The following is a 144,179-nucleotide window of genomic DNA, read 5'->3' on the forward strand; positions in this document are numbered from 1 at the left end:
ATTAAAAAACTAAATGACTTCACCAATTAGTTTCTATGGTAGGTTTCCACTCTATACCTTACGCTAAGTCCCTGAAAGTTTCTAATTAGCTTTTAGTCTCTAAATGATATACTGGGACCTACCAACACAAGGACACTATACTTGTCTTCATTAATCATAAATTTTAGTGAATGGAATTAGACTTAAAATAATCAAGTATTCAAACCTCAAGAGCTACATGGTGGGAAACAATTATGGGAAAACTGTGTTTGTAGCTACTGAAGCATGAAAGGTGATGGGTTATCCACGAAATTAGGTGGCCATGTTTGCATTGAGTGCCACCTGATCAAGGGCAGAAAATGATGAATGGATTAGCCTTGCAGAAATACTGAGAATGTGTATGTACTCAGAGTATCTTAGGGTTTTAATTGATGCAATGAAACACCATGACCCAACAGCAAGTTTGGGAGAAAAGGGTTTATTTGGCTTACACTTCCATATCACTGTTCGTTACCAAAGGAAGTCAGGGCAGGAATTCAAACAGGTCAGGACCCTGGAGGTGGGATCTGATGAAGATGCCATTAGGGGTGCTGCGTTCTGGATTGTTCCCATCAGTAGCCCATTCTTCTATCTTATAGAACATAGGACCATGAGACAGGGATGGCACTACCCACAACGGACTGGGTCTTACTCCATCTATCAATAATTAAGAGAATGGCAAACAAGCTTGCCTTCAGCCTGATCTTATGAAGTCATTTTTTTAAAATTGAGGTTCCCTCCTCTCAGATGACTTTACATTGAGATGATGTAAAACTATCAAGTTCACAAAGGAAACCCCTGGAATAGATGTTGCCTCGCATGTTTGAGAACTGGAGGTCAGCATTACAGCATGCTGCTAAATTAAATTAAGCTAACCTATTATTGTCCACAGTTTTAGAAACTTCACTGTAAAATTCTACTCTTCAAACTGGAGTGGGGGCTATCCCAGAGGCCTCTATGTGAGATGTAGCTGGGATGCCTTGTCTGGCAACAGTAGGAGGGGAAGGACCTAGCCTCACAGAGACTTGGGGTACCAGGGGTACCCAGGGGGCCCCTGCCTGCTTAGAGAAGAGGGGATGTAGGGAGGAGGATGAATTATGGGAGGGGTTGGGAGGGGAAGTGAGTGGGATATAAACTAAATAAGTAAAATAAATAAATAAATAGCTAAATAAATATTTTTAAAGGTCTATTGTTCAGTAAATCAAAACAGAAAGCCAAAATATTCTCAGGAAAAATACAAAGTCTATGAAAACCATTTTTCACCCAAACATATCTATCAATACCTTTTAGATGCTAAGGTATGAAGGTGTTGTTCATTCAATAAATGCTTGGCAAATTAACTGAACTATCTGGCAACTAAGTAAACAAAGTTTAGACTTTCTCATTTTAAATCATCCTCATTCTAGAGAATTATCTAAGTCTGTCAGTGGTTTGCTTTGGAGGCATTAAGATATTTTACAAAGCCACAGAAATTGCCTTTTATAATACAAAGCAACTTTGAATAAAAATATTCAATATGAAATTATATCTGACTATATGTTATCAAAAATTTTGGAGATAGTATGTAAAATTAAAAATCAATATCATTTGCATTTTATTTCGTGGGCATTACTATAAGATGATCATATATCTGTGGTACCTATTCAATATTATCACAGTACTTAAAAGATAATAATTGAAAGCCCCATAGTACTATTCTTTCCAGGTAAATTGAGTCTAGGTGGGATGTTTCGCCAACATAATCAGTGGTTGTTATATAAAAGACAGGGAAGTCACCAAGTAAACACTGCTGGTATAACAGGGTGCTTCACGCCACGTATAGTCCATAGAATCATCATTGCTATTTTCAATTTTCCCACAGATAGAAATGCCTTTTCTCTATCTTTCATTCATTAGCATTTCCTCCTAACAGTCTAAGCACTTGTAATGAAACCTTTCTTTGTGTCTCTCTCTGTCTTTCTCTCTGTCTCTGTTTCTGTCTCTCCGTCTCTTTCCTCTGTCTCTGTTTCTGTCTGTCTCTGTCTCAGTCTCTCTCTCTCTCTCTCTCTCTCTCTCTCTCTCTCTCTCTCTCTCTCTCTCTCTCTCTCTCTCTCTCTCTCTCTCTCTCTCTTTCCCTCCATTCAGTGTCCAAATTCTCCATTGAAAAACAGGGACACCAATGACAAGATGGATCTTGCAAAGAGGTATTTAAAAGGTACTTAAATTTTCTTTTTGAAAGTGTACTTTAAGATGGTTCTAAATTTTCAGGAGGAGCTAGACGCTTCCAGCACAATAATAGTAAGTAGCAAAAGAAACTTTTAAAAATCCTATTGGTCCTGCAGCCTCCTGCCTGAATCCCACACAATGGCAGATACTTAGGACTAGAATGGCTCCAGTGGAGCAACACTAATGCATTTGACACAGCTCCCACCCTGGCTTTGTGCAGAGGAGCCTGCACTTATCCCTTTGTAAAGTGGAGACTCTTTTAACCAGGAATCCCAGGATGAAACAGAACCATTTTCCTTGCGGCAAAACAAATCCTTCTCCAGTGAATTTTGTTATTGTTTATTGTTACACTGTTTTATCAGCACTAAACTGTATGAAAGCTTCAATTAGTTCTTGATGAATGATCCCATAAAAGCATGTAGTTTCATTTCCCCTGCCACCAGATATTTCACTGAGTGTTATTAAATGAAATATAATTGGGGTAGGATTCAGGAACTTAAAGAGGCTGTAGTGCTCTCAGATCAGCCTGAAATGGCTACTCATCAGTGAGGTTCAATCACATCCAATGCACTACACATACAAATTCCCACTGCCTGGTCCTGAGAAGACAGAAGCACTACACATAGTCTGATGCCCTTCATAGGGATGAAGGCTGTTGGTGTGATGCTACATTCAGTACCAGGTTATCATTGTTATCTCCCCACAGGAGCAGACTGTGTCTCTAGCTATCACATTACATAACAGCTTGCATCTACATTGGATGCTACATGGCACCAGTTTACTGTTACAGAAAGAGCAGGGAATCGTCTATTGTTTCTTCTTAGAATAAGAACTATTTTTCAACTAACAAAGACAAAAGGCCAATCTTTCCCTGTCCCAGTCCTTGGTAATGAAATGTAAAACATGCTGCTTTTGAGACAGCTGATTAGAGGAAGATGACCAGCTTGGGCACTTTAAATAAAATCAACATTTTTTTTTCTTTCATATGGCTTCTAATATACATATGATTTTTCAGAGTAGACTGAAAGATAAAATGACAGAAATTATTCTCTCTTAAAGTGCTTTAGGAAGTTGATGGAGGAGTGGGGACCAGACCTCAGACATCAGCCTTTGCTTCTTACTTCCTTAGCGAGTACTTTATGATGACACCATGGGTTCTTTTCAGCACATTGAATACATAAGTAAGCAAAACAAAAGATACTTGCCATGAAATTAATTCTAGAGAGTCTCGTTAATTCCTACCCTGTATTTTGAGCAAAAAAATGTATAAGGTGTCATTTGTAGATTATGTAGACGCCAAAGAGAACATTGCTGACACAACACTGAGACATTTCTTCTTCTTTTCAGGATGCTCAAAGCTGTATTGATGAAAAACTATCTAAACGTTTACTATTTTGCTCCAAACTGCATTAGCAGTCATTGTAATGTTCCTTTCGATCACACCCTCCCTACCACTCTTCTTTCCTTCCTTCCTTTTGTTTTTTAACCTCCATAGAAGCTAGTTAAAACATGAAAAAATGAATAGTTCAATGACTGCAGAGATTTATCTCTCACCTGTATTTAGTGTGACAGTGAAAATGACAGGGTCCTTTTACTAACCCACACAGAGTCAAAGAGCATCCAGAAAGCAGTCATTTCTCCTGCAGTGAGATGGCTCAGAGCTGGCATATATGCACAACCTGAATGCCTGGATGAACTAAAGAGTTTTACAGGCTGTGTTGTTACTTTAAAGAATGACTGGAAATCCAGGCATTTGGCTGTAGACATTTAGTATATATTTTATTAACACATTGGACTACACTGAAAGTGAAAAACCACTGACGACTTTTTCTGCCAATCAAATATTTATCACATTGTTTAAGGTATTTTAGACAAAATTATTATTGACATCAACAAATGTAAAAGACACAATTATTATTTTTCTGTGTACCATAAAAAAACCTAATAGCTACACAGCATGCATGGCACATGTACAGGTTCACATAGATGGTCGCAATTCTAAAAAAGAAAACTGGACAGGGCTTCTACCCCTAACCAAGTCTCTATCTGCAATTGATATGCACTTGCAAAACAAAAATTAGGTTTTCACTTTGTTTTGTTTTTTTTCCATTAAAATCTCACTGAATATACCGGCCACACTATACAGTAAGCACTGCCCAGTAGTAGTTACAAAAGAAACTCAATGGTGTTTTTGTAGCTTTTTTGATTAGAGAAAAGAAAAAAAAGCTAGAAAGCCTTAAGTCTAAGATCCCTATCTTATATTGTTAGAAATATTCCTATTTCGATGGAGAATTAAAGTTATATCTTCTTAAACTGAATCAAAGTATTGGATATTGATACAGGGTTAAGGTTTTCATTGATGTAAATCTTTATATATTGATACAAAATTTAAAATTAATTTTGTCACTCTCAGATAGGCAGTGTGCCCATGCAACTTTTTTAAATATTCAAGATTCAATCCCAGTCCTTTTAATATCTACCACCACAAACTGTTTAAATTAAGTAACCAAAGTTAATAGTCATAGAAAAACTTATAGTCAGATTAGACTCTAATTTACGATAAACTACAATAAAATGTTTTCATGGTAATTCAAATTGTAAACAGTTAAAAAAAAATCAATGCTTCACAATTTGACGTTCCAACATATAACAAGGACACATGCTCCCAAGTGTTCATAGCAGCCTTATTTATAATAGCCAAAAACTTGAAAGAACCAAGATGTCCTGCAACAAAGAATGGATATAGAAAATGTGGTAAATTTACACAATGGAGTACTACTCAGCTAGTAAAAACAATAATTTTATGAAATTCTTAGGCAAATGGGTGGAACAGAAAATGTCATCCTGAGTGAGGTAACCCAATCACAAAAGAACACACTGGTGTGTACTCATTGATAAGTGGATACGAGCCACAAAAGCTTGGAATACCCAAGACACAATTTGCAGACGATTTAAAGCTCAGAAAGAAGGTATGTCAGAATGTGGATGCCTCAGTCCTTCTTAGAAGGGAGAACAAATCACTCACAGGAGTAACTACAAGGTCAAATAGAGGAGCAGAGACTGAAGAAAAGATCATCCAGAGACTGCCTCACCTGAGAATCCATCCCATATGCAGCCACCAAACCCAGTCATTATTGCTGATGCCAAGAAGTGCTTGCTGATAGGAGTTGGATATGGATGCCTCCTGAGAGGCTCTGCCAGAGCCATACTGATACAGATGCTTACAGCTAACCATCAGACTAAGCATGGGGAACCCAATGAAGGAGCTAGAGAAAGAACTGAAGGAGATGAAAGGATTTGCAACCTCATGGGAAGAACAACAATATCAACCAACCAAACCCTCCAGAGCTCCCAGGTTTTAAAACATCAACCAATGAGCACACATGTGGAGACCTGGTCCTGGTTTAACTTTAGGATCTTGTATCTGTCTAGGAATTCATCCATTTCTTCCAGATTTTCCAACTTTGTGGAGTATAGGCTTTTGTAGTAGGATCTGATGATTTCCTGAATTTCCTCAGATTTAGTCGTTATTTCTCCACTTTACTTTCTGATTTTAATTTGGATACTCTCTCTTTGCCCTCTAGTTAGTCTGGCTAGGGGTTTATCAATCTTGTTAATTTTCTCAAAGAACCAGCTCTTGGTTTTGTTGATTCTTTCAATGGTTCTTTTTGTTTCTATTTGGTCTATTTCTGCCCTAAGTTTGATTATTTCTTGCCATCTACTCCTCTTGGGTGTATCTGCTTCCTTTTGTTCTAGAGCTTTCAACTGTGCTGTCAGGTTCCTAGTGTATGCTCTCTCCAGTTTCTTTTGGGAAGTACTCAGAGCTATGAGTTTAACTCTCAGTACTGCTTTCATTGCATCCCATAGGTTGGTGTATGTCGTGTTTTCATTTTCATTGAATTCTAGAAAATTATTAATTTCTTTCTTTATTTCTTCTTTGACCCTGCTATCATTTAACAGGGTATTGTTTAGTTTCCATGTGTATATGGGATTTTTGTTGTCTTTGTTGTTATTAAAGACCAGCCTTAGACCATGGTGATCTGAGAGAATGCATGGGAGTATTTCAATCTTCTTATATCCATTGAGGCTCGTTCTGTGTCCAATTACGTGGTCAGTTTTCAAGAAGGTGCCATGAGGTGCTGAGAATAAGGTGTATTCTTTTGTTTTAGGATGATATGTTCTGTATATATATATATATATTAATTCTAGTTGGTTCATAGTCTCTGCTAGTTTTGCAGTGTCCTTTTTCAGTTTCTGTTGCCATGATCTGTCCATTGGTGGGAGTGGGGTATTAAAGTCTCCCACTATTATTGTGTGGGGCGCAATGTATTTTTTGAGATTTAGTAGGGTTTCTTTTATGAATATGGGTGCTTTTCTATTTGGAGCATATATGTTAAGAATTGAGAGTTCCTCCTGACAGATTTCCCCTATAATGAGTAAAAAGTGTCCTTCCTTATCTTTTTTGCTAACTTTTGGATGGAAATTTACTTTATTTGATATTAGAAGAGCCACTCCAGCTTGCTTCTTGGAAGTTTTTTCTTCAACCTTTTACTCTGAGATAGTGTTTGTCTTTGTCTCTGAGATAAGTTTCCTGTATGCAGCAAAATGCTGTGTTTTGTTTATATATCCTATATATAATGATAACCTATATCTTTTTATTGGGGAGATGAGTCAATTTTTGTTAACAGGTATCAAGGAATAGTGGTTGCTGTTTCCTGTTCATTTACATGTGTGGCCTATAGTTGAAAGAAGAAGACAAAGTCCTTTTAGGAAACTGAGAAAATTAAAGTTCCAAAGCATTTAAAGTGCAATTAAGCACAGGGGCTACTATAAAAGAGAAATTAGTGTCCCCAGCTGATTATTCTAATGCTATAAACTATTATTGTCTCTAAAGTATTAAGGATCAGGATGGTTCCTGTCACCTTTGAAACAAATATTTTCTTATCATAAAAACTTATGATTCTTAAATTATATATAATTTTATGTTGGACAAAGTATTTTCTAGAAGTCTACCTGGGCATTAATTTTTGTGACAATTCAATTAAACCATGTTCATTAATTCATAAAATATAATTCAAATTAAATTGTATACATCATCAAAACTCTAATTCTTGTGCATTAATAAACAAGTCATCAGATATATGTCTCAGGGATGACCTAGGACTTCAAGGAGATGAACATGAAAACATACAATATGCCTAGCATATAATACCTGATAAAACATTTTGGTTTAATTTTATGTGTTTTTTTTCTCAGACCAGGACTGTCTATAATGAAGCAGCAGCACTAATCTATATTAGGTGCCATAAACTCTCTTCTAAACTCTCTACACCTGCAGGAAAGGAAAAGCATGGTTTGACTTGTTTCTGTTTCATCCCCACAGACAGCATCCATTGCTTATAAATAAAAGTTCAAAGAGTATATCAGGAAACCACTGAGAACTCAGAAAATCATTGTGCTCAAAGTGGTAGAACCTAATATGGCTCTAGGAATAGGAAGAAGGCAGCCTTTACAGAATGGTTTCGGCCAATTATAAAGAGGGTGTAGAACAGGAAGTAATATAAATGCTTCCCCAAACTTTGTTACCACCGTGAACATTGTGACTGTATTTTTCACACTCCAGGTAAACTATATATATGGAGATAAGAAGACGAATTTAGGTCAGTTCTCAAGTTGTGCATTGATTGAGACAGAATCTCCTTGTTGTCTGTGGCTGATTACACATCATAGCTAGCCCGCAAGTGTCTGAGGAATCCTCTGCCTATACTTCTCACTAAGCCATAGGAGCATTAAGATTACAGAGGTATGGTACAGTTCCCTGGTCTATGTAGATTTTTAGAGAAGTACTTTATCTATTGACCCGTTTATATATCTAATATAAACTCTGTTAGGCACAATACTGAGTTATATTGCTTCGTATATTCAAGTCTTATGTTTGTACGTGTCCTCACAAACACTATGATTTGTGTCCTTTTTGGAATAAACGGTAGTATCTTTAGTTCAGGGAAATGAATTCCTGATAAGAGTAAATAGGATTGCTACAAACAACTTTCTAATATTAATACTTGAACATTAAAATAAATTCCTTCTGAATAACCATCTGAGTAATTCTAGAAATAGAATGCCATAGGAAAAATGTTCAACAATATTTTGTATGATCAATATTTTCTGTGATCAATGTCAAGGGTAACTATATAGATGATTTAAAAGGAAAAATGAAAATTTCTACACTTTATTTTAATATCTATATATTTCAGTAACTTTCCTCAGAAATTATATTTATTTGGATTTACTACTTTATCTAATCTAATCTTACGAATTATTTAAATTTGAAAATTTGCCATGAAGTAAGTATTGTCTGACAACATACAGATCTGGAATAGAGAAAAGTGTCAACCACATAATTGATAAATATGCTGAGTGTAGTAATGATGGATGAGCACTCATCACTTTGCACAGAACATCAGACATATTGTTGCCATCAAGTAAATGAAACCAATGAACATTTTAGCTAAATAAAAGAGCATAGTAATCAGGATGACTTTTTGTAAAAAAAAAAAAAAAGAAAGAAAGAAACAAAAGTGCTCTTCAGCTGCTGTGCATCTATACTGAATCATGCATAACGGGAACTGACTCAAATGGATAATATAATTCCTTAGATTTCTGTTCATCATTTTTAATTATTTCTTCAAGATCCTTGCTTTAAATTAAGGAATACAAGATCTAGACTTTTGATGTCATAGTTTCTTATATTAAGGCTTTTGAAACTGATAGTATTTATTTTTTAACATTTTGCTGTCAGTTAAAATAGTCCAAGCTAAAGACACACATTTTCAAAGCACATTGACAGTGAACATAGAAGGTATTCCTAATTTGATCTTTAGAACTCATAAAATCCTAATACAAAGAGCTGCATATTAAACAAATTTATTTACAATAGCCAACAAGATTCTGAAGTAGAAGCCCCCCCCCCAACAAAACAACCTTGAAAATCCCCAATTTCAAAGCGTGTAGTAAAGTTTCCATGACCCAAAGGCATATGGCAAGTGAATGTATAGTCATGTAGATCATTAGAGCACACTTATGGAATATATTTCCCACAAGCGTACGAAGTACCCCAGAGGATACACAAGATGCCTTTTAAGCTCAAAAGTAAGAAAATAAACAACTGGATTAAAAAATCAAAGGAATAGTGTTTAATATATAAATGAAATTATAAAGATGCCAAATAAGGAGCTGAAAAGGTGATTTGTGGTTGAGGGTATGGCTCAGAAGCAAAGCTCTCATCCCCGATCTAATATATGCTGGATTTTATCCACAATCACTCAAAGCAAACAAAACTGGTTGTCACAGAAATACAAATGAAGGAAAAATGAAACTTTGCACAATCTATCTATCACATGGGCAACACTTCTAAAATCAAAATCACCAAATATTGGGAGGATAGAGAGACTAAATTTTCATCTATTGTTGATTGGAAAGCAATAGGCTCTGTCACTGTGCAGCATAGCTAAAAATTTCTTAAGAAACTTTGGCATAACATCATCATGTGATTCACTAATCATTCTTTTTAAAAGAAGCTTAATGCATGAAAATGAACAGAGAAACCTGAACATGAAGTTTACAGAATCTTTATAAATAAATCAAAAGAAAACAAAACATCCTTAAGTAGACAATTAAATGTGAACTACTATTCATCCAGACAATGGTATTTTTCTTTATGCTAAAAGAGCCACAAAGCTATGGAAATGCATGGAAAAATGTTCCATGGCTAAGTGAATAATATGAAAACTCTACATACTGTTTGAATTCAAGTATGTGACAAATTGGAAAAAAATAACAAAATAAAATAGAACTGCTTAGAAGGTCAAAGATTCATGTTTGACAAGGTCTGAATGGTAAGAGCTACAGTAGGCTTCTTTTTAATCCAAAACCATACAATATATAACATGTGCTGAGTGGGAAAAACACCTGTCAATGAAGGGGGGTCTCAGTTTTAAGAAATGAACCACTCTGGTAGGGGCTGCAGATAATGGGGGAAGATTATGCATTTGCAGAGGCAGAGATATATAAAGAAATGTCTCTGTTTCCACTGACTTTTGCTAGGATCTAAAACTGCTCTAAAAATACATTCAATCAAAAAAGTAGATTATATACCATCTGCAAAATACTTTAAAATTAAAATCTGAAGGCTGGGTCCTAGAAGCAGTATTTGTGAAGCTTCGGAAGTTTTTCCTTCAGAATTCTCAGAGTGCTGTTGGGCTCCTACTTTAAAGGACTTCATTTTTGCTAAGGGGTGGCATGCTTCCCACTTTGAAGATCTGACATGTTTTAATGGTCCTGTCTTTGAAGCAATGTGTGTCTTTGAGATTCCCTCATGAGCAGGTTTCCTGTTCAGGGAGAAAGTGATCCTCTGCTGAAGTTATTTACCAGATTATAGTTTCAACCCTGGAGACAGTCTAATCCCTGACATGGTTATCATCTTTTTGAAAATATTAATATGTTTGGAAAAGGTTCTACTTCTGAAGAAATTCCTCTTGCCAGAAGGAGACTGTCTTTAAAGTTTTAGTGGGTTGTTGTTTTCAAGAATATTATATAGTATAGAATGACTTCACAGGGAAAACATTAAAGTAAGAGGTAATGTATTATAATTGTCATCTTCTTAAATAATTCTATGAAAATTAGAATAAAGTATGTAGTAACTTTTTATTTATTAAATAAAACTAAACTATTCAACATTTATGTGACTTATAATTCTACATATATATGTATGTATGTATATATAGAATAATATATATGTGTGTGCATATGTGTGCATATGTATGTGTATATATGTGTATATATATGTGTGTGTAGGTGTATATGTACACATACTATATACATATACACAATTGTAAGTCACAACATCTATATATTGGTCAATTCTCATGCATTGACATTTGAAACCATGAAAAATATTACATGAACAATAATGAACATTTGGTCTTTTATTGAGTAAAGACAATGAGCTTTTTATACACTACCCATGATTCCGTGCATATACAAATCAGCTTAATACAAATGATCTTAGTTGGGAAATGTATTTAAAATGTGAATAAAGAAGGTGGAAAGGGGATAGAAGGGTTGTAATTGCAAGTATTTCAATAGTTTTTTTTTTTTTTTTCACAGAAGAAAGAACAACGGATGGAGAAAGAACTGTCAAGTCAACCTCACATGCCTTGTTTCCACCATGGAAAACATGAAGCACAAGGAGTACATGTCTCACGAAGGAGCTCTTTTCCTACCAGTGGGCCCTCAGAAACCAAGACTTATCTCAGTAGTGTGTTCTTCAGTATTTTTTCTCATTTTCCACGTTTCATGAAGATATGGACTAATTAGAAGGTACTTTTAATGGCAAATAGCTTAAGACTCACACTACCTACATTTACATTTCAAGTTTGTGAAATTCCAAGAATGGCGGTCAAGTTCTATCCTTCTAGGGCTTTACTGACAACAGATGTTGGCCTCTGACCACTTTGCAGTCCTGTCTCATTTCTACTGAGCACTTTCCGCACTCCTACTGCCTTTTCCCTGAGTACTCCTCCCTCCAGCTATCACATGTTTGACTTTCTCTCTTACAACAACTAAATCCAACCCTAGCCTCAAGAATAAAAACCACATTCTGTTTCATGGGGCCATCCATGAAATCAGAGCCTACTTGGCCTCTTAATTTCCACAACCCCAAAGATATATAATCTCCTATATCACTCTGACAAGACAAATTGTGTCTTATCGTGACTTAGATTTTTAAGTATTTTGAAGGAATAATTAAAACATTTATCTTTGCATTTTTCTAGATGTCTTAAATTGGTAATTTTTCTGTGTTAGTAAGAAATTTGAATCACTGTTGGAGGAAAACTGAGTAATTTTAGAAATCTTTTTTTTAAACAATTATTTAATTGTAATGAACTAGTAAATAAGGATACTATATATCTAGATTGATTTAAACACCAAAACATTTCACTGGTTTTATGTAAATTTATTTTACATAAAACAGTGTTATATATTTTAATGTGTAATAATGATATAACCATACATTTGATATTACTTTAAATTTTATATTTATATTAGTTTTGAAATTTCTGCATGACACCAAAAATCCTCAATTGTAGAAAGTAGTAAACACTAATTGTATTTGTATACATTTATGCAAAAATGTTCAAAATTTTTTTTCTTTTATCTTTGTTTTTTAAAATAAAGTTTTTTAAAAAGTATCTTTTAATCTCCTGGTGTAACTTTTCTTGGAGGCTTATACCAGATGTAAATGTAACTATTAATTTTCTGATGATGTAATAAGATGAGAGATATAACCAAGCTGTCTGAATATATAACTTGGGTTGAGCCAAGAGGGTTTCTTTCTCTGTTCTACCAATCCCTAGACACAGGCCTGGAAGCTTGTACAATCTTCGAACCTCCATCTGCTAATCCAGGCCCAGAATGATACGTCCCATTGAATAAGCACAGCCTTCCTAGCTCTGTCTGTCTTCTGGTTGGCTGGCTCAACTCAGCTGTTCGGACTCAAACTCCTCTCCAAGCTGATCAGTTCATTTGGCTTCTCTTAAGTTAATGAGACTCCACTTTACCTCAAACTAACTATTGCCATTTGTTCTAAACTTGTGGCTCCCTTTGCTCTGGCCCCAACTGTTTCTGCTGAACTGCAGTGAACTACATGAACTCACCAAAAAACTCAGCTCTGCTGCACTGCGCTCCCAACTGACTGAACTCCTAATCACTATGCACCTCTTAAATAGCTTTTCTCCTGAGAGTTGGGCATATCATATATCAGATTCATTCTGTCAAATCTTTCTCTGATTTGTCACTTTGTCTGCCATTCAATTAGACATCACTTTCAAACATGGTTTCTTTCTTTTACAAACTAATTTGACCTTAGAAGTATGTACTAAGGGTCTGCCTGCATTCTAGCTGGATCAGAAAGACCTAGAAAGTCTTTGGATGTTATTGGTGGAATTTTGTTGCTGGATTCCTCTACAAAGCATTAACTCAATTATTTATATGATTTTTTTTGCATTTTTGAGTTTAATACTAATCATACAAAACTCTGTTTATATAAAAGTTTGCATAAAGTGAAACTTAATAGTGATATTTGAATGGTATGTTCTGCTTCTCAAAACAATCAAATTATTTCAGTTAATAATTGTCTCACTAATATTAACAAGGTTTTGTTTGATAAGTCCAGTTTACTTTTCCTTTTAATAGAATGCTCATATTATAGTTCTTACAGTCAGTCAGATGGTCATCTAGAATTATTGCTGGAAATAAGAATGATAATATCTATTTCACTATGTATTTATTAATATATTAAGTATTCTAATTATGATCTTTAGTTAATTATATATGATTATTTTCCTAACTTTGAATTATACAACTGTGTATGAATTCAGATATCACAATATCACTCCACTTGTCTTAGTGAGATTTTGTTAGAAATTCATAGAAAATCATGACTTAGCAAAGAGTAAAATAGATGAAAATAACAAATGCAAATTTGTGCACTGAAATATCACAAGAAAACTTAGTGTTTCCTGTACACACAGAAACTTCTCAAGATAAGAGTCACAGATGTCAATACAATTTATAAAAATGGAAAATTCTTATTAGAAACAATTTGTAAGTGAATAAAAAGAAATATTGTTTTAGCATAGAGTTTCAGCAGGTTTCAAATACAAAGCAATACATAATCTGTATGGATGGCTTATATGTACATCAGAAAATCTTAACATGCAAGAAACTTAGAACTTCATTTCTATGAAATGAGAAAATTTTAAGTTATAGACAAACTGTGACCTAACAAATATTTTTAGATTGATTATTTCTAATATTTTACCTTCTGATTTTTACATTTTTAGTTTTCAAAATTGAATGCAATTTAGTTTTGAAAAATAGAATGATTAAAAACATGAAAAAGACATAGTATTTAAGCTTTTTTCTAAAATATAATTATTTACTATTTTCAAGTTATTCATTTATTGAAAATATAAACTGAAATTCTAATAATATTTTTGCCTCTGTGGGAAATAATGTGCCATTAACAATAAATACAATAAATGATTTATGGTCACTTAATATGCTGAGAGATAAATAGAGGAGTAAAAGAGGAAAGGGAGGAGACAGAGGAAGAGGAACAGAAGGAGGAGGAGTAAGGAAGGAGTGTAATGAAGACAGGGAAGTGAGTGAGTGATTTCTCACAGACTTAAAGACTCCCTACTATATCTGGCCTGAGACTATATAGATGCATTATGGGATCCCACAGAGGTCTTTCCTGCCCTTGAGACATCCTTGCTGTTTCAGTTCTCCAATTAATTTCTGCACTATCTGTCAGTCAGTGCCTAGATTTGTATTTCAAGTTTTCTTAGATTTGAATTTTGTCAACTCATTTTGAGAAAAAGAAAAAAAAAACACATGCTTTCTAAAAGTAAAAATGCTTAGATTAAAATATCAACTAAATTTGATATAGGCTGTCTCACTGTTTTATTATATAACTTTTGCCAATCTTAATTTTCTGCACTGTGAAATATTTAATCCTTAAATGTGTTTAGAGAATTTCCATTGCAGGGTTTTAACTTTTACTTTTTGGACATGTTTATTACTTAAAAAATTTTTAAATTTTGATCATGTTCTTTTCCCTTTGAAAATTCTTCCAGGTTCTCTACTCTTCCATACGAAACCCACCCTAATCTCCTTTTTAATAAACAAACAAAAACCCAATGTAATAAGAACTTCCACCAAAGAAAAAAACAAAAAGAAAAAAATAAAACCATGTTCCCACTCACCCCCAGAAATAACAAAGTATGAGCAAATAAAATTCCCCCCCCTCTCTCACACACACCCACACACCCACACACACACACACACTCACACAAACACACAAAACAAAAAAACCTGTAGAGTCCCTTGTCTACTGGACAACTGCTCCTGAACCCAAGGCCTGCCTGAAATGGTGGATATACCCAGTCTCTCATTTGGAGAAAATTGATTTACTCTCTACCAGCTGATATAAAGAACAGTTATGTTGTTAACCTTTACCCTAGTGGCTAGGTTTTCATTCGTTCACTTATTTTCAAATACAACAAAATACATATAATAAGATAAAACAAATCTATCACTTCAGAGTCGGGTAAGAGAAATGTTAACTTTTTCTGTTGAGAAGGAAAAGAGCCAAAGAAAAGGCATATCTATCCAAGACCAATTCATTTGTACTCAGAAATCTGAGTATTTAGACCTCCTAAGTGTCTTTAGTCTTCAAGTGTAATTATTTCTGGATTACGCCCTTCTAACTCTGAGGCACCTACTCATAGCCTATGTGAAGTAAGTGTCTAATGAATGAAAGCAAAGACAATGAAAAGAGAAGGACATGAATAGAGTAAAGCCAGGAGTGTGTGGAGGCAGAGGGCTTGTGAAGAGAAGCAATGGGCAGAAAAAGAAGGCAATAGAAAAGCAAGGAAATAGAGGATAAGAGGAGAAAACTATACTTATTTCCAATTTCCTTCAATTCATAATTTCTCTGAGAATAAGGGTTTGACTTGCATGAGATTCTCACTAAGCCTATTAAGAAAATTTAAATATTAATATAAAATGAAAGAATGTTATTTTAACAAAAAGAGGAAAAAAGAAACATCTCAGATGTATAAAAAATTATTTCCAATTATGAGTCGAAACCAGTTCATAACATAAAAGGGAAGCCGGGGCAGACTAGGTTTAGCATACAGGAATAGCAATGGCTTCAACTCAGTTCTGGATCTAGAAAAGGAAATAAATGTGGAGATATTATGGCAAAGCTGCTCTGAAAGGTTGTTCCTCCACTGTGAGGAATCATTTCAACAGAAGTGATAATAACAGAATATCACTCTCCAAGTACATGTGCTCTTCCTGCATGCCAATGTATCCAGCCATGAAAGTGTTGTAGTGATGTTAACAGGAACTGTGGGACAGTGGGTGAATAGCTTTACTAGGTGGGTAGACTATATATTATGTAATATGTTCCACTGATTTATAATCCCCGTAACTGGAGTTTTGCATGGCTGAGGGCTGCTATATAGATGTTGGAAACTAATTCAATGTTCAACTACCTTTAATCTCTGAGCCATTTCTTCAGAGATTATTTAAAAATAAGTGTTTTCACTGTTCCTTTGAGAATTTCATGCAAGGTTGTTTTTTTTAGTTTCTATACATCTCCAACTCCTCCCATACCTGCCACTCTCTAACCCCTTCTATCAAATTCAAGTCCATTGTTTCAAGTATTTTAAATGCAAAAGTATCTTAGGGAAAAAAGAAAATAAACCTAGATCTTAAGATTGCTTAATATCTTCTAGATTGTAGAAGTTTATAATTGACTGTTTTAAGGTATATGACACAATTCATTAGAATGCTTATTCTCAGGTAAACTGGAAGTCCTCTATGAAAGTGAATATACTTCCATAAATTTACTCTTTCATTATCTGTTTGTTCACAGTAGTTTAAATATAAAGTTATTTAATGCTGGTATTACTTATGAACAATATTTTAGCTATTTGGCTTTTTAGCAGTAGACTTACCCATATACATATAATGGGAAAACATTAATATACTGCAGAATGTTTAATGATGGCTAGTGAAGAAACTTACTTAAAAGGCTATATATAAAGTACAAGCATCTAACAAATTTCAACTACAATAGATTTCCTTTACTTTTGCCAGGAGATAATTCTCCAAGTATGGCCACATAAGTATCACTGTGAATGGTACTAAGGCTAATTTTGTTCTGTTTCAGGTTTAAAAACTATGCCAAAGAAAGAGAGTATCTGTGTATATACACCCTAACTTGATTAATGGATGCTATAGATATCTTTTGGCTCTGTCTGCTTGGTTAGCTTTGTTTCAATACGATACAGATCTCATGCTGCACGGCAGATCCAGAAATAGTCCATGTACCTTTAAATTTAGGCAATGCATCATTTTCTATTACTCTGTGTCAACCCAGTCTGTGACTATAAACCATGAGTTATGCGGATATGGACCAGTAGATGAACCAGTCTCAACAAACACATGATTTGAAGATCTAAGTACAATATTCTCTGAAAAAGTCTCTGAAAGAAAAATCATCGATAACATTTAGTACATAGAAAGGACACTGTCTCTCATTTTTAAGTATAAATTGACAATGCATTTATAAGAAAAATCACATAATATTTCAAGATTCAATGAGAAATGTATCTTGACCTTAAACACTTGCAGGTTCTGGCTCTTAGATATAAGTTACCTCTGCCAAAATTATTTTTTTGCTTTATCCCTATTCCCCCTATCCCATCCGCCTCCCCCTTTCCATAGACTCCATGAAGATGCTCCCTCTCCCAACCATCCTCTCCCACCTCAGCTTCTTGGCATTCCCCTACACTGGGAAATCTTTTCAAGTCTCAGATATTACATTTCTTAAAAAAAAAAAAAAAAAAAAAAAAAAAAAAAAAAAAAAAAAAAAAAAACTCATACAGTTCAAGTAGGGCTTTGTGGAAGGTTAATATAAACAAAATAATTACAAAGTTAAGCTACTGTATCAATATGACCTTAGTTATTATTAATTATTATTTATTCCATAATGACTTTGTATTCATTGCTGAGATACGCAAGTTGTATATAGTTTTAGGTTATACTTTGTTAAAGTAAAACTGTATACAAAGTCATCTACAAAATACTGCAAAAAGAATTTTCAGAAGAAGATAGCAATTTAGAAAACATCACAGCACTAAAATTTTCTGAAGCACCTAAAACTATTTAGAAAATTTTGTTCCAATCTTGTCTGTAAGTAGGTTCTAAGTCAGACTGAAGAAAAACAAGAAAATTCTAATTTCAGTTTATCAGGGAAATGAGGAAAACTAGAAATTTCAGTAAAGCATTATAAAATCTCTTGCTCAATTGACTATTTATGAAATTTTACAGCAGCCATTTTTGAGGACCCATTTGTCCTTAATCACACCCTGAAACTGCCTTTGCAACTTTGAGAGATAAAAATATCAGACATAGGAAGGCAAGAACAGAAAGAAGAAAATAAAAGGGCCACCAGATCTTAGTAGTGAAGGTTGTGACATGACATGCAGATATAAGCTTTAATTAAATACCACTCATTAGCTATGAGCTGGGGGTCGCAGTCAGCAGCTGGACTCGGAGACATACATGAAACTTGAGAAAAACATGAAAATATGTGGTCCTTCGTATATCTTCACCTACCTTCACATAGTTTAGACCGAGTAGAAACGTTAATAAAAGTTTTATTGACTCAGTGATATATAAATCATCACATGTTCCCTTTGATTGCAAAACATGTTCACCTGTGTGTTCACTGCAACAGTCAAAAGGCAAAACAATTAGACACCTGCCTGTATGTAACAGCTCGGTGTGCACCCTATTAATGTTCAGACTCTGAGTACCACACAAGATCTTGTTTACACTAACTTTTTAGTATTTTCTTTCTTTTCAAATTCCAGGTCCCTTGACTTCAGGGTAATCCAGGTATGGAAATAGGAAAGTATTAAAAATTAGATCAGGACAGTATTCCTTAATGAGATAGAATGTTCGTATAAAACCTGCATCCAAACCTAATATTCTTTAACTGAAAGCCCTGCCCGTCTTCCTTTACAGAAGTGCATTTTCCACAGGAGTGTACAAGGCGCACAGGCTCACAAACGCACACACAACACATATCACATTTCATTTTCGTTTTTGGTACCTTCCTTTCAGATGCTCTCAGAAAAATTGTTTCCAGTTGTTCTAATCATCTTTTTAATTTTTTTCCTTTAAAATATCAGCAAAGATTGGTTTTGGCTCTCTGCACTGTTCTCTGTCTGATACAAGCAGAAATTTCCTTGATGAAAGATAGAAACTAGACTTACCTTTGGATATATTTTCATATAAGTATGCATCTTATATAAATATATATTTAGAACATGGTTAAGGATTATGCTGGCTGAGTAAAGTAGTAATTACAGGTTTTTGTTTTGTTTTGTTTGTTTTAAGATTCGTGACTTTACGAGCCTGAGTAGTTGGTTAGACTTTTAGTACTAGGTATGATTTCCTCCTTGTGGAGCAAGTCTTAAATCCCATTTAAAAGCTTTTGACTACTACCAATATTGTGCTCCACTTTTTCACCCCAAGAGTTAGCATGTCATGATGCCCACAGTACTAGTTCATGGGAAGCATAGCTGGGTAATACTGCTAGTTGCTCCCCTTCTTTGAAAGCTTGAATGTTACCTTATATTGTCACGAAAGCTAGTATTTAGGGAAGAGGTCTTCAAATAAACTCCAGCTCAGGGGTTTCTGTGTCATGGATCAGAAGAACATGGTATCTTCAGCAATATTCCAGAAGAGGGAATGGGAGGATTTTTTTGCACCAGAGGATAAAAGCGTTTGCTATGCAATTGTGTCTCCTCATACTTTCAGATTTGACCTCTAAAAACTATCATCAACATGACTGCTTAACCATAAGCAGACAGGATGAGTAGTTAGGAACAAAGAAACTAGGAGGCCTCAATCCTACACAAAGTGCCACAGGCAATCACAACATGCTGAGAATGGAAGAAAGATGTTTCCCAAGGTCACATCAAGGGCATATCACTTGGTTATCAAAGACCAAATGGTCATCTATAAAAATGAACATTTAAAAAAGTCATAGAGTGAGCTTGCTGCATTTAGGAAGGTGTGTATTTATAAAAAAGAATATATTCGTATAACAACAATTAACATGAGTGTGAGAGAGAACAAGGAGCAGTATTTGGAAGTATTCGGAGGGAGAAAAGAAAATGAAGAAATATGATTTTGTTATAATCTTTAAAAATTAAAAAAAACAATGATAACAGAACATAAATAAAATAAAATAAATTGAGATCTTTGCTGAAAGTATCTTCAAATCATTTCATATACTACTCTAATGTATTATATTAAATGTTTAAATGTGAGACTTTAACTAATTACATAAGCTGATTATTATATGCATAAAATATTGGAAAGCAATGCCTTAAGGATTTTTTTTTTAATATTTCACTGGCTCTTTCACATATAAATAATAGACTCTGGTCCTGGGCCATTCCTTGATTTCCTTTTGCCGTTTATTTATTTTTTGTTATTGCTGCTCTATTCATCTCATTTTCAGAACACTGTAGAGCACTTGAGCTACACAGTACTAATGATGTATAGGGCTCTATAATGCCATCTGTGATCCTTCAAGGGTCTTTACTGGATTTCTCCATCGATATTTTAAACATGCTAACTTTGCCTGTAAAGTAAGTAAGCATAAGAATAAGTCCTGCCTAAGCATCTAGAAGCCACCTGTCAGCAGCATGGTTGTACCCTAAGAAATTGCATTGTGGCCATAGCAACCAATTTGTAGTTTGGGGCACACTAACATGGAGATTATTACCTTTCTTAAAGTAGAAAAAAAAAAAAAAACAACAAAAAAATCAGACAATGGAATGAAGGACACTTTATAAATATGAAACCTATGTGTTATTATAATTAGAATAGGTCACACATCATTTGCAGTGTCTATAGGAAGCTAATTTTTTTCAGAAATGGTCTCATGAAATTAAGTTTTAAAGCCTTTTCCATGAGGCATTCATTATTAGTTGTAGCTAGATGCTGTACTTTTTTATTACAATAGCTCATTGATTTTGTTATTTATATTATAATCTGACAATGAATTTTGTTAATTTTACAATTTAAATCAATACAATAAAAGATTTTCTATTGGTTAGAAGTAAAATTATTCTTTTCCTGTTTTTGAGATGCATATTTGTAAACAACCTGAGATACAGGAACATACAATACGTAATAGTAATAGATAATATGATATTGAGAATATAATAAATGCTAGTCTATAGTTCACACACATATTTTGGTGGAAAATAGAATTTTAAATGAAGTGTCATTATATTGAGATATTTTGACCTAATAGTAACTACAGCATATCTTCATATTTAACAATCTAGGCTCTTCAATAATCTAAGAACTTTAATATTGAAATCATAGAAGATTGTCACAGTTTAGAGCACATGTGGGAATTATATAATGGGAAGCAATGGAAACCCTTTATTTATTTAATAAACACCGTGAGCCTTCCACAAGGACCTGACAGCAGCCATTGATAACAAGCTCTGCTAATCATTACCAAAAATAACCAATATCCTTAAATCTCTGGTCCCTCAATGATTAGGAATATGTTGTATTATTATAAATTTTATTATGTATTATAATATGCTCTAAGATTCTGAGACAAACAAATGAATATGTATAGATGCTGGTTACACTGGCAAGTGCTCAGAAAACTATTATTTCATATGTATATTCATTAAATATGATACAATATGCTATTTTATTCTCCTTTTAATATTTTGATATTGTTTATAAAACCATTCTCTTGGGACTTATATCTGAGTCATAAATATACATAATATTTAATTTACCTTGGTACCTCCTAGAGGAGAAACCAACTTTTGATAGTGAAGAAATATCAAAGCATTATAGCCAACCCTTGTATACTTACACACTGTCATTCATATTTTTATGTTATTTAAGTGTCCACATTGATGTGTAAAACTAAATAAAATATCAATTACACACTAATTTGACTGTGAACTAACACAACCAACCAACCTGGGGAGAAAGAAAAGAGAGAAGCAGTAATTTTTTTTTTATGAGAAAATAAAAAGATTGATTAAACAGGCTGTTCTCACTCACAGCAAGCCAGTCAGAATTAAAATTTAAGAAAGAATGGGATTTACTCTCTCTGGCATTCCTGGGTCACATTCCAAAGCTACATCTATCTTTCGCAAGGGTATAATGTACTAGTCACTTTTATTTTTCAAACATTATCATTTTCTCACTTCAGAAGCTTTCTTAGTTTGCATCATAATCTTAATAACATTGTACAATGCCCTCCATGTTCTGCAGAATGGGTAGAAATAACCCCTTCAAAACGCTCTCTTTGCTATGGTAATCATCAGGCTCATCTCCAGCAACTGCAGATCCATCCATCTTGAGTTGAACAGTCATCATCTTGTGGTGTTTTTTTTTTCCTTTTTGTCAAATTTACAGTTTATTCTGCATAACTTTTCACCTTGAATCTGCACTCTACATGACACAGGTAAAAAAGCCCATAGCCAAGTGCAATATTCATCCCTAAGAGACAACATGCAGCGCAAATTCATGCTGTGAGGATCTGCAACGCTCTTTGAGTAGATGAACAGGTGTGAAAAATGTGTCAGCAATCTGCAAAGCATATTTTAGACAACCCACTATTCTATTATTTAGCTAACAATGAAAATGTTTAACCAAAAAGAAGGTGATACTGAATTTTTTAAGGAGAAGGATGTAACTTTGAGAATTTCTATCTAAAAGACTCCATTAAAGAACATGAGGTAAATAATTAAAAAGTCAAAATCAAAATTCCGATAATAGCCACATAGTTCATACATTTAAAAAAAAAAATTGCTTTCTCTAGCTTGCCTCAAAAAGAAATATTTCTTACAATGGCTGAAAAGAGGAAAATTCAGATCCTGAATATTTAATAGAAAATAAAGTGATATTTATTTTTAAGTGCATTCTACATTCAACACTACTGCAAACTCACAGCAAATCTATTGCGTTGCCCTGACATAGTTACTGCAAAGGTTTTTCCTTGCTGTCCCTAGGGCCCAATTGATTTATCTGCCAGAAGCCTAAAGCCCCCAAAATAAGATAGCTTTGAGTTTACAGAGGTCATTTTTCATTGTCTAAATAAAAATTTCTAAACAAAAATCTCTCATCCTGTTAACCGCAGGGTCCTTATCTCCCCAGAGGCTCCAGCAACCTGAAAGAAGCCATTTCATTTCTTTCATGAAGAAAGATAAAAGCAAGTTTTCGATTAGAAAGCCCAGCAAAACCTTCTTATTAAATGGTGGTAACAGTAATGAGTTGAGAAGGCAAAGCTGTTCTAGAATGGGGTGGAGGTTAGAAAATGAGGAAATTATTATGCATGAGACAAATAGTGTGCAGAAACTGGAAGACAGTAAGAGACAATGGCATTGAGGAAGCAAAAAGGAGTTAATGCAGCTTGTAACTGTGCACACTTATTCTTCCCCAAGTCCTCAGTATACTGCTTACCCTGATCAAGCATATTTTCTTAATTGTCTGTGCCTACCGTCATCCACCAACATTAGCTACATGTCACAATCATTGTGAATTTAGGCTCCTCTTTGATCTGTAATCTTTCAAAATGCTTATGCTGCAGGAGCAGAGGTAGAATATGGGACCTTACCCCAGCTTTAGATTAATACATTTCGTGAGGCTATGCTAAAAGTAGAATTATTATCAATGACTTTGTGGACTTGGTTTATGAAAAGAAGATGAGCATAGGCACAAATCGAGATGTGTTATGTAATAAATGTATGGAAGGGAAGGTAAAGAGACCGAGTTCTATTCTTACCCGCACTAAGAAATGGAAACAACAGAGAGAATGAATGGGGAATATCTTTAATTAAATGATATTAATTTTTATAACGCTTCAACCATTTAGTCCTATAGAAGGATAGCTATCATTTCCTTTAAGGTTTAATAATTTCTCACTCTGAATGATAACAATGTTGAGAAGAATAAATACTCTGGCACAACCTGCAACAGGAGAGATTCTTTTTTCTTTCTTTCTTTCTTTTTTTTAGCTCCAAAAGTCTTGTCCACAATTTTATTTTGCTTTTAACCTTTTTTTTCTTACAATGTTATTTTTTAAAAAAGAGATACATGTACAGGTTTTTAAAAGCATTTTTGGCATAAAAATATATGAATATATTTTTGTTAGTACTTGATTTTTTTAAGGGTTTGATAGTGTGCATTTAAATTTTACTAGTAACTATAAGCATAAAGTACATGTAAAACAAAACATAACTTGGAAATAGTCAAAGTCTTCTTGTGTATATAGACTAAACATAATTATTTTTAAATACCAAAAATTGCCACAAGGCTATCTACTTAGCTCTTGAGTTATTAATGATTTAAGGTCTAGGTGTGCCCCACTCTGAGCAGGTGCTATACACTTGTTGGGGTTTTTTTTGTTGTTGTTGTTTGTTTGTTTGTTTGTTTGTTTTTTGTTTTTCTAAGAAGGACTGAGGCTTCTACTTTTTAGTCTTTTTTTTTGAACTTCATATGATCTGTGAGTTGTTTCTTGGCTATTCATAGCTTTCTGTGGCTAATATCGAGTTATCAGTGACTGCATATTATGTCTGTTCTTTTGTGACTGGGTTACCTCACTCAGGTATGATATTCTCTAGATACATCCATTTTTCTGGGAATTTCATGAGGTCATTGCTTCTAGTAGCTGAGTACTACTCCATTGTGTAAATATACCACATTTTTGTATCCATTCATCTACTGAAGGACATCTGGGTTATTTCCAGCTTCTGGCTATTATAAATAAGGCTGATATGAACAGGGTGGAGAATGTGTCCTTATTGTATGTTGGAGCATCTTTGGGGTATATGCACAGAAGTGGAATAACTGGGTCTTCAGGTAAGTCTATGTGCAACTTTCTGGGGAACCTCTAGACTGATTTCCAGAGTGTTTGAACCAGTTTACAACCCCACAAACGGTGAAGGAGTGTTCCTCTTTCTCTGCATCTTCGCCAGCATCTGTTGTCATCTGAGTTTTTGATCTTAGCCATTCTGGCTGGTGTGAGGTGGAATCTCAGGGTTGCTTTGATTTGCATTTCCCTGATGACTAGAGATGTTGAGCATTTCCTTAGATGCTTCTCAGCCATTTGATATTCCTCAATTGAAAATTTTTTGTTTAGCTCTGTACCCCATTTTTTAATAGGATTGTTTGATTCTAAGGAGTTTAACTTCTTGGGTTCTTTGTATATATTGGATATTAGACCTCTATCAGATGTAGGATTTGTAAAGGTCGTTTCCCAATATTTTGGCTGCTGTTTTGTCAGTGTTCTTAGCTTTACAGAATCTTGTAATCTCATTCAGACCCATTTATTGATCTTTGATCTTGGAGCACAAGCCATTGGTGTTCTGTTCAGGAAATTTTCCTCTGTCCCTACATGATCTAAGCTCTTCCCCACTTTCTCTTCTAATAGTTTCAGTGTACCAGGTTTTATGTGGAGATCTTTGATCCACTTGCACTTGAGCTTTGTACAAGGAGATAAGTAAGGGTCTATTTTCATTCTTCTGACTGACAGTTGAGCCAACACTATTTCTTGAAGAAGCTGTCCCTTTCATAACTGCCCTCTTTTTTGAATAAGGAAGTTCTCTTTCAACTTATACTCAATCCTCTCAGTCTGAGCATATACCCAGGAAAGGAATTCAATGTTTGGATTCTCTTTGTTCAAGAACATACATTTTGTTCTTTACTCTGAAAACTTCAAAAAGATAATTCTACGTATTAATTATATAATTTAGTAACCAGAGGGTGCTCAATAAATGTTTTTACAAGATATGGCATAATATTAAATATTTTGACATAAGAAATTGTGTATCTGAAGAGAATATCTATATTTTTAACACTTCATTTTACATATACTTAATCCAGTAGGTTTGGATTGAAGTTATGTTTTAAACTACAGAAATATCAGAATACAAAATAAGATGTGTTTGTGTGTGAGAGAGAAAGGTGGAGAAGAGAGGAAAAGAGAAGGAGCAGGGAGAGGGGTATGAGAAATGAGGAAGGAGGTAGGATAGAGAGGAAGCAAATGGAAGAGAGGGAACAGAGGAGAGAAGGCACAAAAAGAAGAAAGACTGAAGCAGACAGAGACAGAAATATGATTTTGTTTGTTCTACAACTATTTTATATAGACAATATATTATGAACATATTAGGTCAAAATAAGATTGCCTATTTTGTACAAAGTAAAGTTGCATTCTGTTTTACCATCAGTTTCTGTGTTACAAAGGACTCAACACTGACTTATGAGAAAACAAGTGCCTGTGAGGACACTTTTGGGCAAGGTGCAGTGTTTTTCTATTTAGAGATGAGTCATCATTATGTGTCTCAAATATTGCCTACAACATTAGACATATGACTATTTTCTAGACACACAAATCTTATCTCAACTAGCAATATAAAATATTTTCTCCATGCTACTCTAGACAGCATAAAATGTCAATATTCCTGTCTTAAACACTCATTGCTTTTAAAAATTTCAATTAGCTCCTTGAGAAATATCATATCCATATATTTTGAACAAATTCAACACCATATGAACTCTTTTCAGGTATAACTCCCACACCATATTCATCTAGATTTTTTGCCCCCCATTTTTAACATCCCAACAAGTTTAGTTTGTACGGCTTATATTCTTGTGTGTGTGGCAATCCACTGAAATGTGGTGAACCTACTAGGCATACCATCACTGAAAAGAACTCTTTCTTCCAGAATCTGTACTTATCAAATGCCTCTCAGCTAGAGGTATGACTTGGTGCCTACCCTACAGCTCTTTTATGAGTTTTTATCTAACTTTTCTGTTTATTTATTATAATCCAAAGCAGGGCATATGATATTTGAAGGTAATTTGAGAGTTCTCCTTCAACTATACATTATAAATTCTGCTTGAGATCAAATTTTCCCGCTGGAAAACATTATACATGACTTCTACATGCCTCAAATAAATGATTTCACTGAGTTGGATGTTGGTGCATCTATAACATTCTATATAATGATTCACACAGTACTTCATAAAATCCCCATATAAAACAAAAGTCAGTTTGCATAGCAAGATTACAAAGATATTATACCTTGCCTCGGTGTTTCTTTTGTTTTTTGTTTTTATAATAGTTACATAATAGTTTATACTCTGAACATGACCTAATTCAGCTCATTTAAATTTTCATTTTCATTTTATTTCCATGTTTTCACTATTACAGATAACATTGTAATGGGCATCCTTGTACCTATATTTTTATAAATTGTTCAAATAATCTTGTAGGCTTCATATAAAGATGGGCATAGAAGGTGTTATTTACAAGTTACATGTCGCAATATCACCAAAATTCTTATGGCTATGTTGAAAAAGCATTTAAGCTTACCAGTATTGATAATAAAAATTATTTTTATCTATGCAATTTTCTATTTCTCTATCAAATATATATATATATATATATGTGTGTGTGTGTGTGTGTGTGTGTGTGTGTGCATGTGTGTGTGTGTGTGTGTGTGTGTGTGTGTCATTCCAAATATTTCAGGAAATGGTGTGTGGCATAATTAATAAAAGGAATCTTTAAAATGAGGAGATTGGCATCACATGAAGGCCTTAGGATAAGTGTAAAAATGGTGTGTTCACATCATGAGTGCATAGTCTTCTAAGCCATGAAGGAGCCCTCTGGAAGGAGTTTACTCATCAGGAGGTGCAACTTTTTGACAAAGTGACACATAGTTTTTTAAATCATTCTCTACTGCTATTGTTATATTGATGATTTTTTTGTATTCCTGTATATTGACCTTGGTTGTAAAATTGGTTGTTCCTCTTTTAAATAATAGTATATTTAAAGATAAAAGGTAGAAAAGAAAGGAATATAATTAGTCATGTCTAGGTCACAAAAAAAAAAAACCAAAAAAAAAAAAAAAAAAAAAACAGATAAAATCATCTGTCCCAGAATATTTGTTCTAATGCTTTATTATCTAAAGAGAACATGCATGTATTGCTTACTATAAATAAAGCTGGGAAATGGTAGGTTAGATTTCATAATTTCAGAATATTATAGAAGAAAAAAATATCTATTATCACATCCAGAATTGAATCCTGCATTCTATAATGCCGACCGGGCTGACAAGACAATGCCCACTGCCAAAACTGTGGCACAGGTGTGATAGAGGTAACCATTGTTCTTTGCTTCAGTTCAAAATGAATTACGAGATATATTTTAAAAGGACAGGAAAGACATCCTTAAGATGAAATCTCTTCTGGTCTTGCTTCCCACAGCTCATCCATTGCAGACCGCGCAAAAGGTGGTGAGCCATCTCAGGAAAATCATCTGCTAGCCTTAACTTCTCCTAGATGGTGCCTGACACTTATGAACTTATAGCACTCCTTCTAAGGTTCACAGGACAAAAGAGGAGTTGGAAAGAATAAAATGGCCAGAAGAAAGGAAGGAGTGTTGTGGAATGTTTGCTTCTGGGCAGTTGCAATCCTGAGTTCATGTAGTAGCCACAGTTCCCTGCAATAGACCTATCAACAATAAGTAATGGGTGCAAAGGGTCTTATAGATCCCTATGCCACCATGCTGAACTATTGGCTACCAATAGATCCTGAGCAAGGAAAAACAATCATCTTGGGATGTGTACCAATTAATAAAGCCCTGTAGGCTTTAGTACTTAGTGGACCACAAGCAACACAAAAAAGATATGAATGTTGAGAAGGGGTTTGGAAAGGGGAGGGACATGACAAAAGGAGTGGGAAATGATAAGAAAAGTGGAAACAAGAGTAATTAGAATGCATGGCATATGTGAGCAACACTGTCAAAATAATTTTTAAAACAGAAAAAGGGAAAAAGAATGATTTATTGCTGTTTAAACAAAAGGGAAAATGGTACAGTTACTATCTTCATTTTATGTTCAAAACTAAGAAAAAGTAAAAAGGGAGGGAAGTATATATTTATAGTGCTAGAGATTGAACACAGAGCCTTAAGCATGCTAAACAACTACTCTAACAATGAGTTACATTTTCAGCTTCTGAAAAACATGAATTTTTTCATATATTGGCATTCTTAAGGGGTAAGCCCTCAAATATCTCTTATGCTCAAAACCATGTTCAGTCATAAGTTTCTGCCTTTATCACCACAATGTAAGTTTATTTTTATAAAAGTTAAAACTAAAAGAATATTTTAGGTAATATCTCAATAAGGAAACTTGGTTATTTAAAAAAAACCATAATAACAGAGATAAGAAATAAGTGATTTCTATCCCTATACCAAATCTATGAACTATAAACCTTTTATGAAGAAACAAAACAGTAAGTTCAAACTGTACTTGATTTTCTGGTTGATATAGTCACTATCTTTCCTGAGCACCATACACACCTTGCTCATTACCAAGTAGTGTACAGTTGGTGCTGAGCTCATTCTTCTCCATAACTGAGCCAGTGCGGTACACCAACATCACTCTACCACACTTTCAGAATTATTTGACAGGTGTAAGTTAGAATTCTTTAAATGCATCTAGTTGACCTGAAATTACAGCCCCCACATGCAGGTTTGAACTTACAAATGAGGTAATTCGAAACATATATAAGTAAATATTTATCAAGATATAAGATTTTTCAATTGTGTCAATCTATGGATGTTTCCTCTGAGTTATAGTCTAAATGTTTTGTTTTCTGTTTGTTTGACGTGGTTTTTTGTTTTGTTTTGTTTTGTTTTGTTTTGGGGGATTTTTATGCAGCTACAACTCTCATTTTTAGTTTATTTTATTGGGAAAATGATTGTTTGGTTCTTGCAAAGAACTAGGTATTCCCCTCACTTCACAATCAATATATAAAGCAAAATAGTTGATTTATAATTATTTATGTTTTGATATAGAATACAATATAAATCAAATGTAAGCATATTTGACAAAAAAAAAAGCAACCTTGGAAAATCCCCAGAGATAAGGACTGATGATTTACTACAACTATTTTGGACTGGTAACCCTAGATGTCATTTTACACTCTGTGTCTAATGCAGTCTCTATTTCTGAACTTACAGCCACTTAGGAAAACCTACTAAGTTTCTTGGCTCTTTTATTATATATACCTAATAGCTATTTGTGAGCTTGCTGTCATTAATTTGAACATGCAAATATGTATACATAGATATTGACAGATTGGTTATGTTCAGCCTTACACACCTGGTTCTAGTTTAGGTAAACAATGTTTCTTCAAAGGGTTGTATACATATAATCAATATTTATTGATGATACTGAATATGTAATATCCTCTTCTATATGGTTCCACTTACAATCTCTCTTTACATATCTAAGAAGACCTTTTTTGTACAGAAAGTACCCAGGCAAATGATTACAATTATCTTTTGAAACATATATGAGTACATTATAGAATACTGTAACATTATTAGGAGCTTATAATATTCCTTAAACTTTTAATTACCATTTCCAGGAACTTTATCATTTTCTTTATTCTTTTCTCATTTAAATATATTAAAACATTAACAATAGAATGAGTGGGAATATTATAGAAAAGATTAACGTGGACTCTATCTTCAAGGAGCTAGCAGGATTGTAGGCAGATTGTGGGTATCAAAAATTAACTATGTATGGAGGCTGGAGGCTGACAGGGGGAGGGGATATGATCAGGATATAAATTGAACATGTAAATTAATTTATTAATGGGAGCATATATGATTGAATCCAGTATTAGATTTTTTAAGCATTGTAATAGTGTTCTGGTTTTGTTTTACATGTTAGAACTCTTTGGGAAAGTCATCCTAATCTCCTAATGCCCTAGCTGTCTCTTGTAGGGTGAGTGTTGCATTTGATCAGGAAGCACTGGATAGCTCACATATCAGATAGAAAGCTCTCCAAAGAGAAGGAGGTATACTTAAGAACCTGAAACTGCTAAGTGTGAAAATGTCAGTGGAGGGTTTTACCACATTCAACAATTTCCATATATCAAAAACCTGTGTATCTGCACATTCATTGTTCACATCTTATCATGAATTTACTTTCCACCTCTCCTTCCCTTATGCCAATAATAAGTTTCATGTACAACTGTCTTTCCTTTTATTCCTACTTAGTGTCCTCTTGAGTTATCAAGGTATTTTTTTTTTGTCAACTCCTATCAACTTCTATTCCAAGAGAACCAAGAATAAAGAGACTTGGACAAGTCATTTCCTTCCATTTTGTCAGACTCAAAACTTATGTCATTATCCACATATGTTTATGTTTCACAGAGAAGTTATTCTACAAGGAAGGCAGATAGCAACCATCTGCATCTATAAAATTAGATTATTAACATTTTTATCTCATAGTAACATTAACATCTTACACAAAAAATAATTTTAGTGGCAACATACAAAATGCCATCACTGACATACAGAACACATATATGTAGTCATTACATGAGACATTGGATGATTATTTTCTCAGTATTCAAGTAAAGCATTAAGAGAAGTTATGATACACACACACACACACACACAAAAAAAACCTATGCAAACAGTCACTTTTATCTTTTAGGATATGTTGGTGAACTCATTTGATTGCTCTTTTAAAGTGCAATTGCTAAAAAAAAAAAAAAAAACAAAAAAAAAAAAAAACAAAACAAATAACCAAACTTTATTAGAACAATCTTGCAATTATGCCACAGAGATAAGGAGAAAATCTTGTCAAGCATTCTGTACAGAAAATATAACGTTCCTGATAGAGATCCTCCTACACTTGGACACATATATTTCCACCTGCTATTTCTTTGACTAGCCCTCATTCTTGCTCTTCAGAGTTTCTATTATAATACAAGAAAACAAAATTTTAAGCACAGAAAGATTTTTACAGTAAAACAAGCTATTGATCAGTGCAGTATTTTTCCCTCAAGAGCTTACTATTGCATCAATGTTCCTACATCTCCAATATGCCCAGCTCATTAACATTAGGTCAGATACAAACTACCAGTACATTTTTCTGCACTTCAAGCTTCTATTGGGCTACAGTTAACTCTTTTCTTGCTTTTTTTCCTAAATCTCAGATCCCTAGATATTGTATTCAGTGACAAAGAACAGACATGAAATATTAGTGCAAACTTTGGTTTTCCTGGATTAGTGAGAAAATAAATAAATAAACTAATAAATAAATAAAGCGAGCAAGCAAAATAATTTATTTTAAGAACAATATCTGCATCTGTTGTCACAGGAAGTGATGTCTTGAACAGTGATACCATGTGTCTTAGAAATAGTGGATGAACTACATACAGATATACCTATTTTCTTCAACTGTGCTCATTAGCTTTCTAAAAATCTGCCTCCAAGTTTGTTTTGAACTTTCTTTGTCTAGTTATAGTTTTCCATGGGACCTTCAAGTACTTAGCTAGACATAGCCTATGCCTATTCTCTAGAGACTGTGTATACACCCAGAAAGTTTCACGAGACATTGAGGCTTCAAGAATCATCATTGGCATGGGCCTCTTACACGAGTCTGAAAGAATGTAGCAATATACTCATATAGTTTTCCTCCTTAGTTATACTAAAAAGTGAGATTTTTTTTCTTAGTTTCTTTTTTTTTAGAAGACTTCCAGACTCAATGTTCTTAAAGCATCCTTTCTCAAATGCATTTTCATTCTACAATTCAATAAAAGCGTCCTTTTAGTTGAAGCCCTCTATGTGGAACTCTATTTCCTTTGATTCTACCCACTTACACCATTGACCCTGAATAATCCCTAATTTTTGAAGTAGATGTGTTGCCCAGGTCATCCCAAGGATATGGTCAAAAATTGGCAAATGGGACATCAAAAAAACTCAACTGTTTCTGCACAGTGAAAGCTTCATCCACAGAGTCAGGAGGAATCTTTGACAGCTGAATGTAGTACAGAAATTTAACCCAGAATATATAAAAGAAGGAAAATGGAATCTAAGCAAACACATTCAATTAAAAACTGAGCAATGGGTCCAAATCTAGAGTTCTCCAGAGAGAAAGAAAGAAAGAAAGAAAGAAAGAAAGAAAGAAAGAAAGAAAGAAAGAAAGAAAGAAAGATAAAAGCTGCCAATAAACATCTTTAAAAGTGTTCAATTCTTAAATATCAGGAATATGCAAATTAAAACTAATTTGACAAAGATTCATTGTTTGATTGGGGAAAAAAAACAAGCAAACAAAACTAACTTACTTGCTGTCAGGAAAATGGGGAAAGTAAAACTCCATTCACTGCTGGTGGTATTAAAAACTGATACTGGCTCTTTGGAAATCAATATAGATAATTTCTCCCCCAACGCTAAAAGATCTACCATGTGGCCTCCTTCTCCACTTGTACCCAGACTTGACATCTTACTCAATAAATATTTGCATGCTCATTGCCACTGTATTCATAGTATCTAGGAAAGGGAACCGATATACCCTGCAGCAGATGGAGAAGAAAATTCAGTACACACATGAAACAGAATTATATTAAGCTCTCAGACAATGAAATTTCCAGGTAAATTGGTGGAATTATAAAATATTATACTGAGTGGAGTAGCATAGACACAGATAGGCAAATGTAGAAAGTTGTCTACTAGTTCTGAATCTTGGGAATTTAACTGGGAGTTAAACTACAAAACCCAGGAAAGTAAAAAGAGGATATGTGGAGGTGGGTGGAGTAGTAGGGCACAGGTGCTATTTGGAAGTAAATGGAAAAAAAAAACTGTACTGCTTTAGTGGGGAAGGAAGAAGGTCAATACAAATGAAGACAGAGTGAGAAGGAATTATTAACACCAAGTAAGTTCGAAACTGTATTAGGAAAACAATCTCTTTTATGCTAACCTGAAAATATATATGTAGCAGGGCATTTGGTGGCACATGCCTTTAATCCCAGTACTAGGGAGGCAGATGCAGGCAGATTACTGAGGCCAGCCTGGTTTATAAAGGTTCTCAGAGAGCCAGAGCTACAAAGAGAAATTTGCAATACATACAAATGTAAGTTTGTGCATACGAAGCTAGATCACTTAGGTGATAATTCATTCCCCCAAAATAATGGACCAACAAAAATGCAAATGTTAGGCCTTGGGACACCTCCTCTCTATTTGCTAATCAGAAAAGACTAAAAGGAACCTAGAATAGTATAGAATATGTTGTTGCCATACTTCACACATAATATTTGGAATGAATGAACTGGAACTGACAAGGAAGCCTACTCTCTGAGGACTAGCTCTAATAATATAAAAGATACCGTGCAATCTGATAATGGAAAGAAACAACCAATATCTCTTCCCAAATGTAAAGCCTTCAGACTTCAACAATGGCATCACAATAATAAATATATCCCCAACACTGCATTAGTGACACTTACATCTCAGTGGTAAGCAATGGCATATAATTGGAGTTAAGGCATGTTCACTGGGAAGGGATTCATGCCTGCTATTGCAAAGTCAGCCAAATAACCTTGGCTGGTGAGAATTTAGTGCCATGTTCCTAAACAAATGTACCTTTCTAACTCTATTCTTAAAACAATATCTTTGTACCCACATATAAGCATCTTTCCCAGCATGTCAGCAGAGATGATTCATTCTGCAGAAGATAAGATGGAAATCCACAAGTCAATTCCAATGAACAATCAACTGGGAAGTATCCACGTACAAGCCCAATTGCTGTATTTACAATGTAGTCTTTAAGCATATGGCTCAGGGAGTATTCTGAAATTAGGAGTAGAAGATTATAAAGGTAGGAAGAAAAACATGCCTACTGTGACATGTTTTCTACATTATTACTTTGAAGCAGTGCCAATGAAATCTCAAACGTATGGTCATGTCACTGTCTCCATAAAATGACAACACTGGTTACAGTATGAATCTAGATATGTAAAATCTCACAGGGCCCCACCCCTTGATGAAGAACTACAGGCAACTAATAGCTGAGAGAGGGAAAAATCAGTATCTGCTAGGATGAGTCTCTGATAGGTGATCCAATCTCAGTGGTAAACCTTAAATACATACAAGCAAACCTGGATTCAATGGGCTGTACTTATTATTCATATTATTTATGTGTAGCAATAATTATCAAAGAAGAAGAGGTCATGAATGTGAAAGGAAGGACCCAGGAGGAGCTGGGGGAGTTGGAGAGGCAAAAGGATGTAAGTACAGAAGGCACAGTAGACATTATCAAGACACCAAAAGAGCAGGCTATTTTCATTATATTTCCTTGAAATTTTTGAAAGAGAAAATAACTGAGTTCTAATAACAAAGGTCCAAAAAATCTGAGTACCAAGGATTAGCTGCAGACATTGGGATTTAGGAGTATGTTTGTTTCCAGTTAAAAGCTTGGCAACCCAGGCCACTTCCCAAGCCAAGGAAACTGCATGTGTGAAACCATCCACCAGCAGAATGGCAGGTGGGAAATTATTCAGGTGGAGAAATCCAATTGGTGACCTTTAAAATAATGATTCATTACCTTAAAACACTTCTATTATGTCAGCATGAGGACATCCAATGAAATTAATATATTTAAATCAAAAACAGTAGGTCTTATTTAACCTATCATTAACCAAAAATTATGTTTAAAAATAATATATTAGAGGGTTTTATTTTACCTTTTTCTCCCCCACACGCTTTTTTTCTGCTTTTCTTTTATTCTTCATCTAACTTCCCTCTGTCCTAAGCCTTTTTCATTCTTACTTGGACATTCTCCATCACTTATAACAATGAGGTAATATTTGAAAATTAAAGCACCCAATCTGGAAAAAGGCCAAGCTGATGAGCATTCACTTGTAACTTGACGTAAATATAAGCTGTTTTATGAAACCATATTGAAATGTGTGTGTCTGTCTGTATGTATATATGTGTGTGTAGGTATGTTAGTTCGCACACATACATACATAGCATCCTCCCAAGTTCTAGACCCTTAGTAAAATTTAATTTCTTTCAATATTTCTCACAACTCAGTTCTGTTCCACCCAATAACCTAAGGTCAGCATTATTAATTGTATTATATGCTTAGCCTGAGGTGTTCAGTTTTAGTCTTAATATTTGTCTAGAGCTGGTCCAGAAAAAAAAATGATGGGGAAATTAAGTGACATAAATACTAATTAATAGGTTGTGTTGTATAAAATACCAATAGTTAGAGCCTCAAATGTTAGCATAGTTCTGAATGCAGAATAAACCTGTGAGGTAGGGAAAGTATTAAGAAAGTGTACGGCTAGATTGAACCTTTATTTTTATGAGAACATGTTTGTGATTTTTTTTAAAGCAAAATTTTGTGAGCAGTTCTCATTATATTCTGAGCTGTATAACTTTTTACAGCATACACATTTATAAATAAAAGCAAGAGAGCCTCTAAATCACTGACTTAGGCTGAAATGATGCCCCTAGGGTTTGGGATTATAAAAAAATAAAAGGATACCTAGCAGGGATCATGAGGCAATATCATACAGGAAGCAAATTGATACCTGGGATTACAGTAGCAATTCCTTTCTGGCATTCACAAAGAAACATATTTTAGATAAACAAATAGACAGAGCATTTCGGATCTCTGTAAACAGATCTGAAAAGTCAAGCAAGAATCTTTCCCTGTGTGGATGCAAATGACATCATTCATAACCTTTTGAGCAACTGGTACATTTTGAGGAGGTATAATTTGCAGGTGCAACAGTAAAACTGAACTCCATTCTATTTCACATTATAGTTCTATTGACAGAACATAAGAAATGCAATTTATACACACATTTTCTTGACTTTTTAATATTAGAATTTGATCTGTAATACTTTGATATTAGGGGGAGCATATATAAATATACACATATTGATTTGAAGACTATAATAAATACTGATTCATTCCTATATCTGCCTTTTATTGTTGATGCAATGATTGTTGTATTTCTAATGCATAGGCAAACATAAGATGTGTCAGGCAGAAGAAATTCTAAACCACAGTCATTTTCTATTTTTCCGTCAAGCATGTAACAAGTCTCAGCATACAAAGTAGTAATGGAGGTCTTTAGAGGAGCAAAAAACACAACACGGAGATCCTTAAGGCATTTAAAAACATCAGGAGAGAGTTATGCTACATAAATGCTGATGTTGCAGAAGAATTCTTAATGTGTACCACAGAAAGAAAGTGCATGGCCACAGGACTGCAAAAGAGGCTGATAGAAACCCAGGACAACAGATAGCGGGGAAGGAGGTTCATAGAGAAGTATCTCTTAAACTACACCCTGAAGTACAGACCAAATCTTGTCAGGAAGAATGCTGCTGAGCTAAACTGCTCGTGTTTTAGGCACACTTGCATTTGTTCCTGTGAAGTAACATGAAGAAACAAAATTAAATTCTAAAGAAATAAATGGATTCAACTAACTACAAAGTGTATGAATAGTATTAACAAAATATTAATTAAAAACACTCTCTCTAGTGGTTACTCTCTAAGCCCCATGGCTAGAGGGAGAAGGGAAGAATAGCTTTGCTGACATCTTCTGGGAAGATGCTATGGTGGAACCAGAGAACACTGTAGAACCAAACATATGCTGTGAGATTCCTCTGATTCACTATTTTAAAAGATATGAAAATAAAAAGCACAGATAACAAATTATACACATTTGTTTTGTTTTCGCTTTCTTAGTGTTTTCTGTACTTACTTGGGAACAAAAGAATTATTTTTATTTTATTTGAATACACATATATCAAGTAGCTTTCTAGGGTATAAATTGGTCGTGCAGGTTTGATAAAGTACATAAATTACCTTCTTTTATTCAGTCCATTCCCTTTCATTATTCATGGTGATTCTCACTGAAGAGAACAAATAAATTACAAGACAACACTGCAAACCTCTGTTGGAAATATTATGTGTTCATATACGCTAATCCCTTTCATGGGATGCAGGCATTTCCCTCAGCATCTTATACCCTGAGCCTCTTCTGTATACTTCAGGTCACTTGTATAAACAAATGTTACTAGTAGGAAAAGCAGGCACTTAGGAACCTTCAGGAAAAGCATGGGATTAATGTTAGATCCAGGAATATCTAGGAAAAAAGAATTCTCACCTACTTAGAAATTGTTGTAAAGTTAATTTTCAAAACCACTTTCCATGAAGTGGTAAACATGCTAATAATTTCTGGGTTTGAAGGCATTACTTGGGTCAGTGCTGTTAAATTTTACAGTCTCAGAGATAAAAATCAAATACTGATGAGTAAAAGATAAGAGTTTTTTTTTTTTTTTTTTTTTTTTTTTTTTTTTTTTGCAGAAGCAGTGCACAAAATACTCAGAACCGACAGGAAATAAATGCATTTGTATACACAGTTTGACTAGAATTAGTGAATCAAGACCATGCAAACTTAGGTGTGGAGGAAGCACGTTTAGAAGCAAAAGAAGCAGGATGAGCAGAGTAGGCAGAAAAGGGGGGGGGTAGGGAAGCTGGGGGAGAACCAGGCAAATAGCCTCTTTTTACATTGAGATGGTTTTGAGAATAATAATGTGCTAGTTTCTGTCCTTTTTTTTTTTTTTAATCCAAGTAGCTATTGAAGATTGTAATGATTTCAGTCTTAAAAAGCAGTGCTGGAAAAGCGTCTTCTGAGATTGCCAACTCCCACTGTGCAGGAACACTGTGTCCCTCCAAGCTGCTGTAATGGAGACAAACAAAAGAAACCCTTCAAGAAAAAGGGGAGGGAAGGGAGGAGGGTGAAACAGCAGTCGGGTTGCACTTCCCAGAGAAAAAGCAGTTTTTTTTTTTTTTTTTCAGGAACCAAAAGCAATAGCAAGCATCACTATTTCTAAGTCTGAGACCAAGATAAGTCAAGGTTTAACTATATGAGCAATATATAGCAGTGGTTGTGTCAATAAAAAATAAAATCATTCATCATCATCAATTATTATCTAGCTCCCACTCCTTGCAATGAAACCAATTCTCTGCTATAAAGTAGCCCAATTGATTTCTTACTTTGTCATGTATGTGGGCTCCTATAAATTAGGGAAACATGCTACACTACTGCCTTTCCTGCTAACTTCCTTTTATTTTGTAAAATAAATATGTTAACAATTAACATAAATATCTAAGCACTCTAATTAAGATGATACTCTCTAGCCCCTCTACTTCCCACAAAAGTTTAAATAATACTTAGTATTTTCATAGTTGATTATAAGGTCAATAATGATTACTGTTTACTAGTGATCAGCTGTGGATAATGTAAGGGCATTAAGAGATGTAAAGTATTCCTTGTACTCCCCAGGAAAATCCAAGAGCAAGGGGAAAACAAGTACATTGAAGTTTGTGATTTCTAATAATTTAGTATCTTTGTGTCCAGTTTTACCCCTATAAAGGGGGAAGGACTATATTTGACTGATTTATTTATTTCTAAGACTGAAATGGATAAGTTCTTGATATTCTCTATATACTTCTCTATTATGAACAAGCTTATAAATTTACTGTTACTTATCCTGACATAGCTTTTTTTGGCAGTTTTCTTCATGTATGTATGCCATGTCTCAAATCCTAAAATACAAAAGAGATCGTTGTTTCTTAAAAGCAGCAACTCACATGCTGGCAAAAGATAGAACACTGGACCCTGAGGATTGGAGAAACTCACAGCTCCCCAGAAAGGAAGAAAGAAAATCACATGTAAAGACTAGGAAGAAAGACATTTCAGGACTAAGATGGGGAAACAGTAGCCTAAAACACCACATTGCCTGTGCTAGCAAACCCAGAACAATGACCTCCTCTTTCTAAAGATCATTGTTTTGCTTTTTTTTTAAATGAGAGATTATGACTATCCCAATTCAGAGAGCCTAATGTTACAATTCATCCATTTATAGAAGTTTCAATGATTACCATACATAAATATTTTGCAGATGAACCCAAAATTTAATTCATCGAAACTCTAACTTCTCACTTGTAACACTTGTTTGAAATTTGATGCCTGAATATCTATTAAATATAGTCGGTGAGCTGAAAGGTGGATAACAAAGAATTGAGGAATGCTGTTCTCCCAAGCAACCAATATATATGATTCTTAGATAAAAGGAACCCCTTTTGTTTATATGACTTAAGGACCTATTAACAACAAGTAGATCCCTAATCATGTATAATAACACCTCAAACATTTTAGCCCTGCCTTCTGTTTAAATTGTGCATGATTAGCATGAGAGCTTTATACCAGGCAATGTGGTGATTTAGGCTACGCAAAGTTACCATAGTACAGTGACTAATGCTAACAGTGTATTAACTCTGTAGCATATATACTGTTAGAAGAACTTTATGGGCACTGGCACATTTGGTTTTCATAGCAAGTTAAAATGTATTTTATTACTTCAATTTTATAGGTAAAAGTTTAAATAACTTACCTAAAAGATGATGCATTTTTAAGTAGAATAAAGCACTTGAATCTATATGCCTGACATGAACATAACTATTCTAATACTGCTAACTCAATACCTTCATTGCCTAAAGGTTTATTTGGATATACTCAAATTTCTACTAAACTTTATGTAGTATTTTTCAGGCAATAATCTATGCACACAAACACACACACACACACACACACATGTATGTGTGTGTGTGTATATATATATATATATATGTATATATATATATATATATATATATATATATATATATATAAAATGTGTGTGTATGTATGTGTTTGCATATGGTATATGATATATCTGCATATAAGTATATTTTAAATTATGATACACTTTTCAGACCAGAGATCATAATTATGATATATATCATTTCATCATCTACACCACAAAATTTCAAGAGTTTGGAATAGAAACAAAGGGTAATTTCAAGAAAGGAGTAATAGACCATCTTACCCTCCTCAGAACAATGGATATCAGCCACTTAATTTTCTAAATATCTTGAAAATATTAATTGTGTTATAAACAATTATAATTTGATTTATTTTCTATGACTTCTGGTTCTTAAAAAATAAAGACAAATGAGTGTTTGCCAATGAATAGATTGTGAAATTGAGTATTATTCTATTTTTTTCTTACGTAATAGCTAGAATTTTTTGTGATACAGAAGGTGTTGAGGGGAATGTCTAATGGGAAATGTCTTTTCTCTTCTCTCCTCATGAAGAGTAAAAAGCCACTCTGGGTAGGTCCATTCACGCCCAGCTCTATCATGGGTTACTGGGTAAGAAACAGTCTCAACAAGTCACCCACATAACTTCAAGAAAATCTAGATCAGAAGGTTCTATGATAAATATTTCATCCCAACTGTAATCTGCCCATAGCCTTTCAAATCTGGAACTTATCTGTTTGTAGTCAGATTAGAAATAGTGGAAATATAAGTAAATCATTCTGGGCTTATAAGATTGAACAAATAAGATCTCGCAACATAATTTATAAATGAGTGGCAGAAACTAAGAACCTGTAATAAAAATTTAAAAACTAACCACTGAGGTAATGTTCATGCACCAAGGAACAAAGCTCATAATCCAAGAGAGATCAGAAACCAAGACAGTGCATTCAGAGCCTTCACAGAGGAAGCGTTTGCTGTCTGGGTCTTGCAGAATTTGTCATCAAGCCAACCAAGAGAACAGAGAGAAAAATATGCAGACATGAGAAACATTTCTTGCCAGAAGAAAACTACAACAATCCAAACAATTTCAGTTGTGTAGAAAGCAGCTTCTAGAAACTACTTACAAACTCCAGCAGAGCAGAAGGCTCCCCATCCATTTCCAGCACGTTTATAAATCCCACATGGGACCTTCTTCATTCATCCACTGAGATGATGAATTTGGGGCAGCCATGGTAAAAATTCATCCAGCAAAGTTTTTAACCCCTCAGCCCTCCTTCATTTACTTACAGTATCTTTCTCTCATTTTGCTGCCCCGCTGCTTGGAATTCTGTTACACAGGGTGTTTGTGGCTTTAAAAATGCAAAATGGTTGCCAGGAAAAAAAAGAAAAAAAAAAAAAAACAGTTTGCCATGAAGCAAATGTTCATACTCTGCAATGCTAATTTATGTCCTCTCTTATAGATATACAGGTTGCTACGTGCAATGAATTAAATATTAGTAGAAATTATGTGATGGGTTATTGGGGGGTTTTGACTGCACCAAAGTATTTGAAAACAGGTGTGACCTCTATATGGGGACATTTGGCAACCTTGAAATTTGGAAAAACGAGTAAAATGTGGAGAGGGAGGGGGATGTGAGTGGAGAGGTGGGTAAAGGAATCACATCTCAAATGTAAATACAGAGTATATAATAAAGAAAAGATTAAAAAAGACAGTATTCCGACAGTTCAAATTATTGTAAACATTGCTCTGCATAATGTCCTGCTTCTTACCCTGTTTATTGGGTACATGTATGTGTGCCTTAGTGAAAAAAAAAACCTACCAGTCTCAATTTGTGGTAATCAAGAGTTTGGACATGCTATATATCATTAAATAGGTTGGGTTATTTCACAACCAGCAAGAAAAATATTTCCTGTATCTACAGTGCAAATATAATTGTATTTTGCAATCCTAAGTCTGAAACAAACCAGGAGATAGTGGAAACACTTTTTCACTTAGAAACTGATAGCTTCAGCTCTTGAGGAAATTCAAACAAACATAGTAAGTATTCTGTCTGTGTGATATTCAGGGGAAATCTACACCAACAATGACAACATCCATTCTTGTGAATGAATCAAGAAACACTATTTTTAAATGTTGCTACATGGTTTTGTCTTACCTCTGTGCTTTTCTCTAAGAGAACTGCTGCCCTAGAAGTTGAAAGAAAATTTATAAGACATTTGACAATAGAGAATGAGGCTCTCTATCAGCCAAGAGGAGCAATAGCTCACTGAATTGCTGGGATTCTATAGGTAAGAAATTACCTTGATATTGTTGACTGTTGCTGATTTTTCTTGTACTCATACCACTGAGTCTCTGAAAGTTCCCTTGTTCACATCCTCTGCTCCTGGTGTCAAAGCACACACTCAATATTCACTTGCCAAGAAAGAAGCCAAACTTTATTTTAATGCCCAAAAGTCTTAGCTCCTGTCAAAGATATTCATTTAACACTCACAGTTGTCTATGGCAACTTGGAGATGTTGTCTTAAAGGGAGGGGGTGCTTTGCCAGAGATAGGATGAATAGGATAAAACTTTTCTGAGGAAATTTTGCAGTAATCTATACTCTGAAAGGAAGTTATGAAAGAAAAGTGCCAGTTAAGTATTATTTACAAAATCTAAGCATGCTCAAGAGGAGACAGGGATATTTTGAATCATAAGATCATTGCAGTTCACTAACAAAGGAGATCTTTTAAAAGAATAAAGTGGGTTTTTAAACATTTTCTTGCATAACAATAATTGCTACCCAGTATAATTTCTTATTTAGTATGTGCCAGCTACAGTTAATAAATTTCATAGTAAGAAAATTTTAAGTATTTATTAAAAAGTTTGGACTTCCATAATATACCAAGCGCACCAATACCACATTCTAAACACTGTTATTCCTAAGTATATGTATCATGTCATACATACATACATAAATATATGTAGATAAATAGATAGAAGATAGATAGATAGATAGATAGATAGATAGATAGATAGATAGATAAACATATAATACCGCAAGACATTTTAACAAACTTTTAACAAATAATTGTTATATGGCTAAGTAGTATGCAGAATCCAAACCATTCCACCAGTGATATATTTAAAAGAAAGAAACAAACAAGCAAACAAAAGCCACATTCCTATAGCCTGTTCACTACATGTCCCATGCTGCCCCAATCTCCCTGGTGACTCTGATGGTCTGATTTGTGCCTTTCTGAAGCTCATCCAAGAACTCAGGGAAGAACACAAACTTGGTTCATTGAGTCCTTTTTCCCCCCTTCCTTAGACTATTTTTAAAAACTGCATATTTTACACAATAAATCCTAATTCAGTCGATACTAGTTCATTCAAATAGCATCTGAATTTTAAAATTGGCTTCTTTTCAGACAATTAGTCAGAGTGCCAATTTCCCAGTCAAATAAAATCATTTTCCCATTAACATTTTTGGTTACATAATCTGCTATACAAATATAATACTATTAAAACTCAATGTGCAAATGAAGTCCCTAGAATATCTCAGTTGCTAATTTGGTCAGATAACTCCAAGCATACATTTTGCTGTCATTTAAATTGGAGATTTGTCTGATGGCGGATTGCTTTCCAAGGGTGAGAATGTGGCTGAAGAGCCCAGTACATGTCTCAGCTTTTCCACACTTCACACACATGGAAGCCGTCTTTGGGCTGGGACTCTCTCCTCTGTCTGCAGAGCATATTGTACTTGCAGCCTTTCCTTTCCTCCCTGTAGGCTGCCAGACACACTTGCCCAAAAAGAGTCACTCAGCCTTTGATTTTTTTTGCATGTAAGTTTGGCCTGTCTGACGGTGTTTGCATAGCTGCCCTGCCACATTGTTAGAAGTTGTGATTCAATGTGTCCTCCACCCCTTTTTCTTGCCAGCTCTGCCCCTACTTCCTCACAATGCCCCATTTCAGCTCCCTGTTGAGCAGCTGACTGGGCCATTGGGGGAGGCTTACAATGAATCATCCCTAAACGTTTTCTGGTTTCCATGCTTGCTCCTGTGCTGAGCTTTGCCTCACCATTGCAAACTCAGGTGGGGTACATTTCAGCTTTCACGTTTATGCCACATATGTCTTGCAGGTGATGTAGGAAGCTGCCTGTGACATCTGTGACAGGCCCAGATCTCTCAACCATATGGAAGGTTGGACAGTACTAAACATTTGATTGGATCCAGAGTTTGCTGCCACATTTGACTGCCAACCCCGCAAAAGGCACACAGGCCGTCTTGAGTGAGTTTGCATCTCTTTGTTTCTCAAACTTGTAATGCAGGCCAGTTTTATTTCCAGCAACATCAGTAATGTACAGACCATGAAGTGTGAGAAGAAGGATCGTGTGTCACATAAACTGGAAGAGAAATTTTGGTTATTCCAATCCGGAACACTGCTACCAAACAAATCATTTTAAACTCTTAAAGTCAGTTTCCCTCATTGAATTATGGCCGCCACTGATACTTTGTGGGGTTAGTGTACATGAACAGTAAACACTGCGTTTAAATAACAGAGTAAAAATAAACTGAAGTGTTCATTTAGTATTAGCTGTTGGAGTACACATGATAAAACTGGGTTCTTACAATGTAAGAGTAGCTTGTGTGCTTGTTAAAAGTATACATTCATTTGACTGGCTCTCACTTGATTCTTTCCTTTACTGTTATTATTATGAAGCCTATTTTAGCGAATATAAGGAAGCAAGTCTCCAAAACTTTCGCTCCCAAGAGGGCATGACATAGTTAAAGCTTCTAACTTAGTCTCCAAATAAGTACTGCTTATCTGTACTACTGTACAGGGAAATCTGTAGTCTACTCTTGAATCACCCCATTGAGGAAAAGTTCTTGAAGACATTTAAACTTCTGCCCAATACTACCTGTTTCCATGTGTGTCCATCATTTCGTTAGTTCTGAACACTGTAGTCTGAAGTGATATTCTTAACATTCAGTTCCATGTGTTTGAACTAAGTTGGATAATTAAGACATTATCTCTAGTTCTGTTTATGAAACTGACTTGCCACTGACATATATACCCTTACAATATCTTCAAATAAAATTATACGGAACCTCATAGACACTCGGTCTCCATGTGAGGAATCTTTTTATGCTTCTGTGTTCCTCTGAAGGACTTTTGTTGTCAAAGCCTTTACTGCTCTATTGGGAATCCTTTTAACATTAATCAAGATCTGTCCTTTGTATAAATGGAGTCTGCATATGTGAGTTCTATGAGTGGACTATGTTTTTGTGTGCTTGATCTGCAAATGTTGACAACAGCTACATTATTTCCTTGGCATTTGATTTCTACCATGTGAATGTTCTCCATTCCTGCTGTCACTGTTCATGATTTATTACCCTCTACTATCATGAGAGACTGTCTTCAGTATTTAGTTGCATATCACTCATGAACTTTACTGCCTTTTGTAGATAAAACATTTTCTTGTTAAAAATAGACCACCAAAAAACAACAGCAGCACTAAGTTTTATTGCTTTCTGTATTTTTCATTGCATATTTTACTGAAGACGGTGATACTTTTCTTGTCCTAATTTTTCTTCTTAGGCTTTCTTCTTTGCTTTTTACAGGGATCGTGGTCTGGAATATTCTGTTGATGTCACTGTTGTTAAAAGATGACTTCCCGGGTTTGGCACCAGTGTTAGGAAAAGAATGAAGAGAGTGAGGGGGTATGGCCCATGAAGGTGCAGGGAGGCTTAGAGGCCAGGGGCATGCCTCTGAGAGGCCCAGGTTGGGAATTGCTTCCACCTAAGGGGCCAGCCACATGATGGTATAGTACAGAATAGAATTTATTCAGGTCATGGGGGTGAGTTAAGAGGGTAGTAGAGGCAGAGAGAGAGAGAGAGAGAGAGAGAGAGAGAGAGAGAGAGAGAGAGAGAGAGAGAGAAAACAGAGTATTAAAGAAGTAGAGGAGTAGAGGCCAGCCATGAGCACTTGAAGAGAGAGAGGGGAGAAGGGAAGGGGAAGAGGAGGGGTAAGGGTGTAAGGGCAAGAATAAGAGAGAGCAAGAGAAAGAGGAAGGAGCAAGCAGCCCCTGAGGCGGAGCATACCTGACTATTGCCAGGTAACTGAGGGGTGGGGTATACCTGGCTGTTGCTAGTTAACTGAGGGGTGGGGTTTACAGAATCCCAACAACTGTTACAAAGATATTTTCTCATTTAAACATACTCTGATCATAAACATTTTATTACACTTATGGTTGACACTTTTTACCTGTGGACAATACAGAGTTGTACACTTATAAGTCTTATGTCTTTCTTACTGGAACTTTTTACAACAATAAATGCACATTGCATTTTTAATGTTCTTTTATTTTTCAGCTGTATTCAACTTCAGAGTTTATAGAGTCTCATATTTCCCCATATCCAGTGACATATACAGGGAGAACTTGTAAAGTAAGTCTGTCTGTTCATGCACTCAGTCACTATTTGAACCTGTAAGAAATAAATAACTTCTCAAATGACTGACATGACTTTTACTTTATGAGTTTTCATACAAAAACAGTAGAATTATTCAATCTTCATCTTTGTAAGTGATTAGAGTGAGATAACACATTAAATCGATTTTAGATTTCTAAAATACGGTGGCTTTCATCACTCACTCTGCTGTTAGATCTGTCTTATTTCTAATAATGAGAACATTCAAGGCATAACATATTTTCAACAAAACTGTGAATTAAATGTTGATATTTGACTCCCTTGCATTTTATCACAACTATCTAATAAGACTTGCTGAAACCAATACTTTTTCTATACTTTCCTTATTAATTAAAACTAATATGTAAAATATGATTGAATGTCATATAATTGTATATATATGTTTGTATATAGAAAAATGCAAATATACAGTTTTATATATTTTCATGTGAATAACATTTACATTGATATATGAAAGGTATATTTATGTGTATACTCATTTAAATATTGGTGATTATTTTCTCATTCTGTTCTCCATTGTATTTTTTGTAGGATTACTGAGCTCATATTGGCAGTTTAGATTTTATATTAAGTCCTGCATAACTGGCTCAGTTTTGTATTCAGGATTCAATTATATGCTATATAGAGTACATAGGTATACTAAAATGTGTATGTGTGTGTGTGTGTGTGTGTGTGTGTGTGTGTGTAAAACTGAACAACATCCAATTTTGAAAATAATTAGTAGATTTTCTTACATTGATCTTGGCCATTCTGTCTGGTATGAGGTAGAATCTCAGAGCCATTGTGTGTGTGTGTGTGTGTGTGTGTGTGTGTGTGTCAATTGATTTTATTTGCTAAGCCATCTTCCTATGTTACACAATTTAAATTTCTTTTTTTTTTTGTTTTTTGTTTTTCTTTTTATTGAACAACTTTATTTTTAAAAACAAAGATAAATGTACAAATTTTAAGCATTTTTGCATAAAAGTCTACAAATACTCAAAGCCATTTTGATTTACATTTCCCTGATGACTAAAGATGTTGAACATTTTTTAGGTGCTTCTCTACCATTTGTGGTTCCTAAGTTGAGAATTTTCTGTTTAGCTCTATAGTCCAATTTTAATTGGATTATTTTGTTTTCTGGAGTCTCATTTCTTGTGTTATTTATAAATATTGGATATACAGCCTATATTGGATGGTTAGTGAAAATCTTTTTTCAATCTGCTGGTTGCCATTTTGTCCTATTGACAATGTTCTTTCCCTTACAGAAGCTCTTCAGTTTTGTGAAGTCCTATTTGTCAATTGTTGATCTTAAAGCCTAGGCCATTGGTGTTCTGTTCAGGAAAATTTCCACTCTGCCAATGTGTTCGAGGTTCCTCCCCACTTTCACTTCTATTAGTTTCAAGGCATGTGGTTTTATGTGCAGGTCCTTGATCCACTTGGACTTGAGCTTTGTGCAAAGTGATTAATAAGGAGCAATTTGCATTCTTCTACATGCAGACCACCAGTTAGACCAGCACCATTTGTTAAAGATTCTTCTTTTTTCACTGGATGATTTTGGCTTCTTTATCAATGATTAAAGTGTTTATCTGTGTGTGAGTTTACTTCTAAGTCCTCAGTTTCATTGCATCTATTGACCTGTCTGCCTCTGTACCAATACCAAGTGATTTTTATCACTATTGCTCTGTAGTACAGCTTGAGATCAGGTATGATGATCCCCCAGAAGTCCTTTTATTGGTGAGAACTGTTTTTACTATCCTGGTTTTTTTTTTTTTTTTTGTTGTTGTTGTTATTTCATATAAAGTTGTGAATTGCTCTTTCAATCTCTAGGAAGAGTTGAGTTGGAATTTTGATGGGGATTGCATTGAATCTGTAGATTGCTTTTAGTAATATGGCCATTTTTACTGTTGATGTTACTGGTCCATTAGCATGGGAGATTTTTCCATCTTCCTATGTCTTTTTAAATTTATTACCGCAGGGACTTGAAGTTCTTGTAAAACAGAACTTTACTTGCTTGGTTAGAGTTACACTAAAATATTTTATATTATTGTAACTATGATGCTGGCAAGAATATGAAGAAAGAAGAATACTCATGCACAGCTGTTGGGATTATAAACTAATATAACCACTCTATAAATCAATCTGGAGCTTCCTCAGAAAATCTGAAATAATTCTACCTGAGAATCAAGCTGTACCACTACTGAGCATATACCCAAAAGATGCTCTACCATATCACAAGAACACATCTTCTACTATGTTCATAGCAGCCTTGTTTATAATTGCTGGATGTCTCTTGATAGAAGAATGGATACAGAATATGTGGTGCATTTACATAACGGACTATTACTCAGCTGTTAAAAACAATAACTTCATGAAATTTGTAGACAAATGGATGGAACTAGAAAATATCATCCTAAGTGAGGCAAACCCAGACTGAAAATAACATACATGGTATGTATGAACTGATAAGATATTAGCCAAAAATTCGGAATACCCCGGATATAACTCACAGACCATATGAAGCTTAACAAGAAGAAAGGCCCAAGTGTGGATGCTTCAATCCCACTTAGAAGAGGGACCAAAAAATTATGGAAGCAGAGGGAAGGAGGCAAGTGGATGGAAAAGGAGGAAGGAAAAACAAGAGCAGTATCTGGTATGTGGGGGGGCACAAGAGAAAAGCCAAAAGGAATAGGGGAATGGATAGAAATATGCAGCAGTGTGAGATGAGTAGTGGGGAACCACTAGAAAGTACAAAACACCAGGGGTATGGGAGGCTCCCAGGCCCCAACATGGATGATATTAGTTGAAATGTCTAATAGCAGGGAGATAGAACTTGAAGAGACCATGTCCAGGAGATAGATATGGCCAACAGTTGAGGCTACCAATCTCAAAAATCTTGAATCAGAATTGTTCCTGTCTCTTAACAAAGAGTTGAGCAGAGTCTTCAAGAAAGATCATACAGAGACTGCCCCAACTTGGGATCCATCCCATGTACAGACATCAAAACCCAACACTATTGCTAATGCAGAAATGCACTTGCATACAGGAGCCTAGCATGGCTGTTCTATGAGAGGCTCTGCCAGCACCTCACTAAGGCAGATGCAGATACTTAAAGGAATCATTGGATTGAGCCTGGGTGCCCAGTAGAACAGTACTGAAGGAGCTGAAGTGGATTGCAACCCCATGGGAAGAACAACAATAATAACCAATTGGATTCCACAGAGCTCCCAGGGACTAATCCACCAATAAAAGAATGTACATAGATTGGTCCATGGCCCTAGCCACATATGTAGCAGAAGACTGCTTTGTCTGGCTTCAATTTGAAAGGTGATTTTGGTTTTATGAAGGGTTGATGCCACAGTGAAGGGGGATGCTAGAGGGATATGGTAGGAGTGACAGGGTGGGGGAGCACCCTCTTGGAGGCAAAAGTGAGAAGCAATGATGTGGAGGAAAAATAATATAAAATCTTACTTTATTCAGGTCTTAAAAATACATCATCTGTTTTTGGCACATCATCTGATTTTGTAAGTAATAGGCAACAACATAACAACAAAAGTTTGTTTTTCCCCCTTGGGAGACTATTGTTTTGTGTGACTATGATGATCCTATATTGGAGAGAGAGAGAGAGAGAGAGAGAGAGAGAGACAGAGACAGAGACAGAGACAGAGACAGAGACAGAGACACAGAGAGACAGAGACAGACACCAGTGTCATAAATGTCTTCAGTTTCCTTCTCCAAGCAAAGAATAATAATCTTTCTACCAGCTTCCTTCTATTACCATATTCTTCTTGACTACCGCTAAATTGTTACTAGCCATTTTCCTATCTCAATAGGAAGGTGAATCGAACATGAAAGGAGAAACCTGATCAACTGGCTATATCGATATGTACAAAATTAAAAGTACTTATGGGACGAGAACAGTAAGGCTACCTAACTCTGCTTATGGAGATCAAATCCTCTCAGTTTTTGTGATCACCTTCCAAATCAAGAATATTCAAGAATGTATTGAAGTTAAAATCAAAATTAAATTATCAGAAAATTTAATTCAAACTCTCTACTTGCTCTACGTAAGACTAAGCTCGCTCTGCATATAATACACAAGTCCTCATCCAGATTGTTGCAGTGATATTGAAGGTATGTACATCTGGAACCTAATACTTGCTTTGGGATTCTGGGGGGCACTGCAGACCAGGATACTATCCTACTCTCAAATAAATTCCCAGTGAATAGATGGGTCTTCGTTTTGTTCCAATCTAAATTTTTTTGTGTGTGGTAAATGGACGTTAGGTCTTTTAGAACAAAAGCTAACTTGATAAGGTCTAGTCTAACATTATTTTATATGATACTTGTCTCACTGGCTGTGGTTTTGCTTCATTTCTTCTGTTTCAAGGATGTTGTGATTAATTTTTAAACATTTTTTTATAACTTCTTTAGTGATTTGTCTATATTGATATTTTCAATGATGTATAATGCCTTGAATAACGGGAGCTTTACCAGTATATACTTTTTCTTTCATGTATGTTATCTATCCTATTTCATGTTTTAAAAAACAGTTCAAGGTTTTTTCATATTTCCTTTGAAAATCCAGTTTCCTTTTCACATATCTTAAAGAGTAACGTTTCTTTCATTCCCCTAAGCATTTGCTATTCCCAGAGTTTCGTGTTGGTAACTGTTGCTCAAGTTTCTCTGCATTCTGTGAACTCTGCTGTTGGAAATTTCTAATCAATTTGCAACATTGTGGATGTGCTAGGTCTTCATTTTTTACTTTTATTTTCCATGTGATTTTATTTCTTGTCTATTTTATTTAATTTTCTTTGGCTTGGTTCATTAGTTATATTTCTGTAATTTACTCATATGAATCCATGGTCTTTATTAAGCCATGCTGATTGCTAAGCTTCTTTACTGCATAGTTCAGAATATTCAAACACTTCAGTCTGTAAATTCTAACAGTAGAGGTTTGTTCACTTATGAACATTGTCCTCTGATTTAGACTCAGAATGTTTATATTTTCTTTGGTTTTCTCTTCTTCAGTTGTGGACCAGAAAGAATTGTCTTCAGTCATCCTAAGTGTAAGGCCCAACTCTTTTTATTCATTCTCACAATTGCCCATCCTAGTGTTTTGCTTTTTAATTTTTTAAAACCAAAATGGGGGTGGACTGAATTTTATACAGCCCCACCTGGCCTTGAACTCATTATGTCACTAAAAGTGATCTTGAAATCTCAACTTTTTCTCTGTGCTTACAGACATACACCATCCTACCAAGTTTTCATTCAAAAACTTTTTAAAATATTTTACTCTCCCTAAAAATGTAACTTGTTGACCACAGTTGTGCTTGAAAGTAACTAGATTTGATTCCCATCTACTCACATGGTAACTCACACCCATCCTAACTCCAGTTCTAGGTGAGATGGTGGTGAGATCCTCTTTTGGCCTCTATTAGCATCAGAGACAGAGCTGATACACAGATTTATGAACAAAATACATTGGAAAGTTCTGTACTGTTTCACAATCTTTTCGTCAAATAGGAAATTTGAGCAAGGCAATTTCTCTAATTCTTATCAGAAATTGAGATAATGTGGACTGCATTTCAAAAGTGAAAGCTGGTCAGCGTCTGAATTCCCTTAGTCCTACAACATGGATAGGTATGTATAGTTCTCAATTGTAAACCTAGGCTTATTGAAATATTTGTTTATTTTCTATATCCCTCTTCACTGGCAGGACCTATCCTCTTACCTTACTGTACTTCATCAGCACTGTGAAACTGAAGAATGGTGGAAAACACACTTTTCCTTGACTTTATATCTTCCAGTTACAAATCTATAAATCTCTCTAGTTAAATGCCACTGACTGCCAATAACCTTGGTGAGGCTTACTTTTTCCTAAGAACTTTGCCCTTCAAAACCTGCCTCTGTATTATTAGACAGCTTCTTTCTGTATTTAATCTAATGTCTTCTTATTATCATTCGCCAAGAAAAGCTTTTCTGATAATAGATCCTGTATCCTTATTTGTAAAAATTCAGTGATAGATGGATGGATGGACAGACGGACAGACAATTAGGTTTCCTGTGTTTAAGACATTATTTCATCATCTTTAATTGTTGTATTACTAACAAAGCCAACTCTCAGAATATACTAATGTTCTTCTCTTGCTTCTTCTTCCATCTCACCCTCCTATAAAATAAAATAGACCCATATAGTTCTAAAGACATACATGTGTCACTCACTTCAACTCTTCTTTCACCATAATTCATCATTCATTCTATGTCTAGATATGCGCTTAAAATTTTTTAAACAAATATTTAATTTCTGTTCTTAATCTCATATGATCCAAATATAATGAACAATTCTTCAATGCATATATTCTCAGTCCTCCATCTCACCAAAGGCAGAAGCAAAGCATTAATGTTTTCCCACCCTCAGCTATACTGTGAGCTATTGTCAGCACAAGCCATCCCTTCTGCTTAACAAATATTCCTGTTACTCAAGTAAGTTCAGTATTATGAAAATATGAAACCTGATACAAGTGCATTTGGTCATCAGCAAACCTCAAAAGTAACTGAATTATTTAGTTACCTAGGCAAAACTAGTTTCTTGTTTGGTTATGATTTCCCAAACACAATCAGAATGCAACAAGGATACTAAATGATTATACCAATATTCCTCCATCTGTCTGTTCATCTATCTATCTATCTATCTATCTATCTATCTATCTATCTATCTATCTATCTATCATTTACAACAACTGTAGTCTAAAAGAGGATCATAAATTCAGTTTTTTGTTGTGGTTGGGTTTTTTGTTTTTGTTTGTTTTGTCTAATGATAGAAAATCTATTGTCATAAAAAAAAACTTTTCATGCCTTGTATTTTAAGACACAAACTTAAATACTTTATATGCCAAGAAGAAATTTTTAACAGGGTAGTTCAAACTATTGTGGAACAATATATTGAATAGAATTCAAAATATTAGGATATAAGCAAAAAATTAAAGGATATCCATCTTCTTGAAAACAAAGCTATAATTGCTATCACATTTATTCATGAAAGATTTTTTATTCTTATCACTTTGAATTTCTTCTAAAGAACATTCACTTTTATGATAGGTTATCATGCTCACCTAATAGATCAATCACCAAGAAAAAGAGCTCTGTCTTATATCACAGTATAATATAATATTTTCAGTAACATAAACAAAATGAAGTTGCTTTCTTTTGTTCATGAGGTCAGTCTTTTATTAGCACTTTCCTTTTATTCCTATCTCTGGACTCCTTTCTCCTGTCAGACAATACCTGAGGGAAAGTGATAGCAATAGAGGTTACTTTTTATGTCCAAGTATTTCCAAGCATAGAGATACACACACACACACACACACACACACACACACACACACACACACACACGAGATGCACACAACCTGAGCAACTAATTAGCAATGGTTAAGAAACAAGCAAGTAGACACATAGAAAGGAAAAGATTGAAACAACTCTTTCCTATTATGCAAATCTTGGTTGCGAAATTCCTACTGCTTCACTTAACATTGAGAATGTTACAATGTTCTGGATCTACCACAGCTGTCACTCATAACCCCCCCCCCAAAAAAAACTTTTTAGAAGTCATATCAACCTTCAGATGTGAGCAAATGCATTCCCACCATTTTTTATAAACCAAAAACAACAGAAATAACACATGAAAACAACTGCACAAAATATTGTTCATTCCAACTAAGGAGAGATGGGGAAGAAGAAGGGGGGCAAATATGGCACAGTGGGAGAACAGAGCTCCGGGTAAAGAAAGCAAAGCTGTGTGACAGATGGAAAGGTCTCAATGGATGAATGGTACTACTACAAATAAGTAGCAGGCAGCCAGAGGGAATCAAATAATGATTATGGAAGAAAAATGAGGGTTAAAAAAGATGAAAAGACTGTTTTGACTCAAGCTAAAGCTCCTATGTTAATAAAATTCCTTATTTTAAAAATATATTTAATTATAACCCCGTAAAAGGTGGAAAATAATTCATGTCACATAGACAGTTGACAAGTGAGTCAGAATGGACAATATAAAAAGCTCAACATGTCCTTGGAGAGGAAGGAATGCATTCCACAATTTGTAGTGGCATGCCCCCAAACCTGAACAGATTACTTTCTGACGATCAATATCTGTAACCACCAGAGGCCTGTTAGAGAGTTTTTTAAAAAATCAGCTTCAAAGAGATGTGGTCCCCAGCTTACATTTTACTTTTGCCAGTGGGTGCTGAGGTAAGAATTTTGGACAAGGCTCATTTTTCTTCTCTTTATAAGGCTGTGTATTGAATATGAAGCACCCTAGCATGTTCTGACTTTAGCAGGCTGGTTGCATCCTGTTTCTAGAAATTGTAAAGCAGGGTTAGCCTGCTCATAAGCACAGAGCCAGGCAAGACACAAGCAGCACAGTAATCAGTCTTGGTAATCCTAGACTGGTTCCCAGTAGCAGGAGTTCAGTCTTCAGTCAGATCTCCTAATACTATTTGGCAGTTTGCTTGAAACCTTAGAACATTTTGGTGCTCCCATTATTTACAATAGGCTCAAATATTAGTGAGTGAAATAAACTTTAACCTTTAATCCCTCTGTCCATTTTGAAATATTTTTAAATTTATTTCTAACAATGCACCGAACAAACAAAATACATTTCTCTATGCTTCACCAACTGTACAATAAGCCCTACAAATGTAGAACAACTGTTGTTGTGATACATACACAACACTAAATTCTATGTCACCTGCTTTCACATTCTAAATGCATGATTTTGATTTAGTTTAGCTAGCAGATTTCTCAGCACATTAGAATCAGAAGACACGAAAAAGCTGGGAACCTGTAGTGGAAGAGTTTATGAAATTCTGCATTAGGCCTCATTCAACATGATTAAAATGACTTCCATTTTGTCCAAAATAATGTTCCTAAGTATTAGAAATAAAAACGCCCACTAAGAAAAAAAAAAAAATTATTTTCTGCACTTTCTACTCAATCCCTAACCTTACTGTCTAACTGGGAATTTGCATGTAACAAGAGAAAGAAAGGGGAGAGAAAAGCCTGCCAGGTGTATACTTGCTAATTACCCACTACCCAAGTGCTGCCCTGCCACATGGTCAGAATAATCAAAAGAAAAACTCAGAGATGAGGGGGAAGCACCTGCTACCCTTGTAATGGTAGGAGAAGAGTGACCTCTGATTTCCATACACACAAACAGCACGTGCTCCCTCATGATTCCTACATGTGCATGAGACAAATAAATAAAATTTTAAAACTTTATAAGCATTGTTAGTCATTTACCTTGGGCTGCAGCATCTCAGGTTATGATTAAGGAGGGGGAACAAAGTCAGTGGCACTTAAATAGAGTCAAAGGTTCCTGAAATTACTCCTGAGGAGACCTCAGTGTAGAAGCTAATTACAGAAGAGAGGAAATCTTATAGTCAGTAAACAAATGCATTAAAGGACAGCATCTGGACTGTAATAAACTATATAACTAAATAATAAATTCAATTTCAACAACTGAAAATCAAATGACAGCCTTTTATACATTTCAGATTTCTTCTTTTTTTCTTTTTTTTTAAATTGGATATTCTCTGTATTTACATTACAGGTGTCATCTCCTTTCCACCAATCCCATCCCTCTCCCCCTTCTATTGCCTCCATGAAGGTGCTCCATCTCCCAACCTCCCTCTCCTACCTCGGAGCCTTGGCATTCCCCTACATTGGGAAAATGAGCATTACTATTTAAGCCTTTTAAAAATTCATTCTGTTTCATATGTATATGCAAACGTTCTGGTAATACCCCAATATCTCATATTTATGTTTCCATTTAATAATCAACATAAATTTAGTCATGCTGTCTATGATACCTCATATTTGAACATTCACAAAAAAGCATTACAAGAAATACACTGAAAAATCTTGAAATGCAGAAGGGTTATAGGTTTACTTTTGCTCAGCTTTTTCTCCAATCTAATTAACTTAACAGACCACATTTATACACCAGGCCTACTGATGTACTGAGATTTACTTTGGGAAGTAGTTTCCACTGGTTTTCCTGTACACTCACACATGCTGGTGTTAATGTTAATATTGTAGGTCAGTGGTAACTTTTCTCCAAGATCAATCTAGACCCCAATTTTTCAGACAAGACTCTAACTGAACTTGGAGACCACCACTATGTCTAAAATGGCTAACCACTGAGCCCTTGAAAACTGCCTGCCTCTCACATCTCAGGTGGCAGTGTTGCCTGGAAGCACATACTTCTGGCCCAAGGCCATTCCCTGCCCAGTTTCATCAAGAATGGTTGATTCACAGATTTCTGGGGACTCAGAAGAACCTCAAGAGGGCTCTCACTCCTGAGCACAGGGGTGAGTCCACATTTCCTCCCATCTATCTTGGGAGAAGCTGCCCAGAACCCTCTGGGCACAGGTGGATTTGCTTCCTGGAAACAGACACTTCTGGCCCAAGCTCAGTTGCATCAGGACTGGGTACTGTCATTAGAACTCGGAGCCTACCCAGAGAGCCAAACACCCAGGAACAATCACCCTTTGAAGACCCCAGGCCCAGAGACCCACAGGGGAGACAAGCTCCAGTAAGAGACAACAAGACCACCTAGCTTCACTGGTAACAAAACGATAAGAGGCAAGCACAAGCATCTAAGAAACAGAAACCATGACAACCTGGAAATATCAGAACCCAGTTCTCCCACCAGAGCAAATAGTGGAGATCCCAACTCACCAGAAAAAGAAGATTTAGACTTAAAATCATACTTGATCATGATAATGGAGATCTTGGAGAAGCACATAAATAATACACATAAAGAAGTAGAGAAAAGGCAGGAGATCACATGCAAACAAGTTGAAGCCCTGAAAGAGAAAACACAAAAAACAAAAAAAATCACTTAAAGAGCTAAAGTAAAGCAGAAACAAACAGATGAAGGAACTGAAAATAGAAATAGAAACAATGAAGAATTTAATCACAAAAGGAGACAACCCTAATGTTGGAGAAATGTAGGAAAGACATCGGGAGTCATAGTTGCAAGCATCATCAACAGAATACAAGAGATTGAGAAGAGAATCTCAGGAGCAGAAGACACCATAGAAATCATTGACACAACACTCAGAGAAAATGCAAAAATCAAAAAGATTTGAACTCAGGACACAATGAGAAGACCAAACCTAAGGATAATAGGAGTAGAAGAGAGCAAAGACGTCCAACTAAAAGACCCAGTAAATATCTTCAACAAAATTATAGAAGAAAATTTCCCTAACTTAAAGAAAGAGATGATCACGAACATACAAGACACCTACAGAACCCCAAGAAGATTGGACTAAAAGAGAAATTCTTCTTGACACATAACCAAAACAAAAAATGCTCAAAACAAAGAAATAATACTAAAAGCAATAAGGAAAAAAAATGTCAAGTAACATATAAATGCAGGACTATCAGAATTACACCAGACATTTTAACAGAGACTATGAAAGCTAGAAGATCCTAGACAAATGTCTTACAAACACTATGAGAACAAAAATGCCAGCCCAGATTACTATATCCAGCAAAACTTCCAATTACCATAGATGGAGAAACCAAGATATTTCAGGACAAAAAGCAAATTTACATATCTGTCTACAAATCCAGCTCTACAAAGAATAATAGATGGAAATCTTCACCACAAAGAGGGAAACTTCACCCTAGGGAAATTAAGAAACTAATCCTCTTACAACAAACACCATAGAAAAAAAGCACACAAACATAACTCTACCTCTAACAACAAAAAATAGCAGGAAACAACAATCACTATTCCTGAATATCTCTTAACATCAATGGACTCAATTCCCCAATGAAAAGACACAGACTATCAGACTGGATAGGTAAACAGGATTGCTGCATACAGGAAACTCATCTCAGCAACAAAGACAGGCACTACCTCAGAGTAAAAGGCTGGGAATAAAAACTATTATGTTGGGGAAGAAACTGTAAATTTTGAGAGACCTCTAAGAAGGTGGAAGTGCAGCATGAACAGAGAATGGCTCAGCACAAAGCTATAGAGGCACTAGCATAAAAGCTGCTGTCATCTTATATTCTATAACTTTTCATTACATTGTGCATAGAGGTATTTTATATGCATGTATCTGATGCGCGAGGAGACCAGGAGACAAAAGCAAATCACTAGATTCCCCAGAATGAGAGTTATAGAGAGTTGTGAACTGCCATTTGGGGTCTGAGAATCACACCTGGGTCACCTCGGTTGCCAGTGCTCTTACCTTCTGAGCCATATCTCCAGCTCTCATTTCTTTTCATTTTACAACATGATCTAAGTTTTATATATTGAAAAATGTGTGACTTATGTGTGCAGTCAGTTAAATTCAAAGGTTTAAAAATGAGTCCATTCCTCTGACATATGTTTATTTGTATGCATTCTATGCCCATACATAGGGCATTTCACAGGAAATGGCTGCTTGCCTCTGGGCATTCATACAACTACCAAACCTACATCTAAGCATTTTTGTGCATCATTTTCTATGTCTACAAAGTATTATCCCTATTCCTATTTTAAATAAATATACAAAGTAAAGAAACATTTATTTGAATAATTCAACATGAGAAGTAGCCAAACTAGCTAAAAATGAAGTAAAGAAATAGTTCGTATCTGAAGACAAATAGGAGCTCAAGGGACTCCCTTTTTTTTTTCTTTTTCTTTTTTTTTTAAGGATTTAGAAGTATGATATCTGTGATGAGTTGTAGGCTGAACCGTTTCCATATTTCCCATCTGTGATGAAAGTACAGTGCCCAATAGTATTCTGAAAAGAATGTCCCTGGAAAGCCTGGTTTGAAAGCTCCACCATATTGTTAGCAACCTGGTCATGTGGTCTCATGCCTAAATCAGTTCCTTCTATTTCCCCATAAGCCCGATATTATAGGATCCTGGGCAGTGTTTCCTGAAGTGCGAGCTAATTATAGGATCTATCTACAACAAACAATGAAAAATGAAAGAAAATAATCAGTTTATGCTTGGTTCAAAGCATTTACTTACAGCAATAAAATTAGATATTGTGCATACTTCTGAGAGAGACTTACTCTAGCACTATTTCTTAATTTTATTGTGGATTGGAAAATGAATGAGCTATTAGAACCCTTCTCTCTGTTCAGTGCATAAAGCTGTCTTCTTCACAGTAATCCAGTGACCTTTATAGTTGCAGATGGTAGGTGATATGAAGGTAATATTTATACTTTCAATGTTAGAAAAACATAATTCTAGTTCAAATATTCTCTACACAGCAAAATATGATTTCAATGAAATAAAAAAGCAAATCCTAAAGCACCAAATACTTAAGAATTTTTATACTAGATAATTCCTCTAGTCCAATGATGTTGCATGATCTAGATGTCTATTATTTACAAGCATAAATGCCTCCAGAATGACCATATTGGGAAAAAAGGTTGTTACTAAACCTTTAGAAAATAGCAAAAATGCTAACATGTAAATAATATTGTATGAACAGAAGCCAAACCTAAAAAATAAATCATGCTTTTTATTTCTTACTAAAGGTGAGGATGAAGATGCAGTCAATAGGTATTGCAGTAAGCATATTGAAAAGGCAACAGGTAGTGCACACCATTAATTCTAGCACAAGAGAGGCAGAGGCAAGGCCTAAGCAGAGCTAGAAAGATCTCTATGATCCGACAAGAATAAATTCTAGGTCAGGAAGGAGTCATAGTTTCAAAGGTAACTAATTAAATAAAGTGGCATAAGGGAATATTAAGATGCTGGTAGAAATCTATGAAAGCAAAAAAATGAAAAATAAACAAGAATGGGAGAATTAGAGTTGAAAATTAAAAAAAAAAAGATAAAAAGAGGAAGGAAAGGAGAAAGAGAGGTCAAGATTCGGGTTAAGCCTCCAAAAGGACATTTAAAGATGACAGTTTTTTGGCCAAAGAGGGACCCACCAGATGACCACAGGGCTCAGGAACCATGGAGCAACTGGGGACAGAAACCTTCTGGCCCTTATCTGTGACTCAGAGTTAATCTTGTGGCACAGCTCTCCAGAAACAAATCCCACCTGGAACAGAGACTGAAGGAAAGGCCATCCAGAGCCTGCTCCTACCTAGGGATTCATCTTATATGCATTCACCAAACCCAGTCACTATCGCTGATGCCAAGTAGTGCTTGCTGACAGAAGCCTGATATGGATGCCTCTTGAAAAACTCTGCCAGATCCTTCCTAATACAGATGAGGATGTTTGCAGCTAACCATTGGACTGAGCATGGGACCCCAATGGAGGAGTAAGAGAAAGGACTGAAGGATCTGAAGCAGTTTGCAACCTCATAGGAAGAATAGCAATATCAACGAGCCATACCACCCAGAGCTTCCAGGGACTAAACCACCAATCAAAAAGTACACAGGGAGTTATCCATGGCTCAAGCAGAGGAGAGCACTGTCTGGCATCAATAGGTAGAGAAGTCCTTGATCCTGCTAAAGCTTGTTTCCCTGTGTAGGCAATGCCAGGGTGGTGAGGTGGAAGTGGGTGGGTGGGAGGGAGAGCATCTTTACAGAAGCAGGAGGAGAGGGTCTGAGAAGGGCAGAGTGGGGAACAGGGAAAGGGGATAACATTTAAAATATAAATACATAAAATATCCAATAAAATGCCCAAAATAGTTACAACATCATTCAGACAAGAGAAAAATTTTACAACTGAAGGAGGGTTAATATCCAAAATACATAAGTACTCAATAAACTGGACATCAAGAAAAACACCTAATTAAAACATGGGTCTAAATAGATCTCTAAAGAAAGGAAACACAAATGACTGAAGCTCTTAAAATTATTCAACATTCTCATTCATAAGGAAAAAGTATATCAAAACTACTTTAAGATTGTATCTTATAGTGGTCAAAACCAATAATAAAAGTTGAGAGCTAGTGCTAGAGGAGATATAGAATAAGAGGATACTCATGGTATGCTGGTAGGATACAAACATAGTACAAGAACTCAGCGTCAAGGTAGTTTAATAAGCTGGGAAGAGAGCTACCTCAAGACCAAGGTATACCACTCCTATGCATGTACCCAAAGGAAGCTTCATGAAACCACACTGACATTTTGCTCAACAATGTTCATAATAGTTAGAAACTGGAAACAACCCAGACTTCTGTCAGTGGATGAATGAAATAAAATTTGATGGAGATAGAAAAAATAAACTATCCTGGGTGAGGGAAGTCTTATTCCCCAAAATGTGGTATTTTCTTATATATGGATTTTAGCTATTAAGTCTTTGGTCAACTCCTATCCACAGAGTTAGGGCAGAGGGCAGGGTGTCAATGACTAGGTTGAGAAACTGGAATAAGAAGATCAGATGAAGAAAGCAAGAGAAGAATTTTTGGCATGGGAATATGGGGGAAGGGGACAGTTAACACTAAGGGCCATTTGAAATGTTATATTAAAACATAATACAGTAGAAGCTGCCTAAGATATATGAAGGTGATCTAAATAAAATCTGCAAATATTGGGGAATACAAAGCCAGGAGTAGACATCAAATGAGAATGTAGTTCTTGAAATGGATTACATCGAATGGAGATGTTGTCCAAGGGTGGTTCATGGGAATCCCCAAATAAATCAACCTAGTGCCAAATTTATTAGTTGTTCTCAACAAATTGGTGCTCAGACAACACTGCTGAAGACAACACTTATACAACTCCTAGAACATGGAGAAGTCAAGTTAGTGCCTACCTTGTGCCTTCACCTCTACTGCCTTGTGATGACTACTCTTCATGCTAACAAAGGAGACAGATAATCTCCAATCCAGCTACAAACCTTTTGATCTACGATTGTAACCTACCAGCAAGATGCACTATAACAACAGTGGCATAGAGCTTATGGGAGTAACCAAATGATTTCTGATTTGAGTTAAGGCATACTTCATAATCTGTAACCCATTCCTGATACTGCGTGAATGGCCAAGAAACTAAGACTAGATAGTGTGTGGACCTAGGAGAAAATGCAATACTACCAGTCTGCAAAAGAAAATAACAAAAAATTCCTAGCAATATTCTTCTATACTCATAGATCAGTGTCCTTTTTAGCCATCATCAGAATAGCTTCCTCTTTCTGGAGTTGGGAACAAATACAGCCCACACCTGAACAAGGCACAGAGAATGAGAGACCTTGAAACACTAGGTACAAAATGGAATCTGTCCATTGATCTCCATTCCCCAAGGCTCAGAGGACTTTGTGGAAGATTGTAAGGGCCAGAAGGGATAATGTGTAACAAAGAATCAAATCCTAAACACAACACTAACAACGCACTTGTGAACTCACAGAGACTGTGGCAACATGCACTATCTGGGTGGGTCTGGGTCTGATGCCACGCCAGTGCTAAGAGCAGAAGTACACACAAGCCCACAACCCCAACCCAGAAGCTATGTCTAACTGATAACCACTCATGAATGAAAACTTAATTTTCACCTATGGGTCTCTCTGGGTAAAGAAACTACTCTTAAGGCCATGCCCCATGCCCAGTAGTAAATAGCCAGCCCAACACAAAACACAAAGTGATTTGGGGTGTGTGTCTGTCTGTTTATTTGTTTTGTTTTGTGTGTTTGTGTGTATGTGTGTGCCCTTGCATGTGTGTATTGAGTGGGAGCTTCAGGACTGTGTAGCTGTAAGTTCGCATGAGTATGTATGTAAGTGAAAGGTAGAGGTCACTTGTATCATATCTCACGATTCATCTACCTTGGCTTTTTAAAAGTATTTCATTTCATTATATTTTTTTTCATATACTGACCATTGAATGTAGTTCCTGACATACTCTCTTCCTCCCTTTCTGCTTGTCCCCATTGTTCACAGAGACAGTTCTGCTTCTTCTCTTTGTGCCTGCATCCATGTTATATCCCACATTATAAACCACATTAGCTCTAGGAACCATAAATGAGAGAAAACATAATGATATTTCTCTTCTACAGAAAAAGTTCTCTGACTGAGATCTGGGTTTGTTATTGTTGTTGTTGTTTTGTTTGTTTTTGTTTTTGTTTTGTTTTTTTTTTTTGCTTATTTGCTTTGTTTTTTATTAAGTAAGCTGACAAGGCAATGAGAAGTAAAAATCTGCCCACCTCAGCTCCTACAGTGTATGTGGTGGCCAGAGATCAACATAGGCATCCTTGCTGTCTTATCTCTACATTATTATTGTTATATTTTTGAAAGAAGGTTTCTCATGGCACATTAAACACTCCATTTCAGCTACACTGGTTGGATAGCATCCCAACTGATTGGCTTGTCGCCCTCAGCTCTGGCTTTACAGACTTCTGATGCCACTCCTGGCTTTTGAACTGGGTACTGAGGGTACAAACTCAGGTCTTCATTATAGTGCAGCCACTTTACCGACAAGGCCATATCTCTGGTCAACTATTTCCTCTGCCTCTCGCCAACTTCTTTTCATCTTAAGGCTTTCAATCCGTTGTTTGAGAAGCCACCAAGCTAAATAAGAGGAGAAAATCTGCTTTACACATTTAGATGTTAATTTTATCTCAAACTTACTTCCCTCAGCAATATTTAGACTAGTGATAAGCAAATGGTAAAGAAGCAAGAAAAAGTAACCTGTGATATTACTAGAGAAATGTGAATGTAAGCAATTATGAGATACCATAACTACATACTAGAAAAACTAAACCCAGAACCACTACTACACTCAAAGCTACTGGGAATGACAACCAACAAGTCTATTCACTGGCTGAATACAAACTAGTCATCACTATGAATAAAAATTTTGGCAGTCCTTTATACAACTGAACTTACTCTTTTAGCATATGGTCCAGCAATGGCTTCCCTTTGCATTTACTCGAAGTTGAAAGTGTAAATCCATCACAGGAAACATGCAGATATCAGCTTTACTCATGGTGCCAAAGCCTGCAGTAAAACCAAGATAGCCGTCCCTGGTAAACAGATAAATAAACTACAGTACATCCAGATAACAGAAATGTATCCACAACTAAAATGAAATGCTTTATTAAACTTTGAAAGCACATGGAAAAGAATGCGCCTATGGCGAAGTGAAAGCTGCCAATCTGGAAAGGCTGTGTAGCGTTCAAGTCTGTGTTTCTGACACAGCAAACAGAGCAGCAGATGCCAGGAGTTAGGGAGGGAAAAAATGACTACACAGAGCATAGAGGAGCTTTAGCCAAATCAGAATAGTTGAGTGGAGCAATTCTGCAGGATACTGCATTAGTGAATATATCCCCTTAAGGTTTGGACTTAGGGTTCCCAGAAGATAAAAAGTTGAAGCTTAGTCCTTAGCTAGTAGCAGCATTGTGGGAAGAATGGTCATTAAAGTTCTGCCATTTGCAATGACTAACCAAGTATTCTATTCCTAATCGAAGACATCTTTCTGCTGTGATGGAGACTCTCTTGTATGAAGTAAGTATCTAGGGGTATGCGTTTGAAGATATAACTCGTCCCCTGCTCTGTTCACTGTTGATAAACCACTGAAATATTCTTCCCTCCCTTTGATATTCTGCTTGCCTCCGTCTAAATGAAGGGATGAAACCCCTTTACTCATGAACAAAAATAAATCTTTCTCCCCATTAAGTTGTTTTTGTGGGTATTTGTCACAGTGACAGGCCATCATAGATTTATCAAGACAAGTATGTACAATACTTACAGACCATACTAAGGTAAATTATACACTCTGGGTGGCAATGAGGCATCCAGGTAGGGTGATCGTGACCAACAGATGTGCTACATTGGTGCAGGACACTAATGAAAGTAGAAAGTACTTGGGGTATGGGTTTACTGAATATTAGGACTCTACTTTCTGTTTAATCCAAAAGCAGGACCAGGATGGAGTTCTAATGGGATTCCTAAGATGAAGGAAACTTGTGGATTAGAAGGGAGCAGGCATGATAGAAGAGCTTCCCTAGTCAAGCCAGTCTGTAGTGAATAGGGTGTTCAATAAGCAAGCCAGTCAGGAGAAAGGAGAGCAGACAGGACTAAGATATAATCCTATGGTTGACCTCATTTTTCTCTGTTAATGCTCAATAAATACTTAGACTGATTCTTTAATGATAAATAAGTAAACACTTCTGGGAACCATTACTTGGAATAAAGTACAGAATCACAGTCAACCTTTTTTGATACCTCAGTGGTTCTTTTCTAAGCACAGGATATGTACTTGTACCTCAAAATTAAGCATTTCTAAAATCCAATGTTTTATACATTTATTTTGTGGGATATTTCTATTCTGTAAGCATGAATTAAGCATTTTGATTGCATCAAGATGCTAAAGGTAATCTGAAATAGTAATTTATGCACATTAAAAGCTTAAGGTTTGTATTTCTAAGTGTTGTTAGAATCTACACAAAAAAATAAAATGGTCCTGAAGTTAGGTGACTAATCATAGAAATATTACAAACAATGCCTCTCTGATACATATTTAACATGTGTATTTTTAAAAATTTTATGGTTCATTACTGTGATATTTTTTACTTCTTTATAACACATGTTATCTCTTCTTGAACTACCCTGTAAATTTCATCTCTTAACATCAATTGGAAACACAAAAACAGCAACTCCCATTTTTATTCTGTTTACCACTTCTTTGACTAAAACTATGGAAATACTACCTACACTGTCTACAATTTAGCTTTTTATGCATGTAGCAGAATATTTGATTGGGTATGCCATCTAAAATAATTTTTTTCTGTTGCCTGGTAATATGTGGAAAATCAGGATAACTAAAACCTAATCGTTATGTTTTGATTATAAGCAGACAATTGTAAAACCACTGACGTGGCTGACTTACACTTTTGATCCTACTTGAGAAAAGCTGTTTCCTACATGAATTTCATATCTTTCTGCAGGAACACTGTCAGGTTGTTCTTTACTAAGAAGCATGTGATCTTTTCTTTCAAGTCATTTATTTTTCATTACATCTTTTCTATCCTACTTAGAGAATGTGGATTTTGCCTTGTAGAATGATATGCCTCCCTCAAGATCTGAGGGAAAATTTTCAGTGATTCTTGCTATAGAAAACTCGCTTTTGCAAATTAAATCAGAGTGAGACAGATTACATCACAAACACAATACTCTAATTTGTTTCTATACTGTAAAAACTAAACAAAAATTTACTTGAAAGTAGCAAAAGGTGAAGTACTAAATTCATGCAAGAGTGTAAAAACTCACATACCAACATCCAGCTTTACTCTGGGTAACATTACTCCTAATAAAAGGGTCCCAGGTATAATTATGTTAAACAGCTTTATATCTTGCCTTTACATCCATTTCTCTTCTATGCTCAGCTTTAATATCCTTTCAAATATATTAATGTGTCTTCAGAACAGACACAGACTTCTGACTGCTTTGAATGTTCTCATTTTAATAACAGCTGCAGATCTTTACTCAAAGCAATATATATCCCGTACTGTCAGAGGCTTGTACAGAGGGAAGAAAATGTCTTGTCATCCAATGTAAGGTTGTTTGCTTTAGAATACAACTCACAGGAAAATTAAAGAGTAACATCATTTACATGTGGTTTTATATTCGTTTGTGCTCATTCCTGAACAATTCCACAGGAACTTGTTTAGTCTCTGTATAACCAATTAAATCTTTCCTCTTTGGGAATGACTATACAGTATTCCATATGCAAAGAGCTATAATCTCTTGCATTCGCTCCAGAAGGGCAACAAAGAGCTGAATGTTACTTACAATCCATCATGTGGGGTGTACTCTTCAAAGTCTAGGAGTTATGCAATACTTCTTCTCAGAAGCAGCAGGTTTACACAAGGTAAACTTCTGAAGACACCTACCATTACTGCCATACACCTGAAAAATCCTAAAGATTGGTGACCCTAAGAAGATGCTTATTCCAAACATAACTTTTAATATCTACAGTTTTCCATAGAGAAGAATAAAGACAAAATTAGAATAAGCTACAAAATCTATAATGGAATGTTAAATGGCACATTTGTTTATATCGTGCCTATTACTTATGTATGAGTGCCAGACAATCTCACATCATAATTTTAAAATCTTGGCATTATCAAAGAAAGTAGTACACTGTTTGATTACTTTTCGTAAATCTTTGTTCACTTAAAATTGATAGTAAAATGCCAGGCATGATTCAGACCTTTGTCCCAGCACATGGAAGCAGAGGTGAGCAGATCAGTGGGAGTTAAGGGACAACTTGTGTGGTTTACAAAATGAGTCACAGGCTATCCAAATATACTAATTAAGACCCTGTTTTAAAAACTTAAACAATCAATCAGTCAATCAGTTAATCAATCAAGTCAAAGTATCACAACAATCTAGAAAATAAAACGTTATACTCTATAGTGTTACATTACTATGACCACCAAATACGCAAATATGGATCAAAACAATGGGGCTACACTTCAGCCTAATGTGTTTCTGCTCTGGTGATAGATACCCATCAGAAGAATCAACTCTCCATCACCCACACCAATTCCAAACTTCTTAAGTAATTTGTTTCCTCCATTAAACTAGGAAAAAAATAGTAACTATTCACTTTGCTTTAACTACCATGAGTTTTAAAATAGTTGAATGTTTTTTAAGTATTAGTTAAGGTCTTTCTTTCATGAATCTGAATCAGCAAAGAAGCAAACATTCCCTAAACCTCACTTTGACTCAATTTGTTTGCTATTTTCCATCTCTCTTACCAGCAATTCCACATCAGATATCTAAACAGGTCGGGCTTTCTGTTCCCAATACTTCTTGGCCATGTGCTTATAACTAATATGCTATACTCTTGGTCTCCCATGTTCCAATCTTTGCAAGTTCTATAATTTTTCTATGTTCAAAATTTGAATTTTTAAAACTATATGTCCTCCCTGAGTTTCTATCTTCTAGGTTTTTTTTATACAACTTCTCCTTCTGCAATGGGATCCAAATAATGTCAGATGACATACTGATTAATAATAGAACCATTAGGGCTTCTATGGTCTTTTTCTTTTCTTTTGTTGTTAGTTGTTTGGAGGCCCCATAAAATGTGTTTTAATCATACTGATATCCTATAAACTCTTTTTGGATATGTCTGCCCGGTTTTGTGAGAATTTTGTTTGTTTATTTGTTTGGTTTTTTTAGCTCAAAAACCAAGTTGTATTCCCCAAATACCCTTGCATATGCGATATTCTAATGTCATATTCTACTGGAGTGTGTTTGACTTGATAAGAGCTATAAGAGAAGACAAAAGTGTCTCTATCTATCCCAGAAGCAATAAAAACAAGGCTCTATGGCTTAAGGGGAATTAATCATTGTATACTAAATAAATTTCTGACCTGTCCAGCTATTTGCACTGACACTGTACTGTTGTGAGAGTGGTAGGAACTTCATAGGAATAACTGACCACATTCTGCTTGAATTTAAGTTTCACTTCCCAACATGTGGCCTATACCTGAGACCAATATGAGGACAATAATTTATGGCTAAGTCGTTATAAAGTTGAAAAAATATATGATCATTATGTTGGTAAGTGGGTATAATATTAAACCATATCCTAATGACTTACCATCAATTAAAATTTCCCTCAATCCCCATATAAAAATATGTATTGCAGTTTCCAGTGATTAGCACATAGACATACAGCTAGGCATTCTGCAGAAAATGAGAGACCATAGAATTCCAAGCCCCAAATGGAACATACACATCACACAGCTCCATTCAAGGCTGAAAGATTATTGTGGAAGAATTGGAATTTTTAAAAAAAGTAAGAGCCAGAAGCAGTTGGTGATTACAAGGACACACTTTCTGAACACGGAAATGCAGTTACAGATCTGAACTCGAAGTTATGCAATAGCATACACAAAACATGTTCAAGTCCCATCCAGAAGAAATATGCTATCTTTTTGTTCTTTCAAAATTCCATACAATATCTTTTGATCCAATTCATCCTTTCCTTCAATTCCTATGAGATCTACCACGTTTCCCTACACACCTAAGTATATATCCACTTTTTATTCTTTACATTCATCAATTTCAATTTTAACTATCCATTTATTCTTGAATTATGACCTAACCTACAGTGTAGATGACTTACTAGGGGATATACTATAAAATAAAACTTACTTAACCTATATGAACAGCTATTTGTCAGTAGCTTCTTGATTAAGAGTGAGATTTCATCTTTACCTCCTTTCTCCATTCTGAAATATTGCCTTGAGCATCCATGTGTCTTTTATATGTGGTAACAACTGTTCTGACTTTACATAATATACTACAAAATTCATTTAATAAAATGTTTGCTAAATTTATGAAAAAAATAGAAAACAAAGAAGAATCTTGAAGTCTATTCCTAAAGTGAATTTTTCAAATTATCTTAGCAGAGATGTTTCTGTCTGATAGGCTATAGTTCTGTGATTTTAAGATTTTGCCCAAATCATTCAATATAAGCTCCTAAGTCATACAATCCACATTAACATCTCCCATACTTTTGGAATAGCCTAAACATTGCCATGCACATAGTAGGTAGCCATTATCATTCACTTAATTAAACAAATAATTAAAACCCTAACTATCAGTATTCTAACTTTCTCTAAGTTACAATGCAATTTGTGTTTTTTTAAAACTACTTCTATTTTTAACTACATACTGTGGTTGGTAAAGGATTTTACAACTCTCTAAATTAGTCCTTGGTGATTACCCCTACTGTGCAATTTACCACTATTTTATTAAAGCAAGATTAAAGATAATACTTCATTGGAGGAAGCAACAGCAGCATTAACCTCTATTTACCTTGACATAATAAAGCTTTAATAAAACATGGGCAAATTACATTGAGGAGGATAATTATTCTAACATAAAATTTAAAGGGAACTTCATTTCTTATTCTGCATGTTTAGTACTTTAAGATTAGTGTCATTAATGTCTTTTTCTCATTTATAGAGGATACATAAAAATATTTAACCCTCTCCAATTTGTTTTCTTATTAAATAATTCTGAATTTATATTCAAGTTAATAAACATAAGAGGACGTTTTAAAAATGCAACAGTTCTGGAGAATAAATGGAATAGAAAATCAAAGCAGGGAGAGTATTAAGGGAAAGATTTTACCCCAAGCCAAAGAAGAATGTCATCCTTGTCTAAATTTTTGAGTGTTGGATCAAGAATATTCTTGTTTGTTTTATATCCTCTGGCTTTATTACATCAGACAAGTTTCAAAGGGGCCAACCACATAGAATTGAAAAATAACAGAGCTGCATTTTGCAGTGGAGTGTTCTGCCTTGGCTTGCGTTTTGTTGTTCATGTAATACTTTTCAATAAACAAAGATGTCAATCAACTCTCTTTCAGCACATCACATTTCAGATTTAAACCATTTCAGACACATCAGTGCCCCGAGCTCACACATTTAACAGATAAAAATTCAGCTCTCTATCAAGGCAGAATGCAGTATTGATTGTAGGTGGTGTTAGTCAAACAGGAAGAATGATACTACCTTTATAGCCACATATAGGCTCTTATAGAAAAATAATGTAAATTGCATTATGCTCATCATATTTTTTTCTAATTCTCAGCATTGATTAATATCCATTTCCAACTTTATTCTTGAGAAAGACTTCGTGATGCATCCAATTGTAAGAGAGGCAGAGGGGGGTTAGGGACACATGATAGCAATCATAAAAACTTTGATCACTTGATTTGATTCTAGTGCTTTGTGAATTAGCATAATTCGAACATGCTTCATTAAAAATCATGATGGTACAAGTCCTTCAGTTTAATGATCCAAGTACATATCACGTGAGCTGAGCATGAAGAAAGAATATGAACACAGTTGGTGATGGTTATAAGAAACATGTCTCTTAAAATTAATGAAAAGTACAGACATTACCTCAAAGACATGAAAAGCAGAATGTGGAAGGCAGCCCACCACTATGCATGGTATGTTATATACTTATATTATCTTCAGACCTCTGAATGTCTCAAGAGACCACTAAAGGTTAGCTGCTATGTCACTTCTAAGCTACTGAAAGACCTGTATACATCTCTCTACATCTCAGATTAATTAATTCAATGTTTTGGTGTCAATGCTAGTTTTGACCTTTGACATTTGGCTGAAAAAAAATATTTGACTATTTCTGAGGTATTTTTCTGGTATTAAGGGAAGTTATTTCAAATTAATGAAAGTAAACATTATGCTAATAATATTAGTAAGATAACCTTTATTGGTATACATTATATATCAGATCTCATTCAATGATGATATCAACTTCAGCATTTAAAATATTCCATTATTTGGGCCATTTTATCATCAAGTACTGACTTAAACACAGTGATTATTGCTTCTGTGCTTCAAATACAGGATATGATTGGGATGAGTTGTAAGTTACATTAATTTTCGCTTCAATGACCCAGATTTAGAGGGTGCAAAACTCCTAATAGCCTCTGATTTTATGTGATGCTCATAAGACCTGATTTAAATTTAAAAGAAGGATTGCTATTTCCACATCACCTTTTTACTTTTGAAATTTTATGTGGCATCATTAAAAAAACATTTTAAAGAGTTAATAACAACTGAAAAATCGATAAAATTTTAGAGTCTAATGTATTTTCTAACTGTATTTTATTTAACTCTACAGTTTTATTGCCACATATATTAAGTTCTATGAAGTTAAAATACAAATACTCACTGATGGGCTTTTACAACCAAGAAAATACTAATATTTATTTCAGAAATATCAAATTGTTCATTTCCCTCATTGAAAACAAAAAGTACTGCATTTATCATTGGGTACCCTTTTTATTTAAAATATTGCTGTGAATTTGATTGAGCTGTTAAAATTAATCAAGGGACTACTTGTCTGAATAATCTAGTACTTTTCAAATTAAACAATTGTATACTTTATTATATATATATATATATATATATATATATATATATATATATATATATATTATGTTATACTCACCTAAAATTATTATACATATCACATTACATGTTATATAAAATACATACAACTATTTCAGATATTTTTCAATTTTTATTCACAGAAGTAAAACTGACCAAAAGAAATAGGTCAGGTTCTATTATGTTAGGAAAATCACTAGACTCATGGTTCTAAAAATCACAAAAAAAATCTTACTTCACGTAGTAAAATATAGAGCAAAATCTGATGCAGCCCAGGACTTTAGTATCTGGACATTAGTTCTAAGCTCTCAAATCATCTATCATTAGTGCTATAGGTACTGACTTCAAAAGTTCAAGAATGAGAAGATGATATCATCCACATTTTTTCTTTTTTTTTAAAATTGGGTATTTTCTGTATTTACATTTCAGATGTCATCCCCTTTTCCCCAATTCCATCCCTCCTCTTCTCATTGCCTCTATGAAGCTGCTCCCTCCATCAACCATGCTCTCATTCCTCAACACCTTGGAATTCCCCTACACTGAGAAAATGAGCCCTCACTGGACCAAAAGCCTCTCCTCCTACTGATGCCAGACAATGCTATACTCTGCTGCATATGCACCTGGAACCATGAGTGTGTCTCCATGTGAACTCATTGATTCGTATTTATTCTCTGGGACCTGTAGTGTGTTTGGTTAGTTGATAATGTTGTTCTTCCCATAGGGTTACAGACCATTTCAGCTCCTTTAATCTTTTCTCTATCTCCTTCATTGGGGTCCCCGAGTTCAGTCTGATGTTTATCTGCAAGCATTCTCCTCTTTATCTGTATGTTTCTGGCAGAGCCTCTGAGGAGGCATCCATACCTGGTTCCTGCCAATATGCACCACTTGGCATAAGCAATAGTGTGTGAGTTTAGTGCTACATATGGAATGGATCCCTAGGTGAGGCAGTTTTTGTATGGCCTTTTCTGTAAATCTCTGCTCCCGTATTTGTCCCATTATTTCCTCCCATGAGGAATTTACTCTCCCTTCTAAGAAGGACTAAGGCATCCACCTTCTTGCCTTCCTTCTTTGTGAGCCTCATAATTTCTGTGAATTGTTTCTTCATCAACATTATTAATATAAAAATATTTTTAATAAAATGATTTTAGGAAGAGAACTTAGCAAGTTACTTTCAAAATTAAATCAGCTGACTTGAAAAAAATCTTTGACATTAAATTCATAAAAATCAATGGTCATCTTTTGTCTTTGTTAGACATGGATATACAGCATATGTTAAGTTACATTTGGTTATTAATAGATATTTTCAGTTGAGTGGTGCCCATTCTATATGAGTCATTTGTCCTGAAATTCTAAGAATCAAATGTAAATGTAATCCAGGTAAGAGGGAATAGCTGAGAAAATTTAGAGTGAAGTGTGTGGGGAAGCTATGATAAGAATATCTGCAGATAAATCATTCTTTATCTATAACATGTCTATGACGACAATTTTCCATCCAAATAGAGACTTTCTAAAGATTTTTAGATTGAAGAATAATTGAGTTAATGGTGTTACTTGTACCATATGTTAAGTACATGCAGGAAAAGTATAATCAAGTCTAGATTGATATAAAAGGAAGCTGCATTATTTAAGAGGAAAGTTATCTCAAATAGTGTGTCCAAAGTGATAATAATGTCAGCATCTACGTGTGATTCGTTTTCTTTAACTCTTTTTCCTTTGTTTGTTTGTTTTATTATAGCATGATTTGTCTATATTTTTAACTTATCTTATTTTATTGTAATACCCTAGACGCCTATTTTTTCTTTATTTTTTAATTTTTAAAATTTTTTTAAAATTTATTAACAACTTTATTTTTAAAAACAAAGATAAATGTACAAATTTTAAGCATTTTTGCATAAAAGTATACGAATACATTTTTGTCAGTGCTTGGTTTTTTTTTATTTTTAAGGTTTGATAGTGTGCATTAAGATCTTATTCACTACAATGAACATAAAGTACATGTAAAACAGGATGTAACCTGGAATTAGTCAAAGGTTTCTTGATGTGTTATGATTAAGCATAATGTTTTTTTTTTTCTTTTCTTTTCTTGAACTTCATATAGTCTATAAGTTGTTTCTGGGGTGTTCAGAGCTTTCTGGGGTGAGTATCCAATTATTAGTGACTGCATATTATGTCTGTTCTTTTGTGACTGGGTTATCTCACACAGGATAATATTATCTAGATGCAACCATTTTCTTAAGAATTTCATAAATTTTTGTTTCTGATAGCTGAGTAGTACTTCATTGTGTAAATGTACCACAATTTTTGTATCCATTCATCTACTGAAGGACATCTGGGTTCTTTCCAGCTTCTGGCTATTATAAATAGAGCTGCTATGAACATTGAGGGGCATGTGTCTTTGTTGTATGATGGAGCTTCTCTGGGGTATATGACCAGAAGTGAAATAACTGCGTCTACAGGTAGTATTATGTCCAATTATCTGAAGAATCACCAGACTGATTTCCAGAGTGGTTGTACCAGTTTACAACCCCACCAACAGTGGAGAAGTGTTCCTCTTTCTCCACAACCTTGCCAGCATCTGCTGTCATCTGAAATTTTGTTCTTGGCCAATCTGACTGGTGTGAGGTGGAATCTCAGGGTTGTTTTGATTTGCATTTCACTGATGGCTAATTATTTTGAGCACGTCCCTAGATGCTTCTCAGTCATTCGATACTCCTCAATTGAGTACTTTTTGTTTAGCTCTGTACACCATTTTTAAACAGGGTTGTTTGATTCTCTGGTGTCTAGCTTTTTGAGTTCTTTGTACACCTTGGATATTAGGCCTCTATCTAATGTGGATTTGGTAAAGATCTTTTTGTTGGCTGCCATTTTGTTTTCTTGACAGTGTCCTTCGCCTTACAGAAACTTTGCAATCTCAGTAAGTCCTATTTGTCAATCTTTGACCTTAGAGCATGAGCTACTGGTGTTCTGTTCAGGAAATTTTCTCCTTTGCCTATGTGTTCTAAAGTTTTCCCTACTTTTTCATCTAATGGTTTCAGTGTACCTGGTTTAATGTGGAGATCTTTGATCCACTTGAAGTTGAACTTTGTACAAAGAGATAAGAAAAGGTCTATTTTCATTCTTCTGCATGCTGAGTGCCAGTAGGACCAACACCATTTGTTGAAGAGGCTGTCCTTTTTCCATTGAATGTTTACAGCTCCTTTGTCAAAAATCAAGTGACCATATATGTGAGGCCTCATTTCTGGATCTTCTATTCTATTCCATTGATTCATATACCTATCTCTGCACCAGTACTATGCAGTTTTTAACACAGTTCCCTTGTAATACAGCTTGAGGTCATGGATGTTGATTCCAGCAGATGTTTTCTTGTTGTTGAGGATGGGTTTTGCTATTCTAGGTCTTTTTTTATTCTAAATGAAGTTGCACATTGCTCTTTCCAGCTGTATGAAGAATTGGGTTGTAATTTTGATGGGGATTGCATTGAATCTGTAGATTGCTTTTGGTAAGATGGCCATTTTTATAATGTTGATCCTTCAAACCCATGAGCATGGGATATCTTCTGATCCTTCCTCAATTTCCTTCTTTAGAGGTTTAAAGTTCTCGTCATACAGGTCCTTCACTTGCGTAGATTCACACCAAAGTATTTCATATTGTTTGTGACTTTTGTGAAGGGTATCTTTTCCCTAATTTCTTTCTCCACATGACGGTCCTTTGAGTAGAGGAAGGCTACTGACACGTTTGGGTTAATTTTATATCCAGCCACTTTGCTGAACTTGTTTATCAGGTGTAGAAGTTCTCTGGTTTAACTTTTGGGCTCACTTATATACATTGTCATGTCATATGCAAACAGTGATGTTTTTACTTCTTCCTTTCCAATTTTTATCCCTTTGATTTCCTTTTGCTATCTAATTGCTCTGGCCAGGACTTCCAGTACTATGTTGAATAGGTAGGGAGAGAGTTGGCAGCCTTGACTAGTCCCTGATTATAGTGGGATTGCTTCAAATTACTCACTGTTAAATTTGATGTTGCCTATTGGTTTGCTGTATATTGCTTTTATTATGTTTAGTTATGGGCCTTGGATTCCTGTTCTTTCCAAGACTTTTAACATGAAGGAGTGTTGAATTTTGTCAAATGCTTTCTTTGCCTCTAGTGAGATGACCATGTGGTTTTTTTCTTTGAATTTGTTTATATAGTGGATTATATAGATGGATTATATATATTAAACCATCCCTGCATCTGTCTGTCCAGGATCTTCTAACTTTCATACTCTCTGTTGAGAAATCAGGTGTGATTCTGATTTGTCTCCCTTTATATGTTACATGACCTTTTTCCCTTACTGCTTTTAGTATTCTTTCTTTGCTTTGGGCACTTGGCATTTTGACTATTTTGTGTTGGGAGGAATTTCTTTTCTGGTCCAACCTATTTGGAGTTCAGTAGGCTTGTTTTATGCTCATGTTCATCTCATTCTTAATGGTAGGGAAGTTTTCTTCTACAATTTTGTTGAAGATATTTACTGTGCCTCTTAGTGGATATTCTTCACCCTCTTCTATTCCTATTATCCTTAGGTTTGGTCTTCTCATTGTGTCCTGGATCTCTTGGACATTTTTGGTTAGGAGCTTTTTGGCTTTTGCATCTTCTCTGACTGTTTTGTCTATGTTTTCAATGTTGTCTTCAGCCCCAGAGATTCTCTCTTCCATCTCTTGCAGTCTGTTGTAGATAATTGCATCTGTGACTCCTGATTTTTTTTTTTTTTTTAGGTTTTTTACCTCTAGGGTTGTCTCTTTTAGGGTTTTCTTTATTTTTTCCATTTCCATTTTAAATTCCTTCTTCAATTCCTTCATCCCTTTGGTTCTGTTTTGCTCTAGTTCTTTGATTTCTTTGAGTGTTTTTCTTGTTTCCTTTTTAAAAGCTTCTATTTCTTTATACTTTCCTCCAGTTCTTGTTTAAGGATCTCTATCATCATCTTGAGGTATGATTTCGGGTCTGAGTCTTCTTTTTCTGGAGTGTTTGGCATTCTGCTATGTTTGCTGTGATGGAGGAGCTGGGTTCTGGTGTTGCCAGGTTGTCTTGGTTTCCCTGGGGTACGTTCTTTGGCTTTCCTCTTGCCATCTTGTTGTCTGTGATTTGTTCCTGTCTCTCTTGAGTACCTGGCCTGTGTCCCTGGATCTCTGCTGTTCCAGGTGGCAGATGGCCTGAGTGTTTGTTCTGCAGGAAAGGGCCCTCTGGGTGGAAACCGAGTCCCTACAGCAGAGTTCCTGCTCCCCTGAACCAATGGGGGGGCGTGTTTTCTAAGCTCTGGGCCCAGACCTCTCTGTGCCCTGGCTACTCGCAGTGCAGTCTTACCAGGCCTGCAACCCTGGATCTCTGCTGTTCCTGGTGGCAGATCGCCTGAGTGCCTGTTCTGTCTCAGGTTAGAAACCCTGTCCCTACAGCAGAGTTCCAGCTCCCTTGAACCAATGGGGGGTGCGCTTTTGGGGTGCTTGTCCCAGACCTCTCTGTGCCCCAGCTATTTGCAGTGCAGTCTCACCAGGCCTGTATTCCTGGATCTCTGCTGTTCCTGGTGGCAGAGCGTTTTCACCTATTATTTTCCTCACAAGAAATAGAAAGGCTTTGAATTCAGATGGGTCAGGTCATGGGTGGGAACTCAAAAGAGTTGGAGAGAAACAACTATAGTGAGATAATATTGTATAAAGTATTTATTTTCAAAAGAAAATGGAAATAAACAAAAAACCCTTACTCAGTCAGGCAAAATCAATGTAATAATATAAATATCAATTAATGTTCATTGACCCCTTATTAGGGGTTAGACACCATTCTAAACACATAGCTGACATTTACTTATTTAATCTTCACAACTATATTATGGATGAGAAATTAAAATTAACTCTTTTTAATGATTAGTGTATGTTGTTTAATTCATTAAAGGTCACGTGCCTGGTACAAGATAATAATGATGCTCTACTGAGCATGCCTGCATGCCTCAAAATTGTACTTCTGATTATCTTTTAAAGGAATTTCTGACTTATGTGATAGGGCAAGCGCTTGTTCTGTCTCCAAACATGCTGTAAATAAGTAGATCCTTAGCAATATTTCTCAACCTTAGGACTATTATCACCAAAGGACTTTATATTATCCTGTGGATTGTATGTTAATCCGTATCTCCCTGATCTCTGGACATTAGATACTAATGGCATGAATTTCCACCCTTAAGCTTCTGGCATCAAATCTGTACCTATTTGAAGCAAGTGACTTAAAAAAAACAAACAAATAAAACAACAACAACAACAAAGCAAACATTTAGTTTGGGTTATGATTTCCCGTGTTGAGTTTGAGTTCTTTATATGGGATAAAAGCCAGAAAAGAGCTGAATTTATGATATTGGCAGTTAAAAGAGATATGAGTGGAAATGTAGACCTAGAAAATTACCTCCTGGCAGTAGCTGGATGAGATATTCAGATCTACTTTGGAAATAGCAAGAAAAGACCAATATTGCTGGCCTAATTATTTTGGAATGAACAAGAGAAACTCTCAAGCATAGAAAGAGAAAGAAAATCAGGGAAAGGGGAGTTTCAGTATTTGGTTTTAGCAAGATTTCAAGTAAACACTGTAAATGTAAATGCTGCCCATTGGAACCCCTAGTTAATGTACTGGAATTGCTGATGGAATCATTCAAGTGTTTTCCCTTGAAATTGTTTTCTTTATGTCTCACTAAAGAACTCTTTTCCTATGGTTTCATCCCCTTTTCTAATATCCCTATCTTATCAGGTTTCAAAAACATCAAGAACTGTCAGCACCACTGTTAGAGGCTGCTCTTTTAGGAAGGTAGCTTCAGATAGATTGTAGGCCCAACAAAGCACTGCCATAAACTTACTGAACAAGGGGACACAAATGAGGAGCTAGAGAAAGGACTGAAAGGAGCTGGAACTGTCTGCAACTCAATGGGAATAACAAAATTACTAACTAACCAAACCCAGCACAGCTCCCAGGGACTAAAACATCAACCAGTGAGTACAGATGGAGAGAACCATGGCTCCAGGTGCATATTCAGCAGAGGATAGCATTTTCTCACATCAATGGGAGAAAAGGCCTTTGGTCCAGTGAAGGCTCATTTTCCTAGTGTAGGAGAACGCAAAGTTGCTGAGATGGGAGAGGGAGGTTGGGAGAGGGATGTTGGGAGAGGGAGCACCTTCATGGAGGCAATGTGAGGGGGAGGGGGTGGAATTGTGGGAAAGCGAAACATATGAAATGTAAATGCAGAGAATTTTCAATAGGAAATTAGGAGGGAATAAAGAAAACTATTTCTACTGATCTGGGGGATCCATATTTAACCCAGATAGCAAAGAAAACTGGTAAACTATATCAGATATTGGGGATCCTAGACAATCACTTCCTGTTTGAATAGGAAATTTCAAAGTAAATGCACATAAAAGATAAAGAACAAACAAAGACTCTCAAAACCAGAACTGGAATGGCAAACCATGAAAGCCACGTGTTACCTTGGCATTCTTAAATAGGATTCAAATAGTGGAGTCTCCCTGGGCTTTATTCTTCTAACAAACTGGAAATCAAAAGTGAACTCAGAAACAGTTTGTGAGAAGGAATTCTAAGATAGCAAGTAAAAAATCCTTGAGGAAGGTGAGGAGTGGAAGAGAAAAACTTACCAGCTCTTCTCTAATGTGGATGACAACACAGCCAGGGCTGTGCTTCCAACATTAGCAGACTAAGCAAGAGTAGCATAAGACATATACAGAAGTTAGGCAGAGGCTAGCCTGGGGCTTAGTAGTCAATATCTCATAGGTAATCTTAACCAGTAGTCTCACCACCTTCAGACCAAAATTCAGCTAAAGTCATGCCATAGAATTATGGGTACCAATGACCTCACATACACACACTCACACACACACACACACACACACACACACACACACACACACACACACATACACCATAACTAGCTGTGAATATACTAGTTCTTTTCTGTTGCCCCATATACATTGTGGGTAAAGCACCTAGGATGTTTTGTGGGCATAGCAGCATTTCAATACAAATGCAAAATGAAATCATGAACATATGTCATCTTGAAAGATGTTCAGGCATAGTCCAGACCTAGACTGGGAAAACCTGTAGGTGGGCTACTAGCCTTTGTAAATGTGTTTTTAATTATAATGCTACTATGCCCATGCACAACATTCATTTATCTATGGTATGGCTGGTTTCTCACTAACATAGCAGAGGTGAGTTTATAGAACAGTAACTTATTTTAAACAGTACTTATTCTTAACATTCTAGATTAACTTACTTTTATTTCATGTGTGAGTGTTTGGCCTGCATATACATGATTTTATTTGCATGTTTTCCTGGTGTACTTAGAGGCCAAAAGAGAGCACTGAATTCCCTGGAACTGGAATTACAGACGTCAGTAAATCATCATATAGGTGCTGGGAACAAGCTCCAGCTCCTGTGTAAAAACAGGAAGTGATGTTAATTGTTGAGCCCCCTAAAATACTTATTAATTAATTATTTCAGAAAAGTATTTTCAGACATTGGAGGGACTAGAAACTTATAGTTAGAGAAGATAAACTTACTATATATTTAAAACAAATTTTATTGTATTTATATGTAATAATAACTTTTATTTGCCTGTCTAATTGTTGCCTGGGAGCTTACTGTCTTTGTCTGATAACCTAGACCTGGTCCTGGAAGCTTTTAACCTCTGTACAATTTAGTCTGGGCCTAGAACATTTTCAGCCTCTGAGACTTCCTGCTGAAGAAGCTCACCCTTCCTTATTCTTTCTGATCTCTAGCTGCCTGATTCAACTCAGCTCTTCTGGCCCAAACTCCTCTCCCAACTGACTTCATCAAGCTTTCCTGGCTTCTCCTAAATTGTTCTGCTTGGCCTCCAACTACCCTTGGAAATCTCTTCTAATCTTTCTGCTTCTGCTCTTTCTCTGGCTCATTCTCTCTTTACCTGTGTCTAGCCGGTTCTCTCTCCGATCTGTCTCTGTAAAGCTCTCTCAGTAAAATGCCTCCTCATCCCTCTGTACGGCTGCCTTGTTCTCAGCTCTTCTGCACTGCTCCTCAAAAACTACTCATTTTGATACTGTGCACTCCTTTTTTCCTGTGCTGTCTGTCTCTCCCTTAAGTAGCTTCCCTTTCCTTTCTCTTCTTGTCAGAACAGGGCATATCCTATTCTGCCAAATTTTTCTCTGATTCCTTGCTTTTTGTGCCTTTAAATTAGACATCATTTTAAGACATGGGGTATGTGTCCTTCCACAAACTAACTTTAACTTCCTTGTTTAAGATTAAAGGTGTGTACTGAGAGATGTCTGTATTCTGTCAAGAGGGGTTAAATGTGTGCTATACCAGGACACAATCTCAGGGTTCACTGTGTGATCAAAGATCCTGCAACTTTTTTGTGTTAATTGGTGAAGGTGTGGTCACAGGTGTAAACGTGTCCCACGTACAATGAAAGTGTCTGTGCTTTTCTTTCGCCCATAATACCAGAAATTGACCTCAAGTAATTAGGATTGAATTTGAGTGAATTTTCCCAGTGAGTCACTTTGCTGCCACCATTATTTAAGGAGAAACAGGAGGGAGAGAGGGAGGGAGGGAGGGAGAGAGAAAAAGAGAGAGAGAGAGAGAGAGAGAGAGAGAGAGAGAGAGAGAGAGAGAGAAGTATAGACAGACAGAAAGAGTCAGACAGAAGAAAGAGACAAACTGAGGGCAGAGACAGAAAGGGTAGATAGACAGAGACAGGAGAGAAAGAGAGACATGAAGAGACAGAGGTACTGACAAGGACAGTTTATATAAGTTGGCTTTCTAGCTGTATCTAGATTCCAGAGAGTGACCTCAGTTTGTTAGCTTTGACAGCAAGCTCCTCAATCCCTCAGTTATCTCACCAGCCCATTTTTCTGCGTGCTTTAAGGTCAAATGTCTAAAACTAATTTATAATGAAAGTCCTAATTCTTTCAAGTCTTATGTTCAATTTGTGATACTTACTAGAATTAAGTAACTAAGGAGTGAACCCTTAGGTGGGAGAGGGGTGTTGCAGTATAACATATGTGGTGTGAAAACAGATCGAGTATTTGGGTAAGGGGGAGTCCAGGACCAAGTGGTGCGTTAACCAAGACTGAGGATGTGGGAAACAGCCATATGAAAGCTTACTACTTGGCAAGCCAACTTTAAAAATATAACTTTAGGAAAAAGAGGGGAGAAGGACAGGAGGGAGGAGAGACTGTTAGCAGATTGAAATCCTACATATTTAGGGAAAATTCATCACAGAAGCTGTGAGTTACCAACCAAACACTTCAGTGTCAAGTGTGTGATACTCCAGCTTGAACTCTTGGTAGGGAAGGCCACAGAGGCCTCAGGCTGTAAATACCCTTGCCAGTCTTCTTGGTTGTCCACCAGAGCTAGTTAATAAAAGGCTAAAATCACCTTACATCATTACAAGGTGAAGAGAAATCAAGCTGGAATTAAGCTAAAAATTCCCCCAACACTAGTTTAGCTTTTATAGTGTGAAGGGTACTATGCAGGCTATTTATAGAAAACAAACAAACAAAAACCAAAAATAAAAAATGGAACAATGGTCCTATCTATCTATGAATGCTATAATCTACCCTGTAAGCAACCTTCAAGGTAAGATGTGACAAAATAAAACTGTGCTAGAGGAAAAGGCAACTGCTACTCTTGGCTGATTTTGAGATTTTAGGCCTACCCAATGAGAAAATGTTCACACCTAGTCATGTATGCCTGAAACAAACAAACAACCAAACATGGCTAACATAGCTCTTAGGCTCTAAAGGCAAACTTACTGCTAGTATTTGGGTAAATTTTCATGTAGCCAAAGATCTTCTAGATATGTGTATTTAAGCATATAGACAAATTCTATTCCTAGCACGAATCGGAGAGACTCTTCTTTGCAATGAGCAATGGCAAATACATGGATCTTTGGCTATTGAAGATGCTGAGAGTCAGTGGTTGCTGATGACTCAACCTTTGCAGGACATTTATGCCGCTTCCTCCAAGCCTTGGAAACCATTACAGAAGACAGAGCACAAAGAATGTAGTAGAGTAATCAAAGACAGGGACAAAGAAGATTTAAGAAATGCTCTTCCCTGGGCATGGCCAGACCAGTGCAGTTATAATCTCCAGTAGTTAGGAATGTACTATGTACACAGGAGCAGACATGTAGTGGTTGATCTTAAATCAGAGAGCATCATACTGGGCTCTATCACTCCCTGTCAAACTACAGATTATTGATGTTGGTCTAGGTGAAACCGGGTCATTGTCTTCGGTCACATTCACACTTAGGAGCTTGCCACACCCTGAAAGATATTTCCAAATGTAGGGTAATTTCCCCTGATTAATTGATTGGCTAATAAAAACAATAAGAAACCAATTTCTGGGCAAAAAGGAAGAGATGGTTCTTGGTCTACAAGAGGAAAAGGGGACCCAAGAGGAAGAAACAGCCTTTTTGATGGTGAGGTGGGAGTGAGAGGAGGCAGGTTGTAGACTGGGAACTGTTAGACCCTGTGGTGAGCCATACCACCAGAAGATATCTAACATAGAACAGTTGATGAGTTTAGGATGATAGATTTTAAACAAAGACTGTCTGGTGTTTTCTATTCCCAGCAACTCAGGTGGGCAGGAGGGAAAGCAGGTATGTGGGGCGGAATTCAGCCAGGCTTTGAAAGAGGGAAATTGAGCAAAGGACAGATCCAGGGGAGGGGTAACCACAGCATGTCCACAGCCGGCCACGGGGTGGTGGACTGGCAAGTGAGTTATCTTGGAGCTCTGGAGAGGCAGAGCCAGCCTTTATGGGAGAGGCATTGGCTAGGAGAAACATGCCGTCTTGGTCTTGGGTACCAAGCTAGGAACAGACAGCAGATGTTGGCGCATAGCCAGACTTATAGTGGGTTCACTTTAAAATTACATACTGCATCCAAATTTATGGTCACACATTGGATGTTGGTTAATTGCAGTGGATCTAAAAAGACTTTCTGCATTAAAGCCAAATATTGTTAAGTAGGACCATCAAAACCCGTAAATCTCTGTACAGGTGAGGAAATATTTAATCAAGTAAGAAGCACACTGTACAGAAAGATTCTTTGCTAGCTATACATCTGACAGTATAATATCCAGTATATATAAAGAACTCAAGAAAGAAAGAAAGAAAGAAAGAAAGAAAGAAAGGAAGGAAGGAAGGAAGGAAGGAAGGAAGGAAGGAAGAAAGAAAGAGTTAAGAACACAAACAACCCAGTTAAAAATGGAATATAAGTATAAACAGAGAGTTAACAAAAAAGTATAAAACTTCTACTAAATACCTTAAAATGGTTCATCATCCTTGTCTACTAGGGAAATATAAATTAAGACAGCTTTGACATATCACTGTATTGCATTACAATAGACAAGCAACAAAGCACCTGAAGGACTGACAACAAATGCTGAGGTGCAGGGCATCACAAAGAACAACACTGTCTCTGTTTCAGATGCAAGGTCCCGGAGCCAGTCAAGAAATTACTGTGGAGAATTCTCATATGCTAAAAATAAATCTACCACACGATCTAGCTATATCCCTCCTTTGCATATGCTTAAAGAATTCTACATTCTACTCCACAGACACTTGGTCAGCAATGTTTATTACTAAGGTATTTACACAATCTAGAAACTATAAACAACTTAACTGTCCTTGAACTGACGAATCGATAATGAAATTACAATGTGTATTACTTATACAGGATGAAATACTATCGAGCTGTACAAAAACTAAAATCACGAAAATTTTATGTAAATGGATGAAACTAGAAAATATTGTATTGAAGGAGGGAACTCAAATCCACAAAGAAAAACACTCACATTTTCTCTCATTTGTGGTTTTCAGCTCCAAATTTTGAGATGAGAATATCTAACCTGGGTAAGCACAGAAACCAGGAAAGCAAATGGGAACCATGTAGGAATAACTCCAGAAATTGGAACAGTAGGATGCAGGTAAAGGGAAAACAGGGCAAACAAAGAGAGTAGAAAGGGGAAATAGGGCAATAAAGAAGGAGGATGGAGAAGGGATGAATAACACTAAAGATCTTTGAATATGGTTTCATTTTACTTCATATTCACCTGAAGTTATATAAAATACATGTAACTATAGAGAAAGGAGTAAGCGGGGGTAGGATAAAGAGAATAAATTAAGATACCAAGTCTGGTGATAGTGCCTCTAGAGCCACAGACTACCCAACATAACCCCCAATTCCAGCCATTGGATATATCCTTTCAAGTTAGGGTTCATGGAAGTCCAAGAGATTTACAACACCAGTATAGATTATTGCTGCTACCCTTGGTCATCTCCCAGAAGTTGAAGGTAACCCCTATTGCTGAAACACTGCCTAGTTCAAATATAAAACTTGGAGGATTTAAACTGGATCTTTAAAATCTGTTCCATGTCTGAAAAAGAGCTTTCATAGTTTCAGAATGTGATATGCAAACTCCCTATGGAGAAAAACTAGCAATATTTCTACCCACCTGTGATAGGAATGAAACACAACAATGACCACTATAGCAAGACATCCCTAAAATTTCAAGATAGGTACTTATATCTTGACAGTAATGCACAGCTGTATAATTGGACCTAAGGCTCAATCAAGAGGAGGGGAGATAGTTGAAAGATGTTAGAGAACATACTACCACTATTTTTCTAAGTGCAAATTCCAACTGCATTCTAAATGCTTATTGCTATGCTACAGATAAGAGTTGTAAACATCCCTCACCAAAGTATCTTCTTTTAGCATCTATCTTAGGGTTTTAATGCTGTGAGGAGACACTATAACCTCAGCAACTCTTATAAAGGAAAACGTTTAATTGGGGCTGTCCTAAAGTTTCAGAGGTTTAGTCTGTTATCATGGTAGAAAGCATCACAGCATCCAGGCAGACCTGGTTCTAGAAAAGAAACAAAGAGTTCTATATCTTGATCTTCAGGCAGCAGGAGACCGTGTGTCACACTAGAAATACCTTGAGTATAGAAGATCTCAAAGCTTACCCACACAGATACATTTCCTCCAACAAGACACACTCCAGCAAGGTCACACATTTTAATAATGCCACATTTTTGAGCCAAGTATTCAAATGAGTTTGTATAGGTCATTCCTATTCAAATTACCACAGTATTAGATCCCATTGAAAGAGGCACAACTGCTCAAATACATAAAACAAGTGACCAAGTAGTTCCCAGCCTCAGTTGATACATTTGTAACACAAACCCTACAGAGAAGGTTCAAAGAGCAGCATGAAAATGGGACATTGTGATTTTGAGATATAGAGAACAAAGACATCTGCTATGAAATAGTGTTGTCTATATATGAGAGAGAAGACATATTCACAGCATTTCAACACAATGAATCTCTAAATAAGTCCTCAACAGCTCTAATACAAATTGATATTGCAATGTAGATGTTGAGGAAAAAATTTTAATTAATTTATTTATTTATACCCCAAATGCTGCTCTCCCCTCAACAGTCCCTCCCTTACTGTGTCCCACCTTCCACCACCCTCCCTTCTCCAAACCCCCCCCCCCCCGGGATCCTTACATGCTGGCACATCAAGTTTCTGCCAGATGCAGTACATTCTCTCCTGAGGCCAGACAGGGTAGTCATGGAGATTTAACCACCTATTGCTACAAATGTGCTGGGGAGCCTCATTCCCTCCCATGTATGTATGTTCTTAGGTTAGTGGCTCAGATTCTGAGAGCTCCCAGGAATCAAGGTTTATTGACTCTGTTTGTCTTCCTGTGGAGTTCCCATCTACTTCGGGTTCTTCAAATCCGTCCCTCAATTCTTCCATAAGTCTCCTCAACCTCCATTTCTCCATGGGATGTGTTTTGAGTTGGGCTGCTAATTAGTTGGCCTTTCCTTCAGTCATTGATCCATTTCTACATTTGTTTTAGATGGAAAAACTAGGGGTTGAAAGTTTTGTGAATGGGTTGGTGTCCCTACCCGTCTACTAGGGTTTCTGCTTAGCTAAGGGAGACAGGCTTTCATATTGGCTAGTCACTCACATTGACCAGGGAGCCTCTTCAATACAAAGTGTCAGGAACTTCTAGAGATATTCACAAACACACACACACACACACACACACACACACACACACACACATGACACACAAACCATAGGCACTAGGCATCTGCTGATTTCCATTCATTCTACTGACACTCTGGGCCTCTCTCTTATTTCTCTTTACACCTGATCCTGCCTCTCTGTTTCCTCTTCCCTCTCTACATCCCCTTTCCTTCTTACCACCAGTTCCCTCCTTTCCTCTGCCTCCTATAACTATTGTGTTTACCCTTTTAAGGGGGCCTGCCTTATTTTTAACTTGTTTAGGTCTGTGGATTGTACCATTTGTATTTTTTACATTGTGACTAACATCCATCTATCAGTGAGTACATACCATGCCTGTCCTTTGGGGTCTGGGTTACCTTAGGATGATATTCTCTAGCTCCATCCATTTGCCTGCAAAATTCATAACATTAGTGTTTAAATATCTATAAAATATACCTTTGTGTAAATGAGCCACATTTTCCATAACCATTCTTCACCTGAGGGACATCTAGGTTGCGTCCAGCTTCTGGCTATTGTGAATAGAGCTGCTATGAACACGGTGAAGCACATGCCCTTGGATTATGGTCGAGCATCTTTTGAGTATATGCCCACAAGCAGTACTGTCAGGTCTTCAGGTGAAACTACTTCAAATTTTCAGAGAAGCAGCCAGATTGGTTTCCAGAGTGGTAGTACAAGTTTGTAGTTCCACCAGCAAAGGAAGAGTGTTCTAGACCCTACAATTAGATGAAGAGTTATAAGCAATTAATGACTGTGAAGAGAGGTAGAATTTATCTTCCCAGGGAGGATGTCCCTAATGAGTTAGCAAAAGCAGTCAACCTTAATACATATATAGATACAAGTAACACTAAATATATTTAGGAGTTTTTGCTTATATATTAATGCATATGTGTATAACAATAATTTAAGAAAAGAAGGACATAAATTAGAGGAGGATATTTAAGGAGTTGGAAAGAGGGGGTAATAACATAGTATTTTAATAAAAATATAAACATAAAACAATCAACCATGAAAATCACAAACATGGGAAATGTAATTGTGGAGAGTAGAATATCACAAAAGTGGGAGGAGGAAGATTAATTGGGCTGAGGTTTACAATAATCAGAATGAACTTTATATGCCCATAAAATTGTCAACAATCAAACTTAATAGAAGTTACAAAAATAGATCTAGCAAAAATGTAATAAAAGGAGGTAAGTTTGTCAAGGGGACACAATGATATTTTAATAAGTGCATGTGTATTATGTATGCAGACTGACAAAGATGCACACAAATACACACACACACTATATATGTATGTGTATGTGTGTATATATATGTACATGTATATGTATATTGTATACATATGTATGTGTGTATGCATATGTACATGTATATTATATATATATATATATATATATATATATATATATATATATTCAACATGGGAACAATGAGATATGTAGAAAAAGCAGTGGGCAGGAAACAACACAACAACAATAAGAGATTTCTGTACCCTACTTATAACAATGGCTTAACAATCATAAAGATAGATCAATAAAATATCAGTCTTGACCTATAATTGAGGCTAGACTTTTAGACATATTTTTCTGTTCAATCACAAGAGATTTAACCAAGGGCCTTGCCCTGGTGGGTTCTCTATCGCTGAACTATACCTCCAACCCTTTATATTTTTTCTACTAAATATGATACACTAGGCTGAGAATATGAATCAATAATAGAGCTATGCCCTTGAACCCATATAATTAACAGAATGGAAACTAAACTGTACTTGATTTTCATAAGAGAAGGCATCTGACAAGTTTATTGTGTTTTTTTTTTTTTCACTAGGACATTAAAGTTTGTCTGTAATGGTTTGTAAGAGGCCATCAGGTTTGTAAGAATGAGTTCATTATTGCTAGTCATCAGAAAATACAAACCAAAACCACTACAAGATATCATCTTATATCTATAAGAATGATTATTATAAAAAAAGAGATAAAAGTGTAGGGCAAATGAATCATAGTGAACAATTGGTGTAAGTTCAGGTCAGTAAAGCCACTATGAAAAACAGCCTACAAGTTCCTGTGAAAATTAAAAATAGAACTATCATACAATCATATACTATTCTGGAGCTAAATTAAAAGGAGATAGAAACATTTTGTTCCTGATTTTTTTCACCAAATTGTTCCCAAAAGCCAGAATTAAGAAATAACCCATAACCATTAATGGATGAGGTGATAAACAAAATATGAGAGATATATGGGTGGATAGATGTATGAGAGAATGATAAATGATAGACAGACAGATAGATAGATGATAGATGATAGATAGATAGATAGATAGATAGATAGATAGATAGATAGATAGATAGATGTAGATGATAGATAGATGATAGATAGATAGATAGATAGATAGATAGATAGATAGATAGATGTAGATGATAGATAGATGATAGATAGATAGATAGATAGATAGATAGATAGACAGACAGACAGACAGACAGACAGACAGACAGACAGACAGATAGATAGATAGATAGATAGATAGATAGGTGATAGATGTGTGTGGGTGTATGAGAAAGACAGACAGAAGAGGAGGAGGAGGAGGAGAGAGAGAGAGAGAGAGAGAGAGAGAGAGAGAGAGAGAGAGAGAGAGAGGAGGATAAATAAAAAGACAATACAATACCCTTTAACAAGTAGCAATGACATGGATAAACCAGGTCTTCACTGTGTTAAATGAAATTAGTGAAGCAGCACATACTAAAGGTCTCACTTTTATATTGAATATAAGTTCACACAAACATGTACTTTTTATACATAATATGCATGCAAACATACAAAACACATGGATAGAGAATTAAATGTTCATTACCATGTGAAGTCAAAAGTAGATGAAAATATATTTCATAGTCTACAAAATGTGCTTATATGGAATGAACAAATCTATGAATCTTGTCATTTTTTGCCAATACACCACTGTGACATTCAAGGGCCCATGAAGGTTACTTCTGATGTTATTTTCTTTAAATTTTATCAACATATTAATTAATGATTTAATCAGTGTCCTTCCTATTGCATCTTCAGAAATATACCATCATAAACTCACATTTCACACAGCTCTCAAGGTGCCATGCAGTCAACCTAAAAAGATGAGCTACTATTCATACCATAAGTCTACCTTTCTGTTGAGCACTCAGTTTATGTAATTAATGTGTTATATGAGGGCACTTAATTTTTAAAAGAGAGTTACACCCATGGACATCTGACTCAATGCTTTCAGACCCAGAGATCCCTGTCCATATACATGAACTACTTTATAATGGAGAGTCTCAGGACTCACACAGCATGTTGGTTTTAAAGAGCAAATGCTTAAAAGGTTTCAAATCAAGTCTATAATCTGTATCTTTAAATTCTAACAGTTAATACTTATATTTTACAACTTTCAAATTTAGCACTAACATCCAAAACACGATGTTTGGTTAACAGAATAGAATGCATGTTATAAGTAGCTATATTTTTAACACTCCAAGGAACTGACGCTGTACTATATTTTTTAACTGAGTTTCGTTATTGGGAAACATGTTCAGGCTGTAAAATATTAGAACATGAGTTTGGGTCTACTTATTGACTATGTCCAACTTATAATTAGAGAAAAAATTTTTTCTCCAAGAGATGTATCTACTCAGCCTCTGAGAAGAGTGCATTCTCAGTAACCTCAAGTACTCCTCAATGATGGAATGGTTATGACCCCACTGCTATACAGCTTTCCTGTAAATATTCAGAGCTGTCAAGAGCTTTAAAAAGTGATACCATGTCAGTCTCAAAAGTTTATGAGACAGCTGCATATTACTGAGACTTTACCAAAGGCCCTGAACTTTGGGTGAAGAATCAAAAGTAAAATTGATGATAAGATCAAACACTGTTTTCTACATTTATTGAGGAATAATGGCCTCTTAATCTACAGAGCCGGCCGATGAAGTGCTTCTATTGTTCTTGTTGTTATTGATAATGATGTTCTAATTGTTACATTTATTTTGTATGATTGCAAGAAACAATGAATTTTACCTTTAAGAATTTGCGCATCACTCCATAACTTTGAGACAATAAATCACTATCATTATTTTTTCCTTTATACACCCTGGATGTGTATGTTAGAAATTCTTTCAAGATAAACTCCCCCGATGAAGAATAAGCAGAGTGCCCAACCTTGACCTTTTAGCTCTTTAACTCTATCATTGTGTTAACTTTGCATTTTTCAGTTTCCCTACTCTAAGTGACACCTCTGCTTTCTTTCACAGCATATGCTTGGTATAACTTCTGATCCCTGCATATGATACATAAGTCCATTTTGATCTGACCTTCATCTCCTGCTCCAGCCGCCTCCTGTACTCCCCCCATCACTGCAGGTGTTTCCTGCCTTCAAACTGTAGCTAATTGCACTGCTGATCTTAAAATCTCTGGCCAAACCCTATACCTCAGAAGTCTCTTGTATGAGTGTGTACCTATCCCATGTGTGTACCTATACCATGTACTCTAGCAAATCTTTCCTGTGTCTCATTTATATTGTTTTCTTACTGTGCTCCAACCTCAATATTTTATGCATGATATATTTATTCTTCTTAAAATCTATAGGAGATTCATAATGTTATCTATCTCCATTTCATAGACTTAGTAACTTTAAATGTCTTCCTGAAGGTGCCACGGGTTAAATTACATATTTATTATATATAATATTTATATTGAACCCTGTTAGGACTCATTCTTGATCTTCTGCTTTGACAAGATTTTTAAGTGTCATATTTCAATGAGGTGCTGTCTGCAAATTCACTGTTCTTATTCTAAACATAGTCATCCCAGAAGTTTATTAAGATGGTGGTCTTTGTTTCTTTTCCTGTTGATATAATAACATACCCTGGCAACAGCAACTCAAGTGTTATTCAGTTAACATTTCCAGAGTTTAGTCCATTATAGCAGACAAGTCTAAGTAGCAGAAGCTTGATGCAGTCACAGCTGGGTGCAGAGAACAATAAGAACATTAATACTACTGCTCTGCTCCCTTTCTTCCCTTGTATTATAAAGGGAATGGTGCCATCCACAAGGATAGACCTTCTCACGTCAGTTAACCGAATCAAGATACCATCCCACTGCTTATCCAGACAGCCATCTCAGGGATTCTACATGCCTCTGAAAACAAAGATGCTAATTAGCTCATATGGAGAAACTTTTCAAAAATGCTGAAGACAAAAATACCTCACAGGATTAGCATGATCAGTCGCTATGATGTTATAATGCGCAGATGTGCCTTTATTGTAGTGGGTATACATCTCCCAGAGAAAATACTGTAAACTAAAACAATTACATCAGAAATGTTGATGAATATCTTCTAGAAGCATGAGTCAGTAGTGTTCCACAAATGTCCAGCATGACAAACATTATAATTCAAATTTTGAATTCTGCTTTCTTCTGATTATTGCATTCACACCATTATAAAGTTGACAATTTTTAATAAATAAACAACTGTAAACAGGGAACTCATAATGATTCCTTATTAATTTTTTCTTTTTTCCTAAGAGATTAGTAGCATCTGTGTAATAGTAAGAACATCAGGGAAAAACACATTTATCCAGTTTGGAAACTGTGCTTTCCGCTGCACAGAGCATCTTAGCACCAGTCCTCACTCCTCTAATCTGTGTTCTCCCTTCCCTCACTCTTTTCCTTCTCCAAAACCAATGTCCTTACCCTGCTGAATTTCCATAGCCCCTGATAGATGAACCAGGCTGCTTCTGTGTGCTTCCTTTCACATGTATTTCATATTCTAGAATGGAGTCTTTCTGATTTAGGGGTATCAATTCCTGCATTACATCTGTGTGTGCTCTTGCATCTTTGTCTCTGGCTTAAGTTTCATTTCCTTCCTTTGTGTCTCTGCTAGCATTTGCATATCACTTCCCTTGATGTAGAAAATAGCTGTTGGAGGTGAGCCATCCTGCTGTTTCCTCCCTGCCAGTAAATATGTCCAGCTTCCTCCTGGAGCAAGCCTAACCCTTTTATGCCACTTCTTCATGTGAGGGGGGGGAGACTATTTCATTTGTAATTATTATTTTCAGGCTTTGTAATATCTATTTGGAACCTTTCTGATCCCAATAAATCAGTTCCCCACCACATAACTTATCCAAAGAGATTAAGTCATTCATTGGACCAAAATCTCCCACCAATCTTGTTAGAAACATAAGAAAGGTCATTTCCAGACCCAGCCACACAGCCTAGAGGAATAGGTGACTAGTGACTTTTCAGCTTTACTTTATCTATGCAGACCTTGTCCGAAAAGCACCAAAGGTGATATGCCTACAAATTAATTTATTAGTTTTAATGCCTTAGGCTTGATGCATGGATTACCATTTCACAACAGAATTTATTTACCAATGTAAGCATACACATCTCAGAGGCTTTTATTTATCGGGAAAGAGAGCAGCAAACCAATCTATATGGTTCCCATTGGCCTTAAAATCAGAGCACATCAGGAGTGCCCTGTTAGATGAATTTATCAGCAGGGAAGCCTGCAGCTCATCAAGCTTTCTGTTCCTCAAAAGTAGGTACTTACTGCAGTCAAGAGGAATTATTCCAAAGGATTTCAGCTCATGGGGATGTTTTCATTACTTTCAAAAACGTCAGAATAAGACAAAAGGAATGTTGTCATATTTATTTTCTCTTCCAACATTTTATTTGAATGAAAGGCTCTTATGACACTATGATCTATTAATAAGTGAAAAAATACATGTTCAACTAAAATTAGGCTAGTAGTAATCATTATCAAATAAATAACAAAAACAGTCTAAAGTAAATTACACACAGTTATAAGGTAGCTACATGGACACACAATCTCAAGGAGAACAAAAGGAAACTAATATTATTTGGGCACCATGAGGAGTTTGGATGACAGACTAAATGTATTCCTCGAAGTGTTCTAGAAGACTTCACAGAAGCATATTATATAAAAGGGCAGGAAATTCACTGAAATTTGCTTGTAGTATGTTCAAGAGCTTGTTTTTGACCTGTAACAAATTAAATCTTTCTTGTCTTATTTTTCTATAGACACCCATTTCTCTATTTTGCAAATAGAGGTGCCTTATTGTGGGTCGATGTTAAGGTGATACATGATTGGACAGTGGAGAGGTAGGTGTAAAAGAGGCTGGAGGAGTGGAAGAGGAGGCAGGAGATAGAGATTGACAGAGGAGGAGATGGAGGCAGATATGTATGTTTCTCTCAGCGCATCATTAGCATGATGAGGTTGTCATAATTATTTCTAAGGGTTTCTATGGGTCTAATTTATCTCATATAGATGGGCAGTTTATATCTTTGTCTATTGGTATGGGACATGGACCAGAAGTTCCACACAGCTCTCTGGTTAGAGATGAAAGTAACCTCTGTTGCCTCTACTTTTGGTTCACCTGGCCAAGCGTGAGCTCAGGCAAACAGAGAAAGGAAAACTGGTTTGTCTGCTTCTGCTGCTGTGCTCAGCTTTCCCGTGTTTCAGCTGCTACCACAGGGCACCGGGCCAGGCTGAACTAAGCCAGTAAGTGGTTCAGGAGCAGGGTGCAAGGAGTTTTGGGGGAGAAAAAAAATTCTCTTCCCAATTGGCAGTGTTAACAGCTCTTAAAACAAAAGCTCTCAGGCTGCAGAATGATTCTTATAAATGTTTACTCTCTAGCCAAACCTCTCTCTCTCTATATATATATATATCTATATATATCTATATATATATATAGATAGATAGATATATATATATCCATGTATATATATATATATATATATATATATATATATATATATATATATGTACACAGTTTTTGAAATGGTTCACAGTCTGACAACTGGTACTTCCTCTTGGCATGACCTGAGGGATTGGGAAGACCTTGTCTACATATTTCTTCCTGGAGCTTATGTGACCTGTGGTCATGTCTCCCTGCAGAGGAGGGACTTGGGGCATTACTGATGCCCCAAGGGGCACTGTGATGCTTATGATGATACAAAGATTGTTGGGAGACTAGGAATCTTCTTGCCATCTCATTTATCGTCCTAGGGCTTCACTTGTCTCGACCAAGAACCAGGGTACTTTTATGGCCTAAGTCCCACATATTGGTTATAAGCTTACTGTGTAGAGGGTTTGTGGATTGAGAATTTAGCATATAAACCTGTTTAATAAGTTAATGATTGTGAGTCATGTTTGTGCCAGGCGATGGAGGAAAGAAAATGCCAGGGCAGTGGTACTCGCCCGGGACAGAAGCATCAGGGGTGGTGGAGTTAACCACACATGAGTTCTTAGAGGCAGCTAGAGCCACCAAGTTAGAGAGAACCCCACAATTCTATAGTGCCCATGGGAGCCAGCACTAGCGTGGGATATAAGGTTAAGCTACCTTTTAATATTTACCACAACAGGCTATGAAGAATGTGAACTAAGTTCTCGGCTGGTAGAGGAGCAGCCAGGGCAAGCAGTTTCAGTGCGGTGGTCTGCGACTCCATGCGGAACTGGTAACCAGAGTTCCAGACTAAAAGAGAGACAGCTGAGAGAAAGCAGTGAGTGGACCACGTGGTAGAGAAAAAGCTCGGGCACAAGGCTCCACACTGGAGCCGCTCCCTCAGAGAGTGACAGATCAGGACTGGTAGCAACAGATTACTTTTTAATACTTACTGCAACACCTCATAACTTAAATAACCTGTCTACTTCTTGTGGGTAACGTTCAAAATGGAATATTTTCCAGTCTTTAAGTAGTCTCTTAGTACTTTCACTACCCACGGGTCATTTGAACTGTGGTGAGTTAGAACTGTGGGATTTTTCAATATTTATTTTATTTGTAATTATGTCTGGGAGGCTGGTATGGGACATGAAAGGTCTACACCTGGATGTCATATTCCCTGAAACTTGAGTTATCAGTAGACTGATATGCCTGTCTGGATTTGCTTATGCTTGGCCCAGGGAGTAGCACTATTAGGCAGTATGGCCTTGTGAAGTAGGGTTGTTATTGTGGGCGTGGCTTTTAATAACCTTGTCCTAGTTACCTGGAAGCCAGTCTTCTTGCTGCCTTCAGGTGAAGAGGTAGAACTCTCAGCTCCTCCTGCACCATGTCTGCCTGCCGGCTGCCGTGCTCCTACCGATGATAATGGACTGAACCTCTGAACATGTAAGCCAGCCCCAATTAAATGTTGTCCTTATAAGAGTTGCCTTGGTCATGGTGCCTGTTCACAGCAGTAAAACCCTAAGACACTCTGTAGTACATCTTTCGTAACTGATGAGCCATCCTACTACTGGGAGATTATTTTTTTAAAAAATTAGATTATTCTTTCATACAACCTGGTCACATTTTTTATTTCCTCAGTTCCTACCAGATACCCTTGCCTTCCCCTATCCATCAAATTTCTTCTCCCTCTGTTTCCCTTCAGAAAAGAGAAGGCCTCCAAAAGACAACAGCCAAACATGGCAAAACAAGTAGCAATAAGACAGGCCAAAATCTTTCATATGTAGGCCAAAAAGGGCAAACCAATGGAAGGAAGAGAATCCCAAAATTCAGACAAATAGTGAGAGACAAAACTACCCCCACTATTAGGAGTTCCACAGAATCTACAAGTTAGCAGCCATAGCATATGTTCGAAGGACCTGGTACAGACTCATGCATGCCCCCTGCTTGCTACTTCATTCTGTGAGTTTTTATGCAAACAAAGTAGTTCCTTTATTGGAACACATTGTCCTGGTGTGCAGTTCAAAGAAAAATGAATGTCTCGTGCTCTCATTTGTGGATGTTAGCTTGAATCTTCAGATAACTGTGTTTCTATCTCCAATATTCATAGAATGCAGAAAGTTATTAAGGGACCATGAGAGAAAAAGTCGAAAGGAGGAAAAATAGACCACAGTGGTTCAAGTGTAAATAATAGAGCAAGAAGAATTAAGTGATATGAGGGCTGGGATCATATGGTAGAGAATATGTGGATGGATAACAGAAATTTAAAATATTTAAAAAGTCATATGGAAGCTCACTATCACAGACACTTCTTTAAATGTACAATATAGATAAATAAGAATTTATTTGACCAACACAAACTGGATGTCAGGGATTTTATTGTTATTGTCATTGTTTTGTTTTGTTTTCCATTCTTTTAATAGAGAAAAAGAACATTAAGTTGGGTGGGTATGGAGCAGGGGTATGCTCTGGGAGAAGCTGGAGGATTGAAAATAAAATCAAAATATACTATATGACATTTTCAAAAGTAAATGAAAATATGAGTTATTTAATTGAAATTTCCTTATAATGGCAAAAATGTTCCTGTTGACACCATCAGCTAAGAAAAATCTCAGCACTACCAAAGTATGGCTGTAGATCACAAAACATTACAGAATTTTGCTAATGAACCCTTCCAAACTGAAAAGTAAGATTTTTTTTTTTTTTTTTGGCTAAAATTGTCATATACTTGATACACCATAATCCCTGGGAGAGGACTTACTACTATTATTTTGCTAAGTGTGTATACTATTAAATTAATGTTCAATGACTAATTGTACCCATACATTAGTGCATTTTTCAACCCTCACTAGTGAAGATTTCTTTTAAAGTGGAAGGAGATGAATACAGAGCACCACAGTTAGGCAAGGAAGAAAACAATGTTTTCCAGACAGAGCAAGGCATGCTTCTAGCATATATAGCATGACAGCAGAGACAGAACCTATGTAAGCTGAGACAGGACAAAATCACTGCATGGAGGTGGGATGAAGACCCAAGTCCCACCCCTAGCTAAGGTGCTATTGGAGATTGATAGCTGCTGGAAGAAGGGGAGTCTGCCTGCCTTAAAGGAAGGATCACTGAGAGTCTGGCTTTACTCCAGTTGAAGGTCGTACCTTTGAGTGTATAAGCAGTACAAACTATATACTTGATAGTTTAAATTTCAAAAATAAAAAAGAACACAAAGTTGGCTGTGTAAAGAAAGGGAGTGAGTGAATCAGGAGGAGAAACATAAATATAATAAAAATACATTGTATCAAATCAACAAGAAACTAATAAAAATGAGAAAAATATCTACAACAGAGTCTGTGAGTATGATAACTTCAGAGATATATCACCTGTGAAGTTTTTTTTTAATCCAGACTTACAGATAACTGCAATTTTTAAAAAATCAGATGAATCTAAATAGAGGGATCTGGCTGACAGTATTCCTCAAATGTGAAGAGAAAATGAAGAAGTATAACAGGAGTATTAAGATTTGAAACACTGCATCTGAAACAAAGACACTAATAGATAAGTTTGCAAGATCCAGTTGAACTTGCTGATTGCTAGAGTAGTGCCTTATTGGTCAAACCTTAATTTATGCAAGTTATGTATACAGTATGGGGAAATTAAGAGTAAATGGTGGAATATTTCTGAGTTATTTTTCCATGATTTTGAAATGCAAAATTATTTAGAAATAAATTTGAAAATACTAAGGTATTAACATTGCACTTCAAAGGCAGATATCAGAAAAAGGAAACAAAAGACACTTTTAAAAGTCAAAGAGTCTATATGATAATAATATGTGAATTTTGAAAATAATAAAGGTAACAAAACTAAGGACTCTGTCATTATTGGATAAAGTAAACTTAAATTACCAAAGGAAAAAAATGACTCTTTTGTAATGATTAATGTATCAATGTCAAAATCTGTATTGTGATCAACAGTGTTTATTCAAAATGTCTCAAAACATATGCTATCAGCAAATTAGTAAAATGCTATATATAATAATAACCCATATCATCATAAACACATAATTGTGTAGGACCCTCAGTAATTTTTAATAGTGGTAAGAACCAAATACACAACGGAATTAGAAAACCTCTGAACAGTCTAAAAGAGAACCCATAGTTACTGAAATGTTTAAAAAAATTTCAAAGGAATTGATAAGAATATTTGGTGCAAAAATGTATTAGTATATTAAGACTCACTTAACATTTACTCTTGGCATACACAGTAAAATAAAATGAGTTCTATATGGCTCATACATTTGTCTATAAAAATAAAAGATATAAAACATTTAAAAGCAAATGTTTCAAAATATGTAATATTAGAAAAAAGTTTTCAAAATAACATAAGGTATCACTAATAAAAGAGAACAAACGATAATTTTATCTATCAAAATTAAAATTTTTCCTTTCCAAAATTGCCATTACCAAATAAAACAATAGGACAATGGAAGAAAAATTCACAACACTGGTTGGTATTTTATTTTAAAAAGTACAAATGTAAAAAAGAAACATATAAAACACTGCAGATGGAGCCAGAAGACATCCCAGCAAGGGCAGGAGGTAGACAGCAGGCCTCATCCCTAACCATGGAGCTGGTATCATTGACATCACCCCAGAAAGGAAGATCCATTTTCTTTAAGAATGACCCCTTGGGTCTGACAACCCTTCAGGAGAAGGATATACATCCAAAACAATAGGGGAACACCAAGTTTTCTCACTGACTAAAACAAGAAAGGAAAAGGAGAGGACACAAACTGGCCAGGAATTGGAGGTGAATCTGAGAGAGGTGGAACAGAAAATAAATATGATCAAAACATTCTATGAAAGCTCACCAAACTAATAAAAATGAGGAAAGAAAGAAAACTCACACAAAATATATTGTATGTATCTATAAAAATTATAATCAAAGACCAAATAAAATTAAGAAAATATTCAATATCACTATACAAGTGAAGAAAGGCTAGGGTCAGTAAGCACAGGACAATTTCATCATCGTTAATCACAGCAGAAGACCGGCTAAAGCAAGAAAAAGATAAATCCACAGAATGAGCAAATGATGACTCCTTATATCAAGAGCATCAGGAGAACTCCCTTCTGCTGCTGCTGGAATTCGAACATGCTACAACCATATTCAGAAAGCACTTGCTGTGCTTGCAGAACTGATAAACATAAACCTGGACCAGCTGCTCTACCAAGGTACTGTCATAAGAAAACTAAGACAGAGGATTAGGCAAGTCCTGTACAAAAATGTTAGTACTATTTTGATTAAAAAATTTAAACATCAGGAAATTCAGATGTCATTCAACATCTGAGTGACTATAAAAGTATGGTTTTTCATAATATGAAATATTACTCAGGAAAAAAAGGTTACTGATAGACAGAGAAGCCTGCAAACCCAAAATAACTGCATTGGGTAGGGAGCACAGAGGGTGTTTAGTTCATGAAGGCATTTGTGTACATTACTAAAATTGTTAATTTGCAACATTGAAGATAAAAATTAAAAATAACCAGGTCAACTAAAAACAAATAAAAACCCAAGACAAATAAAGAAAAATTCTTGCCTAGAGCAGCAAGAAGAGACTCTGCAACTGGTCAACAGAATTCAGTGAATCTCTGGGGTATGATGGCAGGATTTTACCATGGAACAAATTCTCGGGCAAATACCAGTATTCAACTCATTAAGATGCTTGCCGTATGTTGCATGTAACTTTGATATGCATGTAAATAAGGTTAGTAGGTAGCCAGTAGGAGAATGCTTTCTAGCATGCATAAAACCCTGTGTCAAATTTTCATCACAGATACATGCACACACACACAAACACACACAGACACACACACACACACACACACACACACACACACACACAAAACACTGGTTAAAGCTATAAACATACATTGCTTTTCTACCATGTAACTTACAAGTTAGCCTTTCTGCATGGTGTAAAATGAATGAAAAGAATATCTTGACTATTTATATTCTGAAAGCAGAGAGATCATCACAATCAGACACGATGAGGCCTTAGTAAGGCACCCTGCCGTGAGAGGGTGACTTACCTTTTCTTTTTCTGCATAATTTCAAAAATATCATCACAATGCTCTAAATATCATTCAGTGGTCTAAACCCAGTTATGATATACTTCTCATACTTTTCTGTTAACTCAGAACTGCAGGATGTAAAAGAACTCATTTGATAATAAACAGCATATCTAAAATTGAATTAGCACATTAAACCAAGAGTTCACTTAAGCAATCCTTTATACTTCAGTTATATAATGATTAATAAATACAGTGCACGGATCTAATATAAACTAATCCTTACAATGATTTTACAGTCTTTAATAAAATTTTAAGAAAGTCTGTTTTCTCTTTAGTTTATCATTGTTTTATTTGGATCTAGATCCTGGCTAGTAGTTGATGACAACTTCAAGTTCACAAGCAATATTTTATTCAAGAAATCTTAGACTTTTCTTGAAGAGTATTAAAGAAGTCACTAGTAGGAAAACAAACATAAGTTAGGAAAGAAGGAAAATGGTTCCCAGTGTTAGATCTGAGAGGTGGAAAAGTCTACCTTTATTCTGGCTCATGTGGGTCTGTTAGACAAAGGGAAATGCCATATTGGATTGGAGAGCATAGTTCTCCTTCACATTGAGCTTTTTCTCATATTTCTGAAGTGTGGCTTATGTAAATGCCATATGAGTAGGTCCATTAAAATAATTATAGACGTACTGTCAGTTTTGGGCTTTGCAATTGCTCACAAGTCAAAGCATCTCTTGGCTGACTCAGCGATTTAGCTCAAACCCACCAGGGATGTGGGAAGGTGACAGTTACTGAAAGAAGAACATGACTACTGGTGGGATTACCACGCTTCAGGGGAAGTCCTCAGATGCATATGGGAATCACTGACATGGTTTAGAAAGGATTTTATGAAAAGACAGGGGGTTGTGAGGGTAGGTTGGAGGCAGTAAGAGTTGTATGGGGCAAACGAAAGTGAGAGATGTAATATTTCATTGTATACCTGTGTGACATTGTCAACAGTATTGGAAACTTTAGAAAGTAAGAAACTTGGTGCTTGGTACTGTTGTGTTTCCCCACTTACCAGACATAACAGAGATCAAAATATCAAGCTCTCTTGTCATTCCTGCAAATCTAAATCTAAATTGGTAAGAACAGGAATCACCACAGTGTGTTGCAGATGTTAAGAATGTAGTGACAGTGTTTCTCGCTAGCTAGGTCCGGTTACATCACTCAGTCTAGTACTTGCTTATTCCACCCTTTGCCCACAGATTTCATTTTTCTTTACAGATGAATTCCATTGTAGAAGATATCTATATCTATATCTATATCTATATCTATATCTATATCTATCTATATCTATATCTATATCTATATCTATATCTATATCTATATCTATATCTATATCTATATCTATATCTATATCTATATCTATATCTATATGTGTGTTTATAAAAAGAGGAAACTTGGGTCCTTTTTATTTTCTAGCTATCACAAATAATGTGGCAGTAAATTTTGCGAAGCAGGTCATCTGTGACATTGGATATCATGCCTTTGACTGATGCTAAGTCATAGTCCTAGTCCTTCTTGCCATATGGTAGATCTACCTTTAGCGTTTTGAGAATTCTTCGTACTGACTTCAAGAGTGGTTCACTAGTTTGCAATCCAACAGTGAATATGTGTTCCCCTTTCATCACACCCTCTCCAGCATTTATTCAGCTGTTTCCTCCATCTAGCTATTCCATCTGGGATGAAATATCAAAGTAAATTTGATTTGCATTTCCATAATTACCAAGGATTTTGAATACTTTTAAATATATTTTTCATCCTTTTATTTTGAGAATCCTCTGTTTGAATACAGTTCATTATTTAATTGGCTTGTATATTTTCTTGAGCCCTATATTTTCAGTTATAATATATTCTGGATATTAGTTCTCTATCACATATATGGGTGGCAAAGACTCTTTCCCACTCTGTGGAATTCCTCAACACTCATTTGTTTCCTTGGCTGTACATAAGCCTTTTAGGTTTCCGAAGTACAGTTTGTCAATGATTGGCCTTAAATCCTGAGCGAACAGTCTTATTCAGAAAGTCCTTTTATGTTTTCTTCTAATAGTTTCAACTTTATGGGTTTTACATTAAGCTTTCTTATGCTGGTGTGTGTGTGTGTGTGTGTGTGTGTGTGTGCTAGCAATCTATCAGACTATGAGTGAATATCTTTCTTCTAAATGGGAACCTCCAGTTTTCCTGGCACCACTTATTTAAAGATGTGGTTGCCTCTACATAAGTTTTTGTCTATTAGATGGCCCCAATGACATATTCACAATTTTTTGGTATTTATATATTATTTCATTGGTCTGCATGTCTATTTTGTGCTAATAAGCTGAGTTGTTACTATAGGTCTGCAATAGAGCATGAATTCTGGTATGGATAATCCTCCAGAACTTTCCCTTATGCTCAGTATTGTTTAGCTAACAGGGAACTTTTTGTTTCCATATAAATTGTGGTGTGTTATTTTCTACTTCTGTGGTGAATGGTGTTCATATTTTAATAGATATAACATTGAATTTGTACATTGCTTTTGGTTGGATGGTCATTTTCACTGTATCAGTTTTATAAATCTATGTTCTTGGGAGGTCAGCCTTCTCATGTCTTTCTCTGTCTCCAAAAATGTATCATTTTTACTGTAAAGATCTTTCTACTCCTGGGGTAGGGTGTTGTTTCCTATATAATTTTGAGGCTAGCATGAATGTGATGTTTCCAAGATCTCTGTAAGCATGATTATTATAGGTATATGCTGATTTTGTATATATAGTCCCTCTTTGAAAGTGTTAACCACATCTACAAATTTCCAGCTGAAAGTTTTGGAGCGGGAATCTTATGTGTATAATACCATAACATCTGTAAATAGGTATTATTTTAATCTTTCTTTTTCTTTTAAGCTCTATTAGTTTTGTTTTCTTCCCTTACTGTTTTTTGAAAAAAATTAGGTAATTGACTCAGAAAGACAAATGTTGCATATCCATTCTTCTTTGTGAGCCTTAGCTTTGAATATTCAAATTTTGGTATAATATAATCTGAAGTAACAGAAACTAGAAAAGTAGTAAAAGACCATGGATTGGGTGGGGACTCTAGAGCAAGAGAAAAAAGCACACAGGTTCTGTAAAGAGGAAAATAGAGGAAAGGATGATACTTTTACTGGTGAGGGAGGAAGATAATACAGAGAAATGGAGAAGAGTAACACTAAAGATACTTGAAAATGCCATAAGGAAATATTCTTTATAAGCTTGTGTAAATTACATATATTATGTATGTGACTATATATGTGTATGTTTTTATAAAGAGATCAGAAATAGACAGATTATAAATAGATAGATATCAAGTAGACACAGAGTTGATAAATAAATAGATGATAGATATTAAGTATAACTATAGATATGTATTAATGGGTTATTTTTATTCAAATAATAAAGAAAACATTAAGAAACATATAATGAAGCACACATGATTAAACATAATGTCTATCTGAGTGTCAGGCAAAATGATGAATCAGAGAAAGGTCTGACAGCATAGGAAACATCCAAGTTTCATAAGAAGAGAAAGGAAAGGGAAGCTGCTTATGGGACCAGTGCAGAGAGAAGTGCAGAGAATGAGGGAAAGGCAGGTTTTTTCTGGAGAGGTTTACAAAGACATTTTGAAAAGTGAACAGGCCATAAAATAAGAAAAAGTCAGATTAGGACAGAATGATAAAGTTAGTTCGAGGACAAGCAGAGCAATCCAGAGAAACAGAGAGAAGCCAGTTTGAATCAATCAGCTTGAAGAGAAGTTGAACTTGAGCAGCTGAGTCAAACCAGATATCAGAAAGAACTATGATAAGGTGAGCCCATTCAGCAGTAAGTCTCAGAGGCTGAAAGATTTTAGGCCTTAAAAAAAATAAAAAAATAAAAATAAAAAGATTTTAGGCCTAGATTAAATTGCACAGAGGCTAAATGTTTCCAGGTCCGGACTGTTAGCAGACAGAAACATTAAGCTTCAGAGACAATCATTATTACAATGGAAGAATTGAAGTTATTTTCACAATTCTCTGTGTGAAGAATATCTGGTCTCTATATTGCTCTCATCTTCTACAGAAGGAACCCTTTCTGATTGTGGCTGAATAAGGCACCAATCTGTGAGTATAACAGAACGTCATTAGAAATCATTTTATTGTTTGTTGCTGTTGTTGACCAGTATTTTTTGGTTCTGCCCTAGGTTTCTGAGCTAGCTAGGCTCAAGTTCTTGTTCACCCAAACAGTATTAGGTATGGATTCAATAAGAAATTGGTTGGCTAGTCTCACAAGCTTTGTGTTATCATTGCTCTAGTATGTCTTGTAGATTGAAGGTTTTGTGGCTGGGTTGTTGTTTACATTTCTATTTTGATAGCCTGCAGAGTACATTCCCACATCAAAATCACAAGAATGTGGGGCTCAAGGCTCCATGTAGCTTCCAACTTGACTTCTCCATGTTCAATGAGTTGAGTGCATGTTGACCTCATCAATGGTGCCCTACAGAGTTTAAATAGATCAACCCGCTGTCTTAGAAAAAGCCTAAGTGGTTTGGGGATGTCCATGGGATCCACTTGGCCAAAAGATCAACTGAATGCCAATTAGTCTTACTACTGAAAGACTCATTTGGTGACAAGAGTTAACCAGTTAGAATTCCATCACTCTATTATTCATAGACTTCATTAGGTTTACCATTATATATTTTAGAGTTTCCATTACACTAGATTTTCACAACATCCCTCCAATACCCCACAATTCTAGCTGTATTTGATTATTTCTTCCTCCAACCCTACCTTTTTTCCACTCCCCCCAGCTAGTATTTCTATTTGCATACTTCCCAGCCTCAAATACACTCATAAAATTTATTTTATTTTTGCCTCTCAAGGTGATCTTTGGGTCTAGGGGGTAGATAGGATTTTCCTAGCATGAGTTTATTTTCATTTGGTTTTCCTATGATTTTGTTTTGTTTTGTTGTTGCTTTTGTTGTTGTTGTACATAATATATCCTGATTACAATTTTTCCCCATCTCCCCTCCAAATTGTATCCAATTCTTTTCTGTCTCTCACTAGAAAGAAAGGCTTCTAAGGGATACAAGTTAAATAAGATAAAAATCAAAGTAACATGTCAAAATAGGACAAGAAGAAAAAGAAGGAAAAAGAAGGGGTAATAGGAGAAAGAGGAAAAGAAGGAAGCAAAAGAAACAGACACACCCATTCACACACTCAGTAATCCCATATATATTAAATGGGACGTCATAATATATACACAGTGGACATGAAACAAACTTATACAAGCTCTGTACATACTGTTTTAGTTTCTGTGAGTTCATATGAGCTTTGCTTGTATAGATTTAGAGCGCCTGGTTTTCCTGGAATCCCTGTGATCTTTGCTTCTTAGACACTTTTTGTACTTTTTCCACAAGATTTCCTGAGGTCCTAAGGGAGGGTTTTGATGGAGACATCCCATTTAAACCTGAGTATTTTAAAGACTCTCCCAATCTCCCAACCTACATAATATCTTGTGGTGTGGTTCTGGATTTGATCCCATATACTGCTGAAGAAAGATTCTGTGTTGATGAGGACCAAGACACACTGATCCGTAGTATAACAGAACAGGAATATTTGGTTTCTGGATAGCCTATTCTCAAGTTCTTAGTCACCCGAGCAGAATCAGATATGGGTTCCATCTCATGAAGTGAGCCTTAAGTAAAATCAGATATTGGTTGGGGTTACTCCCACAGTTTCTCTTTTAGTAACATGCAGTGTATATTGCTGTTTTTTTTTTTTTTTTTTTTTTTTTTTTTTAATGATGCTGAACATTCTATGTAGGCACCAGCTCGATTTCTTGATGTTCAACGAGTGTCTAGGTACTGCCTTAGGCAATGTGAACTGGCCATCAGTTTGTAGAAACCAACCTATATACAGTTCTGGTAGCTTGAATTTGGTGTGTGTGGGGGGGGGTGTGTGCGTGTGTGTGTGTGAACCCTTTGGCTAACAAGTTAATTAGATGTAACTTAATTCAGGGACATTAAGCTTCATTTGGTGACAAGAGATGGCAAGTTTGGGCTCTTTCATCCCCATTATTTGGTTGGTGCTGCTACTTAGTATATATACCTATACATTAGGCTTTCATACTATCCCTCAAATTGACCTTTTTTTAACTGTCTTTTGTAGTAAATTCTTCCTTGTAGCCCATTTCCCTCCCACCATCCTCTTGATCCTTCAGGTCCAGTCCCCACCATTCACCCATAACTACTTCCCTTTCCCAAGGAGATCATTCAGTCTCCCATAGCTCCTTACTGTATATCTAAACTGTATTTGTGCTGACTGTAGCTTTGTTATCTCTTACTTAGAGTTAATATTCATCTATAAACAAACACATACTATATTTGTATTGGTGTGTCTAAGATAGCACCCTTAAGATGATTTTTTTCTAGTTACATCCATTTACCATTTTATTTTTTAATGTCTAAATAATATTTCATTATGAAAATATTTCACATTTTCTTTGTTTAATCTTTTGTTTAGGGTTATGTATGTTCTTTCTCATTTCTGGCTATTATGAATAGAACAGCAGTGAACATGGCTGAGCAATTTTCTCTTCAATTGTTAACTCTTAAAGTGCCCTATGTACAACTTTTATGTAGCATAGAACAAATATTTAAAATAAAGATGTGTATCCATAGAAGGTTTAGCTAAAAGATATTGAAAATTTAATATTCATAGTCCAAAATATTAATAACATTAAAATTGACATAAAATAGATTTGGGACATGAAAAGGTGAGATTTGTTAAAGGTTGAAAGTATATATAGCTTATTGTTAATTCATTCTTAATAAACTGAGGCCCAGAGTCTAAACATTATCACAAAATTGGAGAGGGCATGATATTTTGCAGTGCCCAACGTGCCATGTACTTTAGAATGACAGTGGTTCAGTGATTAGCAGTTTCTAAAGCTCATGGTAAGTCTGGGATTTGTAAAATATCGTGTGGATTTTTACTGTTCTCGGTCATCAGACACACTGAAGATAGAGATTGTCTTGGAGTGGGAAGAATCTTTTTTTGGGGTGTACTAGCAGATTATAGGGCTTTTCAATAAGTAAAAATCACAGTCATTGTGATATCTAAAAATGCAGCCTATCATATATCGCAGAAGATATATATATGGACAAGGAAGATACTCCCCATTCATAGTCACTATCTCCAGTGGCTGGTGTCCTGTTTTCCATTTAGATATCACTGGTTTCTAGAGCTGTTGAACTTGAAGAAGGTTAGACAGCACACTGCTGGAGCGGTTTGTGAGCATCAGCAGATTTCACTTGTAATTTCATTGATCCCTCTGTGCTCACTGTTTGCAAACCAGCTGAAGCACTGTTTCCCCACAGCTACTGATCTCAGTAGCATTGATTTTTCCCCCTCTTTACATTAACATAGCATTACTCCTTTAATGGGCAATAAATGACTGGATATAAATACAATCAGGGCAGCAACAACAAAAGGAAAACGTCAGACTTGTTTTTATTTAAGGGATTCTTTCCATTAATATTTGCCATAAAATTATAACGCATATTATTGACAGAAAGTAATGTGATTTTGTTTTGAATGCATTTTCGTCATTTGTAGATATATGGTGTCTGCCAAGTGGCTTTTTCTTCTGAATGCATTAGGAGAAGTAATACAATAACAGTGCTTTTATAGATACTATAAACTTATACTGTTACCTTAGTATAACTATATTCTACTCATGGAAAAAATAAAAATAAATGTTTATATTTTGCCTTACCTGTTTTGACAATGAAAACATTTCAGATTGTGTTAGTTGCCTAAGAAATGCCTTTAGGAGCCTCATTTATTTCAATAACAATGTAAAAAAAAAAAAAAGATTGATCATTTACACACAAGCTAAACCTATACCAAAATTAAAAATATAACTTTACCTATTTTCTAATGTATCTTTTAAATGTCATATTGTGTGTGTTCAGAGTGAGCACCACTTAGAAATGATCTATCAAAGCTTCATTGTGGAATTAAAATATATAAATTGTAACTTCCAGATAGGTAATGAACTTTACTTAAAGCTGATGATGCATACACGTTTTAAGTACAGAAAAAAAAAATGTGTAAAAAGACTTTAAAGAAGACAACCATCTTTAAATCCAAACAATAATTTCAACTTTGAGTTAAACAAATGGACATTAGACATTTTTAAAGATTTAAATGTATTACAGATATCTATTTTTGTGAATAGTATATATCATAATTTTTTCTATATAACATAATTTTTAATACCAACCCCATTTTTTTTCTTTTTGTATGTTGTGTTTCAGAAGTAATTCTTTAATTTCCTTATCTTAAAACTCTGACATTCATTTTTAAAAATTTTTTATATTGGATATTTTCTGCATTTACATTTCAGATATTATCCCCTTTCCCCAATCTCATAACCCCACTGCCTCCCATTGCCTTCATGAAGGTGCTCCCTCTCACAACAACCCTCTCCAACCTCAGAACCTTGGCATTCCCCTACACTGGGAAAACAAGCCTTCTCTGTATCAAAGACCTCTCCTCCCACTGATGCCATAATATGCTATACTCTTCTGCATATGCACCTGGAGCCATGGGTCTCTCCATGCAAACTCATTGGTTGGTGTTTTAGTCCCTAGGAGCTATGGTGAGTTTGGTTAGTTGATAACTTTGTTCTTCCCGTGGGGTTGCAGACCCTTTCAGCTCTTTCAGTCCTTTCTCTATTTCCTTCATTGGGGTCCTCGTGTTCAGTTTGATGATTAGCATCCTTTTCTGTATCAGAATGGCTCTGGCAAAGCCTCTGAGGAGGCATTCATATTTGGTTCCTGCCAGTAAGCACTATTTAGCATCAGCAATGGTGCTTGGTTTTAGTGGCTGCATATGGACTGCATCCTCAGGTGAAGCAGTCTGGATGATTTATTTCTCCAATCCATGCTCTTCTTTTGTCCCTTTATTTACTCCCATGGGTATTTTGTTCTCCCTTCTAAGAAGAACTGAGGCATCCACCTTTTTGCCTTCCTCCTCTTTGAGCTTCATAAGTTCTGTGAATTGTTTCTTGGGTATTCCCAGATTTTTGGGCTAGTATCTGCTTCTCAGTGAATACATACTATGAGTGTTCTTTTGTGACATTCATGTTTTTAAATCCTTAGAAAATATCTAAGTATTTAAAATGTTCTGTATATTATCTATATTTAGCCCTTAATTAAATACTTATACTTATTTTCTCAATATTTTCCATTAATTTTGAAATTCCACTGGGATTCAGGCATCATTTATTTCTCAAATATATACTAATAAGCATTGAATGTTTTTACTAGATGTTGTTTCATATTTTTCAAATCATATTTTCTCTTTTAAAAAATCCAAGACTTTACATAAGCTCTAAGTGTAGATTTGAAGTAAAAATCACTAGGCACACCAACAGAAATGAAGAAAAATATTTAAAGTGTAGATTTTACATTCCAGAGAACCATTAAATTCCTATGTTCTTATTGTCACTGTCGCTTGGAAAGTATTTATTCATCCATTTCCCTGAAAAACAGGTTCCTAAAGTTCTGCCTTGCTGACAGCTTCCCACCCAATGTCTAACCCCGTTAGTGAGATGGTACACTAAAATGGTCTGTGTGATCTAGTAAGACCTCTAAAATCTTCTAATATACCATGTAAAGTATCAGTTCTGTTATCTATATGATAAGATATTCAAGCCACGTGAAATTACTTCTGTTACCTCTATGCATTTCTTCATTACTCCACAGACAAGGTTATTGCCAGTGAAACTAGTGATATGGATATGAAAAATACAGGATATTGAAGAAACTTTGTTTTCTTGATTTTCTTAATAAATCTACCCATTACACAAATTACCACAAGTCAGAGGTAGAAAAGTCATATCCTTAGTCTGAGTAAACTTTCAATCCAATTGATGTTGCATAAAATAATCAATCTATTGGTGGTGGTTAAAACACTTAGGACTAATGAAACATTTTCATTAACTATAACTTCTGTTACCTGTATCACAGACATTGCTTACTATAATTACATTGTTAATATAGAATAAAACTAATCCTCCATGTCTTCCCAGCTGACTGGGTTGTTGGCATGAACAGGTTTCATGTTCATAAACCTCCATTAGAATCCTTGATATTTTTATTATTGACTAAGTTTCCAAAACACTATTAAATAATTTTAGCAATATCATATGCTGTGGTCAAAAAGAGACAATAGTTAATTCTGGACAGTGCACTTCCCAGAAGATCTTGCCCTATTTTGCCATCAGTGGGAAACAAGCCTTTGCCATACTATACCTGACAGATATTTGTGGGTTTTTTTTTTTTCTGCTTTGAATTAATTATAGAGATTCTTAGTAATACTCAATCATTTTATTATAACTTACTGTTCTGTGCTAAATTGAGAAGTCTCACATCTGCATAAACACGTATGTTAGATGTAGAGTAAGGTTTGAAGGTGGAGTAGCAACAGATAGATTTCCCTAGGATTGGGAAATAAAATAACACATATTTATTCATGAAGGGAGATGCAGGAATGGGAGGATCAAGCAGGGATGAAAACAAAAAGGGAGTGGGGGTTAGGAGAGAGAGTAAGAGTCATTTAAGGGATAGCATGGAAATCCAATACAGTAGAAGTTTTCTAAAATATATACATAAATGAAAGTGATCTAAATCAAAGTACCAAATAATGAGGAGACAGAGTCCCAACTGATGATTGCTCTTCAGCAAATAATAATTCCTGTACATATTTCGGTTACATTTAATTGAGCTGTGACATAAGGGTCTCAGAAATTACCAAACAACCCAGACAGATGCCAGTACTATAGGTTGTTCTCCACAAAATAATAGAAAGGCCCTGCTGCTGAAGACAACAACTACGATATGGGGAAATATGAATAAGTATTGACCTAGCTACCTAGAGGGCATGCACTATGGGTTTCTTCAGATTAGAGTCCATAGCTCCTGGGGAACATTGTGCCTTCTACTCCCTAGAGACAAATGCACTCCCACAGAAAGTAAAGTATTAAGGCTACTTTGTGTTTCTCTGTATGTTCTCTTGGAGGTAAAGGAGGCATGGAAGCTTGACAGGACAACTGGTTTTAGGCATTATTTTTGTGTAGTCTATATAGCTTGCAAATGTCATTGTATCCTGGCCATACAAATGTATTGATGCTAGAAAAATGCAATTATATATATTTTTTGTGATGAAGTTATAAAAAGTCTGCTAGTGCCCAATAATTGTCAGATCTGCAGTCTTGTGGTCCCTCAAACCAGCATGGTTTAATTCTACCAGGCCATTCCAGGTGAGCTTGGTAAGAAAGCATGGGCACTTGCATTTCACAACTCATTGAACATGGAGATGCTCAGCTGGTGCCACAGAGACTTCCTGTCTACATTCCAGCATCTACTGTACAAGAAGACACTCTGCAGGTGATCAAAAGAGAAATATAAATACCAAACCAGCCACAAATCCTGTCCTGCACGAACATTATGCTAAGCAAATGGTGGCACAAAGCGTGTGGGAGTGAGCCAACCATTGAAGCTTACTACATGAGATTGAACCTATACCCAGCACTGCCTGGGGTGTCAAGAAAATGAGACTAGCTATCCCAGGGACCTAGTTTAAAACCAAATACTACTGTTCATATAAAATAAATGAATAAAAATAAACAAAATTACTGAGTGACTTTCTGCTGTACTCATAGGTCAACACCTTACTCAGCCACCTAAAGAGAAGCTTCTTTCTGCAGTTCACAGGAACAAATACAGAGATCAACAGGTAGATATTATGCAGAGCATGAGAGTACATGGGCTGCTCAGCCCTAGATGGAAATCTCCACTTAATCCCTGCCTTTGGGGTTCAGTAGGGAAGAAGAAGAAGAAGAAGGACTCTAAGAGCCAGAATTGATGGAGGACACCAAAGTCAAAGCTCTTATATCAACACGATCAAAGCTCATATGAACTCATTGAAGCTGTGGCAGCTAGGTCAAGGATGGCACAGGGCTGTGCCAATTGGGCTATTCATGCTGAAAGGAGATGGCCTAATTTCTAACCCAGAAGTAATCTCCAACTAATAACCAATCACTTACAAAAGAAATTTCACAAGAGACTCTCAGGGAAGAAACAAACTATTCTTAACTGCATGTCCAGGTATAGTTGTCCAACAGGCAATGAACTCAGTGGTATCTTTAGATATTACTTGTCTTATAATGCCAAGGTTCTCCCTTTAAAATTATCTCATTATTTTAATTCAATTTTACTTACATTTTTCTTCTCTATTTTTACTCTACCATTCCTTTATATATATAGTATGACTTCCAGTTTAGTGTTTTTATGAGATTACCAAGTGTATGACCTAGGGTCTTATTCTTGTGCCTTCTCTTGGGATCTTTTCCTTCTGTTTGTTTGTTTTGCCCTATTCTGATGTGTCAGTTGTTTCTTTGTATGATTATTTTGTTACATTTTATTTTATTTCCTATTCAATGCCAGCTGTTGGTGTTTTTCTAATGACAGAAAGGGAGTGGATACAGGTGAGAGGGGAGGATCTATGAGGAGTAGAGGGAAGGGGAAATGTAATCAGGATATACTAAATGATAAAAGTATTTAATTGCAACAAAAGGGAAGCCAAAATGAAGAAGAGCCATATCTGAGCAATAGGTAGAAAAGCAAAGCTTTTGAATATTTCATGATTCTTCATCAAAAGTCATGCAGCAATATTTGGTTGCAATTTTATGCAGTCTACAAAGGTAGATAGTCAAGTTAAACTTATTAACTATCAATTATAGGATAAATATTAAGAACAAAATAAATTATTAGTTTCATTCAATCTAAAACTGATTTAGGCCGGTTTTTCATATCTGCTTTACATATATGCAAAAGAATTAAAATTAATAAACTGTCAAATTAATAACTTCTACTATGTGTATTTGTCCACATAGATGTAAAATTTTAAGCAAGAAATTTGCTTAATCATCACTAATTTCCGTCTTTCATTATAATGGTTCAAAGTAACATATGTCAGGGCAGCATACTAACTTTAGATAATACTTCTCCTTAGTATCAGTTTTTATATTAGTTACTAAGATCATGATAGTGAAGTCCCCATAAAGCCAATTGCTAGAAAGGCAAATGCATTTTCTTTGAAAGATCTGTTACTGTCTTTAATTAAAAATACAATGAAATATTTGTGAGCACTTAAAATATTTCATAAGGGAAAATTTAAAACTATGGGGAAAATATATTTCCTTCACATATGTCAAACAAACAATCTTAACAATTATTGTGTCTTTTCTTACTATAAGGACTCATTAGAAGCAAATCATCAACTTGGGTTTTTTAATTTGGATAAATTTATTATTCACAACCCAGGAAAATCACACAAATGTACTGTTTACATTTGAGACCAATCTGAATACTTTTCAGTCATATCTAGTAAGTTTAAATGCAGTCCAAATTATACAATGGAACCTATATTCTAGCAGCTTCTGAGAGAACTATATTTTTTACATTTTTGTTTGTTTTATTTAACTATTATGAGTCTTACAACAATGATGCTAAGCATTTTCACTCCGATTTATTTCCAGTAGCTTTTTATTAGCCCAAATATTTAGTATTTCTCTAGTACACACAATGCAATTAATCAACTTTCCTCTAAATATTAAGCTATTCTTGCCTTTCCCTGTTAACATTTGATGGGTAAAATATTGAACTTACAAGACAACTACCAATTTCCAGGATTCAATCACCAAGTGTATTGATAATTTCTAAAAGAGCATGCCCTTGCTTTTGAACCAGAAGTCAGGGTCTTAATCTCTAGGAGGAATGGGGGACTGCACTGTGTATCATTCGCTGCTTTTCTGCAGCATGATCCTTGTTGTAAAAAAGGAAATTACAAAATAATAATGCACACTTTTGTGTGCCACACAGAAATCTTGTGAGAATTAATACTCAAAAAAGACTTTAAAGCTTAGTGAGAAAGGCACTTTAGAATATAAACACCATGCAATTATTCTTATTACTGTGAGCTAGAAAAACGCTAGCAAGAAATAGCATGATTATTGTGGCATGCATTAAGCCAAATAAAAAAGCAGGCTTGTAGGGAATCCCATAGAAGATAAAAATTGCTTTGACCAATCCTTCCTTCCCTCCAGCCACTGAAAGAAATGATTTTTATAGCCATGTTAAATGGTACCCTAACTCCCTTTCATTTTGCTTAAAATCTGTGATCCAGGAACTGTGCTTAAATGAAATTTCCATCAGCTTTTACATATTAAAAAAGCAAGTACATTTTAATGCACATATTGAACATTAAATCATTTTTGCTGCAGGATATTGAAAGTAAATAGTAATTGTAAAATAGATTCTTTTTGATGAAACAAAATGAAAATAGACCGCTAAATGCTCACCTTAGATTTTCTCATCATTTCATTAACAGTTCAACCAGGAATAGTATTTTTATAATGACGGACAGGAAAATCATACTCATCAACACACATCCATATTCATATACAGGCACACTATCTCAGGTTCCGTACAAGAGTAAGAACTGTGCAAAATGACTATGCCACTTAACTTGAACTATAGGAATGGTTCTATTGGCTATACTGAACCGTTTCTTAGTTCAAACACAAAATTTATTAAGAAATAAAACCAAATTTAAACAAGAATCAGTTTTCATCACTACAAAGTTGTTTTTGTCAGGACAAAAATAAATGAATAAAAACAAAACAGTGGACTGGATTAGATTTTCAGTGGGATAGCAAAAAGAAAAAAGAAAAAAGAAAAAAAGTCTGCATTACCTTTTGTTCACTGTATACACAAACCCACTGCATCACCATTTATTATCTGTGCCTTTGTAAAAATACATCTTTTATGTGCAATTCTTTTCTATTTCTAACTATGGGTTGTCCCAAACCTGAAATAAATTAAGCTCTTTCAAACACCGTGGAATTGCAAGATTCGGGTTATTTTAAATAAGAATAATACAACAGCAATACTTTAAGTGACAGTTTCAGCTGGTGTGGCTGAGAGCTGAGAACACTACTGCTGAGCTTGTATTGCCCCCTATGGTTGCTATCTGACAGTTCTCAGAGCACAGAAGGAATGTGCCCCATCTCCCTCAGTAGGCCCTGGGCACTGAGCTTTTAGCTTTCCTTCTTACTTGAGTAATCATCTTATAGCATGACATCATTGACTTAAATCCTAGATTTGGGAAATACTATGTTTGATTTTTTACTCATTTTTCTTATTAAGGCCGTAAGCTAGCACCCTATCACCAACGTGACATGAACATTTCTTTCAGGAAAAAAAAACATTTTGATGGCATACATTTCATTTTTATCTCCAATTTTACTTCTAGTCAATCTGGCACCATCTAGCACTGAGATATGAGTTAGAGTTGCCTGTGTACATATGTTTTCATTCCCAACCAAGACAGGGAACTCAGTGGAAACAGAAGCTATCCCTATGCCACAACCCACCTACACAGAGTCATCAGAGCTCAGACAAGTCTCTCTGATAGTCCCAACCCATTGATAGATCCTCTTTAACTATTGGATTCATAATTTTCTGAGGCCCGGCTCTCTAGTAGAGCCTAAGAAGGAAGTTGGATTTGTAAGAGGGGTCATCAAGGGTAAGATCTTGAGGCAAAGCCTGTAACCCAAAAAGTTGAATGCCTTTTGGGGGGGGTTCAGTGTATTCACTCTGCATTCTGAACAAGATAGCCTTAGCTAGAAACATTATTCATTGGCCCTATATGGCCCTCTACATGCTATGGGCGTAAACTCGTTTCTTTTAAATCAAAGAAATGGCTGTTTGCTTTGGGGGGGGGGGTAATGTGGAAAGGTATTCTTGCCAATATGTTAAAATGTCACTACTCACAAAAACAAAGCTAATCTCTCCTTAAGTTGATATATGCCTAGATCTAATAAATAGGTAATTTAGAATATTGAGCCTATTTTACATGTATTCCTATTTATCTGTTTGTATAAATTTAGATAATACCAAAAATGCATTTTTAAGGAAGTTAAAAGGAGCCATGCCAATGGGTTATTTGCAATAATTTACCAAGTTTCTATTCTGTTTCACATTATATGCATTATAAGTAGACTAGGACTTTCAATACACATACATAAACAAATATATGCATATATATTATAGCTGTAAAATAATATGTTTTCTATTTGACATCTTGGTTACTAATATCGCCATGTTATATTAGCATGTTGTAGTTAGGGTTAATATTGCTCTGGTGAATCACCATGACCAAAAAGCTATTTGGGGAGGAAAGGTTTTATTTGGTTTACACTTTTACAGACTAGTCTATCACTGAACAAAGTCAGGAAGAAACTAAAACATGGAGAGAACCTGGAGGCAGGAGCTGGTGCCGAAGCAATGGGGGGGGTGGTGGTTACTAGATTACTGTCCATGAATTACTGAACATAGCATAAGAAAAATGTTTAAAATTTTTAAAAATATATTTGAAAATGTACATTTTTTGCAATCATTACTAAGGCATTATCTGACAAAATATCAATGTCTATAGGTCTTTATAGGTGGACAAGATAAACCGCTCTAAAAATGGTTTCAGAAAAGAGCATCTGCTTTACTGAATGTGAGCAACCACTTATATACTAGAAATCTGTCAACTGTGATTGGTTAGCTCAGATTGGTGCATAAGTGTGCATAACACTGGAGTCTCTAAATGGAATAAACAGTTAAGAGATTTAGAGGGTGTGGATTCATCTACAGACCAGTTACCAGATACTTCAGAATTCCACATTCTGACATCCAGGAACACTCAGGTGCACAGCACGCCAGGCTTCTAATGTAGAAGTGCATTTTCCAGGTAGGCTGACCACTTAGTCATGCCTGCATTCTCTCCTACAATAACTAAAGAGAACTAAAAGTTTTATTGAAGATAGCATGAGGCATTGGGGAAATGTATGGGATGACATCAAATCAAATAGGGACTAGAAGTTGACACTACATGGTTCTCTGGTGAAACACTGGCAGTAATCATTAAGCTACCAGTGGTCTTTGTCTCTATCCAACTCTATAAAAACATGGGTGAGAACCTACGAAGTAACCAACTCAAAAAGATATCTCAAAAATACTGTAAATGAGTAACAAACATTTCTCTAATTAGACCTAAGGTCCATTCAATAGAGAAAAACCTTGCCTGGAACCAAAATCCTAGCCAAATGCAGCATTACTGAAGTCATGGGTAATGGAAGAGAACCTACATTTGCCTCTTTAATAGACCTACATAATCCCTAAGTATATTCTAAATATCACCCCTCATCATAGAAATTTCTCTTTCCATCATATGAAGAAACCACAACCATCAACACAGAGCTGTGGAGCTGGATAATGTAGCTATCGTCTTCAGCAGTGGGTCCTTGCCATCAGTTTCTGGAAAGCAGCATGTCTCTTGGCAACAGACTCTGTTGTTTGGATACCCATGGGACATCTTTGGCAAACAACTCAATCATATGTAACCAGTTCAAGTACTAGAAGCTTCATTTAGTGACAAAATATGGTCTGTTAGGGCTTTATCTTCCCAATTATTTGGTGCTTTCATTTGCATTATATATATAATATAAAATATATATAATATAATATATATTATATGCTGTATTAGGTTCCCATATTACTCCTCAAATAGCCTCTAATTTTAGCTGTGTCTATCTTTATTATCTGCCTTCCCCTACTTCCTCTCACTCACTGCCTGTTTCTCTAGTTGCAACCCATGTTTTCATCCATAATAGTTTACTTCCCTTTCCTATCTGCCTCACCTAATTCCTTATTCTCTACCTAACCTCTGTGGTTCTTCTGATTATAACTTGGTTTTCCTTGACATAACAGCTAATATTTATATATTAGCAAATATATTGAATATATTTCTTATTTGTGTATGAAAGGTTAAAAAGAAGAATCTATTACTTTTTTGTGTCTGGGATACCTCACTCAGAATTATTTATCCTAGTTCCATTTATTTACCTGAGATCTTTATGATTTTGATTTTTTAAATGAATAATATTCCTTGGGAAAATGTACCATATTTCCTTTATTGATCCTTCTATTAAGGGACATCTAATTTCAATGTTTGTTGATTATGACTAGAGCAGCAACAGATATGCTTAAGCAATTGGCTGTTTGGTAGGATGAAGCATCTTCTGGGTATATGCTCAAGACTGGTTGATAGATTCCTATCTCCTTTAAGAACTGACTCATCACACTGATTTTCATAGTGTCTGTACAAGTTTGTATTCCCACTAGCAATGAGTGAATGTTACCTTCATACCACTCCCTCTTCAGCATGTGCTGTTTATTGGTCTCAGTAATTCTGGTATTTGTAAGATGAAATCTCAAAGTAGTTTTGATTAAGCATTTCCCTGACCACAAAGCATGGTAAATATTTCTTTAAGTGCCTCTCAACTCAATGAGTTTCTTCTTTTGAAAATTTCATTTATGTATGAACCATCACTTTAAATTGGATTATTTGGGCTTTTTTGATACTTGTTTTTTAGCTTATTATTTTAGATATTAGCCCTATATAAAATATGTAGTTGATGAAAATCTTTTGACATTCTGTAGGCTGCCACCTTGTCAGAATGAAGGTGTCCTTTGGATTACAGAAGCTTGTAGTTTCATGGAGTTCTATTTATTGTTACCCTTAGTGCCTGTGTTACTGGTGTTTTGTTCTGGAAGTTGTCTCCTGTGCTGGTGTGTTCAAGGTTATTCTGTAATTTCTATTCTACCAGAATCAGTGCATCTGATTTGATGATCTGCATTTTTATCCATTTGGAGTTTGAATTATAATAATTTATAATTTGAATTATAATAATTTGAATTATTCTACTATACCCATCCAGTATGAGCAGCTCCATTGGTTGAAGGTTCTGTTTTATCTCCATTTTGTATTTCTGCACACTTTCCAAGCAACAGGTGGCAATATATGTGGATTTATGTCTGGACCTTCTATCCAAATCTAGAGATCAACAAGTCTATTATTCTATCAATAATGCTGTTTTCATTACTATATCTTTGTAGAACAACTTGAAGTTGGATTTTCTTTCCTGCTTTTCCTTTATTATTCAGGACGGTTTTAGATATCCTGGTTTTCTTGTGTTCCTCTAGCAAGCTGAAGGTTTTACTTTCAAAATCTGTGAACAATTTTTGGTATGGATTGCATTGGATTTGTAGGTTGCTTCTGGTAGGATGATTATTTTTACTACATTAATTGTACCAATTCATGGGCATGGAACTCCTTCCATCTCCTATTGTATTTAATTTTTTTCTTCAATGTCTTAAAGTTTTTAGCATTCCTCTTGCCTTGTTGGAGTTACCCCAAGTTATATTATGCTAAGCTATTGTTAAACGTGTTGTTTCCATGATTTCTTTCTCATATGGTTATTTCTATATAGAAGGCTACTAATTTTCATTAATTTTGTATTCAGCTACTTTGCTGAAAGCATTTTTCAGATGCAGGAGTTTCTTGATGGATTTTTTTTTTATGGTCACGTATGTACACTACTAAATCATTTGCAAATAAAGGTACTTTGACATCTTTATGTTTAATTTGTATCTCCTTCAGTTGTCTTTTTATTGTTTTACTAAAGTTTTAATTACTAACAACACATAAGGTTGGATAGAGTAGATAATATTCTCTTGTTACTAATTTTAATGGAGTTACTTCAGTTTCTCTCCAATTGAGTTGATGTTGACTATGAGCATGCAATAAACAGTTAAGGTATGTCCCTTGTGTTCCCAATTTCCTCAGGGCTTTTGTCATGAGATATGTTGAATTTTATCATTGACCTTTTCAGTATATAATATACTGAAAATGTGGAATTTTTCTTATTTTTAATATGGTATATTTTCATTGGTTTACTATATTGAAGTATCCTGGTATCCCTGGAATGCAGGCTACTTGATTATGAATTTTTTATATTTCTTGTATTTAGTTTACAACTTATTTATGAAGAATTTTGCACCTATATTCATAAGGGGAATTTGTCTGTAATTCTCTTTCTTTATTGACTCTTTGTGTGATTTGGGTAGACCAGTTGGTATTGGTAAGCTTGTTTTTCAGCATTGGCAAAGCAGAAAATTTTCAGCTAAGTGGCTATGCTTCTCCAAAAAAAATAAATAAATAAATAAGATTTTTCCCAAGGTCACCACAACAGAACACTAAACAAAGACTGTTTTTTGACAAGTATGGATCTCAGATGGGCTTATTTGTGTTTATATATAACTCTATATGCTGTTTAGTTTTCACTAGCCAGTTAAGATTTTTCCATAGAATTCTTTAGTAAGGAATATTAGGTGAGCCAAAATAGGAGATATTAGCAACCATTATCCATTACAGCACCTCAAAAATCCAAATGGAAGTAACAAATTTATTCATGTGTATCACTGTCCATTCCTGTCACATCCCACTCACCCATGCACTCTTATAACTTCTTTCTATGGAAGCTGTTGCTTTGAAACCAATTTGAACATCATGAGGTTCCCCAAAGTAGGAGCTAGAGAGTATAGTAAGTTGTCTTGAATGCAGAACCAATCAAAGCAAGCTAAGAATCCCTCTGTAAGCCAAGAACAGTAAGCCCTCACCTTCTTATTTTCATTTAGGCTGAAGTCTCCCAAAATACTATCATGAAAGCTGCCTGGTTATAAGTCTTACTTTAGGGAATGCTCTGTTAGGCAATCACTCATCAAACCAACAGATTCCAAACTTAAAAGAGCAATATAGCACATTTAAAAAAAAAAAAACAAAAACAAACTCTCAGGAATACACTTTGTTTTAATTCCATAAAGATATCGCAGCTGAAATTATGTCTTACACTTGGTACATGAGTTTTGTTGTTGGCTTAATGTATATGCTTACCTATGTATCTACTCATTTAGTAAACAATGAAATGACATTTTGTATATTGATCGAAGCTTAAGAATAAATAGTGAGGATCTGACTTTTTATTAAATAATTAAGTAATCATTTTGAATAAAGGTAAAAGAGAAACTATTTGAATATCACCAAAAGTTGTTAAACTATGACATAATAAATAACTGATAAATGGGGTAATTAAAATTAGCTAGGATGGGAAAATGCATTTGGGAAGTAATCCTTTAAGGAAAAGGGGGTAAGAAAAGAGTCCTTATACCAATATTGCCATTAAAATCTCTAAAGATATTTGAATATTATAACATGTACATGGAATATACGTTAAGAATAGAACAATATCTGGAAGAGTACAGAGCTGATTGATCATAGTGGTTATATATAGGTAGTACAGGTCTAAGATAGTGTTTTTATTCTCTATGTTATTTTCTATTGTTCAAATATTTACTTTCTAATAAGAAAAAAGGCAATACAAGTGTTTTCATTTCTAGAGGAAGCTTACCTTATGGAAATGATAAACATGTTGATGTTCCATAATTAGGCATGTGGACTGTCTTCAACATGTAATCAATCCTTTTATGTTATGACAGCATAATAGGTTCACTTTGAAATCCAATGGGGTGAGGGATGTGACCACTAATAAGAAAAAATGTTGGTTTTCTCATAAGCAAATGTCTTTCCATCTAGACTACATATTGACCTAATTTTGACAGAAAGATGTACTAGGAGAACTTTGCTGTGTAGCATGATAACCCTACATTTTATATGTGACTGTCTTAAAAAGGAGACATTTTTAGATTTTAGTTACTTATTTATATAGCATAAACTTTAGATTTCTATTTCTAGTTATGGAAGATTAAATAATTCCCACCGTCACTCCTACTGCAGACACTAGAAAATAAGATAAATATTCAAATGCTTGAATGCATTGAAGGGCTCTGAAGGCCAAGATATGGAAGAAGCTGAAACTTAGACAAGTAATCTTGGCAAATGAGCTGACTTTTTCCATAGGGACATATGCAGTTCCTGAAAAGTTGGCTCAGAGTCCTGGGAGATGAACAACTCTTTTGATAGAAGTCAGAATGAATCGTAAGTAGTTCTTTCTCCTGTGCCCAACTCTGGCTCCACTTGATCTCTGAGTTTGGTTTAAGGTGATCTCAGATCGCTAGTTTCTCTTTCTTGCTGACAAAAGCAAAAATAAATGTCCCTCAGAAGAGCAGAATTCCACCCTCTTCTTCAAAAAGATATTTGATATTTTGTATAGTATGATATTTTTCCTTCATCAAAGATAAATTCATTTTACTGTATATTCTGAAGGATACTTTATTTTTCCTAAAATAGAATTTTAGAGTACAAGAACTTTTCTTTCAGTATCATGACAGATTTCTATTTGTTTTCTGACTTTGCCTATCAAAGAGTATGATCAATGATCAAATTTTAAATGAGAATTTTAAACTCGAATTGATATTATTTTCAGTAAGTCTAAAGTAAAACTGATAAATGTGGGGCTGTGGGCAATGAAAGTACCCTGATTCCCAGGGTCAAAGCCCCAGGACCCTAAGGGACAGAAGAAGCTTCCTAATCTCCAGGGAGATCAGGCCCCTCTCATGTAGCTACATCCCCCTCACACCCCCCTGTAAAGAGGTTTTAATCCCACCCCAAGACCACAAGTATTGTTGACTCAAGACAGACCAGTATCATAGAAGCAGGACCACACCCCAAAATATGTAGATGAGGCATTCCTAAGCTCTCAAGTTAAGTCAATAGAAAATACCTGTAGTCAGGCCCTGAACCATCCCAAAACTGTATATAAGAAACCTATCCAGAAGGATTAAAGCTGTGCAGGAATTATTCCATCATCTGAGAGCTTCTGTCATAAGAGCTGTAACACCGCTGTTTGGAAAGAGATCTGCTCTCCAGAAATCTCTGCCAGAAGCTTTCCTGCGGGCCTCACTGGCCAGCCAGTCTCCTGCTGTCTCAGCCAGGGTACCAGAGTGGAGGTGGTGAAACCTTTACCTCTCCCTGCTCAAGCTCTCTCCCCTTCACCTGACCTCACACACCTAGCAGGACCAGAGATCTCTGTGTGATGCCTCTGGCACGCAGGCCCACAGATAGACTTCTATAACAAGTGTCAATTCAGTTTCTCTAATTTCTCCACACCCACTTTTTAATTGGTTTATAATGTTATTGTCTTATAATTAAATTCTGAAATTGTCCACAGTAGAAACAACAGTAACTTTGTTGCCAATACAAAGACTTGGGGAAAAAAAAAAAAAGACTTGTCAGCTCTTCTGCAAAGCCAACTGCTCTCCTCAACTTTTAATAAAAATTTCTATTGTTTCAGTCTCATTAGAATCTGCCCAGATTATACTGATGTTCTAAATTTCAGCTGGACTGTAGGAACATCCTCATCTTACAGTTTTTTGCTTTATAACATAACGTAACATTATTTTTGAAGATGTTGGGTTTTGTTTCATTTTATAAATTTAAGGTCTGATGGTTCAAGCAATTCAGCAAGTTTTCTTCAAACGCTTCTGTCTGCATTCTTCTTCCCAACACATTCTCAGTAACTTTGTACCACAATTTGGTAAATCTTACAATACTGTGAGCTTTTTTTTTTTGTATCAGTTATGGTATTCGTGATTAGTGATCCTTGGTGCTATTGACATTGATTTTAAAAGCCATATACAGTCACCCACAAAAGGTAGAAGACTTTGTTTTCATATTTTATAAATGTTTATATTCTGACTCTTCCCACCTCTTGCTTTTTTATTCTTTTTTATGGTAAATTTTATTTTATTTTATTTTTGATTAAACAAATTTATGCTTAAAAACAGAGATAAATGTACAGATTTTAAAAGAACTTTGCAGTAAACTATATAAATAAATTGTTTGCCAGTACTTAATTTAAAAAAGTGTTTGATAGTATGCATTGAAAACTTACAAGTTACAGTGACCTCTTGCTTTTCTTAAGGCCTCCTTATTTCCTGAGACACAAGTGTATCAAGTGAATCCCTATGACGGTCTGTTTCAGAATGTTCAATTGAATCAAATTATCATGAGAAACACCTGGCAGAAGGTGTTGTTGGCCAAGGTGTGTACAAGTTGGTAAATTCTGACAGAAGAGAAAATGCTTTTGAAGGAAGTTACACTGATACTCTATGGAAGGAAAGCAAGATAAGCTTCATGGTGATGGGAAGAGAGTGTGCTAGTCTGAGGAGAAGGTCAAACCAGCCACAATATTCTCTGAACTGAAAGATCAATCCAGAACAAAGTCTGAAACCTTCTGATAGAGAGAGAGAAGAAAGCTACAGAGGATTTGAAGATTGCAGGACTGAGCCATGAGGTTTACAGGAAAAAAAAGTCTCTTTATCATTAAGTACAAGGCGCAAAGCAGGTGCTTCTAGACAAGCAATGGCATATTGTCCAGAAGATACAGCTAACATAACTGATAAATTTCTAGTATGGAAGAAAACCATCACCTAAGATGTCTTGACCTGTATATTAGAGATGTAAAAGATAATGGCAATGACTGACTTCAACGATGCAAAGGGCAGGAGTCCTCTCTCACACAGGCTAGTTCAACTAGGGACTCCGAATGGAGAAATGTCTCATCTACCTTTTCAAAATTCCTGGGCCTTTGAACATCAGTCAGCCCACCTTACACTCTATAAGTGGGACACCAAAGCCTAGGTGAGAGCACATCCATTTAAAAAATCATTTTTTTCAAACACGTTTTTAAAGAATACTGCTTAGGGAAAAATCATTTTAAAATATTACGGCTGTTTAAAACTGTACTTGGTGTCTCAAGAGACCTAATGGAGATGCAAAGGAATATTGTTTTCTTGCCCACTAACTTGTAAGAAATATGCTTAAAAAGTGAGTTGGCATTTGGAGTTCATAAAGTGAGTTCAAAATATTCTAGAAATGACTCATCCCTCTAGATGTCATCAGTGATCTTAGTGATTGCTGAAGAGGCTGACTTGTCAATATGAGACTGTGGAAGGCATTAATTTTATTTTAGAACTTCTTTTAGTATATCAGATATAACTTGGTATGTAGCCAGAGTGAATGCAAGAAATTACTCCAATTTTTCTATATGTGTTAAGATTTTTGTTTTGTTTTGTTTTCTTTATTTCTTGGACTTCATACAGTCTGTGAGTTGTTTCTGGGGGAGTGCAAGCCTCTGGGGTTAGCATCCCACTATCAGTGACTGCATATTATGTCTGTTCTTTTGTGACTGGGTTATCTCACTCAGGATGATATTCTCTAGATGCAGCCATTTTCTTAAGAATTTGGTTAAGTCATTGTTTCTGGTGGCTGAGTAGTATTCCATTGTATATATGTACCACAATTTTTGTATCCATTCATCTTCTGAAGGACATCTGGGTTCCTTCCAGCTTCTGGCTATTATAAATAGAGCCGCTATGAACATTGTGGTGCATATATCTTTGTTGTGTATTAAAGTGTCTCTGGGGTATATGCCCAGAAGTGGAATAGCTGGGTCTTCAGGTAGTACTATATCCAATTTTCTGAGGTATCGCCAGACAGATTTCCAGAGTGGTTGTATTAGCTTGCAACCCCACCAACAGTGGAGAAGTGTTCCTCTTTCTCGGCAGCCTCGCCAGCATCTGCTGTCATCTGAGTTTTGGATCTTGGCCAATCTGACTGGTGTGAGGTGGAATCTCAGGGTTGTTTTGATTTGCATTTCCCTGATGGCTAAGGATGTAGAGCACTTCCTCAGATGTTTCTCGGCCATTCGGTGTTCCTCAACTGAAAATGATTTGTTTAGCTCTGTACCCCATTTTTTAATAGGGTTATTTGATTCTCTGGTGTCTAGCTTTTTGAGTTCCTTGTACACCTTGGATATTAGGCCTCTATCTGATGTGGAGTTGGTAAACATCTTTTCCCATTCTGTTGGTTGCCGTTTTGTTTTCTTGACAATGTCCTTAGCCTTACAGAAACTTTGCAATCTCATATAGTCCCATTTGTTAATCTTTGACCTTAGAGCTTGAGCCATTGGTGTTTTGTTCAGGAAATTTTCTCCTGTGCCTATATGTTCTAAGGTTTTCCCTACTTTCTCATCTAATAGTTTCAGTGTATCTGGTTTAATGTGGAGATCTTTGATCCACTTACACTTGAGCTTTGTACAAGGAGATAAGAAAGGGTCTATTTTCATTCTTTTGCATGCTGAGTGCCAGTTGGACCAGCACCATTTGTTGAAGAGGCTGTCCATTTTCCATTGAATATTTACTGCTCCTTTGTCAAAAATCAGGTGACCATATACATGAGGGCTCATTTCTGGATCTTCTATTCTATTCCATTGATCCACATGCCTATTTCTGTACCAGTACCATGCAGTTTTCAGCACAATTGCCTTGTAATATAGCTTGAGGTCAGGGATAGTGATTCCCGCAGAATTTTTTTGTTTTTGAGGATGGATTTCGCTATTCTAGGTCTTTTGTTATTCCATATGAAATTGCACATTGATCTTTCCAATTCCATAAAGAACTGGGTTGGAATTTTGATGGGGATTGCATTGAATCTGTAGATTGCTTTTGGTAGGATGGCCATTTTTATTTTTATCCTATCACACTAAACTTTTCCTCTGAATTGATGGACAGATTCACTTATTGGAGGAAGAAAAAGAGGGGCCCTGTAGTTTTACACCAGTCAACTTGTCTGTGTCTTTTGATTGGCAATTGAGATAGTTAGTATTCATAGTTATCAGTTAAAGTTTTGTATTATTTCCTTTCATTGTTTTGAGTATGATTTTTATTTATTTTTCGCTTGTTTAACAACTGTTCCACATGAATTATTCTTCCCAAAGCCTTGTAGCTGTGTCAAACTTCTTCTGTACTACAAAGGAATCCTTCAAGTATATTCTACAGATCTGGCTTAATTATTAATTTTTAGCCTATTTTTATTATAGATATTTTACTTTTATTCTTAAATCATAAGAGATGACGTATTTAAGTAAAATAGTGTAAGTTGGCAGTTTTGTGCAGTTGACCTTGAAGAATACATTCTAAGCTTTTCTGGTTTTAAAAGTTTCTAAGGAACATATAAAGTTGTTTAATTAAAAAAAAAAAAAAGGAACAAGATCAACAAATCCTTAGGCAAGTAAGCAAAAGAAACATACTCTAGTTAATAAAATAAAAGATAAAAAGGAAACATTACAACAAATAACAGTGAAATTCTGAAAATTATCAGGACATACTTTAAGCAAATATTCTACTAAAATTAAAATTCTATAAGACATGAACAAATTTCTAGATGAATAAAACCTACAAAATATAAACAAAAATGAAATAAGCAATTTTTTAAAATCTATAACAGACTATTTTAAATTGTTTATTTAGAAAAGGCTTTCTCAATTAAAAAAAAAAAGATACTCCGATGGACATATTCTTGAGTTCTATCAAATCAATAAAGAAAAGCAAGTTCTGATGGTTCTTGAGCTAGACTACGAAGAAAAAGAAAAACTTTAAAAGGAAGAAATGCTTTTGTCCTCGTTTTATGAAAACATATTATTCTGATACCAAGAGCCCAAAAAAGACACAACAAAGATATTATAAAACAATCTCTCTTGATTAACACAGAATACTCACAATACAAATTACAGACCTTATGAAGCTTAAGAAGAAGGAAGACAAAAGTCCAGGTGCTTCAATTCTGGTTAGAAGGTAGAAACAAACAATCATGAGAGATAGAAGAAGAGAGGAAACTTAAGGCGGAGAGGAGGGGGAAGGAAAAAAGGGGTGGCATAATTAGGTATGGGGAGAAACAGGAGATAAGAATAGATGGTGAGAAAATTGAACAGAAATATGTGGCTGGGGAGAATAGGGAACTGGGGTCTCTACTAGAAAGTTCTAGATTCCAGGGAACCATGAAGTTTCCAGGACCCAGTGAGGATTACTTTAGCCAAAATGCCCAACAAAGGGAAGATAGAAACTGTAGAGACTATCTCCAGTAGATCTATCTGCCATCTCAAAATTTTTAACCCAGAATTTTTCCTATCTAAAAGAAATACAGGAACAGAGACTATTTCACATCCTATCTTCAAGTACCAAATTGCTAATGCCAGGAAGTGCTTGCTGACAGAATCCCATTATGGCTGTCCCCTGAGAGGCTTCACCAGCACCTGACCAATATAGATGCAGACACTCAAAACCAACCATCCAAACTGAGCCCAGGAATGCTGATGGAAGAGTTAGGGGAAGGAATTAAGGAGCAGAAGGGGATTAGAACCCCATAGGAAGAATAGCAATACTGGACCACCCAGAGCTCCTAGGAACTAAACCACTAACCAAAGAGTATGCATGAAGGGAGCCAGGACTCCAGATACACTTGTAGCAGAAGATGGCCTTATCTGATATTAATAGGAGGGAAGTAAGGCTTAATGCCCCCGCTTAGGGGGATGCTATATGGATGAGGCAGCAGTTTTTTAATAGGTGGAGGAACACCCTCATAAAGACAAAGGTGAGGGGGTAGAGGGGAGTAAAATGGAGGGGTTGGTGGAGGGGTAACCAGGAACAGAGATAATTATTTGAAAGATAAACAAATAAAATGATTAATAAAAAGAATAGCCAATAATTTTTTTAAAAAAATAAAAATGAATGGGGAAATTAAAAAATCGCATTTATATATGCATTTTAAATTTTACGTACTAAACAAATACTTATTTGATATTAAAAATTCCAAATATCTTACCACACTTTGCATTGTAGAGATATACACCTCAATTCTTAAACATATTACTATCTACTTGAAATGACAATCAAGTTGTCAGGTTTTAACACATTAAATGGAGGACTGATTCACTCATTTAAATAGCAGTGTCTCTACACTGCTACAGAAATACACAACAACTGGCCTAACCAATATGACAAGATCATCTTTTAAGACAGCGCCCAGCTGAATGTTGTAATAAGAGAATTTGACAAAAATAAAAAATAAATTTTGGAAGCAACAAGCAGTGTTTATGGGAGTAATCATGGAAATTTGCATTCCTACAAGGTTTGTTCTATTTGGCCTGTAGAATGTTTATAAATCTCACTAAAAGAAACAATCAGTAGAAGACAGATAATGACTTGATACCCTATGCCAGAGATGCTGAGTGTAAACAGAGAAGACATGTGTCTGACTGATTGCATGCCACCAACTGCTGAATAAAATGAGAAACAATTTAGCAGTTAAACAGTTTTGAAAGAGAAGTTGTAGATACTTACAAAGTATCACCAAATCATATTAATATATACTGCTGGCTGAAGAGTTTATGAAAACTCAACATGATAATAGACTATTGTCTATGAAGACGAGTCTAATAACATAGTAACTAAGGGAAACCACGAAAAGGGGCAATAAACATACTACTTTAAACTCCCTATATGGAGTAAGAGAACACACCTGACACGGTCAAGTATTTTTTTAGATAAATTTATTATACCCAGAAGAAGATAAATTCTGTGACATGGTATATATCTGTTGTTACAAATAGACTTCAGAAAGAACATCCCGATAAAAAACTGTAAACTTACATGTTATTTTTGTGTGGTAGATTTCCTCCTCACTAATAAAATCATCTCCTTTTTTTGTATTTTTTTTTTTGATATTTTATGCATCTGCTGTTGCCTGACCTTTTTATCTTATCAATTCTCACTGGAGTAAGGTGGAATCTCAGATTGTTTTGATTTGCATTTCCATGATGAATAAGGATGAAAATATTCCTTTAAGTGCTTCTCAGATATTCAATATTCCTCAATTGAGAAGTCTTTGTTTAGCTCTGTCCCTCATTTTTAATAGGATTATTGGATTCTCTGGTGTCTAGCTTTTTGAGTTCTTTGTATACCTTGGATATTAGGCCTCTATCTGATGTGGAGTTGGTAAAGATATTTTCCCATTCTGTTGGCTGCCTTTCTGTTTTCTTGACAATGTCCTTAGCCTTACAGAAACTTTGCAATCTCATTAAGTCCCATTTCTTAATCTTAGACCTTAGAGCTTGAGCCATTGGTGTTTGGTTCAGGAAATTTTCTCCTGTGCCTATATGTTCTAAGGTTTTCCCAACTTTCTCATCTAATAGTTTCAGTGTATCTGGTTTAATGTGAAGATCTTTGATCCACTTACACTTGAGCTTTGTACAAGGAGATAAGAAAGGATTTATTTTCATTCCTTTGCATGCTGAGTGCCAGTTGGACCAGCACCATTTGTTGAATAGGCTGTCCTTTTTCCATTGAATGTTTGCAGTTCCTCTGTCAAAAATCAGGTGACCATATACCTGACGGCTCATTTCTGGATCTTCTATTCTATTCCATTGATCCACATGCCTATTTCTGTACCAGTACCATGCAGTTTTCAGCACAATTGCCTTGTAATATAGCTTGAGGTCAGAGATAGTGATTCCCACAGATGTTTTCTTGTTGTTGAGGATGGATTTCGCTATTCTAGGTCTTTTGTTATTCCATATGAAATTGCACATTGATCTTTCCAATTCCATGAAGAACTGGGTTGGAATTTTGATGGGGATTGCATTGAATCTGTAGATTGCTTTTGGTAGGATGGCCATTTTTAAAATGTTGATCTTTTCAATCCATGAACATGGGAGATCTTTCTATTTTCTGAGATCCTCCTCAATTTCTTTCTTTAGAGGTTTGAAGTTCTTGTCATACAGGTCCTTCACTTGCTTAGTTAGAGTCACACCAAGGTATTTCATAGATTTGTGATGATTGTGAAGGGTACCTTTTCCCTAATTTCTTTCTCCACATGTTTGTCCTTTGAGTATAGGAAGGCTACTGATTTGTTTGAGTTAATTTTGTATCGAGCCACTTTGCTAAACTTGTTTATCAGCTGTAGGAGTTCTCTGGTGGAATTTTTGGAGTCACTTAAGTACACTATCATGTCATCCGCATAGAGTGATGTTTTTATCTCTTCCTTTCCGATTTGTATACCCTTGATCTCCTTTTGCTGTCTAATTGCTCCAGCCAGGACTTCCAGTACTATGTTGAATAGGTAGGGGGAGAGTGGGAAACCTTGCCGAGTCCCTGATTTTAGTAGGATTGCTTCAAGTTTCCCACCATTAAGTTTGATGTTGGCTGTTGGTTTGCAGTATATTGCTTTTATTATGTTTAAGTATGAACCTTGGATTCCTGTTATTTCCAGGACTTTTAACATGAAGGGGTGTTGAATTTTGTCAAATGCTTTCCCAGCATCTAGTGAGATGACCATGTGATTTTGTTCTTTGAGTTTGTTTATATGGTGGATTACGTTGATGGATTTTCTTATATTAAACCAACCCTGCATCCCAGGGATGAAGCCTACTTGGTCATGATTATTGATCGTTTTGATGTGTTCTTGGATTCGGTTTGCAAGGATTTTGTTGAGTATTTTTGCATCAATATTCATAAGTGAGATTAGTCTGAAGTTCTCTTTCCTCATATGGTCTTTGTGTGGTTTAGGTAGGAGGGTTATTTTAGTCTCAAAAAATGAGTTAGGTAGTATTCCATCTGATTCTATCTTTTGGAATAGTTTGGAGAGTATTGGTGTTATATCCGCAATAAATGTCTGAAAAAATTCTGCATTGAACCTGTCCGGAGCTGGGCTTTTTTTGGTTGGGAGGTTTTTGATGACTTCTTCTAATTCCTTAGGTGTTATAGGATTATTTAGATGGTTTACTTGGTCCTGGTTTAACTTTAGGATCTTGTATCTGTCTAGGAATTCATCCATTTCCTCCAGATTTTCCAATTTTGTGGAGTATAAGTTTTTGTAGTAGGATCTGATGATTTCTTGAATTTTCTCAGTTTCAGTTGTTATGTCTCCACTTTCCTTTCTGATTTTGTTAATTTGTATACTCTCTCTTTGACCTCTAGTTAGTCTGGCTAGGGTTTTATCAATCTTGTTGATTTTTTCAAAGAACCAACTCTTGGTTTTGTTGATTTTTTCAATGGTTCTTTTTGTTTCCATTTGGTCTATTTCTGCCCTAATTTTGATTATTTCTTGCCATCTACTCTTCTTGGATATATCTGCTTCCTTTTGTTCTAGGGCTTTTAGCTGTGCTGTCAGGTTGCTGATGTAAGCACTCTCCAGTTTTTTTTTTTTTTTTTTTTTGGAAGCACTTAGGGCTATGAGATTTCCTCTCAGTACTGCTTTCATTGCATCCCATAGGTTTGGGTATGTTGTGTTTTCGTTTTCTTTGAATTCTAGAAAGTTCGATGTGTATGTGGTCTTTTTGTTGTCTTTGTTGTTGTTAAAGACCAGCCATAGAACATGGTGATCATAGAGGATGCATGGGAGTATTTCAATCTTCTTATATCGATTGAGGATCGTTCTGTGTCCAATTATGTGGTCAATTTTTAAGAAGGTGCCATGGGGTGATGAGAAGAAGGTATATTCTTTTACTTTATGATAGTATGTTCTGTAGATATCTATTAATTCTAGTTGGTTCAAAGTCTCTGCTAGTTTTGCAGTGTTCTTGTTCAGTTTCTGTTTCCATGACCTGTCCATTGGTGAGAGTGGGGTATTAAAGTCTCCCACTATTATTGTGTGGGGTGAAATATGTTTTTTGAGCTTTAGTAGGGTTTCTTTTATGAATGTGGGTGCTTTTTTATTTGGAGCATATATGTTAAGGATTGAGAGTTCCTCCTGACAGATTTACCCAGTAATGAGTAAAAAGTGTCCTTCTTTATCTTTTTTGATAACTTTTGGTTGGAAATTTACATTATTCGATATTAGAATAGCCACTCCAGCTTGCTTCCTGGGGCTGTTTGCTTGGAAGTTTTTTTCCGACCCTTTTACTCTGAGATTGTGTCTGTCTTTGTCTCTGAGATGAGTGTCCACTATGCAGCATAATGCTGGATTTTGTTTATGTATCCAGTTGATAGCCTATTTCTCTTTGTTGGGGAGTTGAGTCCATTTATGTTAATAGATATCAAGGAATAGTTGTTTCTGTTTCCTGCTATTATTGCTTTTGTGGGTTGAGTTGTGTCTATGTCTTTTTCTTGTTTTGGTTTTCTTGCTTGGGAATTTTCTTGTTTTTACTAAGATGTAGTTCCTCTCATTATATTGTGTTTTCCACCTATAATTCGTTGTAGTGGTGGGTTTGTGTTCAGATATTGTGTAAATTTTGATTTGCCTTGAAATATCTTCATCTCTCCATCTATGGTGATTGATAGTTTTTCTGGGTATAGCAGCTTGGGCTGACACTTGTGCTATCTTAGGGTATGCATGATGTCTGTCCAGGCTCTTCTAGGTTTCATAGTCTCTGTTTAGAAATCGGGTGTGGGACTTCAGGACGCAGAGCTGAGCCTGGCCCAACCGCCAGCCGGAAAGGCGGCTCGTACAGGCTGAGCAACTGTGACCGGGAACAGATCTTAGGAACTTCTGTTCCTACCCGGAGACGACTTCAGGACACAGAGCGGAGCCTGGCCCAACTGCCAGCCGGAAAGGCGGCTCGTACAGGCTGAGCAACTGTGACCGGGAACAGATCTTAGGAACTTCTGTTCCTACCCGGAGATGACTTCAGGACACAGAGCAGAGCCTGGCCCAACTGCCAGCCGGAAAGGCGGCTCGTACAGGCTGAGCAACTGGTGAGTGGGAGACCTAGGCTGCTGGGGAGCAGAGGGATCTCTGCAGAGTGCACACGGAAAGGGCACCCCCTGCCCTGACCTGCCCTGTCCTCCCCGATCCAGTGACCGGGAACAGATCTTAGGAACTTCTGTTCCCACCCGGAGGCGACTTCAGGACGCAGAGCTGAGCCTGGCCCAGCTGCCACCAGGAACCTGGGCTGCCGGGGAGTAAAGAGATCTCTGCGGAGTGCACACAGAAAGTGTACCAGGGACACAGACCAGATACAAGGGAAAGGCAAGAACATATCACTGACAACAAAATGGCAAGAGGAGAGAAAGAGTATATCCCAAGGAAACCAAGACAATCTAGCAACACCAAAACCCAGCTCTCCAATAGTAGCAAACATCAGAATTCCAAACACTCCAGAGAAAGAAGACACAGACCTGAAATCATGCCTCAAGACGCTGATAGAGTTACTTAAACAAGAAAGGGAGGAAAAGCAAAAAGATTCAGAAGCTTTTAAAGAAGAAACAAGAAAAACACTCAAAGAACTCAAAGAACGAGAGGAAAACAGAACCAAAGAAATAAAGGAATGAAAAAGAAAAATTAAAACAGAAATTGACACAATAAAGAAAACTCTAAAAGAGATAACCCTAGAGTCAGAACACCAAAAAAAGAAATCAGGAGTCACAGAAGCAAGCATTTCATACAGATTACAAGAGATCGAGGAGAGAATCTCGGGGGCAGAAGACAACATTGCAAACATAGACAAAACAGCCAGAGAAGATGCAAAAAACAAAAAGCTCCTAACCCAAAATGTCCAGGAAATACAAGACACAATGAGAAGACCGAACCTAAGGATAATAGGAATAGAAGAGGGAGAAGAGTATCAACTAAGAGGCACAGTAAATATCTTCAACAAAATCATAGAAGAAAAGTTCCCTACCCTCAAGAATGAGATGACCACGAGCATAAAAGAAGCCTTCAGAACTCCAAATAGGTTGGACCAGAAAAGAAATACCTCCCGACACATAATAGTAAAAACATCAAGTGCCCAAAGTAAAGAAAAATACTAAAAGCAGTAAGGGAAAAATGTCAGGTAACATATAAAGACAGACCAATCAGAATCACACCCGATTTCTCATCAGAGACTATGAAAGCTAGAAGAGCCTGGACAGACATCATGCACTCCTTAAGAGAGCACAAGTGCCAGCCCAAGCTGCTATACCCAGCAAAACTATCAATCACCATCGATGGAGAGACAAAGATATTTCAAGACAAATCAAAATTCACACAATATCTGACCACAAACCCAGCACTACAACGAATTATAGGTGGAAAACCCAATACAAGGAGGAAAAATACAGCCTAGTAAAAACAAGAAAACTCATAAACAAGAAAACTAAAAGAAGAAAAAAACACAGACACAACTCAACCCAAAAAAGCAAAAATGGCAGGAAACAGAAACAATTATTCTTTGATATCTATTAACATAAATGGTCTCAACTCCCCAATAAAGAGACATAGACTATCAGAGTGGATACATAAACAAAATCCAGCCTTTTGCTGCATACAAGAAACTCATCTCAGAGACAGAGACAGACACTATCTCAGAGTAAAAGGGTGGGAAAAAAACTTCCAAGCAAACAGCTTTAAGAAGCAAGCTGGAGTGGCTATTCTAATTTCGAATAAAGTAAATTTCCAATTAAAAGTTATCAAAAAAGATAAAGAAGGACACTTTTTACTCATTACCAGGGAAATCTGTCAGGAGGAACTCTCAATCCTTAACATATATGCTCCAAATAAAAAATCACCCACATTCATAAAAGAAACTCTACTAAAGCTCAAAGAATATATTTCACCCCACACAATAATAGTGGGAGACTTTAATACCCCATTCTGACCAATGGACACATCAGGGAAACAGAAACTGAACAAGGACACTGCAAAACTAGCAGAGACTTTGAACCAACTAGAATTAATGGATATATACAGAACATATTATCCTAAAGTAAAAGAATACACCTTCTTCTCACCACCCCATGGCACCTTCTCGAAAATTGACCACATAATTGGACATAGAACAAGCCTTCATTGATATAAGAAGATTGAAATACTCCCATGCATCCTCTAAGATCACCATGGTCTACGGCTGGTCTTTAACAACAACAAAGACAACAATTGCCCACATACACATGGAAACTAAACAACGCTCTGTTAAAGGATAGCAGGGTAAAAGAAGAAATAAAGAAAGAAATTAAGGACTTTCTAGAATTCAACAAAAACAATAACACAACATACCCAAACCTATGGGATGCAATGAAAGCAGTATTGAGAGGAAAACTCATAGCCCTAAGTGCTTCCAAAAAGAAACTGGAGAGAGCTCACATCAGCAACCTGACAGCACAGCTAAAAGCCCTAGAACAAAAGGAAGCAGATATACCCAAAAAGAGTAGACGGCAAGAAATAATCAAAATTAGGGCAGAAATAGACCAAATAGAAACAAAAAGAACCATTGAAAAAATCAACAAAACAAAGAGTTGGTTCTTTGAGAAAATCAACAAGATTGATAAACCCCTAGCCAGACTAACTAAAGGGCAAAAAGAGAGTATCCAAATTAACAAAATGAGAAAGGAAAGTGGTGACATGACAACTGAAACTAAGGAAATTCAAGAAATCATCAGATCCTACTACAAAAACTTATACTCCACAAAATTGAAAAATCTGGAGGAAATGGACGAATTCCTAGACAGATACAAGGTCCCAAAGTTTAACCAGGACCAAGTAAGCCATCTAAATAACCCTATAACACCTAAAGAAATAGAAGAAGTCATCAAAAGCCTCCCAACCAAAAAAAGCCCAGGTCCAGACGGGTTCAGTGCAGAATTTTATCAGACATTTATTGGGGATATAACACCAATATTCGCCAAACTATTCCAAAAGATAGAATCAGATGGAATATTACCCAACTCATTTTTTGAGGCTTCAATAACCTTCGTACCTAAGCCACACAAAGACCATACAAGGAAAGAGAACTTCAGAACAATCTCACTTATGAACATTGATGCAAAAATACTCAACAAAATCCTTGCAAACCGAATCCAAGAACACATCAAAACCATCATTCATTATGACCAAGTAGGCTTCATCCCTGGGATGCAGTGATGGTTTAACATAAGGAAATCCATCAATGTAATGCACCATATAAACAAACTTAAAGACCAAAATCCCATGGTCATCTCACTAGACTCTGAGAAAGCATTCGACAAAATCCAACACCCCTTTATGTTAAAAGTCCTGGAAAGAACAGGAACCCAAGGCCCATATTTAAACATAATAAAAGCAATATACAGCAAACCAACAGCCAACATCAAACTTAATGGCGAGAAACTTGAAGCAATCCCACTAAAATCAGGGACTCGACAAGGCTGCCCACTCTCTCCCTACCTATTCAACATAGTACTGGAAGTCCTGGCTGGAGCAATTAGACAGCAAAAAAAGATCAAGGGGATACAAATCGGAAAGGAAGAGATAAAAACATCACTCTTTGCCGATGACATGATAGTGTACGTGAGTGACCCCAAAAATTCCACCAGAGAACTCCTACAGCTGATAAACAATTTCAGCAAAATGGCCGGATACAAAATTAACTCAAACAAATCAGTAGCCTTCCTATACTCAAAAAACAAACATGTGGAGAAAGAAATTAGGGAAAAGGTACCCTTCACAATCGTTACAAAAACTATGAAATACCTTGGTGTGACTCTAACTAAGGAAGTGAAGGACCTGTATGACAAGAACTTCAAACCTCTAAAGAAAGAAATTGAGGAGGAACTCAGAAAATGGAAAGATCTCCTATGCTCATGGATTGGAAAGATCAACATCTTAAAAATGGCCATCCTACCAAAAGCAATCTACAGATTCAATGCAATCCCCATCAAAATTCCAACCCAGTTCTTCATGGAATTGGAAAGATCAATGTGCAATTTCATATGGAATAACAAAAGACCTAGAATAGCGAAATCCATCCTCAACAACAAAAAAACATCTGGGGGAATCACTATCCCTGACCTCAAGCTATATTACAAGGCAATTGTGCTGAAAACTGCATGGTACTGGTACAGAAATAGGCAGGTGGATCAATGGAATAGAATAGAAGATCCAGAAATGTGCCCTCATGTATATGGTCACCTGATTTTTGACAAAGGAGCAGTAAACATTCAATGGAAAAAGGACAGCCTATTCAACAAATGGTGCTGGTCCAACTGGCACTCAACATGCAAAAGAATGAAAATAGACCCTTTCTTATCTCCTTGTACAAAGCTCAAGTATAAGTGGATTAAAGATCTCCACATTAAACCAGATACACTGAAACTATTAGATGAGAAAGTAGGGAAAACCTTAGAACACATAGGCACAGGAGAAAATTTCCTGAACAAAACACCAATGGCTCAAGCTCTAAGGTTAAAGATTAACAAATGGGACTTAGTGAGATTGCAAAGTTTCTGTAAGGCTAAGGACATCGTCAAGAAAACAAAACGGCAACCAACAGAATGGGAAAAGATCTTTACCAACACCACTTCAGATAGAGGCCTAATATCCAAGGTGTACAAGGAACTCAAAAAGCTAGACACCAGAGAATCAAATAACCCTATTAAAAAATGGTGTACAAAGCTAAACAAATCATTTTCAGTTGAGAAACACCGAATGGCCGAAAAACATCTGAGGAAGTGCTCTACATCCTTAGCCATCAGGGAAATGCAAATCAAAACAACCCTAAGATTTCACCTCACACCAGTCAGATTGGCCAAGATCCAAAACTCAGATGACAGCAGATGCTGGCGAGGCTGCGAAGAAATAGGAACACTTCTCCACTGTTGGTGGGGTTGCAAGCTAATACAACCACTCTGGAAATCTGTCTGGCGATACCTCAGAAAATTGGATATAGTACTACCTGAAGACCCAGCTATTCCACTTCTGGGCATATACCCCAGAGACACTTTAATACACAACAAAGATATATGCACCAAAATGTTCATAGCGGCTCTATTTATAATAGCCAGAAGCTGGAAGGAACCCAGATGTCCTTCAGAAGACGAATGGATACAAAAATTGTGGTACATATACACAATGGAATACTACTCAGCCACCAGAAACAATGACTTAACCAAATTCTTAAGAAAATGGCTGCATCTAGAGAAGATCATCCTGAGTGAGATAACCCAGTCACAAAAGAACAGACATAATATGCAGTCACTGATAGTGGGATGCTAACCCCAGAGGCTTGCACTCCCCCAGAAACAACTCACAGACTGTATGAAGTCCAAGAAATAAAGAAAACAAAAAATATACATATATTCACAAAACAAGAAGACTTTGACTATTTCCATGTTGCGTTTTGTTTTGCATGTACTTTATGCTTATTGCAACTAGTACATTTTTAATGCATACTGTCAAGCCCTTGAAAAAAATCAAGTACCGACTAAAAAACATATTCACATGGTTTTATGTAAAATTTATTTTAATGTCTGAAAAAACAGTACTGACAAAACTGTATAATTTTAAGCAAAAAGTGTTTAAAATATGTACATTTATCTTTGTTTTGCAAAATAAAGTCGTTTAAAAAAAAAAAAAGAAATCGGGTGTGATTCTGATTGGTCTGTCTTTATATGTTACCTGACCTTTTTCCCTTACTGCTTTTAGTATTCTTTCTTTGCTTTGGGCGCTTAATGTTTTTACTATTATGTGTCAGGAGGAATTTCTTTTCTGGTCCACTCTATTTGGAGTTCTGTAGGCTTCTTTTATGCTCGTGGTCATCTCATTCTTGAGGGTACGGAAGTTTTCTTCTATGATTTTGTTGAAGATATTTACTGTGCTTCTTAGTTGATATTCTTCTCCCTCTTCTATTCCTATTATACTTAGGTTTGGTCTTCTCATTGTGTCCTGGATTTCCTGGACATTTTGGGTTAGGAGCTTTTTGTTTTTTGCATCTTCTCTGGCTGTTTTGTCTATGTTTACAATTTTGTCTTCTGCCCTCGAGATTCTCTCTTCCATCTCTTGTAATCTATTGGAAATGCTTGCTTCTGTGACTCCTGATTTCTTTTTTTATGTGTTCTACCTCTAGGGTTATCTCTTTTAGAGTTTTCTTTATTGTGTCAATTTCCGTTTTAAATTCCCTCTTCCATTCCTTCATCTCTTTGGTTCTGTTTTCCTCTCGTTCTTTGAGTTCTTTGAGTGTTTTTCCTGTTTCCTCTTTAAAAGCTTCTGAATCTTTTTGCTTTTCCTCTCGTTCTTGTTTAAGTATCTCTATCAGCGTCTTGAGGTATGATTTCTGGTCTGTGTCTTCTTTTTCTGGAGTGTTTGGCATTCCGATGTTTGCTGTTATGAGAGAGCTGGGTTCTGTTGTTGCCAGGATTTCTTGGTTTCCTTGGGATATACTCTTTCGCTTTCCTCTTGCTATTTTCTTGTCAGTGATATGTTCTTGCCTTTCCCTTGTATCTGGTCTGTGTCCTTGGATCTCCACTGGTCCATGTGGCAGATGGGCCGAGCCCTGTTTTGCACCTCAGAGTCCCCGGGTGGGAACAGAAGTACCAAAGTTGTGTTCCTGGTCCCTGGATCAGGCAGGGCAGGGGGCTGCACTTTCTGTGCACACTCCGCAGAGATCTCTCTGCTCCCTGGCTGCCTGGTCTCCTACTCACCAGTTTTTAAACCTTTAGGACCTGCTGGTCCGGGTGGCAGATCTCAAATGGCTTTTTCATCTTCTCTCACTTCTTCCTTTTAATTGTACCAGATTTCCTTGTGACTTTTATTGTATTAATTAACTCTAGCACATGTATGTGTTGCTGATAATCCTACCTCCAGGTAACTGAAAACATCCTCAATTGTTGTTGTTGTTGTTGCTGCTGCTGCTGCTGCTGTTATTTTCTCTTGTGTTGTTTGTATGAAATATCAAATTTCATCACATATATCTCTTGGAATTTTCAAATCATGTTTTATTTTTAAAAGTTTAGATGAAAGTACAGAAATTTAGACAATGATTTCCGACATGTGTGTTTAGCTCATTTCCGATGGTATGCTTGGCCACTGCCAAGGATCACCTTAAAGACAGAGCTGACATGGCAGTTTTCCACCTCTCACCTCATCATGCCCATTAAAATCTGTAGTACATGGAAGCTCATTCTCACTTTGGAACAATGGAGCAGCCACAACATGCTCATTTAGAGGCATTTGAGAAGCTAAATACCAATCTAACACCAATAGAGCATAGTTTTTAGTTTCTCTCCAACTTTATCTCGAAGTCATCTTCACCCTTCCATTGCAATATTTGCAGGCTTCTAAGCCAACTTTCAAAACTTATTTCACTCAAAATTTTGTGCACTTTTCTCAGACTTTTCTTTGCTCCAGCCTTACTACAAATACAGGGCAGTGTGTTCTCAAAGTATCCATTACAATAACCATTATTTTTTTAAAAAAATGATGTGCAATAATCTACTATCACTTCACAAAGAAAGAGAAAGAATATTCTCATTGTGGATAGAATACAAAATATATTCTGATGTATTCAAGAACAAAATTTCAAGCCTGAATTACAACAGCATTTTTGTGTGATGAGACTATTTTCACAAACCAATGTAATGTCTTGTTTTGTATCGTTATTTAGATTTTTAACTGGTACCTTTTCTTGATTAAACTAAGCCCTAAGGTTGTAATCAAATTAAAATGATTCTTTCTCATTAATAAGCTAGCAATAATATTTCATCAAGCTTTGCTAAGTCTTTCTCTCTCTCTCTCTCTCTCTCTCTCTCTCTCTCTCTCTCTCTCTCTCTCTCTTCAATATCAATAGATAAAAGCAGACAGTGCATAAAAGTGTCTGTCTACTGCATTAAAATTTGACAAAAATAATATCTCTTAACATTGCCAAAGAACCATCTATTTTTGAAGATCATACAAGTTCCCAGTGCATGGTCCAGTAAGGGTCATTAAACACCAATGGGTCTCTGAGTCCTTCTTTAGAGTCAATGACATTGTAGACTTCACATAGGATCTCATTTTCCTCCATACAAGGTCTTCAGGGCAAAGAAGGCAAATGAACTATGAAAAACATAATCACTGCCTTTACTGTTGCTTTTTTTGTCATAAAAATTCCATTTATTTAAATTCCATTAAAAAGCACATTTGGCTGCCGAGAGCATAAATACACACTTTTATTATACTTAGCATTTTTCATTTTCAGAAAAAAAAAACACATTCTGACATTCTTTTAGATAAAAATGGTAAAATATTTTCAAACTACCTGTCTTAGCTAACCAGCTTCTCTGTGTATTTTGTATATAATAAATCTAGAAAAACAAGTAATTTGGATTTGAAATGCAATTCAAAAGCTTCATACATAGTCCCATTAGATGTTACCAGCTTACTCTGGTCATTATCTACACTATGCTCAGTGCCTGCTACTTATGGCTGTTCCAAATACACATTTCTTAAAATTACTTCAATTACTTGAGCTGTAGTAAAAAACATTTTTTTATTTTTCATTTTTCTAATTGTTGTGATATATGTAATAAATCATTAAAAGAGCAAGTGATCATGCTTGGGGTGGGGGTTTCCAGGACTACGTAGCACAATGTTCTCCTAAGGACCAAACAGTCATTACAGATAGTCACTTCTGCCTAAGCACTGTGGAGGATTAGAATAACTAAACAGTGAGGAAAAGAACAAGGCAAGATATTAACATATTCCTAAATTACTCATGAACTTGGTCAAATGACAAGTAAGATTAATCTTATATGAGAGCAGTTATTATTTCTAAAACTATGTGATAATTTATAATCTAAAAGATAAATTTACTAAAAAAGAGGATTTATACGTAACTCTAATGTAAATCAAGACCTGTGTACAAGGAGATTTGGACATGTGTATATAATTTTAGTCCAGAATATCTGTATTATAGCCCAATAGCAGCAGGTACATATGAAGACCTATCCATGAATTTTTATGTAGAATTGGTTGCAAGACTGAAAAACTAAACTTTAATTTATATTAAGTTATTTTAAAATCATGACATATTAATGTGTTACATTGTTTTCAAACATTGTAAGGTTG

The sequence above is a fragment of the Micromys minutus genome, assembly GCF_963924665.1.
Source record: "Micromys minutus genome assembly, chromosome: 26".
Classification (NCBI taxonomy): Eukaryota; Metazoa; Chordata; class Mammalia; order Rodentia; family Muridae; genus Micromys; species Micromys minutus.